The following is a 144,179-nucleotide window of genomic DNA, read 5'->3' as shown; positions in this document are numbered from 1 at the left end:
CCCTGAAATTAATTGAGTTTTAGCAGGGGACTTTGTTGAAGGTTCTGTTGAACCTATCAGAATTTCCGCTTGCGCTCCAGAGGGATTAGGGTCCTTAAGAGCATGGTAGTTCTCTAGCAGCCAAAAAGCACACAAACAAGAAAATCATTTCCATACACACAGCTGCCATAGTCATGCCTTTCCTGGGCTTGGTGCCGTAGTCACGCAGGTTCCTAACCACAAGCCATCTGTTGGCAACATCAATCCACACGGCCAATTGTTACTGTACACCTGTATGAAACTTGTGATCTTTTACCCACCTCCGACAGCACTCACAAACCAGAGCACCGTGGAAAATGATGTCACTTGTAGCCATGTGTATGTGTTTGTGTGTGTGTGAGTGTGGGAATAAATTAAAATGTTTCTCTACAAACAAGTATGCACACATACACACACACACACATGCATGGACCCACACACACGGACACACAGATACAGTGTCAGGGACTTTCAAAACAGCAGGCACAAAATGTGCAGAAGAGCACTGGAGCTCGACACACCACACAAGAGGAGCCGAAAAATCAATTTAGCTAAGCAAACAATCTCTCGTGTAATGATGCCTAGTTATCCATTTATGTCATATCAGTCTAGCTGAGCCGGGAGAGTGAGCTGCTATGTGTGACATTCGACCATTGATTTGCACCACTGCTATTATTTTCCCCTCGACAACCCTCAACTCTCTGAAGTATATTTAGCCGCAAATAAGGGCTCCCCTGTGAGCATTGATGCTTTTGAGTCATTTTTTTACTGTTTTGCGTGGACATATAAGAAAGAGTTCGGCTTTAGATATCGTTAACTTACGCCATATTTATTTTTATTTCATTATTGTTATGAGCAAATAATGTTTCTACAGACAAGGAGTATGTTGTTCGGATTTCCCCTCTCTGGTTTCTGAGAAGATTGGAATTTCAAAATAAGAACTACAACAAGTTGCCTTTATTTCACCTGAAATACAATGGCATTTATAAAATACTGCACAATTATATTTGTCTAAAACCCTTTCCAAATATTTATTTTCAAGTGTTTTTATTTATAATTTCTTAACCGAAAGAAGCTGGGCAATGCAATAGGCTGAACGTTCAATGCAGCTACCAGAATCCTACAACCAAGTTGCATAAATTATTGTTGATGTCCTTAATATCTGCAATTTGGAGTATAGAACATAATACATGATCAAAAATGATCATATTCGGTGGTTTCAACAGTTCTGACATACGGTGTATAACAGTGTAAAACTGAGGCTGATGGAAGACTGATCCTATTAAGGCCTGTGTATTATGTAGGCTACTGTGATTCACACACATTTGCTTGATTTGTCTGCAGAACAATTGTAAAAGTTTACCAAATAGAAAATAAAATGTAATTACAAATCAGAATTCACATCCAATCTGAAAATAAGAAGGGTCAAGAAGTTGTCAACTATCTCTGTGTAGGTATTTGGAAAAACCATGACCCTAAAACCACTAGATTAGATAATAGATAGATATAATAGTTTGATTATAAATACACCGCCAGACTGATTTCATGTTAAAGTAGTGACATAAAATAATAATGCGAGAAGTGAATGCCACATTCTGTAGTGCAGTAACATACTACATGTTTTATATTGCTGCCTTTATCTGTTCATTGGTGAATATAGAGTGCCATCTGCTGGTCTAGGAGGTATGGGACTGTGGAGATTATTCATTGTTAAGGATTGTTAGGGATGGATCGAAATTTACAGGATGGGAACCTTGAGGAAAATGGGGGAGGGTCATGCTTCTTCAATTTCAGTGAAGGGGAGGGTTTAGTATTTTTTAAATCTAGTCCAGGGGAGGGTCATGTAATTTGTAATTGATGAAATGTCTATATTTCTCAGTGTTTAAGAATTAGATGCTTATTAGGCTATATATCGATGTGTGCCCGATGCCACCCCTCATCTCTGATTCTGGGAACGCAATATCAAGTGCACCTATAGGCTATTTAGTGTGGTCTCAATCAAATGATCAATAGCCTATAGGCTAGTGCATGCTCGGAAAAGCACAGAGAAAAGTTATATTTCTAAGATAGCTGCTGGGATAGTGTAAATTATATATATTTTTTCAATTACCCTTATTTTAGCAGGTAAGTTGACTGAGAACACATTCCCATTTACAGCAACGACCTGGGGAATAGTAACAGGAGAGAGGAGGGGGGATGAATGAACCAATTGGAAGCTGGGGATGATTAGGTGGCCATGACGGTATGAGGACCAGATTGTAATTTCTGTCATTTGTGTGGTATTAAAAAAGCTTCTGTTAGTATGTAAAATGACATAGAATTGCAGGAATTTTTTATAAAAGGCCATTTTTTTCTCTGACCTGCAAGTACGATGATAGACTCATGCAATGTTTTTACCATAAAGGAGATCTTTCCACCCCTATTCTTGTCCACAGTGGTCTGCAAATCCACAACCTTCTGGCCCGCAGCCCTGTACACTATCAAAATTCCTGTGTTGCCATGTAATGCTTACAGAAAGAAGAACATTTTCCTAAACTGCGTATCTAAGCCTGTGGTCTGTCCATGAAGTGAGGGTAAATGGTAGGCCTGTTCTCTGATATCCACTTTGTGTTTTAGTTATTATTTTGGGTATTTTTTTTATTTTATATTTAACCTTTATTTAACTAGGCAAGTCAGGTAAGAACAAATTCTTATTTACAATGACGGTCTACACCGTCCAAACCCGATCGACACTGGGACAATTGTGCTCCGCCCAATCACGCCTGGATTCAAACCAGGGTGTCTGTAGTGATGCCTCTAGCACTGAGATGCAGTGTCTAAGACCGCTGCGCCATTCGGGAGCGAGGGTCACTACCTATTTACCTGATTCTACTTTTGGGTGACTGGCACAGACATGTGTTATGTTCAAAGCCTGCTTCCCAACCTGCTTGCCTTTGATTCCAGTGTTTAGTAGAGAGGGTAGTCTCCTCTGGAAAAAAGAGAAGGGAGCAGGATCTAAACTATTACGTTTGATATAGGTAGATCTCAGAATGAAACAGAATAAAAAATACAAACAAAATACACAGCAATATCCCAGCTACCGTTTTTGCTTTTCCATTGGTTCTGGGAACGAAGCCATAAGTTTCCTGACCGATAAAATGCTCTGAAAACGGAAGTGAACATTTCCCCTGTTCTGGGAACGTACATTTTTAGGTTGCCGGAAGGTTATGCTAACTTTTTACTATGGTTCTGAGAACAGAAATTTGAGATTATTCTTAGGTTTTTGAATAATTTAAAACTTTCACTGGATGTTTCAATAAGACTTTCAATAACACTGCTTGCTTAGTTGTTTTAGGCCCCTATAACATCCGTGAAATGTTTCCCTGATTCTCCGTTTCTCCGTTTTGTATTTCCAGTTTGAATTTTCTTTGAAGGGGGGGGGGGGTTTCTCTCAATCTCTCAATATCACGCTTTTTAAAGGAAAACAACAAAATGGGATGTTCTAAGTCCACAATAATGCTTAAACCACATCAGGGGACCACTTTTGGGATCTGGGAAATGTAGAATTTTGGGTGTAGTTACCCTTTCATGCATGTGCTCACCAGCCAGAGACCATTTTTTTGGTTAGAGGGGTTTCTGTAGCGCTAGTGTCATTTCAGAGTTTGCAGAACAAATGGCAACTAGATTGATACAAATAATCATGATATTATTCTGCCAGGTAGGCATAGGCTACTTTGTAGTTAACATTTCATTGAGAAGGTTTTTGGGAAAGCCTTTCCATCTACCAGCAGACCATTATCATTAGCATTATCGCTAGACATACGCGTGCACCAGACACAACACACACAGATGGGGGCATTCCTGTGCCGTTTCAGAAAAATACAAATCACTGATGCATTTTTTTCATGTCTTATGATTAACTTGGGCAAATTAACACATTTAGTTGATTTCCTAACAAGTTCAATACATTTTTGAATAGTACTCCCTGACAAAGGCCATGCAGCCAAAACACGTCAGGGTTTTAAACTTTGTTTCCATTGAACATGCCATACAAATAAAGGCATTTTAGTTAATTACTTGAAGAGTGCCTTGGTCCTCCTTTCTTTCTGATTACCAATTTACCACTTTTCCCAAAGAGCACCTTCTGTCTACCAAAACCTACTATAATGTACCTTAGCATTGCTTCCCTTCCTCCTCTTTTTCTACATTTTTTTATATTGTTGATTTTCGTTTTAATGTCTAGATTCCGTGATTACATCCGCAACGCGGATTTTATAAGGCCCTACTTTTTTAAACTCCAAGCACAGATAGCACACATAGCCATGAATCATGCAAACAAACACATTTATTTTTTTATTGTGGCACGGCATCATTGAGATTCAAACCTATGATGTTATCTAGCTGAATAAACTAAGTTTGAGCCTATTCCTGGAAACACTGAACCACTGTAGTTTACATCAATTCTAATTTCTAAAGTGGAAGTTGGAAAAGTTATATTTGAGTGTTTCAGTGAATGGTTAGTGAGGGAGGCCCTGCTCTCTCGCTTCCCCAGTTGTTTAGTTAATTTTCATTCCAATGTCCTTTGCATTAGCGTAGCCTCTCCTGTAGCCTGTCAACTATGTGTCTGTCTATCCCAGTTCTCTCCTCTCTGCACAGGCCACACAAACGCTTCACACCGCATGGCCGCTGCCACTCTAACCTGGTGGTCCCAGCGCGCACGACCCACGTGGAGTTCCAGGTCTCCGGCAGCCTCTTGAACTGCCGGTCTGCGGCCAACAAGGCAGAGTTCATCTCAGCCTATGCTACCCTCCAGTCCCTCAACTTCTTGGCGCTGATGGAAACATGGATTACCACAGAAAACACTGCTACTCCTACTGCTCTCTCCTCGTCTGACCATGTGTTCTCGCATACCCCGAGAGCATCTGGTCAGCGGGGTGGTGGCACTGGAATCCTCATCTCTCCCAAGTGGACATTCTCTCTTTCTCCCCTGACCAATCTGTCTATCTCCTCCTTTGAATTCCATGCTGTCACAGTCACTAGCCCATTCAAGCTTAACATCATTATCATTTATCACCCTCCAGGTTCCCTTGGAGAGTTCATCAATGAGCTTGACGCCTTGATAAGTTCCTTTCCTGAGGATGGCTCACCCCTCACAATTCTGGGTGACTTTAACCTCCCTACGTCTACCTTTGACTCATTTCTCTCTGCCTCCTTCTTTCCACTCCTCTCCTCTTTTGACCTCACCCTCTCACCGTCCCCACCTACTCACAAGGCAGGCAATATGCTTGACGTCATCTTTACTAGATGCTGTTCTTCTACTAATCTCACTGCAACTCCCCTCCAAGTCTCTGACCACTACCTTGTATCCTTTTCCCTCTCGCTCTCCTCCAACACTACTCACTCTGCCCCTACTCAAATGGTATTGCGCCGTCGCAACCTTCACTCTCTCGCTCCTGCTACTCTCTCTTCTTCCATCCTATCATCTCTTCCCTCTGTTCAATCCTTCTCCAACCAATCTCCTGATTCTGCCTCCTCAACCCTCCTCTCCTCCCTTTCTGCATCCTTTGACTCTCTATGTCCCCTATCCTCCCGGCCGGCTCGGTCCTCCCCTCCTGCTCCGTGGCTTGATGACTCATTGCGAGCTCACAGAACAGGGCTCCGGGCAGCCGAGCGGAAATGGAGGAAAACTAGCCTCCCTGCGGACCTGGCATCTTTTCACTCCCTCCTCTCCACATTTTCTTCCTCTGTTTCTGCTGCTAAAGCCACTTTCAACCACTCTAAATTCCAAGCATCTGCCTCTAACCCTAGGAAGCTCTTTGCCACCTTCTCCTCCCTCCTTCCTCCCTCTCACGTCACCCCGCTCCTCCGCACACTCCACTGGCTTCCAGTTGAAGCTCACATCTGCTACAAGCCCATGGTGCTTGCCTACGGAGCTGTGATGGGAACGGCACCTCCATACCTTCAGGCTCTGATCAGTCCCTACACCCAAAGAAGGGCACTGCGTTCATCCACCTCTGGCCTGCTCGCCTCCCTACCTCTGCGGAAGCACAGTTCCCGCTCAGCCCAGTCAAAACTGTTCGCTTCTCTGGCACCCCAATGGTGGAACAAGCTCCCTCACGACGCCAGGACAGCGGAGTCAATCACCACCTTTCGGAGACACCTGAAACCCCACCTATTTAAGATATACCTGGGATAGGATAAAGTAATCCTTCTAACCCCCCCCCCCAAAAAAAAGATATAGATGCACTATTGTAAAGTGGTTGTTCCACTGGATATCATAATTTCGCTCTGGATAAGAGCGTCTGCTAAATGACGTAAATGTAAATGTAAAAATGTTCTGTTCTCTATCCATGGAATTAGTCCACTGCACCACCAGGATGGAGCTAGCATGCCATGTTAGTGGGCAAGGCCAACACACATGAACACACTTAGCAAGATAGAGGAGTGAGAGTTTTGCTGACGGTGAGAACAAAATGTATGAATGAATGTGTTTTTTAATAACATTCTTAGAGCGTTCTTTGAAAGTTATTTATGTTTTCTTGTGGTTTTTATGGAAAATGTTCTTAATGTTCTGAGAACATTACTTTAATTAGAACCATGAGGAAACCTGCAGAAATAGTTATGCTGAAGAACTGAAATTCCCACAGAAGAATGTTGTTTCTTAATGTTCTCTGAACTATTTGAGAACATTCCCATGTCAAACCAGTTGGAGAACATTCCTAGAATATTACCAAACATGTAATTAAATGCAACCATGTTTAGACCTATAGGAAACGTTCTGTTAAAGTAATGAAATACCAAGAAAATAATGTTATTTTGTCATGTTCCTTAACATGTGGTGAGAATGTCCAAAGAACATTATGGAAAGGTTGCATGCAAAATAACCATAGGACAACCATGCTCTCACCAAGCGTTAAGAAACATATGCTTCTCAGAACATTATGTGCTACCTGGGATGGCTTGACTGAATATTGGGTAGATAAGATAAAGCCAAATGTTTTCATCTTTCCCATCAAAATCTGAGTGGAAAGCAAGGGGAGAAATAATAATGATTAGAGCAAATAAAAAATTATTTGTCACAAACCCCTGGTGCTCTCCATCTCTCTCCACGGTCATGGTAATGCTTTAGGAAATGATTAATTCCTCTTGGGAGACAGACAGCATTGGATTAGTTAACGATTGACAGGTATACAGCTCTTTGCTTCCAGCAGTTTACATGCAAACACTCCCGACTCTAGACTACAGGTGCAGTAAACCTAGTCCCAAATCTGGAGTCAGAGCTAGCTTTAAACTACAGTCAGGGGCAATTACTGTAGCCCTGCAAAAGTCACCACTCGAAATTGATTTAGTCAGGCTAGAGAGAAAACACATTTGGATGAGACATTCAAGACCTGTCTTTTATTCTGCCAACTGCAGTGAAAACAGTGTGTCTAAGGGGAATTAGAAATTACTCTGTGGCTTTCTCACAGCTTTCCCACAGCCCAGGTCCAACACACATACCTATATGTGACTGCATGACACTATATATGCTTGTTTTGGGTTATTATAGTATCTAACCAACTTCTTTCTCAGATTGTGGGAGGGAGCGTTGTTGGGGTTCAGGAATGGCATGAGAGGTGCTTGGAGAGCAGCCTGGGCTGCAGGTGTGTTCTGACAGAGTTTGGGCATTCTTCTTTGCTGCTTAAGCAGAAAAAACAACAGAAATGGAGTGAATTAAGACATATGCAGGTACTAACAGCCCCAAGAAGGTATTTCACATGGTACTTCAACCTTCTACAAGAGAGGTGGAGCTCACATGATGTCATGGCAATTAATGACATGTTTTAAAGGGGGAAAGCTTGGGAAACATGAAAGGCTGTAATATACATGACTATCTATTATTTTCCTTATGTACTAAAGCCTGAAGCTTTGATCCATAACAATTTAGGACAATTTATGTTAGACAAATGGTACATTACTTGTATTTCAGTATTCTATCAGTTAATTCAACTCATTGCTGCTTTTTGTAATAATGAAAAATCAACTACACTTATTGGTCAGACGCGAAAGGTAGGCTATTTCTCAGTATGGATGATTTATTGCATTGAACTTGGCAAAGTTTATCTGGCATCAGAGCAGCAACAAAGACTTGCCACAGTTTGATCTAGACAAGCAGTCAGTGTGAGCAGGGGGTTCAGTCAGAGACTCCATGATAACATTCACCGAAAGCACCTGGACTGTGCTTCAAGGTGTCAGATACCGCCACTCTGTACACTTAAGCAAACTGTGTTCCGCTCTTAGTCATCCCCAAATCCAGAGCAGTTCAAATAGTTTTGCAATCAAACGGCGGTCAACGAGTTCCCGTCACCACTGCAAATACCTATCCGAAACCAAGCACACTCCACTTCTGGCTGAGAAAGGACATGATTGAGTGCAAAGTGCAAAGAAGTTATGGGTCTGATTATAGTGGGTCAGATTTTCCACAATGATCATTCAATGTCATTATGAATTTGTGCATTTCTTGTCTCATTATCACAACCATTTCAGACTATGCAGTATGCATACAATTTCAATTCACCTCTGTGTCCTCAGTCCATTAAAGCCATCATGAATGTTTCTATGAAATGTACATTTAACCCTAAAACATAACTATTACATGTATTATTTGTCTATTTAGCAAAGGGAAAGAGACTTTCCACCCACAGATACCCTGTTGCCTTTCCAGCCAGTCTGCATTCCCGGGGGATGTGGCAAAACAAGCAAGTATAGTGTAGAGAATCATTGTGAAATATTTTATATATCTTTTCCATAACCAAAAATATTGTATTTTCAGCTGTTTTGAAGCTGGTGTACTAAATCAAAAGCAAAATCAAAACTTCTAAAAAGGACGCATAGAAATAGCGTACATAGAACAAATTTGCTAGCAATAAGAATGACAGATCTTCATTTTGTTGGGTCGACCAAAGAATCACATATTACAGCTTTAACCTATTTCTTAGGTTATTTTTGAGCATTTTGATATTGCCTATACGGCGCAAAATTGCTGGGACCATGGCTGGCAAGTGAGCTGCGTCACATAGTCTATGCCTAAAATAACATTGCGGGACTGCGGTTGGGTTCGGGACCAGTTCATGCAGTAGCGGGTGGGCGGGTGCGATATGAACAGTTGTGGGTGCAGGCGGGAGCAGGATGAATAAATCACAGACTTTTACTGTAACCTCCCTAGAGATTAAAGCTGTAAATATTGTGGAGTGTGTGCAGCAGCTTTTAGTTACCAGAGGTCGCTTTCATGCCGGCGTGACAAGCAATTTGAAACCACCAACACCATCAGTAATGAGTCCTAGACCACACTCCATCTTCCCCCATTACAAGACAGGAAATGTGTCACAGTCTGCCAGGCTAACCCCACAATCACTCGGCTTCCCCTTGGCTGCCATTAGTGTGCTGTCGGCTCAACAGGAGTTTAAGGGCTGTCAGCAGAGTAACCTTCCTTCAGACTTCATCAAGCAGCAACCTGTCCCTTTGGAAATGAAGCACATCCGAAATCCTGGTTTAAAAACTCAGCAAAATTCCTCTCCACTCCCATCACATCACAGAGTAGGCCTATCCCTCTCCCCTGTTTGTTAGCCGTCTACCTGCCTGGCCTTCGGCACTGCGGTCTTCTATTTAAATCATTCACCGTTCTCACACATGCCCTGACAAATACCACCATGAAGACCACAGAACAGGCCACTGTGGTCCATTTATACTGGCATGACATTATCCTTTTCCCTAATAGCTTAATCATCCCTACATTTCTCCCCTTCACAGTGCCATGTTGTGACATAGGTTTCGTGAAGTCTTGTAGAATCTTGCAGGCTTGTAGACTGAGAGCTAGGGGTAATTTCATTGGCAGGCGCAGGCCACACAATCTATACACACACAGACACACACACTGACCGAATATATACATTACAAGTGTATTGAGTTGCAAGACCTTACTCTCTTGGTCAGTGATTGCAAGGTGAGGGTGTGGGGTAAAGGATTAGTCCTTTAAAGCTAGAATCCGTAATTAAAACAATAAAGCGGTCTCCCCGCCCCTGGCTGGAGAAATGTAACCACTCTCAAATTCATGGCACTATGCATGAAATGACTGACCATCCATGATATAAATGTAGAATTGTAACCATGTTTTGAGGCTACACAGTGTTAGTTTACACTGTATACATTGTTTACAAACATTGGAGTAAAACAAATGTATATTTTGGGTTCTGATGGGGTATGACAGTTGAACTCAGCTCATGAGGCATTTATAATTTATATTCTTGAAGAATCAATGGGTATAAGTCAAAAAATGGATGACGCAACTAAGGATTATAACTTTAAGAAACTCAATACCTCACACAAAATTTGGTCAACGAGTTGGCATGGAGCAACCAACTCTAAGGAATTTAAGTGGACAATTACAAGTGTCTTCTATTAAACAGGATTGAAGATACCAGAAGCTTTGTGTTGTGAAAAACAATGAAGCTATACATTATTCTTCATCTTCTTCTGTGGGGTTTAACGGCGGTTGGCATCCAATATGTTGCATTACCGCCACCAACTGGACTGGATCTTCCTCCTACACACTGCTGCTATATGACAATATGCTTGGCACCTGAAACACCATAATGGGTTTGGCACAAAAGCTTGCACAGGATAAGTGATATAAAGTGCCTTCAGAAAGTATTTTCACCCATTTACTTTTTGCTAATTGTGTTGTGTTACAGCCTGAATTTAAAATGTATTAAATTCTGATTTTGTGTTACTGGCCTACACATAGTACCCCTTAATGTCAAAGGGGAATTATATACAGTGTCTTCAGAAAGTACTCAGACCCATTGGCTTTTTTCACATTTTGTTGCGTAACAGCCTTATTCCAAAATGTATAACATGTTTTTTGTTCATCAATCTACACACAATACCCCATAACAACACATAGTACCCCTTAATGTCAAACAAGTTACTAGACATTTTTGCGACTTAAAAATAAAAACAGAAATATTTTATTTACGTAAGTATTCAGACCCAAAATTGAGCTCAAGGGCATCCTGTTTCCATTGATCATCCTTGAGATGTTTCTACAACATGATTGGAGTCCATCTGTGGCCAATTTAATTGATTGGACATGTTTTGGAAAGGCACACAAGAACACAGTGGCCTCGATCATTCTTAAATGGAAGAAGTTTGGAACCACTCGTCCTAGAGCTGGCCGCCCCGCCAAACTGAGCAATTGGGGGAGAAGGGCTTTGGTGAGGGAGGTGACCAAGAATCCGATGGTCACTCTGACAGAGCTCCACAGTTCCTCTGCGGCGATGGGAGAACCTTCCAGAAGGATAACCATCTCTGCAGTACTCCACCAATCAAGCCTTTATGGTACAGTGGCCAGATGGAATCTACTCCTCTATAAAAGGCACATGACAGCCAACTTGGAGTTTGCCAAAAGGCACCTAAAGGACTCTCTGACCATGACAAACAAGATTCTCTAGTCTTTTCCCTTTAATTGAACTCTTTGGCCTGAATGCCAAGTGTCACGTCTGGAGGAAACCTGGCACCATCTCAAAGGTGAAGCATGGTCGTGGCAGCATAATGCTGTGGGGATTTTTTTCAGGGGCAGGGACTGTGAGACTAGTCAGGATCGAGGGAAAGATGACGGAGCAATCTACAGACAGATCCTTGAAGAAAACCTGCTCCAGAGCGCTCAGGACCTCAGACTGGGGCGAAGGTTCACCTTCCAATAGGACAACGACCCTAAGCACATAGCCAAGACAACGCAGGAGTGGCTTCAGGACAAGTCTCTGAAGTCCTTGACTGGCCCAGCCAGAGCCCGGAATTGAACCCGATCGAACATCTCTGGAGAGACCTGAAAATAGCTGTGCAGCGACGCTCCCATCCAACCTGATATAGCTTGAGAGGATCTGCAGAGAAAGATGGGAGAAACTCCCCAATTACAGGTGTGCACAGCTTTTAGCGTAATACCAAAGAAGACTTGAGGCTGTAATCGCTGCCAAAGGTGATTCAACAAACTACTGAGTAAAGGGTCTGAATACTTACAGTATGTAAACGTGATATTTACTTATTTTTTGTAATACATTTAAAAAAATATATATGGGGTATTGTGTTTAGATTGATGAGGGAAAAAACAATTTCATCCATTTTAGAATAAGGCTGTAACGTAACAAAATATGGAAAAAGTCAATTGATCTGAATACTTTTCGAATGCACTGTATTTAGAAATGTTTACAAATTCATAAAAAATGAAAAGCTGAAAGGTCTTGAGTCAATAAGTATTCAACCCTTTTGTTATGGCAAGCCTAAATAAGTTCAGGAGTAAAAATGTATTTAACAAGTCACATAATATATTGCATGGACTCACTCTGTTTGCCATTATAGTGTTTAAGATGATTTTTGAATGACTACCTCATCTCTGTACCCCACACCTACAATTATCAGCCTTTTCAGTTGACCAGTGAGGTTTTCGAAAGAAGGGCACCTATTGGTAGATGGGTAAAAACAGCAACATTGAATATCTCTTTGAGTATGGTGAAGTTATTAATTACAATTTGGATGGTGTACCCAGTCATTACAAAGATGCAGGTGTCCTTTATCAAAGTGTATTTACAACGTGCGCAGGATACAACAGGTGTAAACAGTATAGTGAAATGCTTGATTGCAAGCTCCTCAACGATGTCGTGTAAAATAAATGCACACGAGAAATAAAAAGTACACATGAGGACAAAATAAATACATACGACAATTTACACTATATCCAAGGTCAATATCAGTACCAATAAATGAAAGGGATACTGGTTGCAGTTGTGTAATCAGGGTAATTAAAGTGACTGAGCAGCAGAATCAATATAACAAATGGCAACAGCAGCAAATATGGTGATTTTGTGTTTGCATGTGTGGTTGTGTACAGTATGCGTGATTGTGTGTGTGTGTGTGTAGTGTGAGTGTGTGTGTTTGGGTGCCCGATGTGGGTGTGGATGTGTACGTAGAGTCTATGAATGTAAGGAGGAGGTAAGTAAACTGGCATTGTGGTGTCATGACAACAACCTGTCTCTCAACTTCAGCAAAACAAAGGAGTTAATTGTTGACTTCAGGAAGCAGAGGGAACATGCCCCGATCCGCATCAACGGGACTGCAGTAGTGAGAGTCACGAGTTTTAACCTCTCTGGGATAGGGGGCGATATTTTCACTTCCGGATGAAAAGCATGCCCAAAGTAAACTGCCTGCTACTCAGGCCCAGAAGCTAGGATATGCATATTATTAGTAGATTTGGATAGAGAACACTCTGAAGTTTCTAAAACTGTTTGAATGATGTCTGTGAGTATAACAGAACTTATTTGGCAGGCAAAACTCAGAGGACAAACCAACCAGAATTTTGTTTTTGAGGTCACTCTCTTTTCAATGGGATTTCTATGGAGATCTAGATTTCTAAGGCACTTGCTTGCAGTTCCTATTGCTTCCACTGGATGTCAACAGTCTTTAGAAATTGGTTGATGTTTTTCCTTTGTGTAATGAAGAAGTATTGCTGTTCCGAACAAGGGTCGAGTGAAGTGTACTGTTTGTTAGAGGCGCGTGACCTGAAAGCATGCTCCACTTTGTTTTCGTCCGGTATTGAACGCAGTTTATCCCGTCTTAAATTTTATTGATTATTTACATAAAAACCTAAAGTTGTATTAGGAAAGTTCTTTGAAATGTTTGGACAAAGATTACAGGTAACTTATGAGATAGCGTCCCACAAATCCCAGAGAGGTTCCTCAGCGTCCACATCACCGAGGACTTATCATGGACCAACAACACCACCACTCTTGTCAAGAGGGCGCAACAGTGTCTCTACTTCCTAAGGTGGCTGAAGAAATTTTGCATGCCGCCCCGGATCCTCTACATATATTACCGCTGCACCATCAAGAGCATTCTGACCAGCTGCATCACAGCCTGATATGTGAATTGTATCGTCCACGACCGCAAGGCCCTCCAGCGGGTGGCGAAGATGGCCCAGTACATCACGGGGACCGTGCTCCCACCGATCCAGGACATAAACTCAAAACGGTGCCTGAGGAAGGCATGCAGCATCATCAAGGACCCCACATACCCCAGCCACAAGCTGTTGTCTCCCTTATCATCAGGCAGACGGTATCCGACAATGAGGTCTGATACCAAAATGCTCAGAGACAATTTCTGTCCACAAGTCATCAGACTGCCGAACACTTGAACTGGACTGACCACCTGCTCTGATTCTCTGCACCTTAGCACAAAGGCACACACCCACACACAGACACACAGACAGACACACACACACAGACACACATACACACACAGACATACACACATACTGTATACTGTACATTGACGCTACACACACATCACAACTGCTGCTACCAGACTCTTATTAGTCTGCTCCGTTGTTTATTGTTGTTTGCATTGTCGAGAAGGGACCTGCAAGTAAGCAACTCGTTGGACGATGTATACCGACTAATAAAACTTGAAACTTACAGTGCCTTCAGATATGACTCATACCCCTTGACGTATTTCACATTTTCTTGTGTTACAGCCTTGATTAAATATATTTTTGCATCACCCATCTACACCCAATACCCCATAATGACAAAACGAAAATAACATGTTTCTAGAAATGTTTGCAAATTTATTGAAAATGAAATACAGAAATATCTCATTTACGTAAGTATTCACACCCATGAGTCTATAATTTTAGAATCACCTTTGTCAGTGATTACACATGTGAGTCTTTCTGGGTGAGTCTTTCTAAGAGCTTTGCACACCTGCATTGTACAATTTTTGCACATCGTTATTTTTAAAATTCTTCAACCTCTGTCAAGTTGGTTGTTAATCATTGTTAGACAGCAATTTTCAAGTCTTGTAATAGATGTTCAAGCCAATTTAAGTCAAACCTGTAACTAGGCAACTCAGGAACATTTAATGTTGTCTTTGTAAGCAACTCCAGTGTATATGTGGCCTTGTGTTTTATGTTATTGTTTTGCTGAAAGGTGACTTTGTCTCCCAGTGTCTGTTGGAAAGCAGACTGAACCAGGTTTTCCTCTAGAATTTTGCCTGTGCTTAGCTCTATTCCATTTGTTTTTATCCTAAAAAACTCCCTAGTTCTTGCCAATGACAAACATACCCATAACATGATGCAGCCACCACCATGCTTGAAAATATGAAGAGTGGTACACAGTGATCAAATCAAATCGTATTAGTCACATGCGCTGAATACAACAGGTGTAGACCTTACAGTGAAATGCTTACTTAACCAACAATGAAGTTTCAAAAAATATGGACAAGAATAAGAGATAAAAGTAACAAGTAATTCAAGAGCAGCAGTAAAATAAGAATAGTGAGACTATACACAGGGGGGTACCGATACAGAGTGTGCGGGGCCACCGGTTAGTTGAGGTGGTATGTACATGTAGGTAGAGTTATTAAAGTGACTATGTATAGATGACAACAGAGAGTAGCAGTGGTGTGTTGTGTTGGATTTGCCCCAAACATAATGCTTTGTATTCAGGACATAAAATTCATATCTTTAAAAGAGGTGTCAAAGTAGATTCTAGGGAAGGATTTAGAACAGAAAAAGAGGAACCGGCTGCTGTCCCTTATGGATTGTTGAAAACCACCAGAAAAAGCAGGCAACTGAATTTATCTGAGCCAAGGGTGACTGAAGGTAACTGTCTGGGTAGAAACAGTGCCTACCCACTGGGCAAACACTGGTTGAATCAATGTTGTTTCCACATCAATTCAATAAAATGACATTGAACCAACGTGGAATAGACATTGAATTGACATCTGCGCCCAGTGGGTAGTTGTCATGACATATCATTAAAAAGGGTAGCTATGGTATTGGTTGGTGGTTGACTGATGACCACTTGAATGCTAACTATTCTCCCACTATTCTGCGTTTGTAGTCCCACAAAGTGTGTGGAGGCTGAACTTGGACACACCTGAAGAGGCCAAACAGAACCTGTCCTTTGGGGCAGATGTCCGCTGGTGGGACCAGACAGATCTCACCAAGCTGCTTCTCTCTTCAAACATGCTGGAAGTTTTATCAGAGGATGTGGGTATTCTTTTTTTCTGAAGTTTTTTGTGTTGTCTGATTTAAAAAAAGTGATAGACTAGAGTAGACCCTTTCAAAGCTTGAATGGAAGGTCTATGCGCTCAAGAGTTATGGGAGAAACATAATTTGATAAGTTTGATGTTTATGATGACCCTTTGACATTCTATCCTGTATTCTGCTTTCCCGTTGTCCGTGATGATCAGCTTACCTCTTTACCCAAATCTATTGGAGAGTTGGAAAATCTTCAGAAACTCAGTCTGAGGTATGGAAGGATTTTTCACATCCTATTGTCAACTAAAGTTACTCAACATATGAGAAATGCCACAAGACAAAGTTCCATTATAAAGAAAAACAAGGTCTCTTTTCTCTATAGGCCTGGTCTCTCTGGTCCAGTCACAACAAACTGAAATAGTTTGGAGGAGGAGTTATGCAGTGGTGTAAAAATTACCCAATTGTCATGCTTGAGTGAAAATAAAGATGCCTTAATAGAAAATGACTCAAGTAAAAGTGAAAGTCATCCAGCAAAATACTACAGTACTTGAGTAAAAGTCTAAAAGGATTTGGTTTTAAATATACTTAAGTATCAAACGTAAATGTAATTGCTAAAATACACTTAAGTATCAAAAGTAAAAGTATAAATCATTTTACTTTCTTTATATTAAGAAAACCAGATGGCGCAATTTTTTTATATATATATATATATTTTTTTTCGATAACCAGGGGCACACCAACAATCAGACATAATTTACAAACGAAGCATTTGTGTTTAGTGAGTCAGCCAGATCAAAGGCTGTAGAGATGACCAGGGATGTTCTCTTGATAAGTGTGTGAATTGGGCCGTTCCGGTCCTTTTGGGTGTCAGGGAAAATGTATGGAGTAAAAAGTAAAAAAAACAAATATTTAGGAATGTAGTGAAAGGAAAAGTAATGTTGTCAAAAATATAAATAGTAAAGTACAGATACCCCAAAAAATGACTAAAGTATTTTTTACTTAGTTTGAAGAACGTCTCCAGCTGCAGCAGAATCCACTGGAGGAGCTGCCAGAAGGAGTGGGACAGCTCACTAACCTGGATGACATCGTAAGCTCAGAATCGGGCTTAAAACACTATTGAAAAAAAGATGAAGGAGAAAACGTGTTAAGGTAACAAAGTGATTATCTTAGACGAACTCTTTGGATTATCCTCGCTGACTTGTTTTTCTATTGTTGGTGAAAGGATCTTTGCAACAACCAGCTTACTGCTGTCCCTGACAGTCTGGGCAACTTGAATCATCTGGTGAAGCTGAACCAACCTCTCTAACAACAAGCTGAAGAACATTCCCTCAGGAATCATTGTCATGGAAAGTAAGACAACATTAGCAGCAAGTTTTTGCTTTCTTTGTTGTTTAGTCTTTCTATATATTGTCTGCCGGATGGACATGGGTGCGTCCACTTCAATATTCTTGTCATAAACATGGCTGTAGCATAACATCCTGTGTGAATGCCTCCACAGATTGGACTGCACACATAATCAGCTTGAGAGCATACCTCCAGTCTTGTCTCAAATGGTGTCTCTAGACCAGCTCTGTCTGAGACAAAACAAACTGCTCTTTCTTCCTGAACTGCCCTCCTCAAGGATCAAGATAAGGATACTGATGGTCAGGTTTCCTCGATGAAGAGCTTTTGAATCTCAATGAGATCACCTGTATGAATTATTTGTAAATTAATAAGTGGCCTATGCAATCTCTGACAGCTTTATATCACCTGTCTGGTAGGAGCTGCATGTTGGTACCCACTTGGCACAGACGTCAGTTCAACGTCTATTTCGTGTTAATTCAACATTATTTCATTGAAATGACGTTGGAACAACATTGACTCAACCAGTGTGTGCCCTGTGGGTTATAACCAGATTGAGGTGGAGGCAGAGCACGTGAAACACCTGAACACTCTTAGTGAATTGGAGCTGAGGGACAACAAGGTAAAGAGTGTCCCTGAGGAAATCACACTACTCCAAGGCCTGGAGTGCCTAGACCTAATCAACAATGACATCAGCAGGTACGTTTGCCTGATCTGATCTCCCCTGGTCTCTCCTCAGTGCATACTATACTCTTTCACCTGTGCACATAACACAAGTGAAATACCAACAACACTAACAAGTCAAAACACCCCAAAATGTCCTGTGTAGTGTTTAACTGCCTGGAGCTATAATTGAGTGTTGTTGATTTTCTACTGTATGTCTTCCTTGTATGTGTGAGCCAGTCTGCCAGCTGCCCTTGGCCTAATGCTCAGACTGAATATCCTGACCCTGGAGGGCAACCCTCTGAGACACATCCACGGCGACCTCCTGACTGTGAGGACGACATCTCATTACCTTCTCGAAGCTACTGCTCATCAATGTCCTGTTTGTTTTACCAATGCAGTAGAACCTCAATGTTGAGTTTCAATGTAGCCAATTCAGACTCTGTGATCTGATTATTTTTGTCTACTTCACAGAAAAGAACCAATAAACTGCTGAAATACTTGAGGGGTTGAATAAAAGGTACAAGTATGTTTCACAGTCTTTTTCTGTCTATGCAAAAGGACATGTTCTCGTAATCACTGACTAGACCATTTTATTTACTTTGTAAGGTTTTGTGGAGAGGCCACTTTTCATTTACTAGACTGTCTCGTATCACTGGACAGATTTTTTTCTTCTTCGTTTTGATCTAAAGAGGATCCAGATGGCAACAGAGATGAGCCTGACACTGCTCAGTCAAGCAAAGATCAACGTGCACGCCATTAAAACACTGAAGATTTTGGACTACACGTGTGAACTATTGTTTTGTGGCCGTGTTTGAAGCTCTGTTTTTAAGACATTTTGGGAAAGTTAAAAACTCAAACGTTCTACCACAAAATGATACTGCAATGCCATAGCATTGCTTAGTCACACTTTGAGCATAGTTGTGATGTAAGTAGTGCTGTCAGTAAACTGTTGTTTTGTGTGTGTGACCCTGGTCCCAGTGACAAGCAGGCAGTGTGTGTTCCTGATGACCTGTTTAATGCTGTGGACAGTGAGCCCATTGCCAGTGTCAACTTCAGCAAGAACAAGCTGGCTGCAGTGCTTCCTAGGTACTCTGCTTATATCAGTGACTTCACACCACAGTCCGGGCCTCTGGAGGAAAAACACAAACAGTGTGGTAAGAATCACAACACTCTGAAAAGTTATCACAGTTGAAAAAGCCATTGTTGATAGAGAATGTCAGCTAACTGTTGTAATGACATTGTTGGATGTGTTTGAGGGAGCCTCTGCTTGGTCTTCACGATTGTGAAGATGAAGGACTCTGTCTCTGACATCACACTGTCATTCACCAGGTAAGCACTCAGATCTTAAAGTTTCAAAGTTTATTTATCAGATGGACAGGATACAGCAGGTCCAAAACAGTACAGGGAAAATCTTACATTAAAGGGATATAATCATCGTAATAGACACATGTAATGAGTTATACTGATGATTCATTTGACATATCATATTTTGACAGGTTTTAAGTTGTTCCGGAGGTGCTGTACCAGGTTCCAACCCTGGAGACCATTCTGATCAGTAGCAACCAGGTGGTAGCCATCGACCGACTGCAGCTCAAAGCTTTAGACAAGCTGTCCACTCTGGACCTGCAGAATAATTACATCATGCAGGTGCCACCTGAACTTGGCAACTGCACCAGCCTGAGGTAGGGACCAGGATGTGACACTGGGTTTAGGGATCACTATATTTGGGTCAGGTGTGGTGTTGAATAGCAATCAGAAAAGGTATGAGCTTTAGGACATCCATATATGTCTTGGTCTATATACTGTAGTTGTGATTATGTCTGAGCTGTTGCTGTCCAGAGAGAAGGATGTACTGGCTTGAAGCTGGCTTGAATCTGGTCTCTCACTCATGTCTCCCTTGTCTTCCCCTCAGGGCCCTCATGCTGGATGGAAATCCTTTCCACAACCCCAGAGCAGCCATCATAGCCAGAGGAAATGATGCTGTTCTTGAGTATCTTCGAAGCAGGATCCCTTCATGGTGAACTGCTACAACACTCAAAATGAGATAGGTGAGAAAATAACATTTGATGATTAATCAGTGTACGATTTTTCCTTGAAACTTACTGCATTTATTTTGACATTGGAGCCTATGATTTGAAGCGTAACTTATCTTGTTGTTTGTTGAACGACAACTACAGGGAGACCCTGCTGTAATATTGTTTACAAGATCATCAACCAATAGCAATGTTTCGTGGCATTCCAAACTGAAAAGTCTGTCTTAGTGTGGCTTATTTTTCTCAAAATGTGTACTAGCAAGCTTATTCTTTTGTAAAATGTTGCATTCAATGTTTCAGAACATAATGCATGGGTTTACTTTTGAATGTATGGTTATTGTAAGATAATCTGATACATTTCTACTGATTTACCTTGACCTGTTTGATACTCAGATCCAGACAGACTTTTTAAATGTTCTATAATTCTCAAGAATGAATTTCTAATGACACTGTGGAGATACACTGAGTGTACAAATTAGGAACACCTGCTCTTCCCATGACATAGACTGACCAGGTGAATCCAGGTGAAAGCTATGATCCCTTATTGAAGTAACCTGTTAAATCCATTTCAATCAGTGTAGATGAAGGGGAGGATATGGGTTAAAGAAGGATTTTTAAGCCTTGAGACAATTGAGACATGGATTGTGTATGTGTGCCATTCAGAGGGTGAATGGGCAAGAAAAAATATTTAGGTGCCTTTAAAACAGGGTATGTTAGAAGGTGCCAGGCAGTTTGAGTATGTCAACAACTGCAATCCTGCTGGGTTTCTCAAGCGCAACAGTTTCCCGTGTGTCAAGAATGGTCCACCACTCAAAGGACATCCAGCCAGCTTGACACAACTGTGTGAAGCATTGGAGTCAGCATGGGCCAGAATCCCTGTGGAATGCTTTCAACACCTTGTAGAGTCCATGCATCGACGAAGTAAGGCTGTTCTGAGGGCAAAAGGGGTTCCAACTCAATATTAGGAATGTGTTCCTAATGTTTTGTACATTCAGTGTATATTTGATTGTTTACAGTACCTTTTAGCCTACATTTTTGGGGGGAATTTGTCTTCTTCAGTCACTTTCGAACAACTATATGGATTCAAATCCAACCACATTAAAAGTGCACAAGGCAGTGGTGTGGTTGGTGCTTTGATCCTTTGTTAGTGTTGTCTTTATTCTTTTTCTAAACGGTATCACATGTGATACAACACCACCTAGTGGTAATGAAGTGCAGTGTGGAGGGCCTTATCATATAAACATCTCACAAACATACACATACAACTGCATTATATGAATATGTTCAAATGAACTTCATAATGTACAGTAGGGGAAAGAAATACTGTTTTTGATATGATCATTGTACAATATAAAGACCACAGAGGACCATGAGAATAACAAGTGACATTTTTATTATTTGTACAATATACTTTCATACATTATTCAAAACACTTCTTAAATACTGAAAAAATTTACATCCAAAGCCGAAAATGGCTCTATTATTTGCTGCACAACAATTTTTGTTCAATTTTAAATATTATTTATAAAAATGTATCTTAAATATTTACAGATAGCATCTGCAAAATGCATTCTAAATCCCCCCCCACACACACACACATACATACATATATATATGTACATATATATATACACACATATACATATATATATATATATGTACATATATATATATACACACATATATATATATACATATATATATATAGTACCAGTCAAAAGTTGACACACCTACTTATTCCAGGGGTTTTCTTTATCTTTACTATTTTCTACATTGTAGAGTCATAGTGAAGACATCAACATTATTAAATAACACATATGGAATCATGTAGTAACCAAAAAAGTGTTAAACAAATGAAAATAGATTTTATATTTGAGATTCTTCAAAGTAGCCACCCTTTGCCTTGATGACGGCTTTGCACACTCTTGGCATTCTTTCAACCAGCTTCATGAGGTAGTCACCTGGAATACATTTCAATTAACATATGTGCCTTGTGGAAATTAATTTGTGGAAATTCTTTCCTTCTTAATTCGTTTAAGCCAATCAGTTGTGTTGTGACAAGGTAGGGGCACTGACAGAGATGGCCGCATCGCGTTCTTTTTTAATGTATTATTTCTTACATTGTTACCCCAGGAAATCTTAAGTTTGATTACATACAGCTAGGAGGAACTATTGGATATAAGAGCAAAGTCAACTTACCAACATTACAACCAGGTATATGACTTTCCCGAAGCGGATCCACTGTTTGGTCCACCACCCAGGACAATGGATCAGATCCCAGCTGGTGACCCAAAACAACGGCGCCGCAGGAGGGGCAGAAGAAGCGGTCTTCTGGTCATGCTCCGTACACGGGCACATCGCGCACCGCTCCCGAGTTTACTACTCGCCAACGTCCAGTCTCTTGACAACAAGGTAGACGAAATCCGAGCAAGGGTTGCCTTCCAGAGAGACATCAGAGATTGTAACATTTTTTGTTTCACGGAAACGTGGCTCACTCGAGACACGCTATCGGAGTCGGTACAGCCACCTGGTTTCTTCACGCATCGCGCCAACAGAAACAAACATCTCTCTGGTAAGAAGAAGGGTGGGGGGGTATGCCTTATGATTAACGAGACGTGGTGTGATCATAACAACATAGAGGAACTCAAGTCCTTTTGCTCACCTGACCTAGAATTCCTTACAATCAAATGTCGACCGCATTATCTACCAAGAGAATTCTCTTCGATTTTAATCACAGCCGTATATATCCCCCCCCCCCCAAGCAGACACATCGATGGCCCTGAATGAACTTCATTGGACTCTATGTAAACTGGAAACCACATATCCTGAGGCTGCATTCGTTGTAGCTGGAGATTTTAACAAGGCTAATCTGAAAACAAGACTCCCTAAATTTTATCAGCATATCGAATGCGCTATCCGAGCGGAAAAAATCCTGGACAATTGTTACTCTAACTTCCGCGACGCATACAAAGCCCTGCCCCGCCCTCCTTTCGGAAAATCTGACCATGACTCCATTTTGTTGCTCCCAGCCTATAGACAGAAACTAAAAAAGGAAATGCCCATGCTCAGGTCTTTTCAATTCTGTTCCGACCAATCTGATTCCACGCTTCAAGATTGCTTCGATCACGTGGACTGGGATATGTTCTGCAAAAGCGTCGGACAATAACATTGATGAATACGCTGATTCGGTGAGCGAGTTTATTAGCAAGTGCATCGGTGATGTTGTACCCACAGCAACTATTAAAACCTTCCCCAACCAGAAACCGTGGATTGATGGCAGCATTCGTGCAAAACTGAAAGCGCGAACCACTGCTTTTAAATCAGGGCAAGGCGACCGGAAACATGACCGAATACAAACAGTGTAGCTATTCCCTCCGCAAGGCAATCAAACAAGCTAAGCGTCAGTATAGAAGCAAAGAAGAGTCGCAATTCAACGGCTCAGACATGAGAGGTATGTGGCAGGGTCTACAGTCAATCACGGACTACAAAAAGAAAACCAGCCCCGTCGCAGACCACGATGCCATGCTCCCAGACAAACTAAACAACTTCTTTGCTCGTTTTGAGGACAATACAGTGCCAACAACACGGCCCGCTACCAAAACTTGCAGGCTCTCCTTCACCGCAGCCAACATGAGTAAAGCATTTAAACGCGTTAACCCTCGCAAATGTGCTTTCACCGAAAAGCTATTTTAAAATCGGACATATCGATTGCATAAAGGAGTTCTGTATCTATAATTCTTAAAATAATTGTTATGTTTTTTGTGAACGTTTATCGTGAGTAATTTAGTAAATTCACCGGAAGTGTTCGGTGGGAATGCTAGTCACATGCTAGTCACATGCTAATGTAAAAAGCTGGTTTTTGATATAAATATGAACTTGATTGAACAAAACATGCATGTATTGTATAACATAATGTCCTAGGAGTGTCATCTGATGAAGATCATCAAAGGTTAGTGCTGCATTTAGCTGTGGTTTTGGTTTTTGTGACATTATATGCTAGCTTGAAAAATGGGTGTCTGATTATTTCTGGCTGGGTACTCTGCTGACATAATCGAATGTTTTGCTTTCGTTGTAAAGCCTTTTTGAAATCGGACAGTGTGGTTAGATTAACGAGAGTCTTGTCTTTAACCTCTATGGGACCGGCGGGACGAATTCGTCCCACCTACGTAACAGCCAGTTGAATCCTGTGGCGCGATTTTCAAAACCTTTGAAATGCTATTACTTCAATTTCTCAAACATATGACTATTTTACAGCTATTTAAAGACAAGACTCTCGTTAATCTAACCACACTGTCCGATTTCAAAAAGGCTTTACAACGAAAGCAAAACATTAGATTATGTCAGCAGAGTACCAAGCCAGAAATAATCAGACACCCATTTTTCAAGCTAGCATATAATGTCACAAAAACCCAGAAGACAGCTAAATGCAGCACTAACCTTTGATGATCTTCATCAGATGACAACCCTAGGACATTATGTTATAGAATACATGCATGTTTTGTTCAATCAAGTTCATATTTATATCAAAAACCAGCTTTTTACATTAGCATGTGACGTTCAGAACTAGCAAATTCCCCGCAAACTTCCGGGGAATTCGCTAACAATTTACTAAATTACTCACGATAAACGTTCACAAAAAGCATAACAATTATTTTAAGAATTATAGATACAGAACTCCTCTATGCACTCGATATGTCCGATTTTAAAATAGCTTTTTGGTGAAAGCACATTTTGCAATATTCTAAGTACATAGCCCAGGCATCACAGGCTAGCTATTTAGACACCCGGCAAGTTTAGCACTCACCAATATCAGATTTACTATTATAAAACTTTGATTACCTTTTGTTGTCTTCGTCAGAATGCACTCCCAGGACTGCTACTTCAATAACAAATGTTGGTTTGGTCCAAAATAATCCATCGTTATATCCGAATAACGGCGTTTTGTTCGTGCGTCCCAGACACTATCTGAAATGGTAAATCAGGGTCGCGCGCATGGCGCAATTCGTGACAAAAAAAATCTAAATATTCCATTACCGTACTTCGAAGCATGTCAACCGCTGTCTAAAATCCATTTTTATGCCATTTTTCTCGTAAAAAGTGATAATATTCCGACCGGGAATGTCCATTTAGCTAAACAGAGGAAAGTAAACAAAGCTTTCTGTCGACGCGGGCACGAGCCTGAGTCTCACAGTACTGTAACCAGCCACTACCCAAACGCGCTACTTTTTTTCAGCCAGAGCCTGCAAAGCCACGATTCAGCTTTTTACCGCCTTCTGAGACCCTATGGCAGCCGTAGGAAGTGTCACGGGACAGCTAAGATCCCCACTCTTCAATAAACAGAGACAAGAAGAACGACACCTTGTCAGACAGGCCACTTCCTGCATGAAACCTTCTCAGTTTTTTGCCTGCCAAATGAGTTCTGTTATACTCACAGACACCATTCAAACAGTCTTAGAAACTTTAGGGTGTTTTCTATCCATATGTAATAAGTATATGCATATTCTAGTTACTGGGTAGGAGTGGTAACCAGATTAAATCGGGTACGTTTTTTATCTGGCGGTGTAAATACTGCCCCCTAGCCCTAACAGGGTCTTTAAAATGGTGTAAAATAGTCATATGTTTGAGAAATTCAAGTAATAGCATTTCTAAGGTATTTGAATATCGCGCCACGGGATTTCACTGGCTGTTGACTAGGGTGGGACGCTAGCCCAGAGAGGTTAAGTGGTATGATGAAACTGGCTCGCATGAGGACCGCCACATGAAAGGAAGACCCAGAGTTACCTCTGCTGCAGAAGATAAGTTCATTAGAGTTACCAGCCTCAGAAATCTGCAATTAACTGCACCTCAGATTGCACCTCACAGAGTTCAAGTAACAGACACATCTCAACATCAACTGTTCAGAGAAGACTTTGTGAATCAGGCCTTCATGGTCGAATTGCTGCAAAGAAACCACTACTAAAGGACACCAATAATAATAAGAGACTTGCTTGGGCCAAGAAACACAAGCATTGGACATTAGACCTGTGGAAAACTGCCCTTTGGTCTGATGAGTCCAAATTTGAGATTTTTGGTTCCAACTGCAGTGTATTTGTGAGACGCAGAGAAGGTGAGCGGATTATCTCCACATGTGTGGTTCCCACCGTGAAGCATGGAGGAGGTGTGATGGTGTGATTTTGAATTAGAGGCACACTTAACCAGCACGGCAACCACAGCATTCTGCAGCGATACGCCATCCCATCTGGTTTGCGCATAGTGGGACTATCATTTTTTTTTCAACAGGACAATGACCCAACACACCTCCAGGCTGTGTAAGGATTATTTGACCAATAAGGAGAGTGATGGAAAAGCAGCCAACAAGTGCTCAGCATATGTGGGAACTCCTTCAAGACTGTTGGAAAAGCATTCCAGGTGAAGACAAGGGTGTGCAAAGCTGTCATCAAGGCAAAGGGTGGCTACTATGAAGAATCTCAAATATAAAACATATTTTTACTTGTTTAACACTTTTTTGGTTACTACATGATTCCATGTGTGTAATTTCGTAGTTTTGATGTCTTCGCTACAATTTAGGAAATTGTAAAAATAAAGAAAAACCCACGAATGAGTAGGTGTGTCCAAACTTTTGACTGGTGCTATATATATATATATATAACACACACACACACACACACTTCACCAATCTTTGTGTTAATACATAAAAAGCATGGAAGGATTGAACTTGCATGTGCAAATAAATAGTATAATAAACTGTCACTAAATCTGTCCAACTAAACAGAATTATTCTCTTTCAATAGTTAAAATTACTTTTTGCACAAAAATGAAGCAGCATTCAAGTCCAGTTACTCTTCATACTGCAAAAGCTTGGAGTACATTCACAATCTATATGAATACATTATCTCAATTTGTTTTCAGTCACCATTATTTACATCAACACCGCAATTAGACAGAATAGTACCATATATTCACTTTATATTTAATTGTATTTTAAACATATACAAAAATGACTATTTTTTTATTCATATATATAATATATTTGTATAACACAAATTCACAATTACTGTAGAAATATGGTTTTATACATTTGATAGTACAGCTTTTATTCTCCAAGTCATAAGTACTTCACCCATACTTTTTCATTGTCCTTATAAAATCTCGCAATTTGAGCAAAGCTAAGGTATATCAATATATTCTGAATAATAACCTGAAAACATTTAGTAAAAATAATTATATTATCAAACTTTCTCACAATATCTTGAATATTTTATCTCGTAATTTACTGGATATTAAAGTACAACGTACCAGCTTAGCTTGGCACAAATTCTACCAGGGTCCCTCCATAGGGTTATCGGTGCTTGGTTTTGCTCAAGAATGTCACAATTGATGCTACATTTGACAAAAAATAGTAATGAAACATTGTTAGGGCTCATAAGGTATATGTTCTTGATTGTAATAAAATGGCACCAAATGTCACAATATAATAATGTCTCTTTGTAAACCTCACCGGTTTGCAATGAGAGAAACTTCTTTATGAGAGAGATCCCAAAATTTGAAAACACAGAGAATGTATCCAAAAAACATATCCAAAGGCCATTATAACCATGAAAGCATGCTGTACCATCAGAACTTAAAATGAACATCCATCCAGAAATGGAACAAAGTGAAATGCCTATTCTGGTCAGTAGCATTGTTAAAAAAAAATTATACATAATTCTCTCATGAATACTTTTCCAATAGTGCATTATCATAATAAACTGAGCTTAAAATGAAGACATCGAAAGTAATTTGTGTTCTACAGAGTGGTGCTGAAAAGCTCAGCAAAATTACTTCAAATCAGTGGGAAATAACTTTTAAAAAAAAAACAGAAACAGATGAGAAACAATGTTACAACTTTTCGGAATGAAAATTCTTTAGGAGTTGAATATGGGGGTATGTGACATTACATACTCCTTGGCGCAATTGCAGTACATACGTGTAAACACATAATGTAGCCAGCAGATGGTCCTCTAGGGTAGTCTTGTAATCTAAAATACTCTCAGATGTGGGATTGAATATTGCTTCTACTTTTAAAATGTAGCTAATTTGTGCAAACATATACATTATTGACCAACTACCAAAAATCTACCTAATAGAATGTAGTGACTGGTTGGGTATAACAATCAATATAGTGTTAATACATTAATGAAATAAACCGGTGGGAAAACCTCTAATAATAAAAAAAACAACTGTTGATAAATTGGCCCTGTATTAAGGTAGATATTTTTTTTTTTTTCATTTCATTTAAACAATTTAAGAACATTGTAAACATGTATTTTCTGTACCATTCCTCTCGCTACTGTTCATGTCTTTATTGTAAATGAAAATATTTACCCACGGCATATACAAAGTTGAGGCAGTGTTTATGGTGATTAGATTCCTAAAGAGCTAGTGTGTTTTCATGCTCTGAGAGTAAAATGAGAAGCTACAATGAAAAAGGTACAAAATAAAAGGCAATATAAATACACAAAAATGTCCAAATAAAAACTAAGAAAATTGCCTCAGGCTGAATGACAAAAATGACTTTCCTTCACATCAACTCAAGAGATACAATTCCTGTTTACATAAAATTCATAGATAGGTTATAAGATATGTATCCTATAGTACATTTGGCACTAGTATTTGCCATTGGTCCAGCAATCGGCAAATGTCACTGTTCCTAGATAAAAACCGGTTGTATACATTTCCACAACCCGTTTGGGAGAGAAGCAATGGTGTTATAAAAAATATTTAAATTGTGCTCTCCCTCAAGATTACTAAGTCCACAGTTTTCTGGAAATTCTTCAGAAGAGACACAGCAGTTTCATGTTCCATGTGTAAAAAACTATGTCCATTGGCCTGCAATGCAAAAATTAAGCAGAGGGTGAACAGAGTGACGTGAGTGAGACGTGGCAGGGCGGGGCGGGGCAGGGCGGCACGGAGAGGACTGGGAACAGCCCTAGCTCAGAGGAGATAAACAAACAACACTGTCAAGGAAAAGAGGAGAGACAAAGCAGAGAGATGCACACAGGAAGAGGAGGAGGTCATGCTGTAAAGGAGAGAAGGAGGAGAGAAGTGGATCTTTAGAGGTATGTCCTTCAGCTAACACTTGCATCTGTGGAGAGAGAAGAGAGGTTCCTGCTTCTGCAGGCTACGGGTGGGCGAGGGGCGAGGGCTTCTACTAGCACACATTTAAAGCCACACAGATACAAGAGACATGCCAATAACTGTAGGGACTATTCCAATCCCATTAAACTGTATTGGCACAGAGAGCCTGGCTTGTTCATGTAGGCTTCACTGTCAGGCGTTTGACTAGCCTCGACAGTAGCTTCACATGGACCAGGAATCTGACAATCTACAAGGGGTACAGTTCCCTCTCTGCACTATGGTAAACACTTACTTTGACAGCGTCAATCCTATGTACTGTATGTGTGATGGTGAGTTCCCTTTAAAATAACAGCCCTCTACCTAAGCTAAATACAACACCACATCAGTGTGTAATTTGTGTCTTATCACATGGGGTGGAAGAGCTCTTTTGCTCTTCCTAAAAGGTTTACTCAGGGATCTGACTCAGGGATCTGATGATACTGAAGTAGAAGAGAAGACCCAATACAATCTTTGCTGCACAGTGCAAAGTTGAAAGATATAGAAAATAGTTGAGAAAAAATGGCTGCAGGGCTTTCAAGGTTATCAAAAAAGTTGAGATCAGGTGCCGTATCCACAAAGCATCTCAGAAAATATACTAGGAATCCTATTAAAAATTGGTTTAAGACAACAACAAAAAACCCAGCTCAGAATAGGTTTTAGAATGATGTTAAGACGCTGCTCAGACAAACTCTGAGCCAGGAGTAATTTAATCAATTTACAATGTTTCACTCAGCTGGTAATCATGAGAGTTTGAGGTGCCGCAAAGGAAATATAGTGATGACGCTCATTGATATTGTTGCAAATGATTGGGAATAACCAATCGCGATGAAGCATCGCCAGTTGTGAACTATATCACACTTCTAATAATGTTGAATGTGACTGTAGGCTACATGAAATGGTAAACGTTTGAAATAATTTTCACCTGACACGATCACTTTGCCTATTCTTAATTATTGCCTAATATGTTGGCCTGCATAACCTTTTTTTAACCAATTATGATAATTGTTAAAAGTGTAATTTCTATAATACTACCGTTATATCAACACACTCGTCACTCCCGTTAAACAACTCTATATCGCTTTGGCACAGCAGGCATCAAGTCAGGTTCTATCATTTTCATCAAACACAATCAAAGCTAACATAGGCCCTAGTTGCCTTCAATTGCCCAAACGATAGGCATGGTCAATTTAGGAATCTTTTTACCAATGTGATATTGTGCTCCAAAGGGATAACTTGAAATAACATTATGTAGGTTAATTAAATAATCGAAAGGAAAAAAAATGTTTATTTATTAGTCTAGTGGTTATACTGTAAATGTTTGAATATCATGTGAAATCATTGTGAAAAGCACAAGGGGGAACTGATGCATGTAGTCTAGGTCTAGATTACTAATGGATTGATCAGATATGTTTTGATATTTCTTCTTTTAACCACTCCAAAGCAATTACATGTGGCACAGGAACATTTAGGATTTTAGTCATTTAGCATCTTATCCAGAGCAACATACTGAAGATAGCTGTCATCTGAAGATAGCTCGGTGGGAAAACCACATATCACAGTCATAGTAAGTACATTTTTCCTCAATAAAGTAGCCATTAGCAAAGTCAGAGCTAGTAACTACTGACTCGCTGCCGTGCTGCACTTTTCCATTATCAAGACATCTGCTGGTTAGCCTTCACTTGTTAGGACAGCTCATGAGGTCTCCTAAATATCTGGCGACTAAGTGGGACTCTTATGAAAGACGCTTCATGCATAGCTTTTATTTTTACTCATAAGAGTAGGAGTAAAATGTCTCTATTCTCAGCACAACCAATTTTCTACTCTTAGACGCTTTGTAGATACGGTCCAGGTTGTACTTTGACCTTCACTAGTATTTCAGATACAAACCAATTCATCCAGCACATTACATTGCTGGTTACTACTTCGTTTTCAGGCATCTAAAACATCACATTAGGAATCTTATCATATCAGTAAAGTTACTTGTATGTGATCCACTGGGCCTTTATTAGGAAACAATAACCACTATTCCTTTTGTCTGACTTAGGGACAAGTAAAGCATGTTGGAGGTTTGACAGAGGTCAAAACAGAGGACCATGCTCACTTGGTAGACACACGTACGTCCAGCACAAAATGCCACATGCAAAGCCTCTACAGGCAATGTGGAGGAGGGAGGATGCGCTCTCACAGACTCAGAGGACAACGATGATCGATGCGGTGATGAAGAACACGGTTACCTTCAGTATTTTGTCCCCAGGCTGTAGCAGGTTGGAGGCCGGTCCATCAGGCTGTACCCTAGTAACAAAGATACCCTATAAGTCAAAAGTGATATGAGATTAGGAACCACATGGTGAAGATGGTTTAGAATCTGTGCCTTTCAAACTGGTTGTTTGTTGCTTTTGTTTGTATTTTCCTCTAACTCAAGATCTGTGCGTGATTTTGATTGACATGTTGTTGCCAACATTAACTTGATATGTTTATCTGTAAAAAGCAGACAACTATCGTAAGGATTTTTCACAAGATAAAAAAAAAAATGGAAGTCTATGTGTGCTGTTGGTTAAATTCAAGAACTAGGTGTACTTACATGCATTTACATCTACCTTTAATGAAAACATTTTAACAGTACAAAAAGAGTTACTTTAAAAATATATATATTTCCAAAAATATGGACACTGGGGGATGTTTTTGCCATTGCATGTTTCCAAAAAATGGCTAGTCAAGGCAGAGATTATAAGTATACCAATCTTTGCATGCGTTTAAACTATATAATACTATATGATGAGCCTCAATCAACACAGTTAAACAGTTAAACCTCACTTGAACCCGAATTACGTTACTATCATCTAATGACTCAGGTATTATTACAGCAGGTACTCCTTGAGGCATCACAGGAAAGCAGGCCCTCAGAAGATATCCTCAGCAATCAGCATGCACCACCTTTCAGTGGGGTGTTAAGATGGTAGATGATATGCATACAAAATATACAACACATTCAACGGCTATAACAATTATTACAACTTTGAATCTGAATTCTATTCCTATGGCTTACAAGACCTTCCCCATACAAATCTAATGTCAATGAGAAGAAACTAGGCTTTGATATTTTAAAACAAATAATAAGAGAAAATATTGCCAGTGGCAACAACATAACTGATTTAGAACAATTCTAAATGGAAATCTATAAAATAAATTCTCACTGGCTCTTTTCTTTGCTGTTACATGGCAACAAGACATTATTGAACTATTTCACATTCGCCAACCTTATGACTGACTACATTACAAATCATTGCCGCAAAAGTGTTGGCTTTTCTTGATTCTTGGCGTATAATAAAACGGTTCAGAGTTAACCAAGTCAACTGCAGCAACCCATACAGCAATGCAGCAGCACCTGTTACCATGGAAACTCTGAAGTGAAACATACAGTGATGTGCAGTGGTTATTGAAACACCTTAAGGAATAAGAGAAAAATGGAACATGTTCCTATGGCACAGACTGCATAGTATCAGATGCACACAGAGAACATTTAGTTGCTTTAATCTTACCATGTCAGAAGGCTTGAAGGGGTTCCCTTGGCCACTGATTCCCCCTGAGATGCTGAACCCTAAACCTGGATTCTTCTCTATCCGCACACAGAACTGCCAAACGACACAAAAACAACATCATGCCAAAAATAGACATTAGGTATTGTATAACTGTGCAATTACATGGTGCAACATCTCTCCTCTCTATATACCACTAGCCATAATATAGGCCTCTCAGAGATCTGTTGGTGACAGATTGAGAGAAAGGGAGAGAGCGGGAGAAAGAGAGTGAAAAGATGATTGAAATGGAGGGGGTGCGCGAGAGAAACACAGACAGACAAACACAGAGAAAGAAAGCGAGAGAAACACTGAGACAATCAAAGAGACAGAGAGAGAGAGAGAGAGAGAGAGAGAGAGAGAGAAACACCAAGACAATCAAAGAGACAGAGAGAGAAAGAGTAATGGCCAACCTGCTCCTGGAAGTCGTCCATGCTCTTCTGGCCTTTGGTCTGGATGAGGCAGCGTGCACTCTGGGGCCGTGTGGTGGTGGCCATGGGCAGAGGAGACTGGTACTGCTGGATGGAGATCTTGTTTATGGCACCCTCATACTGCTGGTCCCGCACTGAGCGGTGTGGGGGTGTGGCCGACGTGGACGTCACGATCATGGTCTGTGATTGGTGGGGGTGGGGGTGGTGGCCGCCTGCCTGTGGGTAATTCAACCCGTTAGGCAAAGAGTCAGGAAGCTGCAAAGATGCAAACGTCACGTCTTACAAAATGGCAGATAACATACAGATGAAGTGCAGCATGCTTCTTCAAACCTGAATTACCATATAGAAACTTTCCGTCAAATCCTGTCGTCAAATCAAATTTTATTTGTCACATGCCCTGAATACAATTGGTGTAGACTTTACCATGAAATGCTTGCTTATGGGCCCTTCCCAATAATGCAATTTAAAAGTAATAATACAAATAAAATAGTAACACAAGAGGAATAAAATACACAAGAATGGAGCTATATACAGGGAGTACCAGTACCAGATCAATGTGGAGCTATATACAGGGAGTACCAGTACCAGATCAATGTGGAGCTATATACAGGGAGTAGCTGTACCAGATCAATGTGGAGCTATATACAGGGAGTACCTGTACCAGATCAATGTGGAGCTATATACAGGGAGTACCAGATCATTATGCAGAGTTACAAGGTATTTGAGGTAGATATGTACATGATTTCAAACCGATTTAAAAACTGTAACTAGGCCACTTCAGTGTCGTCTACATGATGTATACTGAACAAAAAATATAAACGCAACATGCAACAATTTCAAAGATTTTACTGAGTTACAGTTCATATGAGGAAATCAGTCAATTGCCGTCAATAAAATGCAATTCTGTTCGTTGTCCATAGCTTACGCCTGCCCATACCATAACCCCACCGCCACCATGGATCACTCTGTTCACAACGTTGACATTAGCAAACCACTCGCCCACACAACGTCATACACATGGTCTGCTGTTGTGAGGCCGGTTGGACGTACAGCCAAATTCTCTAAAAGGAAGTTGGAGGCGGCTTATGGTAGGGAAATGAACATTGAATTCTCTGGCAACAGATCTGGTGAACATTCCTGCAGTCAGCATGCCAATTGCACACTAACTCAAAACTTGAACATCTGTGGCAGTGTGTTGTTTTAGAGGGCCTTTTATTGTCCCCAGCACAAGGGGCACCTGTGTAATGGTCATGCTCTTTAATCAGCTTCTTGATATGCCACACCTGTCAGGTGGATGGATTATCTTGTTAAAGGAGAAATGCTCACCAACAGGGATGTAAAAAATTTGTGCACAACATTTGAGAGAAATAAGCTTTTTGTGTATATGCAACACTTCTGGGATCTTTTATTTCAGCTGATGAAACATGTGACAAACACTTTACATGTTGCATTTATATTTTTGTTCAGTGTACGTAATAAAACAGGACACACAAACCACAGTTTTCTCTGTGCATTAATAATTCATAGGAAGTCCCCGGTCTACCCTTATCATTATTCTTGCACTGATGGTTAGAATGTGACCACAATGAAATGACTAAGACACTGACAAACAGAGGTTGCCATGGAGACCAAGCAAGAATGGAGCACTGCTGGAATGAATTATGGCGCTTTAGAAATTCCACAAGAGGAATAAAATAAAATATACAAGAATGGACACACTGTACCAGACCAATGCGAAGAGGTACGAGGTATTTGAGGTAGATATCTACATGAAGGCCATAGATTTTCAAGCAGATTGAAGTCCCTGGTCTAACTTTTTCATTATTATTGCACTGATGGTTAGAATGTGACCACAGTGATGTGACTAAGACACTGACAAACAGAGGTTGCCATGGAGACCAAACAAGAATGGAGCGCTGCTGGAATGACTCATGGAGCTTAGAAATGACTCCTGACATTTATAAACATTGACATACTGTAGCAATCACTTAAGTGATAATGACCGAGAAGCCGGTGTTAATATATCCTCCAAACTCCGGCCTTGTTCTTTCTACATACTGTATGTTCAAGTTGAGGGAGCGTGCAATTGGCATGCTGACTGCAGGAATATTCACCAGAGCTGTTGCCAGAGATTTGAATGTTAATTTCTCTACCATAAGCCGCCTCCAAAGTCTTTTTAGAGAATTTGCATGACCAACATATTCAAATAATCATTGACATATTTTCATTAAAAACTTTCTTTTGATGAATTTATTCATACTATTTCATCATTCCACAAGATATAGTCCCGACACAAATCTAGGGTTGCTACCTAAGCCGGCTGGTCGTTCGTTCTATTGGTTCGGTTGCTAGAGGCGTGACCCAGTCTTTCAGTCTTTTTGTTCTGTATCTATGGACGCAATGTTCCACTGGAATGCTACCTGGCAACTTTCTTATCCCTTGCTTGTCAACTATGACTAACTTACAGTCACGTCAAAAAGTGCAGCCAGAATAACAGCAAAGTAGCTGCAATTGCATTTGTTTAAGCAGTTTTCTAGTGACATTTATTTGGATATATCCATAACAATGAGCTAATGACTCTTGATTTCGCCTGGCATACAAAAAGTGCTCACTCATCAGGACACTGTTGTTTCAGAGGAGCTAGCCAACAACACAGCTAACACAATCACTTCAAACTGAAGCTGGAAAAACTGCAAACTAGCTGCACTTTGTTTCTTTATACCTTTAAAAAAAGAAATGTCTTTGTATATATATATATATATATATATATATATATATATATATATCAATAAAAATGATGCCAGCTGATTCATATGATTTCGACTGGCTGAGAAATGCTGCCTACCTGTCTGTCTCATCCCAACTCCCGACACGTTAATTTATATGGGACAGCTGGAGATCGAATTTCAATACTGAAACAATGTTGCAAATGTCAGAAAGACAGACAACAAGGTTTATACAAATCTCCACTGTTGAAATCTAAATTTTAGTGTAAAAGAAATGTGAGATAATGTCTAGATGTTTTTTTATAGTGGAGATCAAGTTTATACATTGCCTGGCTGGGCTGATGAGACAGTGGATTATGCAGTCCGATGGAACAGAGGAAATAGGCATTTTAACATCATAGATTTAGCCGGTGGTGACTTGTGGAATGGACACTGGCTGGAATGCGGTTTTAACCAATCAGCATTCAGGATTAGACCCACCCGTTGTATAAAAGTAAATAAATGAGCCCATTTAAAAATAAAGAAAAAAAGGTGGAGGAACCTTAAGAAGTACAAAAGGGACAAGACCGGGAATCACGACGCATATGGTTTTACAAGTGCCTTCAGAATGTATTCACACACTGACTTTTTCCACATTTTGTTGTGTAACAAAGTGGGATTAAAAAGGATTTAATTGACATTTTTTGTCAAGGTTCTACACAAAATTGTTGTCAATTAATGGAAAATAAAACAATCTTGATTCCATAAGTATTCAACCCCCTGAGTCAATAAATATTGTCTTATTTCACTGCAGAGCCCCCAGCCCTGCCCAATATGCCTTAGATAGCCCTTTTGTCCAATCCTCCACACATGCGGTGACCTCACCAGGCTTAACTGGTGTCTCTAGAGAGAAAACCTCTCTCATCGTCACTCAATGCCTAGGTTTACCTCCACTGTATTCACATCCTACCATACCCTTGTCTGTATACATTATGCCTTGAATCTATTCTTCAATGCCCAGAAATCTGCTCCTTTCACTGTCTGTTCCGAACGCACTAGACGACCAGTTCTTATAGCCTTTAGCCGTACCCTTATCCTACTCCACAGTGATGTTCCTCTGGTGATGTAGAGGTTAATCCAGGCCCTGCAGCCCCCAGCATCACTCCCATTCCCCAGGCGCTCTCATTTGTTGACTTCTGTAACCGTAAAAGCCTTGGTTTCATGCATGTTAACATCAGAAGCCTCCTCCCTAAGTTTGTTTTATTCACTGCTTTAGCACACTCCACCAACCCTGATGTCCTAGCCATGTCTGAATCCTGGCTTAGGAAGGCCACCAAAAATCCTGAAATTTGCATCCCCAACTACAACATTTTCAAACAAGACAGAACTGCCAAATGTGTCGGAGTTGCAATCTACTGCAGAGATAGCCTGCAGAGTTCTGTCATACTATCCAGGTCTGTGCCCAAACAATTCGAGCTTCTACTTTTAAAAATCCACCTTTCCAGAAACAAGTCTCTCACCGTTGCCGCTTGTTATAGCCCCCTCAGCCCCCAGCTGTGCCCTGGACAGCATATGTGAATTGATTGCCCTTCATCTATCTTCAGAGTTTGTACTGCTAGGTGACCTAAACTGGGACATGCTTAACACCCCGGCCTTCCTACAATCTAAGCTAGATGCCCTCAATCTCATTCAAATGATCAAGGAACCTACCAGGTACAACCCTAAATCCGTAACCATGGGCACCCTATTAGATATCATCCTGACCAACTTGCCCTCGAAATACACCTCTGCTGTCTTCAACAAGGATCTCAGCGATCACTGCCTCATTGCCTGCATCCGTAATGGGTCCATGGTCAAACGACCACCCCTCATCACTCTCAAACGCTCCCTAAAACACGAGCAGGCCTTTCTAATCGACCTGGCCCCGGTATCCTGGAAGGATATTGACCTCCTCCAATCAGTAGAGGATGCCTGGTTGCTCTTTAAAAGTGCTTTCCTCACAATCTTAAATAAGCATGCCCCATTCAAAAAATGTAGAACTAAGAACCGATATAGCCCTTGCTTCACCCCAGACTTGACTGCCCTTGATCAGCACAAAAACATCCTGCGGCGTTCTGCATTAGCATCGAATAGCCCCCGCAATATGAAACTTATCAGGAAAGCCAGGAACCAATATACACAGTCAGTTAGGAAAGCTAAGGCTAGCTTTTTCAAACAGAAATTTTCCTCCTGTAGCACTAATTCCAAAAGGTTTTGGGACACTAAAGTCCCTAAACACTAAAACTATGCCACCATCAATAAATCTACGATAATCAAAATTTCAATAAGCATTTTTCTACGGCTGGCCATGCTTTCCACCTGGCTACCCCTACCCCAGCCAACAGCTCTGCACCCCTGCAGCAACTTGCCCAACTTGCCTCAGCTGGGCTAGACAATCTGGACCCTCTCTTTCTAAAATTATCTGCTAAAATTGTTAAAACTATGGCTACCCCTATTACTAGCCTGTTCAACCTCTCTTTCGTATCGTCTGAGATCAAAAAAGATTGTAAAGCTGCCGCGGTCATCCCCCTCTTCAAAGGGGGAGACACTTTACACCCAATCTGTTATAGACCTATATCCATCCTGCCCTGCCATTCTAAAATCTTCGAAAGCCAAGTTAACAGATCACCGACCATTTCGAATCCCACCGTACCTTCTCCACTATGAAATCTGGTTTCCGAGCTGGTCATGGGTGCACCTCTGCCACGCTCAAGGTCCTAAACAATTCTAGGGCTGTACATATGATGTCGCTCTTGCTGCTGGTGATTCTCTGATCCACCTCTACGCAGATGACACCATTCTGTATACATCTGGCCCTTCTTTGGACACTGTGTTAACCTGTTATGGATAGGGGGCAGTATTTTCACAGCCGGATAAAAAACGTACCCGATTTAATCTGATTATTACTCCTGCCCAGAAACTAGAATATGCATATAATTATTAGCTTTGGATGGAAAACACTCCAAAGTTTCTAAAACTGTTTGAATGGTGTCTGTGAGTATAACAGAACTCATTTGGCAGGCCAAAACCTGACAAGATTCCATGCAGGAAGTGGCCTGTCTGACAATTTCTTGCCCTTCTTGATTATCTCTATCCTTTCCAGAGGATCTCTGCTGTTACGTGACACTTCCTACGGCTCCCATGGGCTCTCAGAAGGCGGCAAAAAGCTGAATCGTGGCTTTGCAGGCTCTGGTTGAAACAAAGTAGCGCGTTTGGGTAGTTGGCTCGTGCCCGCGTCGACAGAATGCCTTGTTTTCTTTCGTCTGTTTACCTAGACGCAGATTCCCGGTCGGAATATTATCGCTTTTTTACGAGAAAAATGGCATAAAAATTGATTTTAAACAGCGGTTGACATGCTTCGAAGTACGGTAATGGAATATTTAGAAATCTTTTGTCACGAATTGCGCCATGCTCGTGACCCTTATTTACACTTCGGATAGTGTCTTGAACGCACAAACAAAACGCCGCTATTTGGATATAACGATGGATTATTTTGGACCAAACCAACATTTGTTATTGAAGTAGCAGTCCTGGGAGTGCATTCTGACGAAGACAACAAAGGTAATCAAACTTTTGTAATAGTAAATCGGAGTTTGGTCAGGGCTAAACTTGGTCAGTGTCTAAATGGCTAGCCGTGATGGCTGGGCTATCTACTGAGAATATTGCAAAATGTGCTTTCACCGAAAAGCTATTTTAAAATCGGACATATCGAGTGCATAGAGGAGTTCTGTATCTATAATTCTTAAAATAATTGTTATGTTTTTTGTGAACGTTTATCGTGAGTAATTTAGTAAATTCACCGGATGTTTGCGGGGGGTATGCTAGTTCTGAACGTCACATGCTAATGTAAAAAAGCTGGTTTTTGATATAAATATGAACTTGATTGAACAAAACATGCATGCATTGTATAACATAATGTCCTAGGGTTGTCATCTGATGAAGATCATCAATGGTTAGTGCTGCATTTAGCTGTGGTTTTGTTTTTTGTGACATTATATGCTAGCTTGAAAAATGGGTGTCTGATTATTTCTGGCTGGGTACTCTGCTGACATAATCTAAAGTTTTGCTTTCGCTGTAAAGCCTTTTTGAAATCGGACAGTGTGGTTAGATTAACGAGAGTCTTGTCTTTAAAATGCTGTAAAATAGTCATATGTTTGAAAAATTGAAGTTTTCGGATTTTAGAGGAGTTTGTATTTCGCGCCACGCCCATCATTGGATATTGGAGCAGGTGTTCCGCTAGCGGAACGTCTAGATGTAAGAGGTTCAAACCTCCAGACAAGCTTCAATGCCATACAACTCTCCTTCCGTGGCCTCCAATTGCTTTTAAATGCAAGTAAAACTAAATGCATGCTCTTCAGCCGATCGCTGCCCGCACCTGCCCGCCCGACTAGCATCACTACTCTGGACGGTTCTGACTTAGAATATGTGGACAACTACAAATGCCTAGGTGTCTGGTTAGACTGTAAACTCTCCTTCCAGACTCACATTAAGTATCTCCAATCCAAAATTACATCTAGAATCGGCTTCCTATTTCGCAACAAAGCCTCCTTCACTCATGCAGCCAAACATACCATCGTAAAACTGACTATCCTACCGATCCTTGACTTCAGCAATGTCATTAAAATAGCCTCCAACACTCTACTCAGCAAACTGGATGTAGTCTATCACAGTGCCATCCGTTTTAGCACCAAAGCCCCATATACTACCCACCACTGTGACCTGTATGCTCTCGTTGACTGGCCCTCGCTTCATATTCGTCGCCAAACCCACTGGTTCCAGGTCATCTATAAGTCTTTGCTAGGTAAAGCCCTGCCTTATCTCAGATCACTGGTCACCATAGCAACACCCACCCGTAGCACGTGCTCCAGCAGGTATATTTCACTGGTCATCCCCAAAGCCAACACTTACTTTGGGTGCCTTTCCTTCCAGTTCTCTGCTGCCAATGACTGGAATGAATTGCAAAAATCACTGAAGCTGGAGACTTATATCTCCCTCTCTAACTTTAAGCATCAGCTGTCACAGCAGTTTACCGATCACTGTACCTGTACACAGCCAATCTGTAAATAGCACACCAAACTACCTCATCCCCATATTGTTATTTATCTTTTTGCTCTTTTGCACCCCAGTATCTCTACTTGCACATCATCATCTACACATCTATCACTCCAGTGTTAATGCTAATTTGTAATTATTTTGCCTCTATGGCCTATTTATTGCCTTACCTCCCTAATCTTCTACATTTGCACACACTGTACATAGATTTTTCAATTGTGTTATTGACTGTACGTTTGTTTATGTGTAACTCTGTGTTGTTGTTTTTGTCGCACTGCTTTGCTTTATCTTGGCCAGGTCGCAGTTGTAAATGAGAACTTGTTGTCAACTGGCCTACCTGGTTAAATAAAGGTGAAATACATTTTTAAAAAACATGCTAGAATCACCTTTGGTAAGTCTCTAAGAGCTGGATTGTACAATATTTGCCCATTAATAAATGCTTTATTCTTTCCTGCTCTGTCAAGTTTGTTGTTGATCATTGCTAGACAGCCATTTTCAAGTGTTGCCATAGATTTTCAAGCCGATGTAATTCAAAACTGTAACTAGGCAACTCAGGAACATTCAATGATGTCTTGGTAAACAACTCCTGTGTATATTTGGCCTTGTGTTTTAGGTTATTGTCCTCCTGAAAAGTGAATTTGTCTCCCAGTGTCTGTTGGAAAACACACTGAACCAAGTTTTCCTCTCGGATTTAGTCTGCGCTTAGCTCTATTCCATTTATTTTTATCCTAAAAAACTCCCTAGTCCTTGCCGATGACAAGCATACCTAAAACACAATGCAGCAACCACCATGCTTGAAAATATGAAGAGTGGTACTCAGTGATGTGTTGTGTTGGATTTTCCCCAAACATAACGCTTTGTATTCAGGACTAAAAGTTCCTTTTTTTTGCATTATTACTTTAGTGCCTTACTGCAAACAGGATGCATGTTTTGGAATATTGTTTATTCTGTACAGGCTATTCACTCTCATTTACGTTAATATTGTGGAGTAACTACAATGTTGTTGATCCATCCTCAGCTATCTCCTATCACAACCATTAAACATTGTAACTGTTTTAATCACCACCGGCCTCATCCCTGAGCTTTCCTTCCTCTCCGGCAACTGAGTTAGGAAGGGTGACTGTATCTTTGTAGTGACTGGGTGTATTGATTCACCATCCAAAGTGTAATTATAACTTCACCATGCTCAAAGGGATGTTCAATGTCGGCTGGTTTTATTTTTGCCCTACTACAAATGGTGTCCTTCTTTGCGAAACATTGGAAAACCTCCCTGGTCTTTGTGGTTGAATCTGTGCTTGAAATTCACTGCTCGACCGAGGAGACCTTACCAGTGATTGACTTGGACTGAAAAGGTGACGTTACTCATGTTGGTTGCCGGTACAGTTTATATGTAGGTGAAGGAGCACCACAATACCTTTGAGCTAATATTTTATAAGAGGAATTGGAGATCAAGCAGTAGAACATTTGAGGGGCAGGTATTCAGCTCCGGTGAGCTTATGCCCAAGTCAAGCACTGGACCATACAGACAATTCTATGTGTGGGGTACAGAAATGGGGTACTCATTAAACACTATTATTACACACCGAGTGAGTCCATGTTGTCTACTATGTGACTTGTGAAGCACATTTTTACTCCTGAACTTATTTAGGCTTGCCATAACAAAAGGTTGAATACTTATTGACTCAAGACATTTCAGCTTTTTGTTTTATTAATTTATAAACATTTCTAAAAAACAATTCCACTTTGACATAATGGGGTATTGTCTGTAGATCAGTGATACAAAATCTTAAATGCAGGCTGTAACAACAAAATGTGGAAAAAGTCAAGGGGTGTAAATACTTTCTGAAGGCACTGTAGGTACTTGTAATGTCACCCTTGTTTAAAAAACAACGGATGTGTAGGGGTAGATTGGGATTTGACATTAAATGTACTGATATGTCATAAATATATACTGAACAAAAATTCCAGACATTTTCCATATGCACAAAAAGCTTATTTTAATAAGATTTTGTGCACAGATTTGTTTATATCCATGTTAGTGAGCATTTCTCCTTCGCCAAGACAATCCATCCACCTGACAGGTGTGGCATATCAAGAAGCAGATGAAACAGCATGATCATTACACAGGTGCACCTTGTGCTGGGGACAATAAAAGGCCACTTTAAAATGTGCTGTTTTGTCACACAACACAATGCCACAGATGTCTCAAGTTTTGAGAGAGCATGCAATTGGCATGCTGACTGCAGGAATGTACACGAGAGCTGTTGCCAGAGATTTGAATGTTCAGTTCTCTTCTATAAGCTACATCCAATGTCGTTTTATAGAATTTGTCAGTACGTCCAAACGGCCTCACAACTGTGTAACCATCTAGCTTCTTCACCTGTCTGATCGTCTGAGGCGGGGTGGGGGTGCTGAGGAGTATTTATGTCTGTAATAAAGCCCTTTTGTGGGAAAAAACTCATTCTGATTGGTTGGGCCTGGCTCCCCAGTGGGTGGGTCTGCCATGGCTGCACCCCAGCCCAGTCATGTGAAACCCATCGATCATTAGTGTATAATTGACTAATTTCCATATATATATATATATATATATGTTAAATAAAGGTTATATATAAAACCTTTATTTAACTAGACAAGTCAGTTAAGAACAATGACGGCCTTAACCGGCCAAACCCAGACGATGCTGGGCCAATTGTGCGCCGCCCTATGGGATTCCCAATCACAGCCGGTTGTGATACAGCCTGGATTCGAACCAGGGTGTCTGTAGTGATGCCTCTAGAACTGAAATGCAGTGTCTTAGACCGCTGCGCCACTCGGGAGCCTCAAACTGTAACTCAGTCAAATCTTTGAAACGGTTGCATGTTGCGTTTATATTTTTGTTCAATATATGAATGAGCTACCAGCCCAATGTTTCATTCAGCAAGCTGGGTGATAATGAGCACTACATTATCAGCATAGTTGAGACGCAAACTAACAATGACATTAGAACACTCAGGCCTCCCACCCAGTCTTTTGCCAGTGTAAAGCACCAACCTTTTTCATTATGTTTTCTGGGGGCACGTCTCTCCTGCCCAGTGAGTAGGGGGCCCACTGAGTAGTGGGAGAGACCACCTCCTGGCCGTTGTCTAATATATTGCTCTGTTGAGAGGGGGTCTAGAGAGAGAACAGGGTAAAGGAACACAATTTAGAGTATCATCACTGCTATGGGGGTAACCTGTATATGCTGCCAAAATGACTACAGTTTTTGCAGAGATAAAGGTGAATCAACTTGCTGTATTGATTATAATGTTATAGTCATTGATAATAATAATACTATCGGAGGAGTATTGCAGCTAGTAATCCAGCGTCCTTGGATCAATACCATGACCTTAACTTTATTTAGATGCACTATTGTAAAGTGGTTGTTCCACTGGATATTATAGGTGTATGCACCAATTTGTAAGTCGCTCTGGATAAGAGCGTCTGCTAAATGACTAAAATGTAATGTAAAATGTTAACTTCTTTATAAGTTTAAAGTCCCGTACATATGAATATATCAGTTGGGTTGTTTGCTTCCTGTCATTTCATCCACTTACAATACTTCTTTGATAGGAATAGACTGTGACTGACAGGTTTAGAGAGATGTTGGCAGGCAAAAAAGTATAAGTTGACTTACAGGCACTAAAATACTTATACGAGAAAGATAAGCAAGCGAGAAACTCTGATAAAATCTCTTTGTTTCATTACAATGTGCTTGTCTGTGTCCTTAAATGCATAGTGTCTATAAACTAGGCCAAATTGCATTGAGGCTACTGAGCGACACAGGGTACAATAATAGCCTTGCACAGTAATACTAACACAGAGGAGTACTGCTGTAACCCATAGAGCAGACACCGTAGCTGACACACATGCAACACACTGCTTTAATATTTCAGACAACAGATAAAAGACAGCGCTTGGCTTGAAGTTGAAATGGAAGGGATTCTTAAAACTTCTTTCACACCAACACAGTTGAAATTGTATAATACTTGGCTTCACTGTATGCATTTTATGCTGATACTGTGATACATGAGTCTCGGGTCTAGACTCATTTTGTAATGCTGGTATTATTTTTGGGCTCAAGTTTCATCCTTCAAGATTAGAATGTACAATAATTGGAATACAAAGTGGACTATAATAAAAAAAGATATACAGGCATAGCATTTCAATGTAATAACATTCTCCATTGTAAGGAAAATGCAGCTTTTGGTAATATTGTGATGCTTATGATGAATGTAATTTTTAAGCTTTTATCCTGGCAAAATAGTAAATATGCAGTACACTCCCTGTATCAAATGAATGTGAAAGGGTTCATCGACACTGAGACTGTTTCTGTGTTTTCTGGTTCATACTCACATTGGGTAGAGGTAGCCACTGTGTTGTTTGGTTTTCATGCTTATTCATGTTATTGTAAAAGTTTATTGTCATGCTTCTGCTGGCATGCGGTGCAGCATAGCCTCCAGAGCACAGCATGCCGAAGTTTACTGTGTTGTGCTTAAGGACAGCGCTCTGATTGGAGGGAAACAATCACGTGACATGAGTAAATGGGTGAGCCACTGGGTTAACGGGATTGCACCAAGACACATTGCGTAGCTGCAACAGATAAAGTGAGCTTGACAAACAGAACAACAGAACAGAGTTACTACAGTAGGCTACCAGCACAAACACATTAAAACACACTCATGGATACAGTACGACTACGTATTTCATAAAAGCAACAGTATGTACTTTTCTTTAAGAGATGTATAGCACTGAAGTACTTGCCTATATTATCAAGGGCCGGTTTCCCGGACCCAGATTAAGCCTAGTCCTGGAATGCTTTCTAGTTCAGAACTAGGTTTAATCAGTGTTAAGCATAATTCAGAGTCTACAGATGCAGATAGTCCGGCGTCCGATTGCGACACAGCTACATGGCTCTGAGTCCACCGTCCGTAGGGGACACACAGCCCAAATGCGCACCTGCCCAAAATTCCCAACCAACGAACGCATCCTCCATTTCAATGAGGATTTGAAAGTATGAAAGCCATTGTTCCAATATTATAGAACACTGCTGTGCGTACGCGTACACATTTTGGTCTCTGGCAGACCCTTTAGGGCAGGGACCATCAGCTAGATTTTTTTATTGTGTAGATGGTCAGAGGGCCAGAACATAATTACAAATAATCTGCAGACTGCAAATTGACCGCAAGAAGCCCAAACAGATATCATATTTGGCTAAAATAGAATCATTTGAAACCATTACATTAGCACACGGTCACATACACTGAGTGTACAAACATGAAGAACACCGCTCTTTCCATGACATAGACTGACCAGGTGAATCCAGGTGAAAGCTATAATCCCTTATTGATGTCACTTATTAAATCCACTTAAATCAGTATAGATGAAGGGCAGGAGATATGTAAGAGAGGGATTTTTAAGCCTGGAGACAAATGAGACATGGATTGTGTATGTGTGCCATTCAGAGGGTGAATGGGCAAGACAAAATATTTAAGCGATTTTGAACTGGGTATGGTAGTAGTTGCCAAGCGCACCAGTTTATGTCAAGAACTGCAACGCTGCTGGGCGGCGGTGTTGCAACTCAATATAAGGAAGGTGTTCCTAATGTTTGGTATACTCAGTGTATATCTCTCTATTATGCGTGGGAATACTTTGGGACAGATATCCAACATTAAAATCACATGGAGCTGATTTGCTGGTGTTTTTACAGTCTTTCATGTCCAAAAATAAAACACTAGAAAAAAAAAGTTAGTTTTTTGTTTGTTTTTTGCTCAGAAAACTTTTGGGGGCAAATAAAATCCCCCGCGGGCCACCAGTTGGGGGACCCTGCTTGAGGAAAACCGACCCAAATAGTACAGACAGATATTGTTAAAGTATGATTTCATACTAACAGTAATAGTAGAAAGAAAATAAAAGTTAAGAGAAAGAAGAGGAGAACGGAGGTAGTGTTTGTGTAATTTATACATATAGTGAAACACAAAATGAGACTGGTGCCACAACTGGAGAACATAACTAAGCAGTGGACTGAACACATGTCTATACTGACGGTCATGCAGTCAGGTGGCGTGTGTGTCAAGACAACAGAAGGCCACATGTAGATGGTGTGCAATCGTGTAATAAACTGGAGGCAACGGTGTATTCCCAAGGTGAAAAAGAAGTTGTCAGACTTACCCGGTCTAATCGTTTGGCCTCTATATGTCTAAGCAGCTGTTGCCTCCAGTCTACTGGCATCTTAGAGGACATATCGTCAGGCTTATGCTGCAGCTGCATGGTGCGCATTTTCATCTCATCGGGGCTCTTTATATTCTCAGTGCAAGTGCTCAGATTATAATCTGGGGGCATCTTCTCCAACAGGGCAGCCATGGTGGGTCTGGCAGACACAGGCCTGGCCTGGGACGCCCCGAACGTCTCCGTGCTGTAACTTCTGGCCGACAGAGGCCGCCGCTGTGTCAGGCTCTTAGTGGGGTAGCCCATGATGGGCTTCTTAGGCTCCTGGTAGGAGGAGTAGTCTTCCTCGTACCTGCCATTCCTCTTGTTGTACTGTTGGTCCTGCTGGGCCATGCTGGCCAGACTGTTCTGGTGCTCCAGCATGCCTTTGAAGTGCTGCCGGCCATAGTGGTCCGACTTCTGCTGCATCTCCTGGGCCTCCTGAACCCTGCGGAACAGGGCCAGCTCTGTGGAGCTGACCAGGGAGTCGGCCCGCCTCAGGAACCCAGGCCGGGAGCGCTGACTGGGGATGGGGAAGGGTTGCTGCTGCTGGGGCGGCTGGTTCTCCTCGTTGACAGAGGGCTGAGAGTAGGAGAACATCTGGTCCGTGGGAGGGTAACCCCGGTAGCCCCTCGGGCTCACCAGCTCCTTGGGCAGGGTCTTCCCCGGATGGTTGACGTACTCAGGGGTGTTGGGGAAGGGTGGAGGGGGCCTCCTCTCCTGCTGCTGATTCCTCATATCCATAGCCCCCTGAGGGTTGAAACTCTGGTCGAAGTGGTAGACCTTCTTGGGGATGGAAGGCTTCTGCTGCTGGCTATTAGTTCCGTAGGCATCATCATCGTCCAGCATGGGGGCAGACTGGCTCCGGGACATGCTCTGCTCCATGGGGCCCGGCATGTCTGGACGGTCAACACTCCCCTGATTCTCTATGCTGGAGCTGTAGGTGTCCACGGGAATACTGTACACATTGTAGGAGCCCATGTCTATCTCATCGATGCTCTGGGACTTCTTGAACTTAGCCTTCACCTCCTTCATCATGGGAGAGAGGCGCTCAGAGCTCTTGCTCATCACCATGGCCCCAGAGCTTGGTCTAGTGGGCTTGGATTGGACATGTTGGTACATGTTGGCCTGCTGGCTGCTGCGCCCCTGCCCAGAGTTCCTGGAGTCTAGGTAACCCCACGTTCCTCTGGAGGGGAACGTGCCCGGCAGCTCTCCATGATGCATCTCCTGCTCAAAGTCGTTGCGGTCAGGATTGGGGCTGTTGCCTGGGGAGCTCAGTTTGGAGGGGAAAGCTGTGCGGTCCTCGAAGGGACTGGGCGTCCTCGTCCAGTTCTGCCACGGGTTGGTAGGGGGAGGCTGAGATACTTCAGTTTCGGGCGTGTTGCGGACATTATGGAATTGGTGGGAGGGGTGTTGATGAGGGGCATCCTGCAGCTCCAGGGGGATGCCCACGATGCGCTCCTGCCTCATGAGGGGCCGGCGGCCCCCATGGGAGGTGGAGGCGCTGCAGGACTTGGAGCCCAGCATGGGGTTACCACTGCTGCTACCACTGGGAGTCTCCAGAGGAGCCTCTTCAGACACGAAGCCTGTGTTGTCATAGTGGGAGGAGTCGTTCCACTGATCAAAGGTGTCGCTGAGGGGGCGCCGCTCGCTGCGCTGCTGCAGTGTGCTGGAGGGAGGGGTCTCTCTGGGGTCTCTCTGACTCAGTAGGGGCTTGGTCTCGATCGGCTTGGGGAACTGCTGGGCCAGCCTGCAGAAAGAGAGTGGGCACATGTATCATAGCATATCATTTCATCAAGGTTTTATTTACTAGAATAGACGGTAACATTCAAAATGGACCTGAAAATATGCTTTGAAATACAGGTTTACATTTATTTCCAACTTTTGATATGTCAAATCAAAGGCTGCATTAAAATAGAAAGGTACTGTGTATTTTAAAGCAATGTTTGCCTGAAGCTATACTGCTGGCATTTCAAAGGGAATCCAATTGCTTTTTTTACCAATATATTATAAAAGGAAAATATGCACAGATTTGAGCTGGACTGTTTCCCATAGAGGTCTGAAAGTATCAGTAGGAATATCAAACAAGTCAACTATAATTGTATCCACAGATGAAAAAAGTATTTTTCAGTGAGAGCTCAATCTGTATCATTTCAGCCAGGATTCAGTTGGAAAAAAGAACACTGTTCTTGGAAGTTCTGGCACGAACTGACTAAAACAGTTTCAAGAGCCCCAATGGTACAGTAGTGTTTCAGCTGCATTTCAATGAAGAAGAGAGTGGAGAGGAACTGTCCCTGTGACCTTGGCTGGGCTGACACAGACAGACAGACAGACAGACAGACAGACAGACAGACAGACAGACAGACAGACAGACAGACGGACAGACGGACAGACGGACAGACGGACAGACGGACAGACGGACAGGACAGGACAGACGGACAGGACAGGACAGGACAGACAGGACAAAGAAAGCAAAAGAGAGGAAAGAGACAGCGAGAGATGTCTGCTAATGAGAGATGTGCACCACGCTTGACAGCTGGAGTTCCACCTCCTGTTCACCCAGGTGCCCTACACAACACCCCTCTGTCTCAGGAAACCGACAGGTGGAATCGATGCCTGCTGGACGACATATTGACACAGTACAGAACAGTACTGGAAGTGACCCAGCTAGCAAGCACTTATCAGACCACAGGTAGCTGTGAGGCCACTGAGCCTCGGATTTTGCTAAGGGCGGACCGATGCCGATCCTAGGTCACCGTAAGTTTGTTATCAGACGAGTGTCTGTGTCTCTGGTTCAGTGTAAGGACTGCATGTTGAGAGTCAGTGAGCCACTACCCACCTGTTGGTCCAGTGTTGTTGAGGCACTCCTCCATCCTTCCCAGCAGCCTGCAGGGTGGCCCCGTTCCCCGGGGGGTTGGAGGAGCCAGAAGAACCCTGGGACGGAGAGTAGTCTGAGTAGGTGGCCGACGAGCCACTGTTGTTCAGGCAATGCATCTTGTCTGGGTCTGACTCATCTATAGATTCTGACAGGGGAGTGGGAGAGAAAAGCATTGGTATGTCTCTGGCGATAGCTACCTGTGAAATGAATCTGAATAGGGGCTTAAGGGGACATCTCATTTTCAAAAGGTCACTGCTCATGTTTCCACTTAAAATGTGGGTTAAAGCTGGGGGGCAAAAGATACTGGAGGGAATTGGATGCCTTTTCTCCTCAAATCCAACAGCGAGCCATTATGTAATGGATTGCAATTAATATGCTTCCTACCGTACCTCATTAGAATACAACACTCCCCATGGACATTCTATAATAATTGTGCATTTCAGGACTATGTTTTGTAATCTCACAGGAGGAAGCACACATGCAATTAGAAAGAACAATAGCAAACACAGGGATTTTCACTGGAGAGCTTAGAATGCTTGAGGATTTTTCATGTCAAAACAGGATTAGAGCGGAGGGTGAGCGTTTTTACTGATAAATGGTCAGCCTCCCACCAATCGAGATATCAACCCAAATGGCCTGTAGCAACTAGTCAATCAGCTCACTCAGAGTGTGAGATAAAAAATACAGTTTGAAAGTATAGCCTCAGAATATAGATACTGGCTTTAAGACATATATACTGTATAGTGTAGTTCTTATAATTGCAGCATACTGTAACAGCTCTTCTTCAACTGTCAAAGTTGACTGTAAATGCTCTAACATCACTGATAGGCTAATTTACAGCATTCTGATAGGGGAACAGAGGACAGTGATCACATATCCTGCATATTACAGCGACAATAGTTTGGGGCCTACCTTTCTTGTCTTTCCCCAGTAATACAACTTTTGGTTTGTACATGGGTGGTTCCACCAGGGTGGGCCTCATATCAGAGATACGGATGTCATTTGGAGAGCCGCCCATAGAATCCTGAGAAAATAAAATGTGTTATTACACCATCGTTATTTCTGAACAAAAGACAGAAACATAAAAACACACACACACAGCTTCTTTAACACCTTCATCGACTTAACTCGACAATCTTGGTGAGGTTCCTGAGGCAGGAACTAACTAAAGGACACAAATATAGTACATAACTGTTCATTATCGTACTGCTTGTATATATTACACTCATAGTGTCTACAGGAACTGATATATTTTATCTATTTCTCAGTGGGGTCCACTGGAGCATGTCCTATCTGTGACTTCCTGCTATTTTAGGGCCCAGAGGGCCAGCTGTTTTCTACAGGAGAGCCTGCCTCCCACACATGATGTCCCACATCTGCAGCCCTGCTCTGCTCACTGTTCCCCCACAGGGCAGGCTGAGGTTGCTAAGCGAGGAGACACCACCAGCCCAGATTGCCTGGCGATCCCCAGGAACCACATCCCAAGAACACCCACTACACAGCAGCGTCTTACTGACATATCTGAATCTCACTCCATTTCCTGTCTCTGTCCTCCCTCCTGTTTTCCTAGACAGCTTCCATTTTTACAATGCAAATAAGTGGTGCTAGTGTAAAAAGAGGCTGCAACAATTTCCAATAGTCGTGCGGTATATGTTTTAAACGCTATAATTTCATAAGGAATACAATCCACATCTATGATGGGGCTACTATGAGGGTTAGCATGTTCAGTTCAGAAGTTAAATGACACGCAATGATGCTGTCGTGTAACGGTTGCATTCAAAGCTCAATTTGATATATATACCTCCGTTTCAAGTATTCAAAGTGATTCAGTCCATTTTGACAGCTGGACCTTTTTCTGCTTTGGGTAAATATGCCACCTTAAATCACTCCCAAGGTTATGTTTCCATAATTTACCAACACCTTCTCTGTGCCTGGGAGTAATGGACAAGGCAGGATTGATGCTTTGACCACATCTCAAATGAATGCTTGATTAACTCAAAACAAACAGCTGTGTAGAAACTGTAGTGTGTGATTCCACTAAGTGCTGGAGTTAGCCTTGGCACTGCCAGTCTACTGTCCATTTGCACACAAAACTAACAGCTATATAATCTACACTACAGTATAGTGTATAAGCTGAGTTTTACCAGTCATGATCCACAGACTTTGCATGAAACAATTCAAGTCCAGCTGTAGTACTGTACATTATATACGTCACAGATCAACATATCTTTGCAATAGATAGTGTGGCTGTTAGCTTTCTTTCATCTTCATGGTTCATGCTAGTCAGACTTCGTTTCTCCAGATGTTTCATAGCCTTTGTCAAGGTGCACAGAGGCAGTGTGAAGTCACGCCACCCGAGCCGTGGTTGAGCAGACTGTCTAATGTCTGATCTCACAGCCACTTACTATGAGGCAGAAACAGGAAGAAGCTGTAACGGCCGATGATGTATTCTCTGGCTGTGGCAGCTTGGGAACCACGCGATGTAAAGAAATCTAAGCAAACAAACAAACACACATACAAACAAATAAAAAATGTAGAGGAAGTGTTCATGGTTCCACAAAAAAAAGTATGTGTGAGATAAAGAAGCATGGGTTATGGCATCAGCACCCCCACCCAGTGCCCCAGTTCTCGTTGTGTCACTGCGGCACCCAAGGGTCTCTTTTCCTGGAGCTTTGCGGGGGGAGACAGCATGAGGCAATCCAAAGCAGTAATGGACACAAAGTACACAGGACATTGCAGCTCTGTCAAAGGCATTGCAGCTCTGTCAGAGAGCTAGGGATATAGCAGAGTTTGCCAAGCATAGTAGGACCTTCCAGCTTTAAATGAAAATAAGCAGTTTCTAGCTGACACCTTGGAACCTATTTCCACTGGAAAAGGGATTCTATATGTATTTTCATCTTATAGGTAAAAAATACATGAACAAAAAAATCGGCATATCATCTTAACTTAAATCTATGCTATGTTAAAAGGACTAACAACCAGCATAAGTGCATTTACACCCCTGATATAAATGGCCCAAACCCTGGGCTCATATATTTATAAAAAAATGATTTAACCTTTATTTTGACATGGAGTCATTGCTGCAACCAAGGTCTCTTTTCAAGCACCACAATACACATCAACATACAATAAACACATTAAACTACACATTCATATGCACAAAAAAATACACATTATTATACACAACAATAGGCAAAAAGAAAAACACAATCATAAAAAACAGACACATTCTTCAGTAAAAAGGTCCTCTAACAACCGTCTGAAATGCAGTAGAGGCACCAATTGTGTACTGTAGATCATTCCACGCATAAGGTGTAAGGAAATTATAGGCTGATTCACCTAACTCTCTAGACACCAAAGGAGTCTCCAGAGTTAACCAACCCTGTGAACAGGTTTGATAACATGTAATTTTAAATCTTAATAGAGACGTTAAGTAAGTCGAAAGTTTGTGGAGCAGGGCTTTGTAAACAACAAGAGTGTAATGATGTGATCTACGTGACTTCAAAGAGGTCCAGTCAACCTTCTATTAAAGAATACAGTGAAGAGTAATAAAACGAAGGGTGCTATGAAAAACGGCATTCAAGGGCTTAAGAGTAGAGGCAGCTGCACTTTGATAAATAGTATAACCATAATCAAGAACAGGTAGAAAGGTTGACAGCACAATCTGCTTCCTGCTGACTAGAGAGAGACAAGATCTGTTTCTGGAAAAAAAAAGCTAACTTTAAATCTTAGTTTCTTAACGAGCTCAGTCGTATGTTTTTAAAACGATCAATCATTGTCAATCCAAATACCAAAATATTTGTATGCAGGGACTCGTTTGATTATAGAACCATTCGATGAGTAAAGATGTAATCCATCTGAGACAATCTTGCGAAAACCTGAAAACAACATGTATTTAGTTTTGCCTGTATTAAGTACGAGTTATAAAATCAGTAAGGGATCCTGCACAAGTGCAAAATCAGACTGTTGTCACAGCCAGGTCAGCAGTCGGGCAACTGTGTACATAATAGTATCATCCGCATATATATTACATTTTTTATTTTTTTACCGATTGACCAATAGCATTTATATAAATAGTGAAAAGAACAGGTCCTAGTATCAACCCCTGCGGAACTAATTTATGTAATTCAAGACTTAAACCCATCAATCACGATGGCCTGAGCTTACAAAGAAATGACAGTAAGAAGATACAAGAGACAGTACATATTGTATGTCCTGCTTTATTCATCTCCAGATGCTGGCCACTTGACTCTGGGAACAGGCGTTTAGAGATTACCTATTCAGATCTAGCCTCTGAATACCATTGACATTTAACACTGACCTTTGCTCTGTTTGTTCAACAGCCTCTGCTGTTCGTTGTACAGTATTTTTCTAGCCTTATCACAGCCAAAACTTCAGCGCCAGGTTACCCTTTGGGGACTTGCAAATGCACTAATACTTAACATTTGAGTTATGGCCGAGTTAACTTCCATTTTAGCCACAATATGATATTATGCTTGCCAAAATAATGCAACTTTTTGCACGCTGCATTAAAAAACAATGAAAACAGCACCTCAGCAGACACTAACTCCTCTGCGTATTCAGAGAAAGAGAGCTAACGATTTAACAAAGACCCAGTTGAGGCCATCATGGGGGCTTTGAGGCTTCCAGATGAAAGGATCCTATGATCTCTGCAGGTTTTATTCACATCACCTCTAAAAAGCTGCTGAGCCACAATTCCATGGCCCTGGATTTAATACATCGCCCTCTCAAGCTCTGTCATGCCTGGCAGTATGTCAAAAACACTGAAACCTCCCACTGGGCAAAAATTTGGTTGAATCAATGTTGTTTCCATGTTATTTCAACCCAAAAATGAAATGTGATGACGTAGAATCAATGTGGAAAACTGATTAGATTTGCAAGAAGTTATCACCGTAAGGGAATTTAGTATTTTTTTCACCGACATTTGTACCTAAAGCCAATGACAGGGTGACATTTGTGACTCATTTCAGGAAAATACGCCTTCACAGGAGGCAATGAACGTAATATTTCTTTATTTATATGAATCAAAATGCATTTTTGGACAGAAATGCCTTCTGGAACACGTGAACTTTCATGTGCCTTAACAAATCTGTATGCCTGTGAATACGAATACAATTGTTAAATTACGAGCCTAGTTGGTTTAGCCATGGAAAAAGTGAGGAACCTTCCAGCTAGCCATGATTGGTTGAGATAATGGATGGGCTGGATATACCAAGAGATGAGTTCGGATTAGTCTGCCATGTAGTGCGCTTCTGTCTATAACATGAGCTGCTTAGTATGTGTAAATGTGTAATTTTTCTAAAGTGGCTTTTTTGAAAGACATCACGAAGAACTGCAAAAGTGTTGCTAAGGCTCTCCACTTTCTGGAGGCCCAAGTTTTGAAATCAGTGGAATGCCCGGTGAAAGCAGAATATGATAGCTAAGGAGATGGAGAAAATTCAGGAGTTTGATTGCAAATGTGGAGGGAGTCTAAAAAAGAACACAGAAGGCTGTCGTGGGCAACCATGGCATCTGTGACAGAGAGGGAGAAGCGTTCATCCATGTATACGGGTAAGATATTCTATATAGCTACATTTTCCACATTGTACGTTTCAAATTTTGTCAGAAAGTCGTTTTCATTGCAAGTTAAAGCGTACTGTTAGCAAGCTAGTTGGCTAGCTAACGTTACGTGTATGATCTGTGTAGTAACATTACTCATATCTCAGAGCCATTTGCATTGCTAGATATAGCCTAATGTAAGCTAGCTAGCTAACATTGAACCTAGCTAGTTGGTTTAGCTTTAGCTACCTATAGATTCATGCATGGTAGTAACATTATGATTTTGGATTATGATTCATTGTTTAGCTAGCTAGCTACATGTCTAAACAAAAGACTCCACTAGTAAACATTTCACTGTACCGTTTACACCTTCTGTATTCTGTGAACGTGACAAATAAAGTTATATTTTACTTGATGTAGTGTGTGTTTAGCAGGGACGTTAATGTGAAGAACAACATGACCTGCACTAAAGTAAAATTAGGATTTAACGTTAGGCCAACAAGACAGTGTCCAAATTCAAAAAATCTCTGGTAGAATGCCCTGCTTTTATTAACAAGCTATAAACAAACTAAAACATTGTTTAGAAAGTTGCTTTTAGTTACCTGGTTTGCTAGATTGACATACACTAAATTCATTTTTAAACGGATGGGTTTATTGGTGTTAAAATACACCAGTTATGCTATTTTGGACCATCATGCAGCCTGTTGTTTTTGTGTTTATACCTTTACATAATGACAATGACAAGTTTGATGTCGGACGACAGTAGAATGTTCATGATGTCACTGCGACAACTGTAGACATGTCTAGTATTAACCAGCCTTTAGTCTTGAAATCTTTGGTTGTACACTATCATACCCACTGTTCAGAACATGGCCTCCATGTGAAATCCTTAAAGAGATGGGTGGGCCTAAGGCTTAAAACTTCTCTAGGGTAGGGGGCAGTATTTTGACGTTTAAACTGCCTGCTACTCAGGCTAAGAAGGTAAGATATGCATATTATTAGTAGATTTGGATAGAAAACACTCTGAAGTTTCTAAAACTGTTTGAATGATGTCTGTGAGTATAACAGAACTCATATGGCAGGCAAAAACCTGAGAAAAATCCAACCACGAAGTGGGAAATCTGAGGGTTGTAGTTTTTTCAAGTGAATGTCTATACAGTATACAGTGACTTAGGGTTCATTTTGCACTTCCTAAGGCTTCCACTAGATGTCAACAGTCTTTAGAACGTTGTTCATGCTTCTACTGTGAATATGGAGCGAACAAGAGGGCCTGGAGTCAGATGAGTGAGGAAATGACATGAGCTCAGAGGAGCGCCCTCACGTGAGTGTGAGCTGTGTTCCTTTTATTTTCTGAAGACATTGGAATTGTCCGGTTGGAATATTACTGAAGATTTATGTTAAAAACCTCCTAAAGATTGATGCTGTACATCGTTTGACATATTTCTACGAACGTAAATAGAACTTTTTTGACTTTTCGTCGTGACATTTTTGCGCGCTTCCTGCATTTGGAGTAGTGGACTGAACGCGCGAACAAAAAGGAGGTATTTGGACATAAATGATAGACTTTATCGAACAAAACAAACATTTATTGTGGACCTGGGATTCCTGGGAGTGCATTCTGATGAAGATCATCAAAGGTAAGTGAATATTTATAATATTATTTCTGAGTTTTATTGACTCCACAAAATGGCGGGTTTGGTTTCGTGTCTGAACGCTGTACTCAGATTATTGCAAAGTGTGCTTTCGCTGTAAAGTTTTTTTGAAATCTGACATTAAGGAGAGGTGTATCTATAATTCTTTGAATTACAGTTTAATATTTTATCAACGTTTATGATGAGTATTTCTGTAAATTGATGTGCTCATTCACCGGAAGTTTTGGGAGGCAAAACATTTCTGAACATTACACGCCAATGTAAAATTGGGTTTTTGGATATAAATATGAACTTTATCGATCAAAACATACATGTATTGTGTAACATGAAGTTCTATGAGTGCCATCTGATGAAGATCATCAAAGGTTAGTGATTAATTTTAGCTGTATTTCTGGTTTTTGTGACGCCTCTCTTTGCTTGGAAAATGGCTGTGTGGTTTTTCTTGTCGAGGTGATGTGCTAACATAATCTAATGCTATGCTCTCGTCGTAAAGCCTTTTTGAAATTGGACAATGTGGTTGGATTAAGGAGAAGTGTATCTTTAAAATGGGATATAATAGTTGTATGTTTGAGAAATTTGAATTATGAGATTTTTGTTGTTTAGAATTTGGCGCCCTGCTATTTCACAGGCTGTTGAATAGTGTGTCCCGCAGGTGGGACGGTCAAGAGAGGTTAATAGGGTGTGAACGATGCTGAATGGGTGTAGACAAAGAAGAGCTGTCCAGTAGGTGTACCTAAACATTCAAGAACCATTTTCTCAAAAGTGAGGTTACAAGTTTATCAACTTTCAAAGCAGAATTACTTTTCCATTGTTCCTCAACTGTAGTGTATGATATACCATTTTCTAACTCTGAGTCTCTACTTTTATCCAATGTAAAAAACACAATTTCAAATTTTGCTACACAAGACCGAATCGAGCCAGTCGTTCACATTTTTGGTTGATTTCACATTAGTTGACAACTGACGTCTGCGCCCAGTGGGCTGAGCTTACATTAATCTATATCTTTCGAAATTATCTCAGTTCTGTCAATGAAATTAAGTTCCCACACGTTCAATACAACTGGTCTCACCTCTACCGGAACTCTCACGTTGAAACATTAGAGGCAACTGAGGACAACTAAATCTGACATAATCGCCTGAAAGGACCTTGAGGCTGCAGTGTAAACATTTATGTCATTACTCCCTCCCGCATCGTGCCCAATACAAGCGGTTGTTTAGTTTAGTTTTCCTGGTGTTACAAGAGCGTAATAAGTACACAAAGAGATAAAGAGATTGTTGCTATACCTCTGAGCTCTCAGTCAGATCCTCCTTGTCCTTGCGCTTTGGGATGTCGATGGCAGAGTTGTGGATTACGCCCTGCTCTGTCATCTGAGTCTTGTTGAACTCTCTTTCTCTTTCTTTCATCTCTCTCTCCATCACCTGGAACAGGAAACTCTAAGTGAAACATATTTATCCCATTCATCCAAAAATGTATAATCTATGCATTTGTGCATATATGAATATGAGAGAGAGAGAGACAGAGACAGAGAGAGAGAGAGACAGAGACAGAGAGAGAGAGAGATGGTATGTGTGGGTCTCTGGGTGTGTGGTGTGACCTGGCCTGTTACCTCTTTGGGGGGCATGGGCCAGGGGGGCTCATACTGTTCTTGTTTTCGTGACTCCATATTGGTACCAGAGCAGTTAGTGCTGAGGGGATGCTGGTTCTTGCCCACCATGTTCTGCACTGACTTCACCATGTTCTTCAGATCCTCTGGGTACGGTGTAGGGTAGCGCTTCAGATTGATCTCAACCTGGACAGAGAGGACGGGCAAAAATAAGCGGGAATAACTAAATAAAAACAGTGAGAATTGCTCAACAAAAAGTCCTATGAAACCTTGACTTTTCCAGAGTTGTCCTCTTCCTCCTTCTTCTCCTCGAACTCAAAGGCCACAGTCATCCTCTGCTGACGCTGCTCCTCCCATAAGGTGGGGTTGAAACTGTCACTGTCTGACTGGTAGTCTACGGAGGAAGGGCAGAGAGACAGGCTTATTGTGCACTGGCCTCACACTGATGCGATTCTGACATGCTCACTTCACCACCGGCATACAGTGCACTGGCACCTAACCTAACCACCTGTCAACTCCCTCAAAGTAGAGGTCTTCACGGGTCCAACAGACCTGAAATTCCGAGATCCGAGCGGACGCAAGCGTCTACGGCTCATAAACGCTGACTTCTGTTCGGATCTGGGTCGGGTCTGATATAATTGCCACGGGTCTCAGCTTTGTGCAATTAAAATGGATTTACCGACCGGACCCGATTTGACCCGTCCTCTGTTAATTTAATTTGTGTGAGGTGATGATAACTGCACAAGCTTGTAATCTGTGTCAGCCAATTCCAACTCAATAAAGCGTATAGCTTATGTACAGCTGAAACTGCTTCCGGCTGCTCACCTCACGTGTGCTTGCTGTTGAGGAGGGAGATAAAGAGAAAGAGAGAGTGAATGGAGTCTTGGCCTAGGCTACTGTTGATTATGAAGATATTTTTCATTAAAGTAAAACTAATGTCAGAACAGAAAGAGTATAGTGAAAAGAAGCCGACAAGGCAATGTCCTTGGGGACAAGTTTCAATATTGTAGTGGACAAAGACGAAAAGAACGTTGTGTAACTGGACATTTTAACTGTATGTGTCCACATAACTGAGTATGTGACTAACCTTGTGAAACTGTGTGAAACTGTCCTATTATAATCTCCTGTTCTTGGGAGAATCATCCTGTGTTGCAAACCAGCTTGATCATGTGTCCTTGTATAAAAGGAGAACTGACAGTCCCGCCCAAGAACAGGAAATTATAAAGATATTTACTTTACTTCACCCAATGCTTCGTAATTCAGACTTACACTGCGCAGTGTAGACACTCTGTTGTTCCCTCTGAGCTCAGAAATAAAGAACCTTACTTTAACTTGGTCTCCAGCAAATCCTTGTTTTATAATATCCACCACAGTTGGCATGGCCAAATGGATTGTGTGCTATTCAGGTTTGATGGAATTTTCAAAAATTTAGTTATTTACTATTATTATTGTATATACTTGTTATTATTGGAGGCCTATTTAAGAATCTGTTTGTTTCATATTGTTGAGCCATTTTCTTTGGTCAAATTAAGATCCAACTGTAATGATGTATTTGCCACAATATAATAGAATTACCACTAGGCCTGGGGCTACTCGCACTTAAAGCATGAAAAGCAAAAACCAAAGAGGGAAAGATACAAACTTAATTTAATGTCGCAATATAACAACCTGTTCGTATTTTCCCTATAAACAATGACTTGACTTACTTTGGATATTACCCAAATAAAGTTAAGACACTTTGGTGTGGTATGGTTATTATTAGGCTTAGCTACTGCAGGCCTATGAAGGTAGTGCGCACCAGCGCTCAAACTGACTCCGGACAATTGAACATGAGGTGAGGAAGAATGTTTTAGGCCTACCAGAGTTACTCCTTTAATCTAACAGTATAATGCTTATCTTTATACAAAATATTCTGATTGAAAATGAACGAATTAGCCCCCTTCTGTACGCCTATATCTGAGCAGACAAGTATAAAGAAATGCAGGTCGGTGTTGGGAACATGGCTCCGGTATATCTCTATCTTTCTCTCAGTCTCTCTAGGGCTAGGTCTAAGCTTCTTCTCCTTTATATTATTTAAAAAAATATAGAAATATCAGAGTGGACGCCTACACCTATAGCCCTAAATGCATGCAATGCCCTGATGCATTTAGCGCATAAATCTCTAACAGCTGAACCGTAAAGTGGACATTTATTGCTTTAGGAAAGTAAAAACCAATAAAAATATGGCTATAAAGTTTTGAATATGCTACACATCAAACAGTTTTGTCATTTGTTAGAGGTTTCTATACATCTTTCTCTTCGGATCTGAACGAGTCTGGGTCTGTTTGGGTCTGTTTTTCCACGGGCTCTTTCAGAACTGGTCTGACTTTCCTCAGGTCAATTCATCCACAACTTTTTGGACCCGTGAAGACCTCAAAGGGTATATCAAACATCATTAATCAATTGTAAATACATATCCATGACACCTTAGCCACGCTGATCCTCAACACAGGGGCCCCTCAGGGGTGCATGCTCAGCCCCCTCCTGTACTCCCTGTTCTCTCATGACTGCACAGCCAGGCACGACTCCAACACCACCCATAAATTTGCAGATGACACAAAAGTGGTAGGCCTGATCACCAACAACAACAAGACAGCCTATAGGGAGGAGGTCAGAGACCTGGCCGTGTGTTGCCAGGACAACAACCTCTCCCTCAACGTGATCAAGACAAAGGAGATGATTGTGGACTACAGGAAAAAGAGGACCGAGCACGCCCCCATTCTCATCAATGGGACTGCAGTGGAGCAGGTTGAGAGCTTCAAGTTCCTTGGTGTCCACATCACCAACAAACTAAAATGGTGCAAGCACACCAACACAGTCGTGAAGCGGGCACGACAAAACCTATTCCCCCCTCAGGAGACAAAAGATTTGGCATGGGTCCTCAAATCCTCAAAAGGTTCAACAGCTGCACCATCAAGAGCATCCTGACTGGTTGCATCACTGCCTGGTACGGCAACTGCACAGCCTCCAACCGCAAGGCACTACAGAGGGTAGTGCGAATGGCCCAGTACATCACTGGGGCCAAGCTTCCTGCCATCCAGGACCTCTATACCAGGCGGTGTCAGAGGAAGGCCCTAAAACTTGTCAAAGACTCCAGCCAACCTAGTCATAGACTGTTCTCTCTGCTACCGCATGGCAAGCGGTACCGGAGTGCCAAGTCTAGGTCCAAGAGGCTTCTAAACAGCTTCTACCCCCAAGCCATAAGACTCCTGAACATCTAGTCAAATGGCTACCCAGACTATTCACATTGCCCCACCCCCACACCACTGCCACTTTCTGTTGTCATCTATGCATAGTCACTTTAATAACTCTACCTACATGTACCTACTACCTCAACTATGCGGTTGTATAATACACCTTTTGTATTCGAGGCAAGTGACTAATAAAATTTGATTTGATTTGATAGTAGTACGACGTCCACTTTGAGGGAATAGTTGGCTGTCAGGATTTCCCCTAATGTCAGCATGTGTTACATGTCATTTCTACCTCACCCTCATCATGTCGTGGTTGCTGAGGGAACATGTAGTTGGTGAGGACCCTCTGCTTGGTCTCTGGATGGGCCTCGGTCTGGAGAGGGATCAGGGCCTTGGACTGCACACAGCACACATCATTAACTCTTCAAGTACCGCTGATACACAGGTATCACATCATTAGAATTTATCAGTAAATGTAAAGTCATTACTTCCCAACAAAACAACACATAAGATCATATTTACCTGATTGTCTGATAGCCAAAGAGCAGCAAGATCTTTTAGTTTTGTGAAAGTGTACGGAAGGTTTTTTAATCTGTGTAAGGGAGAAGACAAAATAGGGAATAAGAAGGCATATCATCTAATTGAGTATATGTTTTTGTTTATTAAACTTCAAAAGGTAACTTAATTTGCGATTAAAAGTGAGAAGTGATTATGTGGAAATAATTCAGACAAGTGGCTTGAGCTCAACTTCACATCATTCTCCACAGAGTGTGTGAGAGGCACATTGTGTTCTGATGTGTTCAAGGACACAGATCAACGTATAGTCCAATGTGAAAAGCCAAGACTATCCCTCTGCCAAAGACAATCACAGCCCGCCTGCCTCTGACTGACTGACACCCACCACACAGGAAAGTTAACCAACACACAAAGGGGAAAAAGTAAGTTACCGTGGCAACACGCTCAGTGAACTTTGCTTTGACAACAGAAATCTGTCAGTGGGAGACAGTGTTGACGGCTACCGTAGGTAGAATGAAGCAGGGTTGGAGTGACTGGGTCCTAGTTCTGAGGAAGCCTATGTGATTGAACGTTCAGCTCTGTGGTGTGCGGTGCCGCCTGTGGACAGAGGTCTGCCTAATGGGTGCCGTGTATTTAGTGATAGTATGGTTTAATTACCTTGGATCCAGTAAATCACTGGCAGAGCAACTAAACATCTCATAAAGAGCTTAATTAGCCCGGGGGCAGGGGAAGTGCTTTCTAATGTTGTGCAGCTATCTTAATGGGCCATTAGCAAAATAATAACCACTAGTTTATATAAACTCCTCAGAAGAATGTCCCATTCCACCTACGCGCTATGTAAATAAATAGACACACAACACAAGCCTACAGTATTAAGCTGTTTCCTTATCAAGGAGAGTGTGAGGAACATATGGCTTCACTGTGTGTGTGTGTGTGTGTGTGTGTGTGTGTGTGTGTGTGTGTGTGTGTGTGTGTGTGTGTGTGTGTGTGTGTGTGTGTGTGTGTGTGTGTGTGTGTGTGTGTGTGTGTGGTAACCAATAGTAACCTATTGTCGCTTAAATTGAGAACATGTAGCTTGGTCATCTGCCCAATCTCGTCAGGTAGAAACTCCAGTTTATTGGAGCGCAACGACATGACTGTCACATTCTTGCAGTTCCCAATCTGCAACAAAAGGGAGGCAAGCATACATTTCAATGATCACTTTCCATCCATGCACCAAACCATATCAATTACAGAAATATATGCATTGTGTGTGTGTGTGTGTGTGTGAGTGTACAGTGGGGTCTGGAATTATTGGTTCCCTTGATAAAGATGAGCAAAAAAGACAGTGTAAAATAAATAATACAAATACTGAGATGCACTATATATACACAAAAGTATGTGGACAAATTAGTGGATTTGGCTATTTCAGCCACACCCGTTGCTGACAGGTGTATAAAATCGAATACGCCGCCATTGGACTCTGGAGCAGTGGAAACGCGTTCTCTGGAGTGATGAATCATGCTTAACCATCTGGGAGTCCGTTGGACGAACCAGGGTTTGGCGAATGACAGGAGAACGCTACCTGTCCCAATGCAGAGTGCCAACTGTAAAGTTTGGTGGGGGAGAAATAATGGTCTGGGGCTGTTTTTCATGGTTCGGGCTAGGCCCCTTAGTTCCAGTGAAGGGAAATCTTAACGCTACAGCATACAATGACATTCTAGATGATTCTGTGCTTACAACTTTTTGGCAACAGTTTGGGGATGGCCCTTTCCTGTTTCAGCATGACAATGCCCCCCTGCACAAAGCAAGGTCGTTGTGGAAGAACTTGACTGGCCTGCACAGAGCCCTGACCTCAACCCCATCGAATACCTTTGGGGTGAATTGGAAAGCCCGACTTCAAGCCAGACCTAATCGCCCAACATCAATGGCCGACCTCACTAATGCTCTTGTGGCTGAATGGAAGTCCCCCCAGTAATGTTCCAACATCTAGTGGAAAGCCTTCCCAGAAGAGTGAAGGCTGTTATAGCAGCAAAGGGGGGACCAACTCCATATTAATGCCCATGATTTTGGAATGAGATTTTGATGACTTTTGGTCATGTAGTATATATTGTATGCTCAAAAAATATATAAAAAATGATATTTGTTTTATACTAATACTATCGCTCTTGGTAAAGTGCATGATGCCATTGACCTTAACAAGGACCCCAGGACCCCAGGACCAGTGGTAACAAAATAGCCTCATAACATCAAATATCCACCACCATATTTTACAGTACAGATGAGGTATGTTCTGCATATGCATTGTTCTTTCGAAGGCCAAACCTACCATTCGTGTATCTGGCAAAAGAGCTCATGTCATCGGACCTGTTTTGCTCATCTTTATCAAGGGATTGAATCATTCCCAACCCCACTGTATGTGTATGTGTGTATGGGATCAGTGTGAGGTTATTGGTGTGGGACAGATAGACGTACCTCCCTGGGTAGTTCAACAAGGAAGTTCTCATCAGCAGAAAACGTGCGGAGGTTATGCAGGTAGCCAATGGTTGGGGGGAGGGACTCCAATTCATTACAGCTGCAGTCAAACTCCTCTAAAAGCGATAAACTGGGTAGAGATAGAGAGAGGAGAAAGAGCGCCTTAAGAATCCTTCGTGCCACAGCTACTTTCACTTGGTTAGTTATTGGTGTAAGAGCAACAAATTAATAGACGCAACATAACCAACACACTATCTACAATACTACAGGCAAAACAACCACAATTCTGCATAGATACTCTACTTCACATGTCTTTGATGTACCGTGTTAATATTTGCATATCATTTTGTTAAGAACCTACAAAGCACAGACCTACTTCATTCGTCTGCTAAAAATGTGCTGTGAATTCTTGAAGTGGAACATTTAGATATATCATAATGATACAAATATTATTTCACTCAAACACTTTGAGGAAAAGCCACCGGTAGATTCATTTCTGCCACAGGTTGCATTATTTGTTGTTGACAGATGGAGCCTCAGATGTTTGGTCCCTCCTTGGTGTCCATGGAAACAAATAATAATTGGGTTCCCTTTAAGACTAGATGCATCTAAGACATGTACAGGCTACAGAGGTGAAAATGGTCAATCAAGTGGATTTGTGAGAATCATGACAATATTCAAAAACCATGACTTGATAGAATCAGATATTCCTCTAGAAGGCAAACTAAAATAAAATAAAAACATGATTTGAACATAAACTGTATTAATCCCATGAGGGGAAATTAATCATTGATGTTGCGGACTCCATTTCACTATCAGTATCTGGTGGTGCAGTATCTCTTTTCAATCAGAATATAATCAACAGTATGCATTTAAAAATATTTATTGAATATTATTCTCCAATTGAACTTCATGAATGACAAACTTCACTCTATATCTTAAACTCTAAAGCCACAGTGTTTATTGAGTCAAATGCCCTTGCCTCTTTGTCAGATTTGAAAGGACAATGAATTTGTAAGCAAAATCAACAACAACTGTCCAGCTTTAAAATGTCCTCTACAGCCTCCAACAATTCTAAATTCAAGCTCCAACAGAGCGTATAGTGTACAATGTCAGTGTACATGACCAGGAGAGGACGAGGGGAAGAGTTGCCTCCCCTCACTGGACAGAGTTCATTTGTATTTATTGTACACACAGCAGAGTCATTAGCTCAACATTTGTCCCAGCTGGCCTCCCATATGCAGAACTTTCACTGGATCCCCTTCCCCGGCTGGAACATACAGTACAGACAGGGAACGTTAAGGTGAGCACTTGCCTGAATAAACATGCTGTGGCGAGGAGGAACGTGTACAGGAGACAGTGATTCGCGGTCTACTTACCCTAATTTGGCGCGTCCACTAAGTGGCCCATTTTAGATGCATGTGAAATAACCACAACACACAAAACCGACCAATGACAAACCAAGAAAAAAAGGTGCACTGAAAACAGTATCACAGGCTTGGGGATAAGGATGAACATGACATGATGAGTTGTAAGTTGGTGACCCCTGACCTATTAGATCACAGTCTCAATGACAGGGCATGTTCAGAGTTGACCCACAGAATTCACTCTGATTCATTATATTTTCCAGATTACATTTTTGATATAATATATACAGCATATCAAATAAAACAAATATATTAGGCTGGCTGTTGAAACTACAATACTGGCACAGAGTCAACTCCTCTCAGACAGCCATATTCCACAACAAATGAATGGCACACACCCAAAATGTCAGTGCACATTTTGGAACAATGGCAAGCCGGAGGGGGGAAGAAAGAGAGAAAGATGGATAGCGCTATCTATCTATCTCCTCTCAGTGCCGTCAACTGAGACACAATGTACTGCATCACTCTACTCGGTGTGAACAGTGATGGAACCAATCAGCGTTAGTCGATGTGAGGTGAGAAGGAGCAGCAAGGAGAAGGTGCCAGACTCAGCAGAGTTTCAGAACCCTTCTATCCACAGGCCGTGTTGAATACAGCTCAGCTCAGCAGCAAACCAGTGGCGGAGAAGACGAGATTCAACGTGTCAACTGGTTTTACCATCAAAATTGCTGTCTGACGCCTTTTAATTTGGTTATGCAATAGATGCCCTAAAATTGACTGCCATTCAGTTTCATGATAGAGATTAACTAATAAACAAGACTGTAGTTTAGCTTTTGGCATAATAATTTCAAAACATTTTATTCGACTTGAGGGGAGTTCTGGGATTGCAATCTAAGAAGTTGTATGTGAACAAAATAGTGCAATCGGTTTCATAATGGGTCTCATAAGGTACTCACCTTCCAATGGTGTTAGGCAGTGAGGTGAGCTGGTTGTCATCCACTTTTAATGTTGTGAGTTTTTTCAACATTCCTGCAATAGAGACAAACACTCATTTGATGATTAAAAAAAAGGAACAAACAAAAACAAAAAAACACAGTTAAAAGGAATTATTCAAACCCATTGCCAACATAATCCTCTTACCATTTCATTAATTTACAGCCAGGAAATTATTTAAAAACTTACTAAGTACAAAATAACTTCATAGTTTGTGTAAATTAAATCCCAGGATTCAAACAAATAAATGTTTCACACCAAATACAAATGACACTTTAATGACGCAAGCCATTTGATTGTTAATGACAAAACAACTCAAGGAAATGCACTCTCAGATAACAACCTCCGAGAGGAGCCACCATGATGAATGCAGTCATTACAGAATTAATCATCCTCTCTCCGCCATCTTTCCTAATCATCCTTTCTTGATCCTTTCTCTTTTCTCTTTAACCAGGAGATACCATTTGCTGCAGACGGGAGAGAGCAGAGACAATCTAACCAGGAGATACCATTTGTTGCAGACGGGAGAGAGCTGACAATCTAACCAGGAGATACCATTTGTTGCAGACGGAGGATAGCGGAGACAATCTAACCAGGAGATACAATTTGTTGCAGACAGGAGCGAGCTGAGACAATCTAACCAGGAGATACCATTTGTTGCAGATGGGAGAGAGCTGAGACAATCTAACCAGGAGATACCATTTGTTGCAGATGGAAGAGAGCAGAGACAATCTAATCAGGAGACACTATTGTTGCAGAGGGAAGAGAACAGAGATGTTCTATGGCCTCACCTATGGTGTCAGGCAGATGCTGCAGCATGTTGGAGGAGAGCAGGAGGTCCTCTAGGGACTCACAGCCAGAGATGTCAGTGTCCAGGCTTTCAATCCTGTTTTTAGCCAGGTCCAGGTAGCGCAGATGCCTCAGCTTCCCTATACACTTCAGCAGCAGGGGAGGGAGATACATGGAGCGATGGATGTTAGAGGGGTGGGAGAGAGGGAGAGAAAAAGGGAGATAAAGAGAGAGAGAAACAAAGTGAGTGAGTGAGAAAGAGGGAGACAGAGCAAAAAAGCAGGGGTTTGAGAGACAAAGCGATGGATATTAGAGGGGGAAGAGAGAGAGAGAGAAAGAGAGAGAAGAGAGCAGGGGTTTGAGAGACATGGACAGATGGATGTTAGAGGGGGTGGGAGACAGAGAAAACAGGGGTTTGAGGGAACATTTTTCAAAGGTTGCCCTATGGTGGTGCATCACTAACCCCCATGCACTGACCCACATGAACTAACTAGCACATCACTGCCCATACACAGACTTCATCAGGGCCAATGACAAATCACACAGACAGATAATGAATGGAGGTGTAGGCCTACCCCAGGTATTGTCTGCAGTGAGTTGTTGTCCATCCATAGCTCCTTTAGGTTATGGATCTGCTCCAGGACTTCAGGCTGAAACACCAAACACACACATTACGTCTGTGTCTAGAACAACCAGCGCAGGAGGGCTGGACAATAGAAAATATCCCAGGAACTAGGGCAGAGAGATAAGAAAGCCCTGGCCATTTTGTCTCATGGGCAGGCTGGCGAGTGGCATGTAGTTTTAAGTAAAGGAAGTGCGGTTTTAACACCAATCAATATAAGAAGTGAATAATCTCATGCCACAATACCAATGGGCATAATTACTAAACAAAGTAGGCATGTCAATGGTGGCATTTGCACAATGAGTGGTGCAAAGTCGCTCCTCCAGATGTATTATAGAATTATCTCACGTTCCGTATTCTATAATGGAAACGGTGTGTTTGAATCTCTGCATGGGCCCCAGAGTGGGGTAATGAACATATAGAGTCCTGTGAGTGATTGTGTTCGATACAGACATGTGGAGAGGCCTATGCAGACTGTGTGTGACTATCAGGGCTAAAGGCTCTACCTGACTATGTGAAATCACTCCATTAGACCAGCCTGGGAGACTAGGTGACAGACCTCACAGTCCTTCATGCTGCCCTAATCAATTCCAATCTCTCTCATGCATTTCTTTTCGCAGCATGGTGTGGCTTTACTCAGTGGCGTAGCACAGTTTACTGGGGCCCCCGCAAGGTTCGAGCAAGGACAATGCGGCATGGGGCATGGAGAAAAATGTGAAGTTTTATAGCGAATCTCTTGCTATTTTACACATTTTGCCATGACGCTGAGAGAAAATGTTGCTGTTTAAGAGCTAATTTCCTGCTATTATATACATATTGCCATGAGGCTAACAGAAAGATCATCAGCTTAAAACCTCTTGGGGCTAGGGGGCAGTATTGAGAATTTTGAAAAAAATATGTGCCCATTTTTAACTGCCTCCTACACCAACTCAGAAGCTAGAATATGCATATTATTGTTCAGGGTGGATAGAAAACACTCTGAATTTTCTAAAACTGTTTGAATGATGTCTGTAAGTATAACAGAACTCATATGGCAGTCAAAACCCTGAGACATATTCTGACAGGAAGTGGATACCTGATGTGTTGAATTACCTTTAAGCCTATGCCATTGAAACACACAGGGGCTTATTAATTTTTGAGCACTTCCTATGGCTTCCACTAGATGTCACCAGTCTTTAGAAAGTGTTTTGAGTCTTATACTGTGAGAACTGAACGAACAAGAGCCTTGGAACGGTGATGGCCGATTAGACTCTTGCGCGCGAGTTCATGTTGGGTAGTCTCGTTCCAAAACGTTTTAAAAGAGAATGCAAACGTCCGCCTTGAATATTATTCATGTTCTGGTTAAAAAAGGCACTAATGATTTATGCTATACAACGTTTGACATGTTTGAACGAACGTAAATATTTTTTTCCCCCTCGTTCATGACGAGAAGTCCGGCTGGCATAGATCATGTGCTAACAACACGGAGCTTTTTGGACATAAATTATGAGCTTTTTCGAACAAAACTACATTTGTTATGGACCTGGGATTCCTGGAAGTAACATCTGATGAAGAGAATCAAAGGTAATGGATTATTTACATAGTATTTTCGATTTTAGATCTCTCCAACATGACGGTTAGTCTGTATCGCAAAGCGTATTTTTCTGGGCGCAGTGCTCAGATTATTGCAAAGTGTGATTTCCCAGTAAGGTTATTTTTAAATCTGGCAATCCGGTTGCGTTCAAGAGATGTAAATCAATAATTCTTTGAATGACAATATAATATTTTACCAATGTTTTCGAATAGTAATTATTTAATTTGTTGTGCTGCTTGACTGGCGGTTATTGGAGGGAAACGATTTCCTCAACATCAACGCCATAGTAAAACGCTGTTTTTGGATATAAATATGAACTTGATAGAACAAAAAATGCATGCATTGTCTAACATAATGTCCTAGGAGTGTCATCTGATGGAGATTGTCAAAGGTTAGTGCATCATTTTAGCTGGTTTTCTGCTTCTGGTGACGCCTGTCTTTGAATTGACAAAACATTACACACAGCTATTGTCAATGTACTCTCCTAACATAATCTAACTTTATTCTTTTGCCGTAAAGCCTTTTTGAAATCGGACAACGTGGTTAGATTAAGGAGATGTTTATCTTTCAAAGGGTGTAAGATAGTTGTATGTTTGAGAAATTTGAATTATGACATTTAATTGTTTTCAAATTTGGCGGTCTTGATATTTCACCTGTTGTTGATTGGGTGTACCAGGGGTGGGACGCTTGCGTCCCACATAGCCCATAGAGGTTAAAGCAAATTTACTATAATGAAAAAAAAATGTAATAGCTTATGACGTGTTCATATGGGGGGGGTATGCTACGCCTGTGGCTTTACTGGTGTGGCAATCGATAAGGACTCCAAATGGTATTCTGGAATATTCTCTATTTAGAGTATTTTTGAGTATTATTTATTCTCACAGTTGTGAGGGTAGCTACAGTACCTTGTGTGTTCACTAAAAAGTTGTGATGTTTTATTAAGTTTGGAAAGGGCATGCTCCTAAAAAAACTGGATGTTGATAGAATCTCAGTATGGAATCAGGCAAAACCTAACAACAACAACAACAGGGGGGCCAGCACAGAAAAAAATGTATGAAATTGTATGAAATGTATGCATTCACTACTGTAAGTCACTCTGGATAAGAGCGTCTGCTAAAATGTAATAACAAACAGGAGGTACACAACCACTTCCTAAAACAATATTGAAATTCCTACAGTATCAACTGAGCCTTTATAACATAGCAATCTAAAATCAAACTGATGCCATGCATATTCTATTAACTACTGAACCAGAAATTGTTAGCAAACTTCAAACAAAAACGAATTAAGTTTCCTTCCCACCAAGGGTATAAACAAGGTTGACTGGCATTGGGTAATGGAGGAGCTGCTAAAAACTCTCTCTGTAGTTTCTGTGTCCCCTACCTTCCCTCTACCCTCCCAAAACATCACACAAAATCTACAAATCCCCATTAAACTCATGAAGTGTTGAGTGTAATATGAGTCAATACTCCACTACTCACAATCTACAGTACAGTAGAGCTGGAGTCAGTACAGTAGCACCACACTGTTTTGCTTGTAAGTTTTAATGAGAAACAAAGAGAGGGGTTTGGTTGGCACGGTGGACTGTGTTGGCACCTTGTCCATATCTCCGGTTCTCTCCGGATGGAGATGAAACACTTGGTTAGCGCTCGGTGCCGTGGAGCTTCCTGTGCAGAGGCATGTCTTCTTGTCCGTCTTTGAAGCGCCGCGATGTAATTGCTGATGCCATCCACTGCTCTGCTCTCTACACCGGCCCTCTGAGCACCAGCCCCCCCCCCCCCACCAAACCTTTCTTCCTTCCCCAGGCAGGGACTAATTAGGAAACTTTCCTCACTTACAGTACTCCCTGAATCACTCTCTGCCACTGTGACACACACCTCAGCATCTGTTCTTGGCTCAGCTGGACCCACATGTGCTGAGGTCATCACCTCTGATGTTGCACTTTCCTGACGTTTTTACATCTGCATCTTCTGCATTGCATGTGCTTAGCCTAGAGTAAGACAGACAACGTTTTCAGTCTCATTCATATCAATGAGCTGCTTGTGCTGAATATCTTCTTATGTCAAAAAAGCAAAAGGTCTTCTGAATCCTGGTCTGATACATGTAAATGTTTGCAGTTTAGTAAAACTGAGTATTAATATACAACTCCTCAGCTGAAGAATGATTGCCACTAAAATAAGGCATGAGCTTAAATCAGTTGGAGAGAGCTTTCATAGAGCCTCTGGTTCAGTCAGCCTCTTAGAAGCTCTTTTGACTGAAAGCTGTCTCCCTCCACAATACAATACCAGTAAACCAGGGTGGATAAAGTCCATTCATTCTCAGGGCTGAAAAACACTAAGATTCACCACAAAAACCATCAGCTGAAGAAAATGCATCAGGCATGTTGGCACAAAGTATAGGGTAGACAAGGAAGCAACAACAGCTTAAGGAATGTGAGAAAATGCACTCTATTTTCCCTGGGCTTCAAAATCACCAGGCAATAAAGCTACACTAGAGGGTTCTATCTGAGGGGAATTGAGATGGAAATTGGTAATGTTGCTCACACTATCAGCAAAAAGCTATCAGGAGTCCTTGAATGGGGATGAGGTAGAGCAGTGGTTCGCAACCAGAGGCACTAGGACCCCAGGGGGTACTGGGCCTATCCACCAGGGGTACTTGAGAAGACTCATGAGACCATAGGCCTATTGGTAAAATGCACATGAGGGGGTAATTCAGGCAGAGCAAAAATCAGTTGGTGGTAGAATAACTGAAAAAGGATGGGAACCACTGGGAGAATGAGATAGGTCATAAGTAGACGGAGAAATGCTTGTATTTAAGTAGGGCACAGATTGGGAGTTCAGACTATTGCATGAGAAAGAGTAGGAAAACATTCATTCAGTGATTCTGAGCTGAGTATTTGTGCCGGTCTGTCTTTCCCCTTGAGTGAGGAGGCGGCAGGTGTTGCTGTGTGCATGACAGAGGGCTCTGTGGAGGCAGCCCGGGCCTCACACTAACAGCACATTTACACATGCGCAATTAAGGCATCAGTGGGACCTGTGGCACAGAGCATGTCATGCATGGCTTCAGCCAGCAGCTCTCCCCAGGGCTCCCCAGTCCTCAGTCCCAGTCCCAGCACAGTGTGAGATTTTGTTAACCAGGGATGACTTGGAGACGTTATGTTACACCCTTGAAAAGCCTCCCTCCCTCCCTGAGCATTCTGCATCCTCACACTTCATATTGCCCCCTTTCAGATATTCCAGGGATTGTTGGTCAATGACCATGCAGCATTTTGATCAAACCTTGCCCTCACAGTACCTCTCTAGTGTATCATCCATTTCCCATTCTGAGAACCTGGGAATAGTATGACTGTTTTTTATCTCCCTCCTCTGTTCTATTACTCTGCTCTAAACTTGAAGGGTATACTACAATGCAGGATCAATGAGTTAGCCAGCTAACTTGCCTAAATATTCTGAAATCATGTTTACATTTTTTTGAAAGACAAGGTTGAAACGGGCATGGTCTCTTTGACTCAACTACCAAAAACACATATCTAGGTTTAGCTTTCTTAATGAACCAGGAAATCAATAGTCATTTCTGGTTGTTTATCAAAGTTAACTGGCTAACTCATTGATCCTGCTTTGTAGTATACCACTCCGGACCACTAATCAGTGAGATCAATACACAGAACACGGTCCAGAGAACATAGCCAATAGGATGAAAAGGGAGGGTTAAAAGAAAGGTTAACTAGTCAAATCACTAGCTAAAAAAACACAATCATGGCTTACTCTTTGGTTTCAGACTCAATGTTTTCCCCAGACTCTGTGGTCATTTACCGCTTACAGACCAGGCGATTGATTTAGACAACCACTAAATTAATGTGACATGGCCAGCATCAAGCACAGTGCATGGGGACAGGGCTGGATTGTTTGATAAAGTCCCTGCCATTGTTTACTCCAGCTCCAACAGCCAATTAAAATGTGCTCGGTGGTGGGTGTCCTGATGTGCCAAGTCGTGCACATTTGAGCTACCCTAGTAAATAATGCATCAAGTGTACACACACACACACGCCTGCCTGCCTGCACACCCACCACCCACCCACAGGCACGCACTCACGCAAACACAAATGCCTGCCCGCCCAAACACGCACACACACAGTGGGCGGGGGAGCAATGCTGGAGACCTAATGAGGGTGCAGAGCAGATTGAGGGGGGGCCTGCTCTGGCTTGTCCCCCAGGTCTTCTGGGCCATGGATGCCTGTGTGGTGACAGCTGCTGTCCATGTGACTGGCGTCTTCAAATAGCCTCTTTTCTTACCAGTTCAGTGAATTCATTGCTTCCCAAGTCTAATCGCTCCAGCTGTGACAGTCTGTGTATTGACCTGCAGCAAACAAGAGGGAAGAGCCTCAGATTCTGGCATAGAAACAAAGTCCCCATTTAGAAAGGCCAATCACCAGCAACACTCCCTCCAAACCAGGCTTCCTGCAACTGTGCCATCCCAGAGGGGTATGGCATGCTAGCCAGACATCCCCACACATTCACATAATATTCACAGCAAATGTAAACAGCTCAAATCAAAACAATGCAGTTAGTTAATGATTAATATAACATGAAATGGCTTTCTCCATTGCACCAGGCAACACCTCAAATTAGACTCGTTCATCCATGCAATGTAATGTACACAATGTCAGCCGGGGAGAGCAATGTCAGAATGATTCAATCTAAGATGTTTTGCACAGCATTATTAGTTATATTGGCTTGGTATTGCAGAGGACCTTTGTCTTCAGTGGTGAATAGTGAGCGTCCATTGGTCAAATCACTAAAGCAGATACTGCTGTTTTATGTCATGATATAGAGCAGCTGGCCCACATAGCAATTAGTAAATTCTAACAATAATGTGAGAACTAACAGATCAGAACCCTCATGGCAGAATGTCTCACCATCCTTCATAACATATCAAAGCCTATTTGTTATCTATACCCTTCCTCTAGGATACACTTCCCCTCCAATGACTCCACGGTAACATGATAAACTCATTAATTGAATGAGGACATTACACTTATCTTCAAGGGGAAACACGTTTCAGTTGGTTTACACAAATGAACAAACATCCCTGGCTGTGCCACACCCGAGGTGGAAGAGGAAGAGTTTACTTCATTCAACTTTGTTTCTAGTGTGAGGGTAAGTTTATTGGTCATGTTTGGATAAAAATAGTTTTCAATCAGGACACCTGAGGGAGCCAGCATGCACCAACTAATGTGAGCAGTGTGTGTGTCCGTCTCTGGGGCTTGCAGCTCAGCACTCTCCACTATGATAAATCGCAACATCATTGGCTGCGCTCCACTGGCTACACACCTGTACACACACGTTCCAACACGGGGCCTTCTTCACATTTCATTCAGACATCAAATAACAAGGCCTGAACAACAGGGACTGGCGACAGCACAGCACAGTGCCCCTCCTCTGACACATGCTACCCGTCGCACAGAGAGAGACAGATGGCATTTGCTTTAGAAGCTGCTATTTACCATGCTCTCACACTAATCTGCCCATTAGAATTCCAGCCTGGAATGTTACTCAGGCTATTTGGCCACCCGGAGGTGTATATTTCTATTTGTACTTATTATGGATTACTCTTCCTGGGGTCCAGCAAAATTAAGGCAGTTATACAATTTTAAAAACATAACACATTCACAACACATGAAGTGTGTGCCCTCAGGCCACTGCTCTACTACCACATATCTACAACATAAAAGCCATATGTACGTGTGTGTATAGCGTGTATGTTATTGTGGTATGCATGTGTCTGTGCTTGTGTCTCTTCACAGTCCCGCTGTTCCATAAGTTGTATTTTCATCTGTTTTTTAAATGTAATTTTACTGCTTGCATGTGTTACTTGATGTGGAATAGAGTTCCATGTAGTCATGGCTGTATGCAGTACTGTGCGCCTCCCATAGTCTGTTCTTGACTGTAAAGAGACCTCTGGTGGCATGTCTTGTGGGGTATGCATGGGTGTCCGAGCTGTGTGCCAGTAGTTCAAACAGACAGCTCGGTGCATTCAACATGTCAAAACCTCTCACAAATACAAGTAGTGATGAAGTCTATCTCTCCTCCACTTTGAGCCAGGAGAGATTGACATGCATATTATTGTTAGCTCTCTGTGTACATCCAAGGGCCAGCCGTGCTGCCCTGTTCTGAGCCAATTGCAATTTTCCTAAGTCCCTCTTTGTGGCACCTGACCACACAGTCCAGGCCTGTAGGACCTGCCTTGTTGATAGTGCTGTTAAGAAGGCAGAGAGGGCTTCATTAGGGACATACTTCTCCCCATCGTAGCTACTGTTGTATCAATATGTTTCGACCATGACAGTTTACAATCCAGGGTTCCTCCAAGCAGTTTAGTCACCTCAACTTATTCAATTTCCACATTATTCATGACAATATTTAGCTGAGGTTTAAGGTTTGTGTGGTGCAGGGATAATGATAAAAATCGAAGGCTTCCATATGGAGTAGTACCTTGGGCAGGGTTGGATGATTCATAGGGGCTGTATGGGCATGTTGGCTGCTAAAACGGTCAGGGCTTTCATTAACAGACACGTCTCATGGTTACATCAGTAGCTTCTCCATAAGAGAGAGGGGACAGATCTGAGGTGGGTAGGCTGGCTAGAGTGCAATGGGACGAGGGATATCATTTATTTTAGGTGCTTGGGGAAAACACAGACATTGTAATAAAGGACTCTCTACTAACATGTGGATAGATAACACTCAAAGAAAGTTCAGCATGATAGTTCTCTCTATTTGCAGGAATCAGTGATATTGGCTGCAAGTTACCCATGAAGTTCAGTGAAAGGTATGTTGGCAAAGAGCAAAGTTTAGTTTATTGTGACATTTCCTTTCAATCCCATGATCAAACACGCCTTTGTAGCTAACACTAGCTGCCCTGGTGAGGTGAGGTCTCTGTGTGCTGAGTCACTCACTTTGGCATCGTTTTCAGGTGGTTCTCTCGCAGTTCCAGGATCCGTAACTTGGAAAGTCTGAAAGGTAGAGGATGTCAAAAACACACGCATACACAAGACAGAAAACAATTTTTTCCATCTCAGTATTAATAGATGTTAATGCTATGCATAGGACAGTAAAGTATTGGAGAAAAAAACATGACACCCCAACCTTAAATTCCATTACACTGAGCCCAAGAGTAATGCCACTGCTGTTTTGATAAATCATGACTTTTTCTCCATTCATCATCAAACCAGATAGGAGATGCTGCTAAGTGACAGATCGAAATTGACTGGGGGGAGCGGTGGTCCAAAATAGGGGAGGGTTGTAAAAACAATTTGTTTGCTTAGGGGAGGGTTGTGTGTTTTTTGGAGGGGCGTAGGGGAGGGTAGTACGTTTTTTCCCTGGTTTACATTAGCTCCTCTGCTCGTATTTTCCCTATAAACAACGGCTTGACTTACTTTTGATATTACCTTAATAAAGTTTAGAAACGATTGTTATGGTTTGGTATGGTGTAGCTATTATTCATCTTTAGCTCCTGCAGGCCTATGATATGAAGGTAGTTCGCCCCGGTGCTCCAACTGACTCTGACAGTTGAACTGTTTCAGATCTACCAAAGTTACTCTTATAATCTAACAATATAATGCTTATCTTTATTACCCTCCTTCTGTATGTCTATATCTGTATAGCAGATGCAGTAGCCATCTGACAAAGAAATGCATGTCTGATGCAAGCAGTACAATTAGATTTAAAAAACAGATACAAATACACCGTATGGAACAGCGGGGACTGTGAAGCAACACAAACATAGGCACAGACACAAGCATACACACACGAAAATATATGCACTATACACACACGTATAGGGATTGGCTGTGTAAGGGCTATTTGACCAAGAAGGAGAGTGATGGTGCTGCATCAGATGACCTGGCCTCCACAATCCCCAGACCTCAACCCAATTGAGATGGTTTGGGGTGAGTTGGACGCAAGAGTGAAGGAAAAGCAGCCAACAAGTGCTCAGAATATGTGGGAACTCCTTCAAGATTGTTGGAAAAGCATTCCAGGTGAAGCTGGTTGAGCAAAGCTGTCATCAAGGCAAAGAATGGCTACTTTGAAGAATCTCAAATCTAAAATATATTTTGATTTGTTAAACACTTTTTTGGTTACTACATGATTCCATGTGTGTTATTTCATAGTTCTGAAAATAGTAAAAATTAAGAAAAACCCTTGAATGAGCAGGTGTGTCCAAACTTTTGACTATACACACATACATGTGGTGTAAAGCAAGTCATTTTTTGGGGTATCTTTATTTTACTATTTATATATTTTTTTACTTTTACTTCACTACATTCCTAAAGAAAATAATGTACTTTTTACTGACACCCAATGCTTATCATGACAGGAAAATTGTCAAATTCAAACACTTATCAAGAGATTATCCCTGCTCATCCCTACTGCCTCTGATCTGGAGGACTCACTAAACACAAATGCTTTGACGTAAATTATGTATGCATGTTGAAGTGCGCCCCTGGCTATCCATAAACAAACAAAAAATTGTGCCGTCTGGTTTGCTTAATATAAGGCATTTGAAATTATTTATGCTTCTACTTTTACTTATGATTCTGAAGTATATTTTTGCAATTACATTTACTTTTGATACCCAAGTATAATTAAAAGCAAATACTTTTAGACTTTTGCTCAAGTAGTATTTTACTGGGTGAATTTCACTTTTACATTTTCTATTAAGGTATCTTTACTTTTACTCAAGTATGACAATTGGGCACTTTTTCTACCACTGTATGCATATATATATATATATATATATATATATTTATATTAAAATATGAATATCATACAGTGGACACCTAAGCCTATAGGCCTTTGCATGCAATGCCCTGATGCATTTCGTGCAAATCTCTGACAGCTGAACCGCGGGGTGGACAATTATTGTTTTAGTAAAGTAAATGTGTCTCATTTGGCTAACATCCCTCGTTCATTGATGGCGCTGGCTGCGCCAGGTTGGATCTGAATGCATATGGATGTCCATAAAATGTCTTAAATATCCGGTAAATTAAAATATTCCCTGTCATGTTATCTGGTGCCAAACTCTGAAATGGCATATTGTTTTTATGAAGATTTTAGAATATTCACATTTTAAACTGTCGCCAATTGTATGGAAACCTAGCTATAGACACCCTAAAGACTCTGCCAAGTGTGCTAGTCCAGTGTACCTTTGATTATACCTGCACATCATGGTTCACCAGCAGCCCAAAACATCTAAAGAATAAGCTACCAGCCAAAAACGCTTGTAAGAATTGTACTTAAACTCGCCCCTCATACTCATCTGGAGGTTGAGAATGTTTTCGTCTCTATCTCTATAATGTGTCTGTATATATTTCATTGTATATGTATTTATGTAAAAAATAAGGAACACAATGGAAATAAATCCCAGATCAAGCAATCATTCAATCCAAACTGTGCAGCAGGCACTTGGTGAATGGAAAGAGACATCTGTTGCAAAACACCAAAAAGTTTAATGACATTCAGAGATTGTCAAGCCAAGCCTTCGATACTGGGTATCAAAATGTTGAAAATCTGATTTCCCCCCAGCTGATCACTGTCTGCGTACGGCTCTGATCGTAGGTTAATGAAACAGGCAGGGAGAGAAAGTCTGTGGTGGTCGGCGAATGCTCAACCTTCTGACCCGTAGCCCTGCGTGGCATCGACTGGGCAACAAAAGCATGCTGAAGTGGCAAAGTTGATATCCACGTTCATAAACACATGGTCGCTACAGTTATTGTTATTTGTGGTCGTAAATATTATTTTGAGTTAATTCGATGAGGAGGTAGGGTGTTCAATTAAGGGTCATGTGAAAATATTTATAACTTTGGGGAGGGGGGTGCTTTTTTTAATTTTAGGACACCTTGAGTACGACGGCCCCTCGCCCCAGTACATTTAGATCTGTCCCTATAAACCATTGCTTTATTCATGCAAGCCTCAGGCAAGTGACATTTACCAGGCGTTGTGTGCAGAGAATGAAGAACAGTCTGTTTGAACCCACCCAGGCATACTGGTAACTGAATAAAAGCTTAAATCCAAACCATATCCATACACAGAGGGCCTCTCCTTCTGCAACTGAGGGCCCTAGGCCCCACAACACCAGAACAAGGGAGTCTGAACTCACCTCCCAAAGTTGGCGGGGAGGTATTCCAGAAAGGCATCGTTTAAGAAGAGCTGTGTCAGGTTGAGGAGCTGGGTGAAGCCCTCTGGGAGCCTACAGTGGAGAGATGAGCAATGAGAGAGACGGAAAGGGAGAGAGAGAAATAATCCCTGTGCAGATGTCATCACAGTACAGTACCCCTTGGATATAAAAAATTACACAGCACGGAATAAGTACAAAAAGAAGCTCCTCAAGGACAATCCAGAGACACTATTTGCTGACCGCTACAAAGAGGGGAACGTAAGCAACTTCATTTTCCACGCAGACCATCCCCTGGCATGGCACAGTGCTATAAGAGCACACTACCCCTATGTCAAGAGAGAGGGTATTGGCCCAGGGTGGAAACTCAGAATACTAGACATTGAGGAAATTGAAACAACCTCTGTCAAATTGTACAAGTCTGGGACAGTAATGGTGCAGGGCATGCTCAAGCAGTTCCAGCAGGACCCTTTACGGGATCAAAGAGAGCTCTCTCTCGGTGACGACTCGCCCATCCTGAGTGAGTCTGGTCACACCTCTTCAAACTGTCCTGCAGATGAGGATAGTCACCCTCCCAGCACTGAACACACCCAGGTCCCACAACTGCACTGCATACCATCATTGAAAGGGATGAATTCACAGAACTGGAGAGAGACATGGAGCTCAGAGATCTAGTCCACACTATCCAGACAGAACAGACCCACAAAACAGACCACCACAACAACAGAGAAACACATGGCACAGCTAACAGCAGTGAAGGAGGAGGGAGAGAAACACATGGCACAGCTAACAGCAGTGAAGGAGGAGAGAGAGGCATACAACAGCACTGAAGGAGGAGGTGAGAAAGCTGAGGTCTTACAGACACTCCCCCAGAGAAGCCAGCAAAACAGCCCACCTCAGACCGGACCACAACCTCAACACCACAATGGGACCGACAACATAGGACCCACCAACCCAACAGACCCCACCCCCTCCTAACAGCCCCCGTCAGCTCCACCGATAGCTATCCTGACAACCCCCACACATCCATTGAGGACACACAAAAGCCAGAAATTGTGCTCCTCATTGTCTCAAATGGCAAATACATTCAAGAGAATAAACTTTTTCCCAAACACAAACTGGCTAAACTCTGGTGTCCAAACACTAGGCATGCCACAGAGCTGTTGTCAGAGGACAGACTAGGGTCCCCCAGCCATATTATAATTCACACGGTCACAAATGACCTGAGGGCCCAGCAGGAAAGGATGGCCACAGCACTCAACGGAGTGATTGAAAAAGCTTCTTCCACTTTCTCCAACGCACAAGTGGTTATCTCCACCCTGCTATCACGAAAAGACATTCACCTTGCCACCATACAGCAGGTGAACGCAAGCATTTCCCATGACTGTGCCTCAAAACCTAATGTCTACTTGGCCCACCATTCCACCCTAGACTTGAACAACCTTTACCACCAGGTCCACCTCTACAAGGCAGAAATCCGAACTTTTGCCAGGACCCGGAAGGATGTCACCCTCAACCGCAGCCCCCAGCACCTCACACAGGAGCAACGAACACCCCGCCCAGACCAGCGAGACACCCTCCCAAACCTGCAAGACCCTCTCCTGAAGAACCTGCACCAAGAGAACCCACGCCAAGAGGACCTACACCCAGACCACCGCTTCACGAGCCACACCCCAACCAGCTGAGACCACCCCAAACAAACCCTGGCCAAACCCTATATAGGCCCCCCCAGATCAGACCTATGCCCCTTCTATAGACGAGACGGACCAACTGGTTGCCTTTTAAGTTAGAGAGCTGGTAGTCCCATCCACCAAACTACCAGGTGTTTAACAGCAAAGAGACTGAGGGGGTATGCTTATTTGCTTTTTAATTTATTTAACTAGGCAAGTCAGTTAAGAACAAATTCTTATTTACAATGAGGGCCCAGGAACAGTTGGTTAACTGCCTTGTTCAGGGGCAGTACGACAGATTTTTACTTTGTCAGCTCGGGGATTCGAAATTATCTCAACAGAGCAAAATGTCCTTATGTGTGCTACCTATATCCCCCAATAGAATCCCCATACTTTAACGATGACAGCTTCTCCATCCTAGAGGGGGGAGGTCAACCATTTCCAGGCCCAGGGACATGTACTAGTCTGTGGCGACCTAAATGCCAGAACTGGACAATAACCTGACACTCTCAGCACACAGGGGGACAGACACCTAACTGAAGGTGACAGTATTCCCTCCCAAATATGCCCCCCTAGACACAACTATGACAAAACAACCAACAAAAATGGGTCACAACTCCTGCAGCTCTATCGCAAGCTGGGTCTGTACATAGTCAATGGTAGGCTTCGAGGAGACTCCTATGGTAGGTACACCTACTGCTCATCCCTTGGCCGTAGTACTGTAGATTACTTTATCACTATTAGCAGTTGATGTTATTCTTCAATAACACAGACCCCAAAGCAAATCAGGGGGAGAAAAATAGGTTTATTCAAAGAGAACAAATCATAGTTGTTATGCTGGGAAGTAGATGGTCATTCTTCCCTGTCCTCAGTGATTCTCCCCACAGCACTAAGTGACACGATGTAGTTTTTCCCCCAACCCTAGCCTGTGGTTGACCAATTAGAATTCCTGGCAATATAATTGGGCCAATGGCCAGATAACAAGTATCCCATTTCAGGCTCAATGTATAGACAATTTGAACCAATGAGAACTTGCCACATGTAGCTATGAGTCCCAGGCTGACATTCCTCCCATGTCTCTGACACATTAATCATTAATTCCCTATTACAGAAAAACAACTATTTCCATTGATCGTTAATTCCCTCTTGACCTTAAGTCCTCTGCGTTGTGTATTTATCTTAAAATATTATTACATCACTGACCTCAACCCAGAGTCTTAGAGCGTTCATAGTTAGGCCATTAACACCCCTATCAGATCACAGCAAAATCACAGTCTACTTAAACAGAGCAATACTCAATCATGAGGAGGCATCAAAGCCAAAATAACTGCACAATATTAAGAAATGCTATAGGTGGAAGGAAAGTAGTGTAGAAACCTACCAAAAAACAATTAGGCAACAACAAATTCAATCCCTTTCAGACAACTCCCTGGACAAAACATTTCACTGTAATAGTGAAGGTGTAAACTTGGCAGCAGAATGCCTAAACAGTATATTTCACCTTTCAGCTTCCCTATCAAATCTAAAAATGTCAAGCACAAAACCTAAGAAAATCAACAACAATGACAAATGGTTTGATGAAAAATGCAAAAACCTTAGAATGAAATTGAGAAACCTATCCAACCAAAAACATAGAGACCCAGAAAACATGAGTCTACACCTTCACTATGGTGAATCAATAAAACAATACAGAAATACACTACAGAAAAAGAAGGAACAGCAAGTCAGAAATACACTCAATGTAATTGAAGAATCCATAGCATCTAACCACTTCTGGTAAAATTGGAACACACTAAACAAACAACAACACGAAGAGTTATCTAACCAAAACAGAGATGTGTGGATAAACCACTTGTCCAATCTTTTTGGCACTATAACAAAGAACAAAGAACAAACAGCAAAAACATATACATGATCAATTACAAATCTTAGAATCAGCTATTAAACACTACCAGAAACCACTGGATTCTCCAATTACACTGAATGAACAACAGGACAAAATACAAACCCTTCCAACCCAAAAAGGCCTGTGGTGTTGATGGTATCCTACATGAAATGATAAAATATACAGACCACAAATTCTAATTGGCTATACTTAAACTCTTTAACATCATCCTCAGCTCTGGCATCTTCCTTAATATTTGGAACCAAGGACTGACAACCCAAATCCACAAAAGTGGAGACAAATTTGACTCCAATAACTACCATGAGATATGCATCAACAACAACCTTGGGAAAATCCACTGCATTATCATTAACAGGAGACTTGTACATTTCCTCAGTGAAAACAATGTACTGAGCAAATGTCAAATTGGATGTTTACCAATTTACCGTATGACAGACCACGTATTCACCCTGCACACCCTAATTGGCAAACAAACAAACCAAAACAAAGGCAAAGTCTTCTCATGCTTTGTTGACTTCAAAAAAACTTTTGACTCAATTTGGCATGAGGGTCTGCTATACAAATTGATGGAAAGTGGTGTTGGGGGAAAACACATTATCAAATCCAAGTACACATAGAACAAATGTGCAGTTAAAATAGGCAAAAAAAACACACATTTCTTTCCACAGGGCCGTGGGGTGAGACAGGGATGCTGTTTAAACCCCACCATGTTCAACACATATATCAACAAATTGGCAAGAGCACTATAACAGTCTGCAGCACCCAGCCTCACCCTACTAGAATCTGAAGTAAAATGTCTAAGGTCTACTGATGATCTGGTGCTTCTGTCCTCAACCAAGCAGGGCCTACAGCAGAACATAGATGTTCTGCACAGATTCTGTCAGACCTGGGCCCTGACAGTAAATATCAGTAAGACAAAAAATAAGTGTTCCAACAAAGCTCCAGTTTCCAGGACCACAAATACAAATTCTTTCAAGACACCGTTGCCCTAGAGCACACAACAAACTATACATACCTCGGCCTAAACATCAGTGCCACAGGTACTAACTTGCACAAAGCTGTGAACGATCTGAGAGACAAGGCAAGAAGGGACTTCTATGCCATCAAAAGGAACACAAATTTCACATACCAATTTGGATCTGGCAAAAAATCCTTGAATCAGTTATAGAACCCATTGCCCTTTATGGTTTTCACAAAATGGGACAAACACCAAATTGAGACTGCATGCAGAATTCAGAAAAAATATCCTTAGTGTACAATGTAAAACAACAAATAATGCATGCAGAGCATAATTAGGCCGATACCCACTAGTTATCAAAATCCAGAAAAGAGACGTTAAATTCTACAACCACCTAAAAGGAAGCGATTCCCAAACCTTCCATAACAAAGCCATCACCTACAGAGATATGAATTTTGAGAAGAGTCCCCTAAGCAAGCTGTTCCTGGGGCTCTGTTCACAAACACAAACAGACCTCACCGAGCCCCAGGACAGCAACACAATTAGACTCAATTAAATCATGAGAAAATAAAAAGATAATTACTTGACACGTTGGAAAGAATTAACAAAAAAACTGAGCAAACTACAATGCTAATTGGCCCTTAAAAGAGAGTACACAGTGGCAGAATACATGACCACTGTGACTGACCCAAAATGAAGGAAAGCTTTGACTATGTAAAGACTCAGTGAGCATAGCCTTGCTATTGAGAAAGGTTGCCGTATGCAGACCTGGCTCTCAAGAGAAGACAGGCTATGTTCACACTGCCCACAAAATGAGGTGGAAACTGAGCTGCACTTCCTAACCTCCTGCCAAACGTATGACCATATTAAAGACACATATTTCCCTCAAATTACACAGACCCACAAAGAATTTGAAAACAAATCCAATTTGATAAACTCCCATATCTATTGGGTGAAATACCACAGTGTGCAATCACAGCAGCAAGATGTGTGACCTGTTGCCACAAGAAAAGGGCAACCAGTGAAGAACAAACACCATTGTCAATACAACCCATATTTATGTTTATTTATTTCCCCTTTTGTACTTTAACTATTTGCACATCGTTACATCACTGTATATAGATATGATGACAATTGAAATGTCTCTATTATTTTGGAAATAATGAGTGTAATATTTACTGTTGACTTTTTACTGTTTATTTCACTTTTGTTTATCCATTTCACTTGCTTTGGCAATGTAAACATATGTTTCCCATGCCAATAAAGCCCCTTGAATTGAATTGAAAGAGAGAGGCAGGTAGAAAGAGAATCTACGAGGACCCATTTGTTTGTCAACCTATGATTTCCCACCAACAAATGCAAAATGTATGACGTATTGCTCAGGGGTAACTCCCTTATGGTTTTCCAATGTATTTTATAGCATGAGGCACATTATGTCAAGAACTCGCAGAGAGACCTGCATTACCCTCTGTAAGGACAGGAAACTACTCAATATTTAACAAATGGCATACAGTATTTACACAATGCAGGAATTAAATGTCTTACATAAACAGTGAAGGAATTGTTTCTATTCTTATATGCTAATCATTTCAATTCAGCCAAAAGCATCAGATACACAAATACAACAGTCTCCCATGTAGTTATTTTCCTCATTCTGTTTATCAGTTAATTTCAAAGTTGCCATGAGGTGACTAAAAAATATATATAAAAAATGTATTTCTACAGCCAATTTGACTGAAAGCATTTTCATGTTGTTTTTTATTGAGGTAATCTGTGATTGTTGCTTGGCACAAAGCAACAGACACAGCTGTTGGCAATGATAATACAGCATTACCATTGTCCCTATAGACTACAGCCATCCCACCACAATGATAGCCTTCTCTCTTCACTTACTTGGCAATAGGATTTACACTGGCCTCCACAACAGATAGGCATTTACAGCATTTAATGTTGTCTGGGAACTCTTGAATACCTAAAGAAGAAATGGAAACATGTTTGTCATTCATAACAAATGAACACACATTTTTAACACTCATGCCTCGTCATATTGTACATCATGCTATTATTTAGAGTGACAGTATCAGTAGAGAGTCGACAATTTAGAATATATCAGAGTAGAAACTAGCAGAGATTCCTGTGGACATCACATTTCACTCGCTTACCGTTTTTACTGATGTCCAACTCCCTCAGGTTTACAAGGCTGGCTATGGTGGTTGGCAGGTTTGACAGGTCATTGTCAGGTATGCTCAGTTTACGGAGAGCCTGACAGTTAAATAGTTGCTATGGAGAGAGAGGGGCAGAACAGAAACACAAGTCATGCTGGTGTTATATTAATCTCTTAGCCTGCTGAGTTGAAAAAGTGTAGACTTTGTGAGATTTCATGTGCTGAGTTTCAATAAAGCCGGTCTCTAATGATCCTGCTGTGCTGTTGTTAAATGCGAAACATGAGAGAAACGCTGAGGCAACGTCTTTTTCAATGTTCTGACACGTTTCCCCTTGATCACTGTAAGAGCAGCAACTCTCAGTTGAGTAACCTTGTAGGACAACATTAGTAGTCCACAGCTCTATATGAAGGGAGGGAGAGAGCCACATCAGTCCTCCTCAGAGAGAGCGAGGGAGAGAGAGATGGAGCATAGAGGGGGAGAGAGAGCCACATCAATCCTCAGAGAGGGCGAGGGAGAGAGAGAGAGAGATGGAGCATAGAGGAGGGAGGGAGAGAGACACATCAGTCCTCCTCAGAGTAAGCATAGATGGGAGGGAGGGAGGGAGGGAGGGAGGGAGGGAGGGAGGGAGGGAGGGAGGGAGGGAGGGAGGGAGGGAGGGAGGGAGGGAGGGAGGGAGGGAGGGAGGGAGGGAGGGAGGGAGAAAAGGGTGCTATGCCGAGTTAGTGTGCATGTGCATCATGCCATATGCAGTATGTTTGAGATAACAGGTTAACAATTACCATTCTAACTGTATACATGAATAATGAAGATCATTGTTTACATTCATAAATGTACAGATGTTTTTTTTTTTCAAAGCCAGCCAATACAGTATCAACAAGCGCTTCCTCCCATCTCTGTAGTCCATTCCTTTCTCCATGTAAAAGAGAGATTAGAGCAGTTGATTCCTTTCTCCATGTAGAGGAGAGATTAGAGGGGGACAAGTTCTAAGGGTCTGCATCCCAAATGGAACCTTATTCCCTATACAGTCCACTACCTTTGACCGGGGCCCATAGGGAAGAGGACGTCATTTGAGACAGCCAGGGAGACATTACAGTCCAGTAAGGACATTACTGTAACATGCCCATTATGAGAGGCCATTACTCTTTAAGAGCTATAATAGCCAGAGGGGGAGTATCTACATCAATGGAGACTGGAGAGGGTCAGGAGAGCCAGCGTTGTCCAGTCTTGCCCAAGGCATCACTCTGATATACACAAGCCACATTTACATAAAAGACCACACACTTTGGATCTATCAATGCCTGGTTCTTATGCAACCCTGTGAGGTGCCACACTGGCTCTGAGCTCTCTTCACAAAGACCCTGAACAAACCTCACTGAGAACCATGACTTAACGTATCTAATTGGGAGTTGGTTGAGGAACACAATACACTGGGAAATGCTTAAAACAAATAATAACTCATTAATTCCACGGAACCTCTCAAAAGGATATCACTGTACACATTCAGACAATTAATTGTTGAAATTCATCAATGTTGTATTGACCTTCATTGAATGTTAAAAGTGTAATGAATGCTATGATGTATTCATCCAGGGGTTTCTATTTCAAACGATGACACTATTTTCAGAACATCTAGATTGTAATAGATCTCCTTTGAAAGTATTAATGAAAGCTACATTCACTGAATGTATTGTTTTTTATTCAATGTGAAGGTTAGATAAAAGTCAGCAAGTCCATTCAGTGGGGGCTTCAGGCACAGAGTGCCACTGTAACTACCCCCCCATACGCTACATTGCTCTGAGAAACTGAAGAGTTTATTTCCAAAACGCTACAGTATATCCACCAATTTTTCACACTTGTATTTTTTTTGTCAGAAATTATTGCTTCATGTATGTGCGAAATATTACTGTTCTCTGATTTGTTATTCATATATTTGAACTGTGTGTATAAAATGTTTTTTTTTTTCTCAAACTCTATATCTCCATTGTTTGGCAGGAATGAACTTTGTATATTTGTCTGTGATATGTGGGTGTCTCACCTAGCTATCTTAAGATGAATGCACTTACTGTAACTCACTCTGGGTAAGATGACTAAAAATGAATAAAATGTCAAATGTACACTACCGTTCAAAAGTTTGGGGTCACTTAGAAATGTCCTTGTTTTTGAAAGAAATGCAAATTTTTTGTCCATTCAAATAAATACAGTGTAGACATTGTTAATGTTGTAAATGACTATTGCAGCTGGAAACTGCAGATTTTTTATGGAATATCTATATAGGCGTACAGAGGCCCATTATCAGCAACCATCACTCCTGTATTCCAATGGCACGTTGTGTTAGCTAATCCAAGTTTATCATTTTAAAAGGCTAAATGATCATTAGAAAACCCTTTTGCAATTATGTTAGCACAGCTGAAAAATGTTGTTCTGATTAAAGAAGCAATAAAACTGGCCTTCTTTAGACCAGTTGAGTATCTGGAGCATCAGCATTTGTGGGTTTGATTACAGGCTCAAAATAGCCAGAAACAAAGAACTTTCTTCTGAATCTCATCAGTCTATTCTTGTTCTGAGAAATGAAGGATATTCCATGTGAGAAATTGCCAAGAAACCGAAGATCTCGTACAACCCTGTGTACTACTCCCTTCACAGACAGCGCAAACTGGCTCTAACCAGAATAGAAAGAGGAGTGGTGCACAACTGGTCAAGAGGACACATACATTAGAGTGTCTAGTTTGAGAAACAGATGCCTCACAAGTCTTCAACTGGCAGCTTCATTAAATGGTACCCGCAAAACACCAATCTCAACGTCAACAGTGAAGAGGTGACTCCAGGATGCTGGCCTGAGGTCACAAATGTATCATTTGTACAGTTCTTTATTTTAAAAAAAATGTAGTTATTTGCTACATTTGACTGTGTAAAACCTAGCAGTACTACTTATTTCCCTGAGAGTGAGTCAGACATATAGCATTTAAAAAAAAAACATGATTATTTGTCTCTCTGAAATGAAACCATCAAGTGACAGATTTCAAACAAATACATGTCTGTCATTGAAGTGAAGAAAAAACACACTTTCATAAATTCTTGAAAAAATAAAAGTAAATTGTCCACCATTTCTGAAAATATAGTGTATTGGAAAGAAACTCTTAAACTGCTCTCTCATTGACTGGGAGCTGTCCATGGTGCTTATTCATAACCAACCCCCTTCTCTCCTGAACACATAGCTTCTTTCTCCCTCTCTGAGCGTTTTTCTCTCTGCTTTATTAACAGCTCATTTACAGACAGGAAGGACATTACGCCACTCTTTGGTCTGTGGGGGTTTGGTTGGCTTGGCAACTCATTTAGACAATCAACACTGAGCGCCAAATGAAGAGAGAGAGTGCATAGAGCTGAGATAATGTTGACATCGATCATTATGCCATGCTTTGTAATGTGGGGAAATGGTCTGAACTATGACTTTACAGAGCCCCTTTTATACACTTCACCCATTTCATCCCACAGCCCCAGCCTCAGCCCCAACCCCGGCCCTCAGGCCCCAACCCCGGCTCTCAGACCCAAGCCTCAGCCTCAGGCCTCAGGCCTCAGGCCCAAGCCCTATTAGAACCCACCTTGGGCAGCTCATCGATCTGGTTGGCGTCCAGGTAGAGCTCCTCCAGCGTGCGCTCGAAGCTGAAGATCTCCTTGGGCACCTGCTGCAGACTGCAGTGGGAGTAGTCCAGCACTGAGATGACCTCTTCCTCACCCCGGAAGCACCGGCACGGCACCAGGCGCCCAATGATCTTCCTCTTAGTTGTCATCTCCAGACACTGCACTGTAGTGGGGGAGGGGTCGGGGAGACGAAGGAGAGAGATAAGTGAGACAACAAACTAGCCGAGCGTTCCTCTGACCCACTCTGCTTTAAATAATCTCACCATTGCCTGGCCCTTGTATCGCCAACCTGCTGATTAGGTCAGGACAGCACCGCAGAAGATTAAATGGAATTAGCCGCAGCCATGCTAAACCACACTCGTTAAACAGGCTCTTAATTGTCTCCGATAAAGTTAAGTGCAATTAGCCAACCTAAGTCAAAGCCCCCATTCACACTGTTATAGAGCACAGTAATACTAGCCTACCTCACTGCCAGTCCCACACAGTCCTAATTCACCAATGTGAAGTATAGAGTCATTTCACACATATAAAAATGTCATATTCTGCTCTTGACAACAACTCCTATAGCTATATTTCTTGGGCAAAGGAGATTTACTGGGGAAAGTCAATGGTAGATATCAGGGCTCATACCATAGTCTCTTACTAATAAATATTGATAGACTACCTGCACATCCCCACTGGGCCAACGAACACAGTGAGGAACATGTTTGTGTGAAGACAATTTGCACAAAATAATTAGCTGCTCTGCCGTCTGCTCTCAAAATGATTTAAGAGAATGAGTTTGAATGTGAGTATGTCTATTTCCATGTAAGGACGAGGTAAGACCTGAATTGTATCTGAGTTTATAGTGTCTGCAAGGCCATATTCCTCTCTCTTGGAGGTTGTATAAGAGGGGTCTTGTAAAAAGAAGTCAATCAATCCCCCAAGATAATGAAAGTTCTGATTAAGTAGTGGTAAAAATGTGAATGTACCCTTGTGATAATAAAACGTATTTCTATCATACTCAATCCTGTGAAGCTCATTCAATACAGCTATTGTTCAGCCTCTGCTGGTAACTCAGGCCCATAGTAGTCACAGCATCACAAATGCAGGGAAATCAATTTAACAAGGCACTTGCTCATCCTTTTAGTTTTTCAGATTTTATTCATTTTAAATACAACATTAAATACCACAAAAATACCAAGACGCAGCAATTATCTTGTAAAGCTGTTATTGTCCCCAAACATTGGGCTGCTCTATGTAAATACAAGTAGTCTGTGAATTACACGGTCCCTGTACAAATCAAGAATTTCCTGTAACTTACAAAGTTGTGTATTTTGTCAGCAGGGCAGGTTGAGACCAGGGGCAGCTGGGTGATGATTCACAGCCTGCACCAGCCAGCAGCAACTCCACAGCCAACAGGCTGGGGCCCACCACTCATCTTTGTTTTCCACCCAAACAAAAACAATAGACATGGCACAGGCAGAACAACCTGCTTTCCAGAAGCCACATTCTCCATCTATTAGTCTTTGTATTGTTCTGTAGTCCCATTGTAAAGGAGACAAACAACCTTGTTTCAATCAGAGTGCCTTGTAAAGAGCCTCTTTTCCAGATGCAGTTGGGCAGAGCAGAGAGATGAATGACATTTCAGCTTGGGAGACATAAATCCTGTATGGCACCGGGCTCTCAGGAGTACATATCAGACAAGGTCACAGTGAAATCCCTCTATCATCTCCCCACTTCTACTTCCAGGAACACAGCAGCAGCTGCCAGTTCCCTCTCCTGTCCTCTGCTCTTCTCAACAACACAGCATCAGGGGTCATGCCCACAGAGAGGTCAGAGAGGTGTCAGCAGCCAATCAAGACGCAGGGAAGAGGCTGTCTGAGCAGCAAATCTATTAAGCCAGTGATATAGCACAAAATACCCTTAGAAATACCCAGCAGCTTCATGTGTCTCCTAATCAGAGCCTTTGAGTGGGATCCCTGCTCTGATGACTATGGCTGTATAGCTTACAGACAGAGGGCTTCTCATAGAAGTATAATAGTGATTATATAGGGCCTCTTCACACAGATCAGACCTGTAGGACTCTAGGCTCAGCTGCCTGTGTATGTGAGAATTCCCAATGGGGCGAGAGAATCTGAAGTCAAATGTCTACTGATGATCTGGTGCTTCTGTCCCCAACCAAGGAGGGCCTACAGCAGCACCTAGATCTTCTGCAAAGACTCTGTCAGACCTGGGCCCTGACAGTAAATCTCAGTAAGACAAAAATAATGGTTTTCCAAAAAAAAAGATCCAGTTGCCTGGCACACAAATACAAAATTCCATCTAGACACCGTTGCCCTATAGCACACAAAAAAATTATACATACCTCAGCCAAAACGTCAGCTTTCTACGGCATTAAAAGGAACATAAAATGTGACATACCAATTAGGATCTGGCTAAAAATACTTGAATCAGTTATTGAACCCATTGCCCTTTATGGTTATGAGGTCTGGGGTCCGCTCACCAACCAAGAATTTACAAAATGGGACAAACACCAAATTGGCATGCAGAATTCTGCAAAAAATATCCTCTGTGTACAACGTAAAACACCAAATAATGCATGCAGAGCAGGCCGATACCAGCTAATTATCAAAATCCAGAAAAGAGATGTTAAATTCTACAACAACCTAAGAGGAAGCGATTCGCAAACCTTCAATAACAAAGCCATCACCTACAGAAAGATGACCTGGAGAAGAGTCCCCTAAGCAAGATGGTCCTGGGGCTCTGTTCACAAACAGACCTCACAGAGCCCCAGGACAGCAACACAATTAGACCCAACCAAATCATGAGAAAACAAAAGTAATTATCTTTCACACGTTGGAAAGAATTAACAAACTGAGCAAACTAGAATGCTATTTGGCCCTAAACAGAGAGTACACAGCCGCAGAATACCTGACCACTGTGACGGACCCAAAATAAAGGAAAGTTTTGACAATGTACAGACTCAGTGAGCATAGGCTTGCTATTGAGAGCGGCCGCCGTAGGCAGACCTGGCTCTCAAGAGAAGACAGGCTATGCGCACACTGCCCACAAAACCTCCTGCCAAATGTATGACCATATTAGAGACACATATTTCCCTCAGATTGCACAGACACACAAAGAATTTGAAAACCAGTGAAGAACAAACACCATTGCAAATACAACCCATATTTATGTAGATTTTTTGCACATTGTTAAAACACTGTATATAACCACAATATGACATTTGAAATGCCCCTATTCCTTTGGATCTTTCGTGAGCTTAATGTTTACGGTTCATTTTATATTGTTTATTTCACTTTTGTTTATTATCTATTTCACATGCTTTGGCAATGGAAACATATGTTTCCCATGCCAATGAATCCTTTTGAATTGAATTTAGAGAGAGGGGGGCTGAAGACAGGCAGCAGAGAGAAAGCAGAATCAGCCAGACAAGATAAGGCTACTTTATCTCCACACTAGTATATAAAGCAGGCTGATAAAGCCACAAACATTTTACACACTTGATCCCCGGCAATAAGGCCAGATGAGGTGTGGTATATGGCCAATATAACATGGCTAAGAGCTGTTCTTAACACGACGCAACGCGGAGTGCCTGAATACAGCCTTTAGTCGTGGCATATTGGCCATATATCACAAACCCCCGAGGTGCCTTATTGCTATTATAAACTGGTTACCAACGTAATTATAGCAGTACAAATAAATGTTTTGTCATACCCATGGTATACCACGGCTGTCAGCCAATCTGCATTCAGGGCTCGAACCACCCAATTTATAATTGAAAATGTATCACTTGTTGAATTGTATGCAGCTGATTAAGCTTCTATTAAGAATATAATTTTGTACACAGTACAATGTGTATTATTCTATTCTACCCAGTCTTGCCAAGTGTCAGAGAGAAAAAGAAGAAGTGATAAATAAAAGCATTAAAGTATCGTGTGTTAATACAAGTGAGTTCTGCTCAGGGTGCTATGGAAACCACATGACAGAGGACCAGATTCTGCAGAGGTGAGGATCGAGGACACCTGCTCAGCTCCATCTCCATCTCTCTCTCAGCTCTATGGGAACATCTCTGCTGGTTAGATTTAGTTTGCTAGGCGAGTCATTCCAAATTACTCTAAAGTGAGGCCTAACTCTTGAGTATAATACACTACATGACTAAAGGCATGTGGACACCTGCTCGTCGAACATCTCATTCCAAAATCATTGGCATTAATATGGAGTTGGTCCTCCCTTTGCTGCAGTAACAGCCTCCACTCTTCTGGGAAGGTTTTCCACTAGATGTTGGAACATTGCTGCAGGGACTTGCTTCCATTCAGCCACAAGAGCATTAGTGAGGTCGGGCACTGATGTTGGGCGAGTAGGCCTGGCTCTCAGTCGGCGTTCCCAATACGATCCAAAGGTGTTTGATGGGGTTGAGGTCAGGGCTCTGTGCAGGCCAGTCAAGTTCTTCCACACCGATCTCATCAAACCATTTCTGTATGGACCTTGCTTTGTGCAAGGGGGCATTGTTGTCCTGAAAGAGGAAAGGGCCTTCCCCAAACTGTTGCCACAAAGTTGGAAGCACAGAATCGTCTAGAATGTCATTGTATGCTGTAGCGCTAAGATTTCCCTTCACTGGAACTAAGGGGCCTAGTCCAACCATGAAAAACAGGCTGAGACCATTATTCCTTCTCCACCAAACTTTATAGTTGGCACTATGCAATGGGGGAGGTAGCGTTCTCCTGACATACTTCCAGAGATCGCGTTACCAATGCTCCAGAGTCCACTGATGGCGAGCTTAACACCACTCCAGCCGACGCTTGGCATAGCGCATGGTGATCTTAGGTTTGTGTGTAGCTGCTCGGCCATGGAAACCCATTTCATGAAGCTACCGACAAACAGTTATTGTGCTGAAGTTGCTTCCAGAAGCAGTTTGGGACTTGGTAGTGAGTGTTGCAACCAAGGACAGACAATTTTTACACACTACACGCTTCAGCGCTCGGCGGTCCCGTTCTGTGAGGCCTACCACTTCGCAGCTGAGCCGTTGTTGCTCCTAGATGTTTCCACTTCACAATAACAGCACTTGCAGTTGACTGGGGCAGCACTAGCAGGGTACAAATTTCACGAACTGACTTGTTGGAAAGATGGCATCCTATGACGGTGCCATGTTGAAAGTCACTGAGCTCTTCAGTAAGGCCATTCTACTGCCAATGTTTTTCTGTGGCGATTGCATGGCTGTGTGCTTGATTTTATACACCTGTCAGCAACTGGTGTGGCTGCACCTCAGCTGGAATAATACATTATGGCCTTTCATTTCAAATGTGATGGTTTTTTAAAGCATGTTATTTTCTTGGTATTATCTTTTACCAGATCTAATGTGTAATATTCTCCTACATACATTTCACATTTCCACAAACATCAAAGTGTTTCCTTTTAAATGGTATCAAGAATATGCATATCTTGCTTCAGGTCCTGAACAACAGGCAGTTAGATTTGGGTATGTCATTTTATTAAGACATTAAGGTCAGTCAATCTGGAAAATTTCAATTTCAAGAAATGTGAAAGTTTCTTCAAGTGCATTCGCAAAAAAAAACATCAAGTGCTATGATGAAACTGCACCTCATGAGGACCGCCACGGGAAAGGAAGACCCAGAGTTACCTCTGCTGCAGAGGATAAGTTCATTAGAGTTACCAGCCTCAGAAATTGCAGCTCAAATAAATGCTTCACAGAGTTCAAGTAACAGACACATCTCAACATCAATAGTTGAGAGGATACTGTGTGAATCAGGCCTTCACGGTTGAATTGCTGCAAATAAACCACTGCTAAAAGACACCAATAATAAGAACAGAATTGCTTGGGCCAAGAAACACAAGCAATGGACATTAGACCGGTGGAAATATGTCCTTTAGACTGATGAGTCCATATTTGAGATTTTTGGTTCCAACCGCCGTGTCTTTGTGAGACGCAGAGTAGGTGAACGAATGATCTCCGCATGTGTGGTTCCCAATGTGACGCATGGAGGAGGAGGTGTGAAGGTGCTTTGCTGGTGACACTACCTGTGATTTATTTGGAATTCAAGGCACACTTAACCAGCATGGCTACCACAGCATTCTTCAGCGATACGCCATTCCATCTGGTTTGCGCTTAGTGGGACTATCATTTGTTTTTCAACAGGACAATGACCGAAAGCCCAGCTCCATGCTGTGTAAGGGCTATTTGACCAAGAAGGAGAGTGATGGAGTGCTGCATCAGATGACCTGGCCTCCACAATCACCCGACCTCAACCCCCAATTGGTTTGGGATAAGTTGGTTCGCAAAGTGAACGAAAAGCAGCCAACAAGTGCTCAGCATATGTGGAAACTCCTTCAAAACTGTTGGAAAAGCATTCCAGGTGAAGCTGGTTGAGAGAATGCCAAGAGCATGCAAAGTTGCCATCAAGGCAAAGGGTGGCTACTTTAAAGAATTTCACTTTTTTGGTTACAACATGATTCCATGTGTGTTATTTCATAGTTTTGATATCTTCACTATTATTCTGCAATGTAGAAAATCATAAAAATAAAGAAAAACCCTTGAATGAGTAGGTGTCCAAACTTTTGACTGGTACTGTATATTTGTTTTATATCTAAAGTGGTCCTTAAATTCAAAATCAAATAGCTAAATTATCCATATTATGACCATCTTAAAAAAAATCCGTATGACAGCTTAGAGATTCAATGGCTTAACATTTTAAGAAATAAAATATGTATTTTTTTGTTGGATTTTCAAGAACATTTCTGAGAATATACTCATCAATGGAGATGTTGCCTGTAAAGGGGGGTTATTCGTGACTGAAGATCTTAATAAATCAGCCAGCTCGGTCTTATTTCTTACATTTACATTTTAGTAATTTAGTAGACACTTTTATCCAGAGCAACTTACAGTAGTGAATACATACATTTCATGCATTTTTTTTTTTTGGACTGGCCCCCATGGGAATCAAACCCACAACCCTGGTGTTGCACACACCATGCTCTACCAACTGAGCCACAGGGAAGCCACATTGAATTCTTGAAATGAAAGTTGTCATTTGTGTCTATGTTAGTGGCCCCGGTGAGCGAAGCTTCTCTCCCAGGGAATGTGGAACAGCAGAACACTGTATATACTCATAAAAAATGCATGTGTATCCAACAGCTGAATTCCCCAGGGTCAGCTTGCAGCCAACGTGACATGTGCAGCTCCTCACAAAAGCTCCAATCCGTTACCAAGGTAACCATCTCAAAAGGGTCAACATGTACTTTTATAGAGACATTTATTTATTTACAAGACAGTCAATATTACACACGTTCAGGAGCCAAGGCAAATTAGCATTGATTAAGATATCGAGAGAACGTTGTGACTGCACCATATAAAATATCTCCAATGTTTACAGCATATTATTGGTTTAGAGAAGAAGGCAAAAAATAATGGCTTTTTCCTCTGTGAACAATATGGTAATAAGGATAGATGCTGCAGGATGGATAGAGAGCTATGGCTTGCCTGGCTTTAAATAATGAAAGATTACAATGGACATGAAGAAAACTGGGCTTTGGGGAAATAAATCAAGCAATCTGTAAAAGGTCCTCGTAGCACGGGTTTATTCAGAGAGCCTGTGCAGAACCTATGGCCCACTGACAGAAAGACAAACACAGAAAGACAAACAGACAGACAGACCCTATAGTCTGTGACACAGAGACTATGCTACCAGTATTAAAGCACACACCATCTGCTCCCTAGCTAGCATCTCCATGCATCCTGTAGGTCTAATGTACATATTCAATGATATGTAACGTTTTATGTGAAAGTTCTGTCATAATGCTAACACAAGGTTGTCATAAACTTAGCTTAGACCGTGAGATAGCATTTAATGATGGTTTACGGTAACACTTACACTATATGACCAAAAGGTATGTGGACATCTGCTCGTCCAACATCTCATTCCAAAATAATGGTAATTAATATGGAGTTGGTCCCCCCTTTGCTGCTACAACAGCCTCCACTCTTCTGGGAAGGCTTTCCACTAGATGTTGGAACATTGGCTTGCGTTCCAATTCATCCCAAAGGTGTTCGATGGGGTTGAGGTCAGGGCTCTGTGCAGGCCAGTCAAGTTATTCCACACCAATCTCAACAAACCATTTATGTATGGACCTCGCTTTGTGCACGGGGGCATTGGCATGCTGAAACTGGAAAAGGCCTTTCCCAAACTGTTGCCACAAAGTTGGAAGCACAGAATCGTCTAGAATGTCATTGTATGCTGTAGAGTTAAGATTTCCCTTCACTGGAAATAAGGGGCCGAGCACGAACATTGAAAAACAGCCCCAGACTATTATTCCGCCTCCACCAAAATGTACAGTTGGCATTATGCAGACGGGCAGGTAGCGTTCGTCTGGCATCCTCCAAACCCAGATTTGTCCATCAGACTGCCAGATGGTGAAGCATGATTAATCTCTCCAGAGTACATGTTTCCACTGCTCCAGAGTCCAATGGTGGCGAGCTTTACACCACTCCAGCCAACGCTTGGCATTGTGCATGGTGATCTTAGGCTTGTGTGCGGCTGCTCGGCCATGGAAACCCATTTCATGAAGCTCCCGACGAACAGTTCTTGTGCTGAAGTTGCTTCCAGAAGCAGTTTGGGACTTGGTAGTGAGTGTTGCAACTGAGGATAGACAATCTTTATGCACTCAGCACTCGGCAGTCCTGTTCTGTGAGCTTGTGGCGCCTACCACTTTGCGGCAGTCGTTGTTGCTCCTAGATGTTTCCACTTCACAATAACAGCACTTACAGTTGACCGGTGCAGCTCTAGCAGGGAAGAAATTTGACGAACTGACTTGTTGGAAAGGTGGCATCCTATGAAGGTGCTATGTTGAAAGTCACTGAGCTCTTCATTAAGGCCATTCTACTGCCAATGTTTGTCTATGGATATTGAATGGCTGTGTGCTTGATTTTATACACCTGTCAGCAACGGGTGTGGCGGAAATAGCTGAATCCATTAATTTGAAGGGGTGTCCACATACTTTTGTATATATAGTGTATGTCATGTCACATTATGGGCCATAAATAGGTTAGGAAGGTCTCAGTGAGTCATGCTTCATAACAGCCAGGTTAGTGGCGGAGACCAGCATGGAGAATAAATTAAACAAAAGTAACAGCAAAAGAAAATTCTAAACATTGCGATGAAACACGAGAGCAGTCGAACTCGTTTCAAACATGAGAGCAGTCGAATACGTTTCAAACACTAGAGCAGTTGAAGTCGTTTCAAACACTAGAGCAGTTGAACTCATTTCAAACACTAGAGCAGTTGAACTCGTTTCAAACACTAGAGCCGTTGAACTCGTTTCAAACACTAGAGCCGTTGAACTCGTTTCAAACACTAGAGCAGTTGAACTCGTTTCAAACACTCAATGCTCTACTTTTACAACCCCAAAGCCCTCTGTTGTATTTTGCTAGCATTGCTTAACAAGGTGTGTTATATGCCACCAATAATTCAGACATCAGTCAATTAATATGTACTGTCATGATGTCTAGCAGCGATGGGAATTTGCAACAGCTGGCTGAGCCCAAGTTGAAGGTTGACAACTTTGTCAATGGCTCCTTTGAATGGAGACACAGAGCAGAAGTCCCAAAGCAGTCAAAGTGTCACGTCAATATGAACACGTATGCCTGCATACTTTTCAAGGGATACACACAAGAGGGAAGTTAGTACAAATATAGCATGTCTAACTCTCATCCAGCTCCCCTATTTGTTCTACTCACACTATTACTGTGCCTGCTGTCCTGTCAGAGGAGATGCAGTTTATTTAACAGAGAGAAGCACATCCCTCTGAAGCAGCATGGGCCTGTTTGATTCACTCGACTGGTCCTCTACCTCCACTGTGAAGCCCTCGGGTTAGGTTGGGTTGAGAACAGGGCCCTGTGGAAGTCCCAGCCAAGTTAGGAGTCAGACCAGCACGGCTCAGTCACAATGTGCAGTCATACAACACAAGCATCACGAGCTGGACATCAGTCAACAGTGGATTACAGATAAGACTATGGAGGGCACATAAAGTCACTAGAAACAGACTTCTTGTTGGTTTAAATGCTTTTAGAAAAATGTAAATGGGTATGAATCACACACACAGCAGCATGTACGAGGCATACTACAGTGGGGCAAAAAAGTATTTAGTCAGCCACTAATTGTGCAAGTTCTCCCACTTAAAAAGATCACATTTACATTTACGTCATTTAGCAGACGCTCTTATCCAGAGCGACTTACAGTAGTGAATCCATACATTCCACTATTTTTTCCCCCCGTACTGGTCCCCCGTGGGAATCGAACCCACAACCCTGGCGTTGCAAACGCCATGCTCTACCAACTGAGCCACACGGGACCACGTTAGAGAGGCCTGTAATTTTCATCGTAGGTACACTTCAACTATGACAGACAAAATGTGAAAAAAAATCCAGAAAATCACATTGTAGGATTTTTAATGAATTTATTTGCAAATTATGGTGGAAAATAAGTATTTGGTCAATAACAAAAGTTTATCTCAATACTTTGTTATATACCCTTTGTTGGCAATGACACAGGTCAAACGTTTTCTGTAAGTCTTCACAAGGTTTTCACACACTGTTGCTGGTATTTTGCCCCATTCCTCCATGCAGATCTCCTCTAGAGCAGTGATGTTTTGGGGCTATCGCTGGGCAACACGGACTTTCAACTCCCTCCAAAGATTTTCTATGGGGTTGAGATCTGGAGACTGGCTAGGCCACTCCAGGACCTTGAAATGCTTCTTACGAAGCCACTCCTTCGTTGCCCGGGCGGTGTGTTTGGGATCATTGTCATGCTGAAAGACCCAGCCACGTTTCATCTTCAATGCCCTTGCTGATGGAAGGAGGTTTTCACTCAAAATCTCACGATACATGGCCCCATTCATTATTTCCTTTACACGGATCAGTCGTCCTGGTCCCTTTGCAGAAAAACAGCCCCAAAGCATGATGTTTCCACCCCCATGCTTCACAGTAGGTATGGTGTTCTTTGGATACAACTCAGCATTCTTTGTCCTCCAAACACGACGAGTTGAGTTTTTACCAAAAAGTTATATTTTGGTTTCATCTGACCATATGACATTCTCCCAATCCTCTTCTGGATCATCCAAATGCTCTCTAGCAAACTTCAGACGGGCCTGGACATGTACTGGCTTAAGCAGGGGGACACGTCTGGCACTGCAGGATTTGAGTCCCTGGCGGCGTAGTGTGTAACTGATGGTAGGCTTTGTTACTTTGGTCCCAGCTCTCTGCAGGTCATTCACTAGGTCCCCCCGTGTGGTTCTGGGATTTTTGCTCACCATTCTTGTGATCATTTTGACCCCACGGAGTGAGATCTTGCGTGGAGCCCCAGATTCGAGGGAGATTATCAGTGGTCTTGTATGTCTTCCATTTCCTAATAATTGCTCCCACAGTTGATTTCTTCAAACCAAGCTGCTTACCTATTGCCGATTCAGTCTTCCCAGCCTGGTGCAGGTCTACAATTTTGTTTCTGGTGTCCTTTGACAGCTCTTTGGTCTTGGCCATAGTGGAATTTGGAGTGTGACTGTTTGAGGTTGTGGACAGGTGTCTTTTATACTGATAACAAGTTCAAACAGGTGCCATTAATACAGGTAACGAGTGGAGGACAGAGGAGCCTCTTAAAGAAGAAGTTACAGGTCTGTGAGAGCCAGAAATCTTGCTTGTTTGTAGGTGACCAAATACTTATTTTACACCATAATTTGCAAATAAATTCATTAAAAATCATTTTGTCTGTCATAGTTGACGTGTACCTATGATGAAAGTCTGTGCTATTGGAATGTCTCATCTTAACTCAGCAGACTTACACAGTCTTGTGGCGTGCAGGAGACCCGGGATCAGTCACTCACACTAATAAACAGCTTCTCAGAAAGAAATGTTAATAGCCTTGGTGCTGTTGGATTGGTGTTACGCCACACTATATAGCCTAGTGTGGTAGACCAGTGTTACGCCACACTATATAGCCAAGTGTGGTAGACCAGTGTTAGAGCATGCTATGTTGCCCAGGTTAACAATCCCTGGACATTAAGATTAGAAAGATACTCAAGGCCACATGACACAGAGAGCCAGTGAAAAAGGGTGAGAAAGATGATGTGTCAGACAGAAGAGCGTGTGAATTTCTCTCCAACTGGCAGTAGGAGGGAGAGAGCAGTTGAATGAGAGCAGAATCAGATCAAGTTACTGAGCACGCCTAGCCAGCGTTTTATATTTTATCTCGGGCACCAACTATATGTTTGGATTATCCGTGAAAGGCATTTTCACCTCAGGGTGTCTGCAAAGCTAAATGGAGTCTAATCCTCCAACAACACTAGCTACATGATAAACACAAATAGGAAGGATTCACTTTAAGATTCAAAGTGTATCCAACCAACAGTTGTAATACATTAATTAAAATTATAGTCCACTTAGAGTAAAACTACTTATGTATTGTGTAAACACATAAAATATATAAAACCATTCAAGCGTTCATTTGAAATTAACCCCTAGCATGGGTGTGCATTGAAAGTTGCAGATATGATTAAGTACACATTTCATCTAAGAAAAGATTATATAATTGTCCATAAAAGGCATGTAGAGTCTCTAGTCTCACATTTCTAAATGCAAAATGACTTGTTAGTAGTAGTACACATCCACATGAGACAACAGACAGACTACTGGTACAGATCTGTTTACTGAGAGCTTATTTGTAAACATGAAATGCAGTCAGACTCAGCCATACAAATAATTGGTGGACCGACTCCATACTCTGTGGCCTTAGAGAGCCATACATCATGAGTGGAGGCTCTCTCCATTAAAACATGGTGCCCAGGGATCTACTGCAGTCTATCACTCTGATGCTCTCTCAGACACAAATACAGACACACAGGCAGTGGCAGAGGGTAGGGACTAGGCATCTTCAGAATGATATCATCACAGCTGCCTCTCCTCTCATCATGGGCCAGTCAACACCATCATAATTTACACCGGAATGTGGATTTTAACATACTATACTGCATGTGGTTCAAACAATGACATTGATATACTGCATTGATCTGGAGCAAATCATATCTAGTATGTATCAGTTGATACAATGGCATCTGTCTATAAAGAACACTGAACAGCAAGAGAGAAAATGTTGGATTCATAATTAATATTAGACTTTATGACAGCCACAGCTGGCTGCAGAAACAAACCTCTGTGCAGACAGAGATTAAAGATTAACACTGATTAACACTGATAATTCTACATGCAACTTTACAAACCGGACTACACCCTCAATTGGTGATACAAAAAATAAAATAAATGACTGTAGCTGGTTAAGGCGGGCAGGAAGCTGAGGCCGTGCAGACTTGACTGTGATACAGTATTAAAAGGTCACTCAGTCTACAGTAGATCTAGACAATGAAGACATATGCTACATAACAGGACTGGGCTTCTGACTGAGTATTCTAATCCTAGAATCCATGTCAACATCAAAGGCACTTTCTTTCTGAAACTCTGACATCACTTAAAAATACTCAAAGTAGAAAGACCAATTCAGTTGGTTTAACGCAATGATTTCCAATAATAGTCTGACTGAACAAGGGACATAATGTCATGTACCGTGCCATGAGTCATCCAGTGGAGGCTACTCAGAGGAGGAAGGGGAGGACCATCCTCCTCACTGAATTTCATAGAAATAGTGAAACATTGTTTTGCAATGAAGGTCTACAGTAGCTTCAACAGCACTCTGTAGGGTAGCACCATGGTGTAGTCAGAGGACAGCTAGTTTATGTTCTCCTCTGGGTACATTAGACTTAGAAAACCTAGGAGGCTCATGGTTCTCACCCACTTCCATAGACTTTTTTTCCTTCTTCTTATTTTAGGGGTGGATCAGCTTAATATTGCGGAAAGATTGTTGCCTCCATCAATATAATTGTCAGCATCATTTCCAATCCCCCATATATTTTTTGGGGTAAATATATATATCCATATACATACATACACATACCTATATAGATAGACATACTTTTTTTAGAATATACCTTTATTATTCCCCGCAAACCCTACCACCCTTCCCCCAATTGGAATAAATTAATAAACAATAACACTTAGGCTTCTACCTTCAGTTTATACATCCTGTACACATTTTACAGACACAACCTATTTTACAATAGTTATATTTTGTTTGTTTTTAGTCCTTCCTCTATTTCTGATGTCCATCCAGTTTGATTTCTATTTGTAACTACTATTTCACAACATTTCTGAACCTATTGTAACGCCCTGGCCATAGAGAGGGGTTTTTGTTCTTTATTTTGGTTAGGCCAGGGTGTTACATTGGGTGGGCGTTCTATGTTCCTTTTTCTATGTTTTTGTATTTCTTTGTTTTGGGCCGTGTGTGGCTCCCAATCAGGCACAGCTGAAGCTCGTTGTTGCTGATTAGGAGTCACACATAAGGAGCATGTTTTTCCTTTGGGTTTTGTGGGTAATTGTTTCTGTTAGTGTTTGCACCTGACAGGACTGTTTGGCTGTCAGTGTTCTTGTTTTGTTTGTATAGTGTTCTTTCTGTGATTAAATATTCAATGATGAACACTAACTCCGCTGCACCTTGGTCTACTCTCTCTCACGACAGCCCTTACACCTATATAGATTTTACAGACCCTGTATGTTTTACATTGGTTATCTTGTTATTAGTCCCAACCTTCAGCTCCATTCAACCCCTCCCATCTATCTCTTAACACCCTCCATTTTGGTTTCTATTTGCCATATATTTTTCAACTGTGCTGTGATGCTTCACAGAAGTACTGAAGCTTTCTATTCTTATAGCTTCTACAGATTGCAAATTAAAAATACTGATCGATTGACTATGGCTTTTCAAATCACCCAGTACTGCTATCTGCAGCGTTAGCTCCAGGCAAATGTTGCAATTCTTCAGCCATTCCTGGAACTTTGACCAAAAACGAGATACATATGGACAATACCAAAATAAATAATCGAATGACTCTGCCTCCTCGCAGCAAAATTGGCAGAGCTGGGAAGGTTGTATCCCCCATATACACTGCTCAAAAAAATAAACGGAACACTTAAACAACACAATGTAACTCCAAGTCAATCACACTTCTGTGAAATCAAACTGTCCACTTAGGAAGCAACACTGATTGACAAATTTCACATGCTGTTGTGCAAATGGAATAGACAACAGGTGGAAATTATAGGCAATTAGCAAGACACCCCCAATAAAGGAGTGGTTCTCCAGGTGGTGACCACAGACCACTTCTCAGTTCCTATGCTTCCTGGCTGATGTTTTGCTCACTTTTGAATGCTGGCGGTGCTTTCACTCTAGTGGTAGCATGAGACGGAGTCTACAACCCACACAAGTGGCTCAGGTAGTGCAGCTCATCCAGGATGGCACATCAATGCGAGCTGTGGCAAGAAGGTTTGCTGTGTCTGTCAGCGTAGTGTCCAGAGCATGGAGGCGCTACCAGGAGACAGGCCAGTACATCAGGAGACGTGGAGGAGGCCGTAGGAGGGCAACAACCCAGCAGCAGGACCGCTACCTCCGCCTTTGTGCAAGGAGGAGCAGGAGGAGCACTGCCAGAGCCCTGCAAAATGACCTCCAGCAGGCCACAAATGTGCATGTGTCTGCTCAAACGGTCAGAAACAGACTCCATGAGGGTGGTATGAGGGCCCGACGTCCACAGGTGGGGGTTGTGCTTACAGCCCAACACCGTGCAGGACGTTTGGCATTTGCCAGAGAACACCAAGATTGGCAAATTCGCCACTGGCACCCTGTGCTCTTCACAGATGAAAGCAGGTTCACACTGAGCACATGTGACAGACGTGACAGAGTCTGGAGACGCCGTGGAGAACGTTCTGCTGCCTGCAACATCCTCCAGCATGACCGGTTTGGCATTGGGTCAGTCATGGTGTGGGGTGGCATTTCTTTGGGGGGCCGCACAGTGCTCCATGTGCTTGCCAGAGGTAGCCTGACTGCCATTAGGTACCGAGATGAGATCCTCAGACCCCTTGTGAGACCATATGCTGGTGCGGTTGGCCCTGGGTTCCTCCTAATGCAAGACAATGCTAGACCTCATGTGGCTGGAGTGTGTCAGCAGTTCCTGTAAGAGGAAGGCATTGATGCTATGGACTGGCCCGCCCATTCCCCAGACCTGAATCCAATTGAGCACATCTGGGACATCCTGTCTCGCTCCATCCACCAACGCCACGTTGCACTGTCCAGGTGTTGGCGGATGCTTTAGTCCAGGTCTGGGAGGAGATCCCTCAGGAGACCATCCGCCACCTCATCAGGAGCATGCCCAGGCATTGTAGGGAGGTCATACAGGCACGTGGAGGCCACACACACTACTGAGCCTAATTTTGACTTGTTTTAAGGACATTACATCAAAGTTGGATCAGCCTGTAGTGTGGTTTTCCACTTTAATTTTGAGTGTGACTCCAAATCCAGACCTCCATGGGTTGATAAATTGGATTTCCATTGATTATTTTTGTGTGATTTTGTTGTCAGCACATTCAACTATGTAAAGAAAAAAGTATTTAATAAGATTATTTAATTCATTCAGATCTAGGATGTGTTATTTTAGTGTTCCCTTTATTTTTTTGAGCATTGTATATAAAATTGTATTGGATGCAAGAATTTTGTATAGTAATTTCAATTGAAAAATATGAAGTTTTCAATCCGGCACTGTTTTTTGTATCAATTTATAAACCATGTGCAATGGAATTGGTACATCGAAAATCTCTTCCCAACTATTTTGCAATTTATATTTTTTATTTTATTTAATTTCACCTTTATTTAACCAGGTAGGCCAGTTGAGAACAAGTTATGATTTATAACTGCGACCTAGCCAAGATAAAGCTAAGCGACACAAACAAAAACACAGAGTTACACATGGAATAAACAAAAATACGTCAAGAACACAATAGAAAAGTCTATATACAGTGTGTGCAAATGAGGTAAGATAAGGGAGGTAAGGCAATAAATAGGCCATAGTGGCGAAATAATTACAATTTAGCAAATTAAAACACTGGAGTGATAGATCTGCAGAAGATGAATGTGCAAGTAGAGATACTGGGGTGCAAAGGAGAAGAAAAAAAAACAGCATGGGGATGAGGTAATTGGATGGGCTATTTACAGATGGACAATGTACAGGTGCAGTGATCTGTGAGCTGTTCTGACATCTGGTGCTTAAAGTTAGAGAGGGAGATATGAGTCTTCAGCTTCAGTGATTTTTACAATTCGTTCCAGTCATTGGCAGCAGAGAACTGGTAGGAAAGGCGGCCAAAGGAGGAATTGGCTTTGGGGGTGACCAGTGAAATATGCCTGCTGGAGCGTGTGCTACGGGTGGGTGCTGCTATTGTGACCAGTGAGCTTAGATAAGGTGGGGCTTTACATAGCAAAGACTTATAGATGACCTGGAGCCAGTGGGTTTGGCGACGAATATGAAGCGAGGGCCAGCCAACGAGAGCACACAGGTCGCAGTGGTGGGTAGTATATGGGGCTTTGGTGACAAAACGGATGGCACTGTGATAGACTGCATCCAATTTGCTGAGTAGAGGTTGGAGGCTATTTTGTAAATGACATCGCCCGAAGCCAAGGATCGGTAGGAGTGTCAGTTTTACGAGGGCATGTTTGGCAGCATGAGTGAAGGATGCTTTGTTGCGAAATAAGAAGCCGATTCTAGATTTAATTTTGGATTGGAGATGCTTAATGTGAGTCTGGAAGGAGAGTTTACAGTCTAACCAGACACCTCGGTATTTGTAATGATCCACATATTCTAAGTCAGAACCATCCAGAGTAGTGATGCTGGATGGGTGGGCAGGTGCGGGTAGCGATTAGTTGAAGAGCATGCATTTAGTTTTACTTGCATTTAAGAGCAGTTGGAGGACACGGAAGGAGTGTTGTATGGCATTGAAGCTCGTCTGGAGGTTAGTTAACACAGTGTCCAAAGAAGGGCCAGAAGTATACAGAATGGTGCTGTCTGCGTAGAGGTGGATCAGAGAATCACCAGCAGCAAGAGCGACATCACTGTTATATAGAGAGAAAAGAGCCGACCCGAGAATTGAACCATGTGGCACCCCCATGGAGACTGCCAGAGGTCCGGACAACAGGCCCTCCGATTTGACACACTGAACTCTGTCTGAGTAGTAGTTGGTGAACCAGGCGAGGCAGTCATTTGAGAAACCAAGGCTGTTGAGTCTGCAGATAAGAATGTGGTGATTGACAGAGTCGAAAGCCTTGGCCAGGTTGATGAATACAGCTGCACAGTATTGTCTCTTATCGATGGCGGTTATGATGTCGTTTAGGACCTTGAGCGTGGCTGAGGTGCACCCATGACCAGCTCGGAAACCAGATTGCATAGTGGAGAAGGTACTGTGAGATTCGAAATGGTTGGTGATCTGTTTGTTAACTTTCCTTTCGAAGGGTAGGATAGTTATAGGTCTGTAACAGTTTGGGTCTTTGAAGAGGGGGGATCACCGCGGCAGTTTTCCAATCTTTGGGGATCTCAGATGATTCAAAAGAGAGGTTGAACAGGCTAGTAATAGGGGTTGCAACAATTGCGGCGGTTAATTGTAGAAAGAGAGGGTCCAGATTGTCTAGCCCGGCTGATTTGTAGGGGTCCAGATTTTGCAGCTCTTTCAGAACATCAGCTATCTGGATTTGGGTGAAGGAGAAATGGGGGAGGCTTGGGCAAGTTGCTGTGGGGGGTGCAGGGCTTTTGACCGGGGTAGGGGTAGCTAGGTGGAAAGCATGGCCAGCAGTAGAAAAATGCTTTCTGAAATTCTCAATTATCGTGGGATTATCGGTGGTGACAGTGTTTCCTAGCCTCAGTGCAGTGGGCAGCTGGGAGGAGGTGCTCTTATTCTCCATGGACTTTATAGTGTCCCAGAACCTTTTGGAGTTTGTGCTACAGGATGCAAATTTCTGTTTGAAAAAGCTAGCCTTTCCTTTCTTACCTGCCTGTGTATATTGGTTCCTAACTTACCTGAAAAGTTGCATATCACAGGGGCTATTCGATGCTAAGGCAGTACACCACAGGATGTTTTTGTGCTGGTCAAAGGCAGTCAGGTCTGGAGTGAACCAAGGGCTATATCTGTTCCTGGTTCTACATTTTTTGAATGGGGCTTGCTTATTTTAGATGGAGAGGAAGGCACTTTTAAAGAATAACCAGGCATCCTCTACTGACGGAATGAGGTCAATATCCTTCCAGGATACCCAGGCCAGGTCGATTAGAAAGGCCTGCTCGCTGAAGTGTTTTCGGGAGCGTTTGACAGTGATGAGGGGTGGTCATTTGACCGCAGACCCATTACGGACGCAGGCAATGAGGCAGTGATCGCTGAGATCCTGGTTGAAGACAGCAGAGGTGTATTTGGAGGGCAGGTTGGTTAGGATGATATCTATGAGGTTGCTCGTGTTTATGGATTTGGGGTCATACCTGGTAGGTTCATTGATAATTTGTGTGAGATTGAGGGCATCAAGCTTAGATTGTAGGATGGCCGGGGTGTTAAGCATGTCCCAGTTTAGGTCACCTAACAGTACGAGCTCTGAAGATAGATGGGGGCAATCAATTCACATATGGTGTCCAGGGCACAGCTGGGGGCAGAAGGGGGTTTATAGCAAGTGGCAATGGTGAGAGACTTGTTTATGGAAAGGTGGATTTTTAAAAGTAGAAGCTTGAATTGTTTGGGCATATACCTGGATAGCATGACAGAACTTTGCAGGCTATCTCTGCAGTAGATTGCAACTCCGCCCCCTTTGGCAGTTCTATCTTGTCAGAAAATGTTATAGTTAGGGATGGAAATTTCAGGGTTTTTGGTGGCCTTCCTAAGCCAGGATTCAGACACGGCTAGGACATCCGGGTTGGCAGAGTGTGGCTTCTAATGTTAACATGCATGAAACCAAGGCTTTTACGGTTACAGAAGTCAACAAATGAGAGCGCCTGGGGAATGGGAGTGGAGCTAGGCACTGCAGGGCCTGGATTAACCTCTACATCACCAGAGGAACAGAGAAGGAGTAGGATAAGGCTACGGAAAATGGCTATAAGAACTGGTCGTTTAGTACGTTCGGAACAGAGAGTAAAAGGAGCAGGTTTCTGGGTGTGGAAGAATAGATTCAAGGCATAATGTACAGACAAAGGTATGGTAGGATGTGAATACAGTGGAGGTAAACCTAGGCATTGAGTGATGATGAGAAGTATTGTCTCTAAAAATACCATTTAAACCAGGTGAAGTCACTGCATGTGTGGGAGGTGGAACAAAAGGGTTAGCTATGGCACAGCAGTCAGTTTTTTGGTCCTTAAATTAACTTGGTATGTTATTTATCACACTTTTCTTTAACCATTTATGTTCTTTAATGCAGGGCCGACATACTTTTTTCCCCTACTACTTGCCTCGTCGATTTTTGTGGTAATGCTGCAATTAGCTGGTTGTAATTTTGGGTAGAGCAGACATTTCCATATGTCTGTGTTGGCTGCATGTGTGACATAACTCCACCAGTCCTATTTATGATATCATTCACAAAAATTATACCTTTTTTTAAATTTCTTCCCCCCCCCAATTTTTTTTAATCAATTAGTATATTTCAGTTTAACCACAATATTTGTTGCATTATTTGTTTTGTCTTTTCAGGTGGATTAAACTGAAATTGTAACCAACTTTCTAAGGCTTGTTTAAAAAATAACGATATTTTGAAGATTATTTCCTTTTCAAACAACCGATTAAAGGCCATTATTGAACATGGGATGAGACATTCCTACCAATTTACTAGAGAACCAGTTTGAATGTAAGTATAACTCTTGTATGACTGATGTCTTTAGTGAGAGGTCTAATGCTTAAATATTTCATAATTTCTGCCCTCTGAATTCATATTCGTTACATAAACAGGCCCTTTTCATTTTGTCTGGCTTGCAATTCCAAATAAAATGGAATATTTTTTGTTCATATAATTTTAAAAGCAGGTCACTAGGTGTAGGCAAAACCATAAGCAAATAGGCAAACTGTGATGTGACTAAAGAGTTAATCAGGGTGATTTTTCCACAAATAGACAGGTATTTTCCTTTCCATGGTAGCAAGATCTTATCAATTTTTGCTAACTTTCTATACAAATTTATTGGAGTGAGATCATTTCTTTCTTTTGGGATTTGTATACCGAGTATATCCACATCTCCGTCAGGCCATTTAATTGGTAAACTACACGGTCATGTAAAATTAGCATTTTTTGTGATCCAATACTTATCATAATTTGGTTTTAATCCAGAGAGGATAGCAAAAGTATCTAGATCCTCTATGAGGGTGTGGAGAGATTCTAATTGTGGTTTTAAAAGAAAACATGAATCATCAGCTTACAATGACACCTTGGTTTTTAAGCCACGGATTTCTAATCCCTTAATATTATTGTTGGATCTAATTTTAACAGCTAAAATTTCGATGGCAATAATAAATAGATATGCCGATAGCGGACAACCTTGTTTTACTCCTCTAAATAGTTTAAAGCTTTCTGAGATGTAGCCATTTTTTACTATTTTACACCTAGGGTTACGATACATAACTTTAACCCTTTTTATAAGAGAGTCCCCAAAATTGAAATATTCTAGGCATTTATATATAAACTCCAGTCGTACTTTATCAAAAGCCTTTTTAAAATCAGCTAAGAAAACCAGGCCTTGTGTCAACGATATTTCACAGTATTCTATTGTTTCCAGTACTTGTCTTATATAATCTCCAATGTATCGTCCACGTAAAAAACCTGTCTGATTAGGATGAATAATATCTGACAATACTTTTTAATTCTATGTGCCAAGCATTTTGCTAGGATTTTTGCATCACAACACTGAAGTGTAAGAGGCCTCCAATTTTTTTAATTGGACTGGATATTTATATATACCACTTGGGTCCTGTTTCTGTAATAATGATATCAGACCTTCTTGTTGCGTGTCCGATAATCTACCATTTATATGGGAGTGGTTAAAACATGCTAATAATGGTCCACTGAGTATATCCAAAAACGTTTTGTATACTTCCACTGGTATGCCATCCAGCCCTGGAGTTTTCCCAGCCTTAAAGGCTTTAATTGCATCCAGAAGTTCCTTCTCTGTAATTTGGACATCACATGAGTCTTTCTGTACAGATTTTAATTTTACATTATTATTAGGGAAAAAATCCATACAATTAGCTTCGGTTAGTGGAGATGGAAGAGACTGGAACGAAAACATATTCTTAAAGTACTTTTCTTCCTCTTTCAAAATGTAATTGCATGATCATCATGCAATTTTAAAAAAAATGGTAGCATTACTATATTGAAGATTAAAAAAGAATTTGGTGCATTTTCCAATATCCTCGCCCACGTGGAAATTCTGTGAGAGTAATATAAATGCCAATTATGTGATGATCCGACCTCATTCTGTCCCCTATCAACACTTTTTAAACTTTTGGTGCCAGAGAGAATGGCATAAGAAAGTAGTCAAGACGACTAGCTTGATTAAGCCTCTACCATGTATATCTCACTAGGTCAGGTAATTTAAGCCTCCATATATCCAGAAATTCCAATATATCCATGATATTCATGATTTCCTTAAGTGCCTGAGGGTGATAGTTTGTAGTTCGATTTCCTTTCCGGTCCATAGAGGTATTTAAGACAGTATTAAAATATCCCACTATAATAATAGAGTCTAGTGTTGCTTGTAGAGTTGATACAATCCACAAGTCTAAATATACAGTTGAAGTTGGAAGTTTACATACACCTTAGCCAAATACACTTAAATTCAGTTTTTCACAATTCCTGACATTTAATCCTAGTAACAATTCCCTGTCTTACGTCAGTTAGGATCACCACTTTATTGTAAGAATGTGAAATGTCAGAATAATAGTAGAGAGAATGATTTATTTCAGCTTTTATTTATTTTATCACATTCCCAGTGGGTCAGAAGTTTACATACACAATTAGTATTTGGTAGCACTGCCTTTAAATAGTTTAACTTGGGTCAAATTTTTCGGGTAGCCTCCCACAAGCTTCCCACAATAAGTCGGGTGAATGTTGGCCCATTCCTCCTGACAGAGCTGGTGAAACTGAGTCAGGTTTGTAGGCCTCCGTGTTCACACACACTTTTTCAGTTCTGCCCACAAATAATTATATGGGATTGAGGTCAAGGCTTTGTGATGGCCAATCCAATACCTTGACTTTGTTGTCCTTAAGCCATTTTGCCAAAACTTTGGAAGTATGCTTGGGGTCATTGTCCATTTGGAAGACCCAACTTCCTGACTGATGTCTTGAGATGTTGCTTCAATATATCCACATAATTTTCCTTCCTCATGATGCCATATATTTTGTGAAGTGCACCAGTCCCTCCTGAAGCAAAGCACCCCCACAACATGATGCTGCCACCCCCATGCTTCACGGTTGGCATGGTGTTCTTCAGCTTTGAAGCCTCCCCCTTTTTCCTCCAAACATCATGATGGTCATTATGGCCAAAAAGTTATATTTTTGTTTCATCAGACCAGAGGACATTTCTCAAAAAGTACGATCTTTGTCCCCATGTGCGATTGCAAACCGTAGTCTGGCTTTTTTATGGCGGTTTTGGAGCAGTGGTTTCTTCCTTGCTGAGCGGCCTTTCAGGTTATGTCAATATAGGACTTGTTTTACTGTGGATATAGATACTTTTGTACCTGTTTCCTCCAGCATCTTCACAAGGTCCTTTGCTGTTGTTCTGGGATTGATTTGCACTTTTTCGCATCAAAGTACGTTCATCTCTAGGAGACAGAACGCGTCTCCTTCCTGAGCGGTATGATGGCTGCATGGTCCCATGGTGTTTATACTTGCATACTATTGCTTCTACAGATGAACGTGGTACCTTCAAGCGTTTGGAAATTGCTCCCAAGGATGAACCAGACTTGCGGAGGTCTTACATTTTATTTCTGAGGTCTTGGCTGATTTCTTTGGATTTTCCCATGATGTCAAGCAAAGAGGCACTGAGTTTGAAGGTAGGCCTTGAAATACATCCACAGCTACACCTCCAATAGATTAGAATTATGTCAATAAGCCTATCAGAAGCTTCTAAAGCCATGACATAATTTTCTGGAATTTTCCAAGCTGTTTAAAGGCACAGTCAATTTAGTGTATGTAAACTTCTGACCAATTGGAATTGTGATGCAGTGAATTAATTATAAGTGAAATAATCTGTCTGTAAACAATTGTTGGAAAAATTACTTGTGTCAAGCACAAAGTAGATGTCCTAACCGACATGCCAAAACTATAGTTTGTTAACAAGAAATTTGGAGAGTGGTTGAAAGTATATGTAAACTTCCGACTTCAACTGTATTTTTAAAGAAGCTTGGATCCTCATTATTTGGACCATATAGGTTAATAAGCCATATCTGTTTATTGTCCAATAACATATTTAAAATAATCCATCTACCTTGATGACCTGTTTGGACAATTTGCACGTTTGGATCAAAATGACTGTTAATTAATACCATCACCCTTTTGAATTTATTTTGCCCATGGGAATGATATACACTGCTCAAAAACATAAAGGGAACACTAAAATAACACATCCTAGATCTGAATGAATTAAATAATCTTATTAAATACTTTTTTCTTTACATAGTTGAATGTGCTGACAACAAAATCACACAAAAATAATCAATGGAAATCCAATTTATCAACCCATGGAGGTCTGGATTTGGAGTCACACTCAAAATTAAAGTGGAAAACCACACTACAGGCTGATCCAACTTTGATGTAATGTCCTTAAAACAAGTCAAAATGAGGCTCAGTAGTGTGTGTGGCCTCCACGTGCCTGTATGACCTCCCTACAATGCCTGGGCATGCTCCTGATGAGGTGGCAGATGGTCTCCTGAGAGATCTCCTCCCAGACCTGGACTAAAGCATCCGCCAACTCCTGGACAGTCTGTGGTGCAACGTGGCGTTGGTGGATGGAGCGAGACAGGATGTCCCAGATGTGCTCAATTGGATTCAGGTCTGGGGAACGGGCGGGCCAGTCCATAGCATCAATGCCTTCCTCTTGCAGGAACTGCTGACACACTCCAGCCACATGAGGTCTAGCATTGTCTTGCATTAGGAGGAACCCATGGCCAACCGCACCAGCATATGGTCTCACAAGGGGTCTGAGGATCTCATCTCGGTACCTAATGGCAGTCAGGCTACCTCTGGCGAGCACATGGAGGGTTGTGCGGCCCCCCAAAGAAATGCCACCCCACACCATGACTGACCCACCGCCAAACCGGTCATGCTGGAGGATGTTGCAGGCAGCAGAACGTTCTCCACGGCGTCTCCAGACTCTGTCACGTCTGTCACATGTGCTCAGTGTGAACCTGCTTTCATCTGTGAAGAGCACAGGGCGCCAGTGGCGAATTTGCCAATCTTGGTGTTCTCTGGCAAATGCCAAACGTCCTGCACGGTGTTGGGCTGTAAGCACAACCCCCACCTGTGGACGTCGGGCCCTCATATTACCCTCATGGAGTCTGTTTCTGACTGTTTGAGCAGACACATGCACGTTTGTGGCCTGCTGGAGGTCATTTTGCAGGGCTCTGGCAGTGCTCCTCCTGCTCCTCCTTGCACAAAGGCGGAGGTAGCGGTCCTGCTGCTGGGTTGTTGCTCTCCTACGGCCTCCTCCACGTCTCCTGATGTACTGGCCTATCTCCTGGTAGCGCCTCCATGCTCTGGACACTACGCTGACAGACATAGCAAACCTTCTTGCCACAGCTCGCATTGTGCCATCCTGGATGAGCTGCACTACCTGAGCCACTTGTGTGGGTTGTAGACTCCGTCTCATGCTACCACTAGAGTGAAAGCAGCGCCAGCATTCAAAACATCAGCCAGGAAGCATAGGAACTGAGAAGTGGTCTGTGGTCACCACCTGCAGAACCACTCCTTTATTGGGGGTGTCTTGCTAATTGCCTATAATTTCCACCTGTTGTCTATTCCATTTGCACAACAGCATGTGAAATTTATTGTCAATCAGTGTTGCTTCCTAAGTGGACAGTTTGATTTCACAGAAGCGTGATTGACTTGGAGTTACATTGTGTTGTTTAAGAGTTCCCTTAATTTTTTTGAGCAGTATATTTCGCCCCCCCAGTCCTTTCTCCACAAAACTTCATCTAAAATTGTTGAATGAGTTTCCTGTAAACAATAGATATATTACTTCTCTTTTAGCCAGGTAAATACTGATCGTCTTTTCTTATTATCTGCTAAGCCATTACAATTGTAACTGGCTATACTTATTTCCCCACTTACCATAATGAGACAACTTTCAATTCTATTTATCAAAATATATGTTTGTAAACGTACCATTAAAAAGTAACATGATGATTGAGTGTCTATATAGCTGTACCATGATATTTGCATTGCTACTAAGTAAACCTCCAACTGGTCCCCACTATTCCACCCGCTAAAAGCCCTCCTCATCCCGAGTTGGGTTGTCTGCCCAATGCCCGGCAGACCACTCCCGACCCCCCGTATCACTTCCATAGACTTACACAGTAATTATTACAACTTCCAGAGGACGTCCTCCAACCCATCATAGCTCTTGCAGCATGAACTGACATGTTGTCCACCCAATCAAAGGGTGGATTCGCTACCGGTACCCCCTGTATAAAGACTCATTATTGTTTTTTTATTGTGTTACTTTTTATTATTTTTTACTTTCGTTTATTTGGTAAATATTTTCTTAACTCTTCTTGAACTGCACTGTTGGTTAAGGGATTGTAAGTAAGCATTTCACTGTAAGGTCTACACTTGTTGTATTCGGTGCATGTGACAAATAAAGTTTGATTACACTGCACTGCATAAAATGTGGTGAGTAGTTGACTAAAAGAGAAAGACAATAGCTGAAAAGTTTTGAAGAAATACGTTTCTTTAAAAAGGAAGGAGAAGCAAGAGAGAGAGCTAGCTATATTTCATTGTGTAATTTTTTCACTTTCACTTAGCAGGGGAATGCAGCTAGCTAGTTTAGCCTACTCAAACACCCAGACTGTTTTTCCATGGTTTGGACTAGGCCCCTTGGTTCCAGTGAAGGGAAATCTTAGCGCTACAGCATACAATGACATTCTAGACGATTCTGTGCTTCCAACTTTGTGGCAACAGTTTGGGGAAGGCCCTTTCCTGTTTCAGCATGACAATTTCCAAGTGCACAAAGTGAGGTCCATACAGAAATGGTTTGTCGAGATCGGTGCGGAAGAACTTGACTGGCCTTTCACAAAGCCCTGAGCTCAACCCCATCGAACACCTTTGGGATGAATTGGAATGCTGACTGCGAGCTAGGCCTAATCGCCCAACACCAGTGCCTGACCTCACTAATGCTCTTGTGGCTGAATGGAAGCAGGGCCTTGCAGCAATGTTCCAACATCTAATGGAAAGCCTTCCCAGAAGAGTGGAGGCTGTTATAGCAGCAAAGAGGGGACAAAATCCATATTAATGCCCATGATTTTGGAATGAGATGTTCGACGAGCCGGTGTCCACATACTTTTGGTCATGTAGTGTATTTACCATCACAACAACATTCACATGTTCAATCACCAGGTGTGCTATTCACTGAGAAAACAATAGTGCAAATAAGGCTCAGCTCTTCTATTGGCTCCAGTCTGTATGCAAGGTTTTGCAGTCATGGATACTGACACTGTCATTGGTCGGCTGCAGAATTGCCTAATTAGCCTCAGTAAATAGGTCACCGTTTTAGCCATACGTTTCTGCCACACTGAACAGATACATACACACGCACCCTCATGTTTCACTTGGTCTCTGGTCCTTGCCTGCCTGCTTGCCCATCCTCCTTTATAGCTCTAGGTGGATTTGAGGTTAGAAGGAATCATCTGTTACTACTCTGACTCTTCACGCAAATGGGATCCCAAGTGGCGCAGCGGTCTAAGGCACTGCATCTCAGTGCAAGAGGCGTCACTACAATCCCTGGTTCAAATCCAGGCTCTATCACATCTGGCTGTGATTGGGAGTCCCATAGGGCGGTCCACAATTGGCCCAGCGTCGTCCGGGTTTGGCCAGGGTAGGCCGTCATTGTAAATAAGAATTTGTTCTTAACTGACTTGCCTAGTTAAATAAAGGTTAAATTTAAAACAAATAAAAACATAGGCCTCTGCAATAATTACAGGCAAAATGCTCAACATCACAAAGCCTGGGACCATTTACTGTAGAAAGTTTTTAAACTCAGTGAAGTGAACTTGAGAATGTCCTTGAATACTTGGGATTTGCTGGCTTCAGTTGTCTGAACTACAAGTGCAGAGAGAGGTTTCATGGCTTAAAATAGAATCATTTGTGTTCTTAAATATAGCAGTCAATTCACGGACTCTTAAACCAAGGAGATATCCAAGCCTTCAAGTGAGTGAGTGACAAAGTGAGTGACAAAAATCTGGTTAGAACATTATAGCATTACCAACAACCTCATCGTATGGTACAGCACTGAGGGATTTAGCTATATTTGAGTGTGCCTCTTTTGAGGCCAATCTCACCACCACTTGAGTTTTTTCTCTTTTCTTGGCAAAAAGCCTGTGATCCATGGCCCAGTTCTGCCTCTGTTGCAGAGGATCCTTGAGCATGAGAGTGGGCAGGGACCGGAGCATAATGATGTCTCACTCTCCATTGCTAGAAATAGGGAATCTATCACTGACAATAGAGAAAGACAACATTTTGGGGTAAATAGCAAATATGGGGGAAAAGCCAGACAGGGCATGTACCAACAACCTATTATTACAGGGTAAGCATGCTATGTTGTGCCATAAAGATACCGGTCTCTTGGCAGAGGCAGTAGGCTTCCTATGCAGGGAGGATATACTATGTCCTCTCTTGAGAAGCAGGCCTATGGCCAAATCCCGACATGAACAGGAGCTTACTTCCAAAAAAGATCAGAGACGGGAGTATCCTATTCCTGCCACTGGTGTAGCATCTAAGGAGGAACAGCTTGAGGGCTTTAACCATAAAGCACAGTGCTTTTCCACACAGTAGAGTGAGGCTTTAACGTCAATTCATGTCCAGGTAATAATCATTTACGTAGACACTTTCATAAATTTGACTATTTTCCCTTTACGTCAGAAAGTCTATTTTGAAAATTAGCTTGTGTGCACTACTTTAATAGTGTTGACAACAGCTAAATGTCTGGAGAGACTGCAATGCTGAGCATTAAAGTTAGGACTGAGGATGGTGGTGATTGGTGCTGTATTTTAGGTCACATTGATCGGGCCCTAGGAACTAGGGACACTCAATATAATGGAGACAGATCCAGGACACCAGGCAGAGCAGACCTTTATAGAGAAGATGGAGACAGATCCAGGACACCAGGCAGAGCAGACCTTTATAGAGAAGATGGAGACAGATCCAGGACACCAGGCAGAGCAGACCTTTATAGAGAAGATGGAGACAGATCCAGGACACCAGGCAGAGCAGACCTTTATAGAGAAGATGGAGACAGATCCAGGACACCAGGCAGAGCAGACCTTTATAGAGAAGATGGAGACAGATCCAGGACACCAGGCAGAGCAGACCTTTATAGAGAAGATGGAGACAGATCCAGGACACCAGGCAGAGCAGACCTTTATAGAGAAGATGGAGACAGATCCAGGACCCAGGCAGAGCAGACCTTTATAGAGAAGATGGAGGGGAACTAGAACAGGTAACTCACCCTGCTGGAATCTGGCAACACCTACTGACATTTGGGACTGTTCTGTGGCACTCAAACTAAGGTATAACTGTAATCAACACTGAGCATTACATTTAAGTCATTTATCAGACACTCTTATCTAGGAGTGAGTGCATACATTTTCGTACCGGTCCCCTGTGGGAATCAAACCAATAACCCTGGTGTTGTAAGTGCCATGCTCTACTAAGCTACAGGGCACAATTAATTGCCAAAAACGATTCATATGACAAGAATGTATTCAAATGTAACATCTGCAAGTGAACAAGCCTTGATGTACCTGAATATGTTTCCTTAGCCAATGTCCTTGCAGATACTGGTAACGACCCATTTCACTGCAATTTGTCTTCTTGTTTTGCCTGATATTTCTGCAGCACGTACGCCTCTGTATGACCCTAGCCTTGGCCCATGAACCACTATCTAAAGCTGATCTGCATTCTGAAGCCAGACACCCTGTCCACGGTCTCTGGGCAGGAATAAATGATTCCCCAAAGTAATAACCCCTTTTAAACATACAGACATCTAGATTAGTCTATTTCTTCTTCATCCGTTGGTACCAACCATTAGTCTGTGTGATTAACAGGGGCTGAGCTAGAACGGTGTTTGTGAGACATGGGTGGATCCCAAAGGGGCCCGGGTCTTTTTACAAAAAACATCTGTAGAGACCGAATGGTTTGATCGACAACCCATTAAAAGCTATCTATGAAAAGTTGAGACTCACAAACACACACATGTAACAAGTTTTGCTCTATGACAATCTACATAATAGTCGATTGCTCTATCATAAGCTACACAATAGTTGTTAGAAGGTAAGGGGTTCTTCTACATAGAAGATCATAGAAAATCCAAGGACATATTGTCTATACAGTGCATTCGGAAAGTATTCAGACCCCTTGCCTTTTTCTACATTGTGTAACATTAGACTTATTCTAAAATCAATCTACACACAATACCCGATAATGACGAAGCAAAAACATTTTTTTTTTATGTTTGCAAATTTATATAAAAAAAAAAAAGATACTTTTTCTTTTAAAATCAAGGATGCAAACTGGTGAGGGCCTAAAAGGTGACACTTTTTTTTTTACACTGAAACTTGCAAAAAAATCCCTGCTAGGGAGAAATGTAGGTTTTAACTAATTAAACCACAAATAATATAATCTACATGATCAATCTGTGTGTAAAATAAAAATGGTTAATGTGAACCTAACCCAACTTAAAAATGTAAAGAAAGCAATCCAATGTTATTTGTTGCCTAGACTTTACTGCAAATGACACTCAAGTCTTGAGAAAAAAACAATACACTAATATTGCAGCTAGCCATGACAGCCTTTATAATAGAACGCTTGTGACCACACACACATACACACATCTAAATATTGCACTTGGGAAGTATAAATAGAATGAAACAGACAGACATTCTATTTTTGCTCTATTATAGTGGTCACTATAGACATTGATCAAGTGCACAAGGCTACATGTGTGCAAAAATAATGTCCACTGAGTAAAACATGTTTTAATCCCCAACACACACACACACACACACACACACACACACACACACACACACACACACACACACACACACACACACACGTGTTACTGTCAAGTTCAACACAACAAAAACAATATCTTTGGTCTACACTACACATTATTACATTGTACACTTTTTGCCTGTGGACATCTGTTCTATAATGTGCCCGGCAAAGTATGATACCCTTTGTTGGCATAATTAAAACACTGTAAGGTCTACACCCGTGGTATTAGGCGCATGTGACAAATAACATTTAATTTGAGATCACAAGCTGGTGAATCATACCATTCCTTCTATTGGTGCTTTTCAAAATCAGAGCTGCTGGTTGTCAGTTTCTTTAACTGATCTCTTTCAGGCAGAGAGTACACCTGGCATACCCCTTTATATCCACTGTCTTGACAAAGTGAGAAAGAGGGAAAGTGAGTGGTGTTCCTTTCACCTCTATAGTGGCATCCAGCTTAAACCAGGCCCAGCTACAGCTACACTTGTTTTAACAAGCAACGCCTCATTTTCACCTAATTCTCTCATTCTGAAAAAAAAATTAAGCACATACAGGGAAAACATTAGTTCACAGATAGTAGTTAACTAGCTAACGAACTAACATAAAAAAAAATATCCCCACAGCATATCCCACTGACATTCTGAGAACGTTCTAAGAAAGTTGCGTGATGGTCCCAAGGGAATGTTTGCTGCGGGACCTTTGTCTAGATCCCTGTACTTTCCCAGGACGTAGCTGAGAACTATTTGAGGACTTTCATTTTACTAGTCCTTAGGACTTTGCGTGATGATCCCAGGGAACATTCTCTGGGAGACCTTTATGTAGTTCCCTGTAAGTTAGCAGGACATCACTGAAGACAGGACGTTCTCAGGACTTTCATTTTACTAGTCCTTAGGATGTCGCGTGATGATCCAAAGGGAACTTTCTATAATAATAAATATGCCATTTAGCAGACGCTTTTATCCAAAGAGACTTAACAGTCATACATTTGACCTATGGGTGGTCACGGGAATCAAACCCATAACCCTGGCATTTCAATTGCCATGCTACTACCACTCTTCGGGGGACATTTGTGTACTGTAGTTCCCTGTAAGTTCCCAGGATGTCATGGAGGACCATGTCAGGACTTTAAGACCTTTTTAGGACGTTCTCAGGACTGACATTTTACTAGTCCTTAGGACGTTGTGTGATGGTCACAAGGGAACGTTCTCTAGGGGACCTTTTTCTAGTCCCCGGGGAGGTTTTCTGAGTTTCTTGGGTAGTTGTGTCATGGTCCCCAGGATGTTTTTTTTGTTCCCGGTTGGTCCCAAGAATGTCCTGGAGGACGTTTTTAGCATGTTCTTGAGACATTGTGTCATGGTCCCCTGGAGGTTTTTTCTAGTTCCTGGTTTGTCCCGGGATCATTTTTAGGACATTGGTCGTGGTCTACTGGAAGTTTTGTCTAGTTCCCGTTTTGTCCCGGGGACATTCTTGGGATGTTGTGTCATGGTCCCCTGGAAGTTTTGTCTAGTTCACAATTTGTTGCAGGGATTTCCCGAGGACGTTTTAGGACATTCTTGGGATATTGAGTCATGGTCCCCTGGAGGTTTTGTCTAGTTCACAATTTGTTGCAGGGATTTCCCGAGGACGTTTTTTAAGACTTTCATGGGATGTTGTGTCATGGTCCCATTGAGGTTGTGTCTAGCTCCCGGTTTGTTCCGGGGATGTATTTAGGACGATATTTGGACATTGGTCATGGTCCCCTGGAAGATTTCTCTAGTTCCCAGTTGGTCCCAGGGACGTCCCTGAGGAGATTTTAGCATGTTCTTGAGACGTTGTGTCATGCTCCCCTTGAGGTTTTGTCTAGCTCCCGGTTTGTCCCGGGGACGTCCCCAAAGTCGTTTTTAGGACGTTCTTGGGACATTGTGTAATGCTCCCCTGGATGTTTTTGTCACGTGATGGTAGCAGGTGTCTCACACCATTATAAGTAAAGTAATGCAAATGGTATGGGGGTTTTAAGTTAAGAGGTACACTATTCAGCTATATTTGATATTATCAATATGACACCACCTCTGGAGTGTGCTGACCTTTCTGCTGCACCACAAAGACTGTAGAATTTTAGTCCCCATTCATTACCTTTAATACATCTCATTATCAGTTAATCTGACTATTCTGTCAGTGATTTAATTGACTTATTTTAGCTATTTAAGTTTGGGTTTTGAGTATAGTTTTCTAATGTTGGTGGGGCATATTCTATTTTAATGTTACTGAATCACTTTGATTAAAATAATATTTTTTCTTAAGTGTATTTTTAAAAGAGCTGAGATTTACTTTGAAGTGCAAAGTGTAGGAATAGGCCTACAGGTGAAATCAATCATTGATAGATACATGCTGGCGTAGCAGGAAGATCAGAATGCTGTTGAGGTTGTGAGGACATTAAATAATAATTACTGTATGAATAAACATACACAATGTAATCATGTATGTGAAATATATACGTTGAAAACACTGCATGATAAAAGCATGCTACTCTCTGTTTATCATATATGCATAGTCACTTTAACTATACATCCATGTACATACTACCTCAATTGGCCCGACCAACCAGTGCTCCCGCACATTGGCTAACCGGGCTATCTGCATTGTGTCCCACCACCCGCCAACCCCTCTTTTTACGCTACTGCTACTCTCTGTTCATCATATATGCATAGTCACTTTAACCATACCCACATGTACATACTACCTCAATAAGCCTGACTAACCGGTGTCTGTATATAGCCTTGCTACTGTTATTTTCAAAATGTATTTTTACTGTTGTTTTATTTCTTTACTTACACACACACACACACACACACACACACACACACACACACACACACACACACACACAACCTTTTTTTTGCAGTATTGGTTAGAGCCTGTAAGTAAGCATTTCACTGTAAGGTCTACACCTGTTGTATTCGGCGCACGTGACAAATAAACTTTGATTTGACTTGATTTGGGCATTGTCAAAAGACAAAGAGCTGTTACTGGAACAGTGGCTCACCAATCAGGGCCTTGATGGGCTTGGCAACAGTAACAAGGGGTGATGTGTAATGAAACTAGGGTGCGCACATACCCTTGGCATAATACTTTGTCCCCGGGACAAACCGAGAAGTAGACAAAAACCTCCACATGACCATGACCCAGCGTCCCAAGAACGTTCAGGGGACCATGACAACTTTCCAAGTATGTCCTAAAATGTCCCCGGGGTCATCCCCAGAACAAACCAGGAACTAGACAAAACCTCCAGGGGAACATGACACAACGTCCTGAAGACTTTAGGCGACCATTTCGTGACATCCTAATGACTCATTCTGCAGTGACACTCCCCATCCAACCTGACTTGAAAGGATCCGAAGAGAAGAATGGGAGAAACTCCCCAAATACAGGTGTGCCAAGCTTGTAGCGTCATACACAAGAAGACTCGAGGCTGTAATCGCTGCCAAAGGTGCTTCAACAAAGTACTGAGAAAAGGTTTGAATACTTATGTAAATGTGATATTTCATCTTTATTACATTTGGAAAAATGTAAAAGAAATTTGTTTTTGCTTTGGCATTTTGGGGTATTGTGTGTAGATGGATAAAAAAATATATATTTCTCATCAATTTTAGAGTAAGGCTGTAATGTAACAAAATGTGGAAACAGTCAAGGGGTCTAAATACTTTCCGAATGCACAGTAATTCAGAATACTACACCAGGAGTAGACCTATAATTTTGCCACAGAGGATCAATAGCTTTTTTTTTTTTTAAATGCATAGCTGTGGATTGTGTGTAGCCCAATCACAAGGAATACAGTCAGGTATGAGCGGCAAATCTGTCAGTGAACAGCATGCAGCCAAAACAGGCCTTTTGCAATATTTCAAATACAAATCGCAGGAAAATATGTCTGTAAGCTACCAAAATATTTTATCAACTTCCAAATAGGCCTATTGAGCAAACAGCATTGGTTTACAAAGTAAAACAAAAGAGAGATAGGCTTTTGGCACTTGAGCGCATCAGCCAGCCCTGCTGAGTGAGCGGCACATCATTGAGTTTATTCAGTGAAACTGGAAAGCTTTTTTAGGACTATAATTTCCTCCTCATATTGTATATGTCTCCACAAACCTAGGCCTAGGCTATTGGTGGATTCAAGACGAGGTTGTTTTAACTGATCTCAGTTTGTCAGTGCCAAAATAGCCTGTCATTTCGATCATTTGTGCGGTATAAAAAAATATTCAGTCATGTAAAATTATGTAGAATTGCATGCATTTTTCCTGGACCCTAGGCTAAAACCCCCCAAAAATCCCCATGTGTGCAACTTCTGCAACCACTTCTACACTACGGCTCTATTCCACTAAGCAAAAGCGATGATAATTCATGCGAAGCTTTATTTATTATAAAAGGTGATTATTTTTCATGCGTTCCAGTACCTCAGAGCCCCCCAGGTCACCTCTCTATTGAACTCACTTTTTGTTCCGGCACCTCCCAATTTACAAATTAAGCACTGCCTCTAGCCTACACATATTAGACCATCCTCTGCATCCATTATTACACTCATCCCATTAAGGCCCAACTTTAATGAGTCCTGGGGAACAAGTGACCTTCCCATACAGAACACATTTCACTCTCACACATAACTGCTGCATTTCAGAATTTCTCCATTGATGCATTATTCTGGGAAAGACTCCCCTTGCCTTTGCTAGCACCAATTTAATTTCTTTGTAGTCTGTGCCAGGCAATTTCTCTGCAAGGCTCTCCATCTCCATCTCATGTGCTCATTTATGAGCTACACACAACCCCGATAACCTACAGTACAGATTTTTCCTTTCACTCCTGCTCGCAACACATTTTACCACCTCCCCCTCTCGATATACACCATTATGTACTTTGGCCAACCTCAAGCACCTTTTCCAACACACAACATCAATTTGGGGGCTAATAAAGCATTTAGCATCAGCACATGAAGCATTTAACTGTGCTAAACTACCACTTTAAATATGAAATAACAATTAAGCCGTGTTCTTCATCAAACCTCGTCTCACTAAATGCAGAGAGGAGAGAAAAGGAGATATTTCGCCTCATCACAGATCGTACATACAGTGCATTCAGAAAGGGGTCAGACCCCTTGACTTCTTCCACATTTTGTTACGTTAGTCCTATTCTAAAATTGATTAAATCGTTTCTTTTCCAGATCAATCTACACACAATAGCCTATGACGACAAAGCAAAAACCTGTTTTTCGAAATTTTTGCACATTTATTACAAATGAAAAACTGAAATATCACACATTTACATAAGTATTCAGACCCCTTACTCAGTACTTTGTTGAAGCACCTTTGGCAGCTATTACAGCCTCGAGTCTTCTTGGGTATAACGCTACAAGCTTGGCAAACCTGAATTTGGGGAGTTTCTCCCATTCTTCTCTGCAGATCCTCTCAAGCTCTGTCAGGTTGATCAATGGAAACAGGATGCACCTGAGCTCAATTTCGTGTCTCATAGCAAAGGGTCTGAATACTTATGTAAATAAGGTATTTCAGTATTTTGATAATTTATTTGACCTGTTTTCACTTTGCAATTAGGGGGTATTGTGTGTAGTTAATGAGGAAAACAATGAATTGAATCAATTTTAGAATAAGGCTGTAACGTAACAAAATGTGGAAAAAGTCAAAGGGTCTGAATACTTTCCAAATGCACTGTACAGTAAGCCTGTCCCACTTCACATCCCAATCTGCCTGAGAGGGGAACTGTGTGTGTGTGTGTGTGTGTGTGTGTGTGTGTGTGTGTGTGTGTGTGTGTGTGTGTGTGTGTGTGTGTGTGTGTGTGTGTGTGTGTGTGTGTGTGTGTGTGTGTGTGTGTGTGTGTGTGTGTGTGTGTTGTGAGGAGACATGAAAGTTGCTTGGAGGTAGCTGAAACAGCCTGCAATCTCATTGAGGCAGCAGTAATCTGGTCCATGTTAGACAACAAGGGGCCTGACACCAGACTGTCTCTGTACCACAGAGTGGCCCAGGCCTGATAAGCAGCACAACAGTAACTAGTGCTTGTGGCTTCGGAACATATCATCAACAAGGCTTTGTAAATCTGTTTTACCACTACAGTGATCTCCGCCGGTGTTATAGATGGCTGCAACAAACAACACTGATACACTTGGACTTAGTTGCTGCCCAGCAGCAGTTAAGAGGAAATAATTAATACAGGGCCTTTATAAACATCAAAACAAAAACTTAAAAGCCCCACTTAGAAATAATTAAAGGAACAATGTTGTTTATCGACGACTTTCCAGTGCATAGCTAATGTAATAGATATGCTGCCTGAGCATGCAGGCTCTCACATGATACTTCATTCTCCTGAGTGGCCTAGAACCACTTTCAGAGATAATCCAAAGCAAGTTTAAAAATGGCTCTGTTGGAGAGCATCCAGCTCTCTTCTTCTCCTCCTCGCATGAGCTTCACCCTGAGAGTGACTGGTGATCTACAAAACTGATTCCGGGGATCAAAATCCTGTTACACTTAATCAGTGAAGTTCTCCACTGACACCTCCATGATTTGGGACTGACAGAGGAGAGCTTCTGCTAAATTACTGTCCTTACATCACCACACCCAACAGGACGAATGATGAAAATATTTCTAATAAGCTGGAGAAAAGCTAATGTTTTATTTTTTGTTTTTCATCAGAAAATAGTGATTTGATGTTGACGTGAGTGAACTGAAAGAGAGGAAAGGCTGGTCAACAGTGTGCATTAGAAAGCAGGCTGGGGAACGAGGCATTGGTAAATAATCAACCTGCATTGTCTAATTGGGATTCCAGTGGTGACGCAGCGGGCCATACCATTCAGAACTCTGGGAAAGGATTAAAGAAGAAGAAAACAGACCCAATCCAGTATGCTTTGATTTCTTATAACAATATTTGCAACAAAAACATGATGTCTAAACTGGTACAGGAGGACAAAAACTAGGAACTGACTAAAACAATACAAAGCAGTCGCAGGGCTCTCCGACGTTCAAGTGAAACCATTGCCAAAATTCCATCACAAAATAAAAGCTCGCTCTACCTTAGGTGCTACCCAATGGACTGGCCTGAAATCACTCTGACAGCAACAATGTGCAAAGAATAGGATTTTAGAAAACCAAAACGAGCAATTCATGAACCCCTGTCCTTGATACTATAAAAGCTACAGTAAATTCTACATTATGTGTTCGCCAAAACTTGACAAGGTTAAGCACTGAGAATGAAAAATCCTTTACTATATTTCATGAAACTATTATGATTAGCAGCAGGCCATGCAAGAATTTATAACATATATTATTTATCTCAGATTTTACTTTAACCTACTTCAGAATTCTATGCAGTGCAATATAATGGTATGAAGCTAAATGCAAAGACTGATACAAAGATAGATAAGACTGCTTTACAGAAGATGCAAACAATGCACATCTTCATTCACAGAATGACTATGATGACTTTCATTGGTGCTCACCCAGCGGGCAACACTTAGAACGGGACATCATAATAACGTGACATTCTTTTGTTTGTTGGGTAATATGGTTTATCCCCTCCCCTTCCCTGTTATGCTGATTGCATTGGTCCCAATCAACGCTGTTGGTGGAACCGATCACACAACCCTAAGATATCAAAATAGTATTATTTATTTCAACATTACTGGAAGACTGTGCAACACACATAACACGTCACGGGCAAGGTAGATTCTGTGAGTTTTTAGACCCTTATGTACAGTTGAAGTGGGAAGTTTACATACACTTAGGCTGGAGTCATTAAAACTCATTTTCAACCACTCCACAAATTTCTTGTTAACAAACTATAGTTTTGGCAAGTCGGTTAGGACATCTACTTTGTGCATGACAAGTAATTTTTCCTACAACTGTTTACAGACAGATTATTTCACTTATAATTCACTGTATAACAATTCCAGTGGGTCAGAAGTTCACATACACTAAATTGACTGTGCCTTTAAACAGCTTGGAAAATTCCAGAAGTGCAAATCAATCCCAGAACAACAGCAAAGGACCTTGTGAAGATGCTGGAGGAAATAGGTACAAAAGTATCTATATCCACAGTAAAACAAGTCCTATATCGACATAACCTGAAAGGCCGCTCAGCAAGGAAGAAGCCACTGCTCCAAAACCGCCATAAAAAAAGCAAGACCACGGTTTGCAACTGCACATGGGGACAAAGATCGTACTTCTTGGAGAAATGTCCTCTGGTCTGATGAAACAAAAATATAACTTTTTGGCCATAATGACCATCATGATGTTTGGAGGAGAAAGGGGGAGGCTTGCAAGCCGAAGAACACCATCCCAACCGTGAAGCACGGGGGTGGCAGCATCATGTTGTGGGGGTGCTTTGCTGCAGGAGAGACTGGTGCACTTCACAAAATAGATGGCATCATGAAGGAGGAAAATTATGTAGATATATTGAAGCAACATCTCAAGACATCAGTCAGGAAGTTAAATCTTGGTCGCAAATGGGTCTCCAAATGGACAATGACCCCAAGCATACTTACAAAGTTGTGGCAAAATGGCTTAAGGACAACAAAGTCAGTCAAGGTATTGGAGTGGCCATCACAAAGCCCTGACCTCAATCCGATAGAAAATTTGTGGGCAGAACTGAAAAAGCATGTGCGAGCAAGGAGGCCTACAAACCTGACTCAGTTACACCAGCTCTGTCAGGAGGAATGGGCCAAAATTCACCCAACTTATTGTGGGACGCTTGTGGAAACTTCTGACCCACTGGGAATGTGATGAAAGAAATAAAAGCTGAAATAAATCACTCTACTATCATTCTGACATTTCACATTCTTAAAATGAAGTGGGGATCCTAACTGACCTAAAACAGGGAATTTTTACTAGGATTAAATGTCAGGAATTGTGAAAAACTGAGTTTAAATGTATTTGGCTAAGGTGTATGTAAACTTCCGACTTCAACTGTAGGTGTCATAACCAGCCATAAAATAACTAAATATATGTCACAACAGGTCTAAATATATGTCATGATAGTGTTATGACCATATTTTCTGCCCAACAGGTTTCTATTGGGCACAAAATAATCTGAAACACAACCAACAAGTACAGCAAATGCAACCAACAAATTTGTAGTCACAAACTTGATGTAGTCATTGCGTGCTATGAATATGGGACCAAATATTTAACTTTTTACTACTTTAATACACGTATAAGTGAATTTGTCCCAATAGTTTTGGTCCCCTAAAATGGACTATGTACAAAAAGTGCTGTAATTTCTAAATGGTTCACTCGACAGTCTAGACTTTAACCTCATAGTCACTCTATAATTTCAAATCCAAAGTGCGGGAGTACAGAGCCAAAACAACAGCATTTGTCACTGTCCCAATACTTTTGGAGTCACTGTACAGTATCTCCACTGTTTATAGCAGCAGTATGGACTCAAGTGCTGCACTTCTCAAATAACATCATTTAAAAAATGAAATCCAATGGGAGAATCAGGTGTAATGACAGGTCAATGGAATGAGCTCCATTCAATAGCGGTTACCGTCGCGTCATCATACAAGCACATCTAAAACAGAACATGCTTCCTCAGCAGAAAAGGACCGCTTTCGATATACTGATACCTGCAGTTTAAGTGAATCAAAGCTCTATGAACTCGGTCTAAATTCAGAACTGTGAGTTGTTCTGAGAGCTGGAAGGAGTGACCAGGGAGAACAATCTCTGGAAAGTTATAGGAAACCTTGTAAAACTTGTCCAATACCGTATCTTTGATTCCTCCATTCTTTTTCTTCATATAGCGCTGATTAAATGGGGTATTATGAAGTAATCCACCCTATCTAATATCTCATTTGAGCACTGGGGAATTAGGCCCAACTCAAAACATTAGACAAATCTTACAATGTGAAAAGGTCACTATTTGTTATTGTTACTACAAAAAGAGATGACAGTGACTGATTGGACGAATGAGCCAAATCTGTGTTCAAATCCTGCTAGTGCTCTGAAGCAGTGTATTTCTCTTCCTTTTCATCTCAAAAGTGTTATTACAGAGTGTTGTGCCATTCCCTCAGGCCTGAGCAGAGCATGACATCTCCATCCTGATAGGGCCCTGCAGAGAGAGGGCAAGGATGGTTTAAGGTGCCCTGTAATCTGGGAGAATAGTGGAATTACACAGCAGCAATGTAAAGCGTTCTCTGAATTGAACCGTCCGGTCAGCATTCTTCACAGATCCTCCCTCTCTATGGACCACTAATGCCACCCACAACACCCATCAACCAGCCGTAGAACCACTAACCAGAAACATGTGAGGTTATTACAACCCCAGAGCTCATTGTTGAAGGCCATCAGCCATGATTCATGTGGAAATTATATTGCATCACAGTTGCATCTTATCAAATCAATGAAATGTATTTATAAAGCCCTTTTTACATCAGCCGATGTCAAAGTGCTGTACAGAAACCCAGCCTAAAACCCCAAACAGCAAGCAATGCAAATGACATGTAGTAGCTAGAGTCATACTCCTAATGTATGTGGTATATTCATGCACTTGACAGAATGTAGGTTGAATCAACCTCTACTTTCTATTGAAGTCCTCACTTCCTCCTTGACAACAACCGTGGCTATGTATACAATTTTCATACTTGTAGAAGTACAGCTTTGCTATAAAGACCCCAACCATGATGGCTTTTCACGTACTACTGAATAAATCCACATTGCTGTGTGTCACCCTCACACCTGCAGTGAGGCGAGAGAGAAAAAGGAGAAGAATATATACAGTACCAGTCAAAAGTTTGGACACACCTACTCATTCAAGGGTTGTTCTTTATTTTTACTATTTTCTACATTGTAGAATAATAGCACTGAGAAAAAGGAGGAAAAAGGAGAATATATTCTGCTTCGTTTTCTCTCTCACCTCACTGAGGGTGATGACCATAAGTATGTGGACAATGTAGAAAATAGTTGGAAAAAATCAAGAAAACCCCTGGAATGAGTAGGTGCGTCCAAACTTTTGACTGGTACTGTAGATAACACCCATACATTCATACTAACACACGCATGCAAACACTCACATACAGTCCATTCGGAATGTATTCAGACCCCTTGACTTTTTGTCATTATGGGGTATTGTGTGTAGATTGATGAGAAAAAACAAACAATTTAATCAATTTTAGAATAAGGGAAGGGGTCGGAACACTTTCCCGAATGCACTGCATGCTGCTGCTACTCTGTTTATCATATATCCTGATGCCTACTCACATTTCCTCTACTGATTACTGCATTGTTGGGAAAGAGCAAGCAAAAATGACATTTCACTGTACTTGTGCACGTGACAATAAAAACATTAAACTTGATGTGCACTTAATGACACGGGATTCAAAAGGTAGATATTCTTGATGTAAATTTTTTTTGTGATATAAAAAATGAAATGCCCATGTAAGAAAGAGTAAACCGGCATTTTTACAACCATTGGGAGATACTGGACATAGTGACAAACAGAAATAATATCAGTAGATGCTTAATACCCTCCAAACATTCTACATCCAGCTTACAGAAGCAACAGTTCCTAAATCCAAGCTATTAACAGCATATTAAGAGAATAGGTGAATCATCCAAGTATGTCTGCATGCAAGAGTTTGTATTAGTGCTATATAATGAAGCACCTTTTCAATAAATATGACAGGCTGATGTTTAGCCAACAAGGTCAAATAATGTATTTTTATCCCACATTAATTTATTTTTATTAAATCTTTTCAATTTAGCAGATGCTCTTATCCAGAGCAACTTACTGTAGTGAGTGCATATATTTTCATACTTTTATACTGGTCCCTCGTGGGAATCGAACACACAACCCTGGTGTTGCAAGTGCCGTGCTCTACCAACTGAGCTACATGGGACAAGAGGATCAGATATTTAATAACAAACATACCCCATCAAAACGACAAAGAAGCCATGAAAATCATGCTAAGTTATGGTTTGTACAGAGTGTAAAAGGAGTTGTATGGTAAATCAGAGGTCTGCAATGGAAGTGCAGCATTTACGATGATACGGCCTCTGCAGAAATCAGGGCCTTCATACATACATCCTGCGCTTCGTGGAGCAGAGCAGAGCTGTTGAGCAGAGCTGTTGTGAAGGAAATTGTCAGGGAATTGAGTTTGTGTTTATGCAGGACCTCCCGCACCCACCTACCGTCAACCAATCATGTCAATGCGGAGCTATAAGGAGCCCTCCGCATTGTTACAAGATTTGGGAGGCACACAGCGATGCGGTACAGAGCTCAATTTGGCCTCAGCATGTCTCCGGAGGCTCCGCAATTGCGTCACACCCTCCATACAGAGCCTCCGACCACATTTTCGGCTCAAACACAAATGGGCTTTTATCCAAGATAATGGTGTTCAGCTCATCATACCTATTCTTTACTTTGAAAAAAAGAGTGAACAGCTGGTAATAAAGGTTAATGAAACATGCAGAATGGGACGTGTTTCAATTGTGATCTCTGACAATTAATGCATTAGCTCATTCCTTTTCTGACACGTGCAGGTAATTTTCTATGAACCTATATCAGCAGGAATGAAATGAAATTAGGTCTCTGTCTATCTAAAATTGGCCGATTTAGAACAGAATTGGTTTTTAAATGCAGTATTGGAATGAGTTCTTCAAAATAAGTTAACATGAGCCAGAAACTCAAGCTAGCTGGCTAACTCTACCCCAATTGATTCTCAGGAGCACAGTCTCACTACACCTTCGGGAGAGCAAAAGGAGATAGCATTCACTTTAGGTACAACAAGGTAGTGTACAGGTTCATTTGAGTACAGTACAGCCTTCCCTACTACAGCAAGCATTCATGTAGGGTTCAAACACATAGTGAACTCAATAGTATCAGTTGACTGCAGCTTTATAAAATTACACATCTGTTTGGGTCTTCAGGCACATGATGAGTAGACATAATATAATGATTGACTAGGAGTTGTGTTGTTGTCCTGAGATCTACCTCAGAGGCTATTATCTGCCATCCTCATCTCGCCTTTTCCCTCTAGCCAAGCCTGGCCAATGGCAGCCCTGCTGAGACACAAATCAAAGCTGACTGCTGCTTGCCCTGTCTGTCCACTCAGACTACACACTTTTGTCAGCTGCCTGTTAGCACATGGTTAGCCACTCTCTATACATTCAGCATAAATGTACAGCATACTGTACATTAGTCTTGCTTGGCCAGACTTACAGAATAAAGAGGTCAGGTCTAATTTGACGACAAGACAAGATGTGCATTGATCAAATTGGATGATTCTTAAAATGCAACTTCAGACTTTGTCAGCTTAACAAGTTGTTATGGGTCTTCCTAGGATATCAGTGGCCCTTCAGATTCAGAATATAAAAACGTGCAGAAAGATGAGTTTTTATTACTCGTCTTCTCCAGTCAATTTCCGTAATATCTATAGTTGAGATAATGGAACCCAAAAGGCAGGAATACTTTTACTCGCTAATGTGGGAACTCATACTAGAAGAAAAAAGCCAGTAGATTCATACAAAAACAACTGTCCTTTCAGACAGGCAGAATAAGGCACAGAGCCAGGATGAACCCATGGCTATACAAGCCAGCCAAAGCCTACCCTTTCTAATTTTGCACTTCATATAGTGGATCAATAGTTGAGAATTATTGGAAAGGAGAATGGGCAAAAGGAAATTCCTCAAGTGATACAGTCCATGTTGCTTCATGGTGCTATAATTATTAGGAGTAATAGGCTAGGTTGTCACAAAACATCAGACATCAGATGGTTTCTTGTTTTCAAGCCTGAGGGGGAAAAGTGATCTGTTTGTTTTTATCCCAGAAATAATGTAAAGGGTTAGTCCATTCTTTCTACACTACTGTTCTTTATGGTCGAGGTCCAGGTAATGAAAATGCAGTGCCACATAATCATAGAGAGGTGAGACCTTACACAGAAAGAACATTTAATACTGCTCAATGTAGCAGTTTGCCTCTCTCTCAATTCAATTCAATTCAAGGACTTTATTGGCATGGGAAACACATGTTAACATTGCCAAAGCAAGTGAAATAGATAATAAACAAAAGTGAAATAAACAATAACAATTAACAGTAAACATTACACTCACAGAAGGTCCAAAAAAATAAAGACATTTAAAATGTCATATTTGGTCTATATACAGTGTTGTAACGATGTGCAAATAGTTAAAGTACAAAAGGAAAAATAAATAAACTTAAATATGGGTTGTATTTACAATGCTGTTTGTTTCTTCACTGGTTGCCATTTTCTTGTGGCAACAGGTCACAAATCTTGCTGCTGTGATGGCACACTGGTATTTCACCCAGTAGATATCGGAGTTCATCAAAATTGGGTTTGTTTTAAAATTCTTTGTGGATCTGTGTAATCTGAGGGAAATATGTCTCTAATATGGTCATAGATATGGCAGGAGGTTAGGAAGTGCAGCTCAGTTTCCACCTCATTTTTGTGGGCAGTGTGCACATAGCCTGTCTTCTCTTGAGAGCCAAGTCTGCATATGTCGGCCTTTCTCAATAGCAAGGCTATGCTCATTGAGTCTGTACATAGACAAAGCTTTCCTTAAGTTTGGGTCAGTCACAGTGGTCAGGTATTCTGCCACTGTGTACTCTCTGTTTAGGGCCAATTAGCATTCTAGTTTGCTCAGTTTTTTTGTTAATTCTTTCCAATGTGTCAAGTAATTATCTTTTTGGTTTCTCATGATTTGGTTGGGTCTAATTGTGTTGCTGTCCTGGGGCTCTATGAGGTCTGTTTGTGAACAGAGCCCCGGGACCAGCTTGCTTAGGGAACTCTTCTCCAGGTTATCTCTCTGTAGGTGATGGCTTTGTTATGGAAGGTTTGGGAATCGCTTCCTTTTAGGTGGTTGTAGAATTTAACAGCTCTTTTCTGAATTTTGATAATTAGCGGGTATCGGTCTAATTCTGCCCTGCATGCATTATTTGGTGTTTTACGTTGTACACGGAGGATATTTTTTGCAGAATTCTGCATGCAGAGTCTCAATTTGGTGTTTGTCCCATTTTGTGAATTCTTGGTTGGTGAATCAAGTATTTTTAGCCAGATCCTAATTGGTATGTCGAATTGTATGTTCCTTTTGATGGTATAGAAGGCCCTTCTTGCCTTGTCTGTCAGTTCGTTCACAGCTTTGTTGAAGTTACCTGCGGTGCTGATGTTTAGGCCGTATAGTTTTTTGTGTGCTCTAGGGCAACGGTGTCTCTCTCTCTTTCTTTCTGCCGCTCTCCTTACCACACACTGCATATGAATGAATGCAATTAGACATGGCCGACTGGCACCCTGATCCACAATGCAGGCTGATAGGGATATTTACCACACTCACAACAGCTCTTTACCACTTTAAGCAAGAAAAGGCACTCGATAATTAATTGAGATTATGCTGTGAGAAATATGCAGTGCTTCTGCATTCAGCACAGGTGGCAAAGGGATACAGATTGTAATCGCTGGCTCTCTTTTCTTATCCACTCTGAGTTATCCATTGAGTTTTACAGATTAGAATAGACTCAACACACCTTAAAACTACTCAGCAGGAGGAAACAATATCCTAGAAGGCTTTAACAGGGGTTGTTTATAGTGGATAAATGAAGTTAAATGGTAGAATATGGCCCAATGCTTGTAAACCCATGAAGAGCATTTTGTGACTTGCTGACAGTAAAACTTACCACCCTTGGTGACTAATATCTAAATGCCTCCATATTATTTTATGCAATGAAGTGAACAACTGTCAGGCAGGCAGTAATAAATTAAAACAGATGAGCTATTCCCCTCAATGTGTACACTCTGACGTTGGAAATGAGGAAGTCAATTTATTCAAGTCATTACAGTATATTGCCCTCTCAATCAGTATCTTTTCATTGAAATGTCTAATAAAACACAGCCTGCTGTACAGGTGTAGGATCTTATTTTGAGCCAGTTTGCTACGGCAGGAAAATAATCCTGCAGCAACAGGACATGTGAATTGTTATATGGATTATAATTCGTGGATATTTTTTGTAGAGGTTGATACATTATACGTTAGGGCAAATACAGTCTGATATTTTAAAGTAGAAATTAAAAACTTCTGAAGCCTTTTTAAACTTAGAATACACTACAAGTTTGCATTTCCTGCCAAGCAGAAAAGTTCTCATCAAATAAAGAGTGATCAAATTAAGATCCTACATCTGTATATTGCGAGTAGAAAGACAGATATTACAGCAACTTACGTTGCTTAGTTACAAGACAAACTACAGATGATTAAATGCTACTAGCAATAGAAACCCCAACCGTATCAAAACTGGATAATAATAACACAGATGCCTCATCTTGTACCTGATGGTGACACTTAAATCATCAGAAGGACAGATATTAGCGCAAGCTTATTGCTGTGTCCTCTGTTATAACTGCAATGCAATAGTTATACCCCTCCATGGTAGAGCCAGACACAGGAAGCTTTATTTCCAGAGAGCATCTGATGAGCTCAACATTGGGTTATAGGAGATAAGGATTTGACCTGGATTCTGCAATGCCTCGTCTCCAAGCCAACAGTGGGGTTCCCTTGGCAACTCAAAGCAGACACACCATAAGGTAATTAAGAAGGAATAGCATATTTGGCAGATTCTGAAATGTGTCTTTAAGAGGTAGTGGGAGTGGCCAAACACACACCGATTTGGACATATTATGTGACACTTTCTGGTAATATGTTGTGGTTGAGGCGGCTGTCCAGACAGGGGCCGGGTGGATGGGTAGATGGTAGATGAGCTGCCCTGCCCTTGGCGACAGGCCCCATGGCTCTCCCACAGCGGCTGGCAGGGATCCAGGGGAATCAGGCCTGCCTGCCCTGCCTGGCTCCTCTCCTCTCTCTTTCTGCTACTGAAGAGAGGCCCCATTAATCTCCTGCCAGCGCCAGGGCCCATCATACAAACATCACTCCCCTTACACTGTCACTCCCAAATGTTGTGCTGCAGTCAGGCCTGATCCATTCCCATGGCAGTGTTTATGGGAGACACCACCATCGCCGCCACACCTAATCTCCTCCGTGCAATCCCACCGCAGGCCCGGGAGTGTAAAGTCTCCTGCCCATATGACTAACAATCAAACCACTCTCCACTTTAAGCTCCCATCAGTGAACAGAAAATCAACTGCGGTGTAGATACCATACCAATTTTGACAACTGACTCCTATTGGCATCTATCAAGGTAAAAAATAAAGTAGAAAGTGAAGAGGAACTGAGAATAGATACTGTAGGATAAAATAGGTCCAAGCATGTAACTGTATTCTCTCTGTAATATTGATTTCCTCTTCAGTTTTGACTTCAGAGTTGCATTTGTTGCCCTGGTATCTTGCTTCAGCAATGAATACACAGACTGGTGGGGAGGAGTGAAGTAAAATATCTGAGAAGAATACTGTTAGTAGAAATATATTGTATTTATTTGCAAAATGTGATGGCTGACATTTTCAGTGTGGGAGATGGACTTACCAGTGAAATATTATGAATAAGATACTGCATGTAAGGAAGCACAGACAGCAGCTGCCCATGACCATGGACAAATGCCACACCAAAGAACACCTCGTCCACTGTGTTTACAGATCCAGGAAGGGTCGCTAACATTTACATCACTTGGCACTATTTATTCTACATCTAAATTCCAGGAAAGGGTAGTCCTCTAAACTTCAGAACTATATTTAGACTTGTAAAATATGAAAAGATAGTAATTGATTTGTCATTAGCAGTTGTTAAACTAACAGCAACTCTACAAATGTACAATTCATTAACACACAAACATAAAACGCATTTATGTTAATTGATGAAACCCACAAATAGGGTTATGGCCGGGGGCTTAACCAAGTTGAAGATAATTTGATTATTTCTGCTTCCACTGCAGTTGTTTTAAGAGCACTTAAGTGGCAAATGTGTGATTACTAAAGGTTGAGATATATTAAAACCCCTAAAAGTCTAAGCACTTGGGATGGGGAGGGGGGTTCTACTAAGCTAACATATGGAATTGTTTTAAGATGGTCATACCATGGATGATTTAGCTATTTGAGTTAGAATTTCAGGACCCTGTAGGTAAAAAATATATACAAATATTATTTGATAAATCATTGAATTTGGCCTGTACTGCTATAACCCATAGAAACGCATTTAATAACACATTCATAAATGGAAAAACAGACATTCCTTAGGATTTATTGTTTGACTAAGGTTTTGAAGTGACTGTCCCATATCTAGGAGATATAAGAAAGCTCAGGAATAATATATATATTTTTTTAACAGATATTTAACTCCTTTTTGGGGGGGGCACAAAACTACTTCCAGTACCGGGTTACCTTCAGACGAGTCCCATGACACTTGTGGGGGTTGTAGAACCAATTGGAAACGACCATCGCGTTCGTGAGAGTCCCCCCCTTTCCATAATAGGGTCATATTAGTTTGTAAAACGGTTCGGACACTAGAGACAGAAGTTGGCTCATCGGCTGTACCTACTTCAGAAAAGTCCCATGGGGCACGGAGAACACCATTGTGTTCGTGAGAGCCTCATCTTTCCATAGTTTGTAGGCCAAACCGTTCGGACGCTACAGTGCGGATGGCCGACATAGGTGGATGCGGTTAATTGAGACGAAGCCCATGAGAGATATCTCTAGCTTAAACAGCCTGATTTTTATGGGGATTTTTATATTATGTTAATTAGACTGATCCACGGGTGCGTTAATCAACTCTTAACGGGAAAGACATGTTGTCAACTTTGAATGGCTAGCTAACTTTAACAGTACAGCCTGGAGCAGTTAGCTGCTGCCTCTCTGCCACAGTGAAGTGACTATTAACTGGCAGGTTGAGCTTTCATCTGCTCCCTTCAAAGGCACAAAATGTGAACAGTACCTGCTTACTAATGAGAATGGAAGACAGCTTTCAACCAGTAGCAGCAAAAATATGAACCAAATGAAAAATTAAACACCTTAGTCAAACATATGCAAAAAGGAAGCTGTCAATGGCAAATTAAGCTGTATCCTTGACTGGACCTCTAAACAGATACATTCCCATAAGTTGCAACAGGATTTAGACACAAGCTAACCTGCATCATGGCAATGCATTATCAGTTTGAGTGACCTAATTAAGCCACTCATAAAACAGCAGGCAATTCGTGACCTTCTCAATAATTGATCAATTTAAGAAACAGTTGATTGGATTGAGATTGGATTGTACTATGGGACAACTAATAGACCCATATGCTTCCTTTTTGGGGGATATATATATAGAATACATATATAAAACAGAATACCACCATGGATACAATTTTTATGTATCTGTGTCCCATATGAAGAAAATTAGAGGTAGTTTCACGAGCCAATGCTAACTAGCGTTAGCACAATGACTGGAAGTATACAGGAGCAGTTAGCATGCTAGCTCTTCCAGTTCATCCATCTCTAGTGAAATAGATAAATGGCTTCATTTAAAAAAAAAAATCTAGAACATTTTCGGGATGGAAAAGCCATTTCAGTGACAACTTAAACAACCAAAACCATATTTGAGAACTAACAATCAAATAAAAGCTAGAAAGTCAGGGATAATCGAAAATTCCAAAAACTGGGCATTCAGGACCCATGCACATTGATGTTATAACGTTTGAGCAGAGGAAGACAGCATTAACCATGGCAAAATGCATAGAATTGCTGGAAATCAGCTTCAAATCTGCAAAATGTTCTCTCAGCTCAATGGAGAATTATTTTTTGAATTGCAGAAAATGTACTTTTTAGCAGCAACATTTTCCCTCCTCCGCCAAGACACCTTTACCTTCATATCTAATAGGCTATGTTAGTTTTCACTTCCTCTTCCAATGAACTGTGGGGAGGTCAAAATAATATACCAAATCTATTCATTTTGAGATGGTTTACTTCTACTTGCAATTATAATTCACCTGATGATAGGACAACACAGGTTTGCATGGGCGGGGGTCCCTGCCTGGGCGGGGGTCCCTGCCTGGGCGGGGGTCCCTGCCTTGGCAAGAAAAGTTCAAAAAACCCTGTTCTAAGATGAGCAGGGTTCACCTTGAACAGCTCTGATACCAGAGGCACAATCATGTCAATCATGAATATCAGGGACAAGTAGCAAGCCTGATGTAACCTATACTGTAGATTAACGAAATACTAATAATGGGTATAGTTAATTCTAATATAATTACAACCAAGTCTTTATCAAACTTGAGTCCCAACTAAAGGAAATTATGCTGGTTTGTAACATAACATTCTCAATTAAGACACACTACCTCACTTGCATTAATCACATCTACCTGAGGTGAATGCAGATCACTGCTAGCCTATATGTGAAATGTGTACATCATCTTCCAATTTTTTTAATCAAATGGTAACATTTGTGATCAATTGAGTGAGCTACAATATTTAATTAATTATGTCATTGCTCACTAAACAGTTTCCTAGTGATGGCAAGGCTTTACGGTATTAACAATAAAATTGTCACTTACGTTATAGATGTGAGTAATTGTCCATTGGATTGTTTTCCAGAATTTCTTTGAATCCAATTGTAATTCCAACACCGGGCCGTAGCCTTCTGTAGCAGGTCTATGCAGGGGTGAGTAGCCTATTCAAGGAGCATCGAACCATGGTGCGGTTTCAGTGTGCCTTCCAGTGGCAAGGAATGAACGGGTCTCTTTCAAGACAGAACAAATGAGCGTCCACATGCTGACCATATACGCTAGACTGTTAACAAATCATACAATTGTATTCCTATTCTAAGAGCAGATTTCAGGAGATGATAGGCTATTGATCAAGCTGCTGCGGGAATGCGCTTTATATCATTGTAAACCGATAGATGACCACCCAGCCATTGATCCCCATACTTTTATCAAAGTGTTCAAGTTCATAATGCAATTCTAATCTTCCTTACGCATAGGCTACAATCCCGTTTAGGCGAGGTGCACATACACCGCAAAAAGAACCGGGCTGGCTGAGGCTGATTGGGGTTTCATAGATTACGCTCATTGGGTGATTCCGTCATCGAATTTCGAGGCAAGCACGGGTTAAGTCCTCTGTCCTCCACGAAAAATGTCGATGTCCTTCTTGGTGAGGTTACTGGAGGACTACTTACGAATGAAATGAAACGTGCGTTTCCTCTCCTTGCATCGATATGAGAGAGGAGGCTTAACCGGGACGCAAGAGGAGTGGTCTGCGTGCATACGCGCGTGAGTAAAGTGCGCTGCAGGGGAAAAACTGAGTTAGGATAAGACCTGATTAAACCGTTCATAAAACTAGAACTCCACTCCACTCTGACCACTGCTCCACCGCCGTCTAGAATCGCTAGAGCCTGCCATATACTATACCGTATTATATTTGGATAAAACCCTTCTATGTCGATTTTAACGAACAGTATAGCCAACTTTCAGTGAACTAAAAGTCCACTAATGGGGTTTAACACAGTATTTTTCAGCCTATTATTGCATATTGCTTTCACCCTTTATCTTCCAGATATAAATTTGGGCAAGCAATCTCAGCACTCTCCATATTAGACACGCAGAGGAATGGTGAGCACACAGACCATATTTGGCTTTATTAGAAATATGCTGCATCTGTATGGAAAAATGGATTGAGGTCCAGTTACCTGTTGTTATACCTACAGTTGAAGTCAGAAGTTTACATACACCTTAGCCAAATACATTTAAACTCAGTTTTTCACAATTCCTGACATTTAATCATGGTAAGAATTCCCTGTCTTAGGTCAGTTAGGATCACCACTTTATTTTAAGAATGTGAAATGTCAGAATAATAGAAGAGAGTGATTTATTTCATATTTTATTTCTTTCATCATATTCCCAGTGGGTCAGAAGTTTACATACACTCAATTCGTATTTGGTAGCATTGCCTTTAAATTGTTTAACTTGGGTCAAAGTTTTGGGTAGCCTTCCACAAGCTTCCCACAATAAGTCGGGTGAATTTTGGCCCATTCCTCCTGACAGAGCTG

General features: G+C 41.6%; 1 protein-coding gene and 1 pseudogene across 11 annotated transcripts; one reads left to right on the top strand and one right to left on the bottom strand.

Moving 5' to 3' along the window:
• The first annotated feature begins 13,996 nt into the window (after positions 1-13,996).
• Positions 13,997-20,094, top strand: LOC106584231 (leucine-rich repeat-containing protein 40-like; annotated as a pseudogene).
• A 6,595-nt stretch (positions 20,095-26,689) lies between these two features.
• On the bottom strand, positions 26,690-143,387 carry LOC106584340 (leucine-rich repeat-containing protein 7). 11 transcript variants are annotated; one of them, XM_045706221.1, is made up of 28 exons: positions 142,687-143,387; positions 90,991-91,193; positions 87,389-87,506; positions 87,120-87,198; positions 80,678-80,767; positions 77,475-77,531; positions 74,818-74,881; positions 68,906-68,980; positions 68,333-68,477; positions 67,505-67,577; positions 66,561-66,578; positions 65,182-65,311; positions 63,773-63,888; positions 62,734-62,803; positions 62,509-62,608; positions 59,248-59,372; positions 58,982-59,164; positions 58,659-58,793; positions 52,570-52,656; positions 51,077-51,188; positions 50,126-50,309; positions 47,251-49,036; positions 45,436-45,588; positions 44,095-44,214; positions 33,251-33,484; positions 32,802-32,894; positions 31,497-31,571; positions 26,691-28,974 (listed from the first exon to the last, which is right to left on the bottom strand). In XM_045706221.1, the coding sequence occupies exons 2-28, from the start codon at positions 91,177-91,179 to the stop codon at positions 28,867-28,869; spliced, it is 4,719 nt and encodes a 1,572-aa protein (XP_045562177.1). In that variant the 5' UTR covers positions 91,180-91,193; positions 142,687-143,387; the 3' UTR covers positions 26,691-28,866. The 11 variants fall into 11 exon arrangements, with proteins under 11 accessions (XP_045562182.1, XP_045562177.1, XP_045562183.1 ...); XM_045706219.1 differs by having other exon boundaries at positions 26,692-28,974; positions 33,251-33,523; XM_045706225.1 differs by having other exon boundaries at positions 26,692-28,974; positions 31,497-31,554; positions 33,251-33,523.
• Positions 143,388-144,179: the final 792 nt, after the last annotated feature.

Source organism: Salmo salar, chromosome ssa23 (genome assembly GCF_905237065.1).
Source record: "Salmo salar chromosome ssa23, Ssal_v3.1, whole genome shotgun sequence".
NCBI lineage: Eukaryota > Metazoa > Chordata > Actinopteri > Salmoniformes > Salmonidae > Salmo > Salmo salar.
The sequence above is the reverse complement of the archived record's forward strand: the minus strand, read 5'-3'. Positions and strand labels throughout refer to the sequence as shown.

Coding starts and splice junctions, on each gene's coding strand:
- LOC106584340 (XM_045706219.1), bottom strand. CDS start 91,179: ATGACAACTAAGAGGAAGATCATTGGGCGCCTGGTGCCGTGCCGGTGC. Junction 59,373..62,508: donor GCAACCACGACATGATGAGG/GTGAGGTAGAAA, acceptor CTTCCTCCGTAG/ACTACCAGTCAGACAGTGAC. Junction 28,975..31,496: donor CTGGGGACAAAATACTGAAG/GTAACCGTGTTC, acceptor TTTGCATTGCAG/GCCAATGGACATAGTTTTTT.